General features: G+C 45.1%; 2 protein-coding genes across 7 annotated transcripts in view; both read right to left on the minus strand.

The window, feature by feature from the left end:
• Positions 1-33,885: 33,885 nt before the first annotated feature.
• SLC25A42 (solute carrier family 25 member 42) lies at positions 33,886-94,418 on the minus strand. 4 transcript variants are annotated; one of them, XM_088478431.1, is made up of 8 exons: positions 94,335-94,418; positions 76,159-76,290; positions 67,639-67,750; positions 59,352-59,377; positions 58,675-58,841; positions 54,131-54,247; positions 52,457-52,608; positions 33,886-35,313 (listed from the first exon to the last, which is right to left on the minus strand). In XM_088478431.1, exons 2-8 carry the CDS (start codon positions 76,240-76,242, stop codon positions 34,988-34,990), a joined length of 984 nt encoding a protein of 327 aa, XP_088334557.1. In that variant the 5' UTR covers positions 76,243-76,290; positions 94,335-94,418; the 3' UTR covers positions 33,886-34,987. The 4 variants fall into 4 exon arrangements, with proteins under 4 accessions (XP_088334557.1, XP_088334558.1, XP_088334560.1 ...); XM_088478432.1 differs by having other exon boundaries at positions 76,159-76,287; positions 94,335-94,416; XM_088478434.1 differs by having other exon boundaries at positions 76,159-76,251; positions 94,335-94,409.
• A 14,620-nt stretch (positions 94,419-109,038) lies between these two features.
• Positions 109,039-144,179, minus strand: part of ARMC6 (armadillo repeat containing 6) — a 72,531-nt gene continuing 37,390 nt past the window's right edge. For all 3 annotated transcript variants that reach the window (XM_088478526.1, XM_088478527.1, XM_088478528.1), the window contains 5 exons: positions 137,190-137,760; positions 125,880-126,025; positions 124,235-124,366; positions 116,200-116,337; positions 109,039-110,958 (listed from right to left, as the gene is read on the minus strand). In XM_088478526.1, coding sequence (XP_088334652.1) covers positions 110,746-110,958; positions 116,200-116,337; positions 124,235-124,366; positions 125,880-126,025; positions 137,190-137,760 — 1,200 coding nt within the window. In that variant the 3' untranslated portion in view covers positions 109,039-110,745. The remainder of the gene's footprint in view (positions 110,959-116,199; positions 116,338-124,234; positions 124,367-125,879; positions 126,026-137,189; positions 137,761-144,179) is intronic.

The following is a 144,179-nucleotide window of genomic DNA, read 5'->3' on the forward strand; positions in this document are numbered from 1 at the left end:
ATCACTGGTACTTAGATTTTCGGAGTCTCTCCATCGACACTCCGTTCCTGCTGCCTCAATATCCGGATTTGTTGTCTCAGGGTCCTTTCCTTTCCCTGGACCTGGATTGTTTGTCTTTGACTGCATTTCTACTGTGGTCCTAAGGATTCTATGGCTCTGTCATCGGGATGTGTAGAGCGCGTAAACCGGCTTTTGCTGGGATCTGCCACAGAATGTGGCATACGTAATTCTTATGGTATCATACCTGTAGCTACGATCCTCAGGTGTTTAGGATTTTCAGAAGTTCCGGCATTCCTTCCAGCTGGCTTGGGTTTAGCCCTCCACCTGGCCTCCCTGATAGTGCGGGTCTCTGCACTGTCAGTATGGTTAGGATGTGGAATTGCTCCACTCCCGGGTATCCAGTCCCTCCTTCAGGGTGTGTTCTGGATTCTGCCTCCATTTATCCCCCTAGGGGCATCTTGGGATTTGGTAGTGGTTCTTCGTGCCCTCCATTTGAACCACTAGCTTTGATAGCCCTTACGTGGTCTATAGCTTAGACTCTCTTTCTTATGGCGTTTGCATCTGCCAGGAGAGTGTCAGAATTGGGAGCGTTCTCATGTGGCTCCTTCTTCTGGATATTTCACCAAGACAGGTTTGTAGGTTGCACTCACCCTGTGTTTCTTCCTAAAGTGGTTTTTAGGTTCCATATTATTCTGGAACTTATGATGGTACCGACATTTCAGTCACCAGTCCTCTCGGCTGGTGTGGCCTCATTGACTGTGGTCCGGCCTCTGAGGATTTACAAGGTCTGTTCCAGTTCCTTCTGGAAATCAGACTCCTTATTTGACTGTATGGATTTCACAGGAATGGAATGGCTGGCCAATAAACAAACATTGGCTATATGGCTTCGTATGACTATCTCAGGGGCCTCAACATAGGAAGGCCTTTCTGTTTCTGTTGATGCTTATTCTACTCTGGCTGTGAGCCCCTCGCTGTGGTGTTTCGGCTGTTCAGCCTTGCAAGGTAGCCACGTGGTCTTTTGTCCAGACCTTTCTAAGGTTCTATGCATTGGATTCCTTTCCCTCTCAGGATGCTTCCTTTGGGCAATGGTTTCTCCTCTCAGCACAGGAGCGTCCCCACCCTTACAAGGACTGCTTTGGGACATCCCCAAGCTCAACCCTGTGGACCCCCTATGGACCCTGAAGAAGAAAATTATATGGTAAGAACTTACAATTGCTATCTCTCTTTCTTTGAAGTCCATAGGGTCCACAGGGCACCCGCCCTGACGTACCTGGCTTCATATGGGCTGTGTTACTGGTCGCCGGTTTCCCATTTCCTTCTCTGTGAGTATGGTTCTTGTGTGGTCCAGTCTTCTCTCTCTTTCTTTCCTCCTCCGGCCTTTGGCTACTTACAAACTGAGTTGCCTCTGGCTTGGGGGTGGGGTTAGAGAGAGAGTGGACCCAGTGCATCCTGGGAGTTGAAAGCTTTAACTGCGTGGTGTCTGGATTTGGTTCCCAACCTATACCCAAAGGTCAACCCTGTGGACCCTATGGACTAAGTTCTTACCATATCTCTCATTATTCTGGAGTTACATGTTACACTTTGTTAGTAACATTAGGGCCGTTCATAAGTCGGTGAACTGTTTTGAATTCATACATGGGTTACCGCTGTGATCATAAGCACAAACGGGTTTGCTAATATCCTCATGGGGATTAGTGGTCCCTTGTTGCCCTGTATAAAGCAGTGCACATGAACGTAAGCACCAATGTAACCAAAGTTCATTTGATCATTACCGTTTTCACTAAATGTAACAAGACTGTGTACACTTTACTATTTACTTGTATCTTTTAAAAGTATGTTTTACCCTTGTATTAGCACAATTTTATGTTGTTTGTATTTCCCCCCTTTTTTATAAGGGGAAGGTGTATTGTTTTTTATAAATACATTTGTTTTTATACACCCTATATATTTATTTACTCACGTATATTTCACATATTTGTGCACTGTGGTAACACTTATTGGAATATAGCGATCAGATAGTCATTACTTGGAGCTCATTACTATATTTATTCACTTGGCACTTTATATATTAGCACATCATTTATACAAGGTTATACAAGCACAATTGGCGCTCACATTCCTGTTCCATTCATTTTATCTAAATCTAGATGCCTGTCATTTTACCAACGCCGGGAGACCTGCTGGGGGGGACTTAGGGTTAGGCAACCCCCCCAGACAGCCACGGGGGGCTTTAGGGCTCCCGGGGGGGGACTTAGGGTTAGGCACCCCCCCGGGAGGTTAGGGTTAGGCTAGGGGAAGGGAGGGATAGGGTTAAGCACCCCCGGGGGGACTTAGGTTTAGGCGGCGGGGAAGGGGGGGATTAGGGTTAGGCCCTGGGGGGAAGGTTAGGGTTAGGCACCCCTAAGGAGGGTTAGGGTTAGGGGGGGAGTTTAGGTTAGTAAATACTTACCTGGGGACGATCAGGATTTTCACCCATATCGGGCAGCCGCTGTCGGGACTTGCGTCCGGCGGTAATTCATACCGATTCCGAGCTTACTATGGTTGGTCGGCTATATCATTGGACTTCTTGAAATCCAAGATCAGAATGAATGTAATTCCCCCTGTTGAACAGTTTTACAAATAAAATACACTTAAAAAAAGGTGTGCTGACAGGACAGAAATCTAACTTCTGAAGTAACGAGCAGCTCACACAGCAGGTTCTGCCCCTGCTCAACAATAGAGAGTGACAAAGAAAGATGGTGGAGCGCTGGTAAATCAAGTGACAACACTTATTAGTATTAAGTTTAATAAAAATATAACAAAATAAGACAAATGCATGAACCACATAAATGATGATAAACAATGAACACTAGTTCAAATATTTATGGACCGTAGATCAGGTCCCTTATATGTAGCAATTCTTCAAAGTAACTCTGAATGAATATCCACTCCTGAATAGCAATGTTTCCTCTGTCAGGCTGTAAGCTGTATAATAAGTGCACACAGGTGCACCCACAATATGGAGAGAGATAATCGCCTGTAATCTACAGTCCAGATGTATCACTGTATGTTTGAAGATAGTCCAATACCTTATAAAACACCGGGATCCGTTCCCGACGGGGACCTGGCGTTGTACGCTGGCCGGGCTGGCTTCAGCAGTGCATCAAGAGCTGCAGTAAAGTGATCAGCGCGGCTGTGAGTGATTTCCGTCTGGTACACAAGCTGTGTAATCTCCGTGTGGGGCTGCGTCCTCAACGGCAAGTTGGAAGCCGGGGTGCTGTAAGCGGCTGATGGAGGCCGAGATGTTGTAAGCGGCTAGTGCACCACAAGTGCTACAATAGACAGGAGCGGTGAAACAGAAAGTCCGTAACATGAAATGTCTCATCAGTAGACTCCTTGATGCGTTTCTCCAGGCTGGTAGTATTCCCGGTGATACATCTCCCATGATTGCATTTATAGCGACCTATGGGTCTGGAAGATCATGGTAGTATGTCGGTCTTCTTTTGTCCTGTGATATTTCTAAAATGGCTAGACACCAGTTTTCGTCTTGGGTTGTCTGCTTTTTTAAAGACTATTACTGGTGTCTCAAGGAGTTCATTTTTAAGAACCGGATCAAATTTCAAGATAGAAAAATTCCTCTTAATGATATTCTTAATTTTATATGACCAACTATTTTGTTTGGAGACAAAAACATTCGTACCATTATACCTGTTAGAATATCCCTATTACAGGATAACAAGAAAGATCAAAGGTATAATCCTATCTAAATCTATGGTTTCTTGCAAAGCATTATCTAATAACTCTGTAGGGTAATTTTTTTTTTCTTTGAATGCATCCAACAACATTGAAGTCTGTTCAAGGAACCGAGATCCTTCTAAACAATTTCTTTTCAGTCGGCGCAGTTGTCCCTTAGGGATATTATTTAACCAATTTTTTTATGGTTGCTGTCATAGCACAAGTGGTTATTACAATCAACTTTCTTTTGGGATGTAGATGTCTTAATGGTATTCTTGACAATATCTATTTTAATATCTAGAAAGGTGATGGTGATGTGTATCAGTGAAAGACAAATTGAAATGATTGTGATTCAAGTGATGAACAATATTGGTGATAGAAGAAACATCCCCCTTCCAAATGAAAAACAAATCATCTATATACCTCATGTAGAGGACTAGGTTCGTGCCGAATGGGCCATTCCATATGTACTCCTCCTCGAATGCACCCATATAGATATTTGAATAACTCGGCGTGAACCTAGTCCCCATAGCAGTGCCAAAAATTTTAAGATAAAAGGTTTGATCAAAAATTAAATAATTGTGGGTCAAAATAAAATGAATGCATGAAAGTATGAAATCACGCTGTTCTGCCAAGATCCCACCATCTCTTTCCAGGCTGTTCATAACCATTTGAATACCAAAATCATGTGGTATAGAGTGATGTGACATCACAAGTGAGTAGATGGCAATCCTCTTGCCATTGGATCTCTGTTAGTAATTTGAGAAATTGAGTGGTGTCTTTATTGTGGGATCTTAGCGAAACAGCGGGTGCTTGTAAATAAAGATCCAAATAGTGCGAAAGATTAGTAGTGAGTGACCCTTCACCAAAATTATAGGGCATCCAGGTGGATTGTGAAGTGAATTGTGAATTTTGGGCAAGTGGTAATAAGTGGGTGTTATAGGGTGTATAGGAAAAAGAAAATTAAATACATCCTTTGTGATTAGGTTTTTTTCCAGAGCCCCTTAAAATAATTCTAATAGTTCGCTCTGGTACAATTTAGTAGGATCATTGCATAAAGTGGTATAAAACTTTTTGTCAGACAATTGTCTGGTTGCTTGAAGTAAGTAATCTAAAATATTTTGTATTACCCCTCCCTCCTTTGTCAGCGGGGTTTATAGTTATTGTTTGGTCTTTTTGTAGCTCTTTTAATGCTGCTCTCTCCTTGGATGTAAGATTATCATTATACTTCAAATTATTATCTTACGCTGAGATCTTTAGGGAAACTGTGTGGAAGGAGACCATGATAGATGGAGATGGGTAACACTCCTAGATCTCAGCTAGTCCCTTGCAGAGTGAACCCAGGCCAGCAGGAGTAGCTGGCTCTTATGGTTCCACAGCCCCCTCTCCCTCAGCAGCCTCCACCTTTCCCAGGCTCAAAAGGACTGTCCTTTGTTCTCCCAGGGTCTGTGCAGATGTAAATTAGCACAGCTACAATACCTAAACCTCATATAACACTTTGGCCTTTGAAGATATTTTATTGTAGGAAACCTGATAATGTAAGGTGCTACAAATGACCCTCTTAGCAGCCAGTGAGTCTGTGCACTGCTCTTGGACCATGGCCACCTAGGGTGAGAACAGACGTTACTTCCATGAAGCTTTGTCTTCAAAGGCTAGGTGTCACTTGGCCACTTGTTCGGATTAGCTTATGCAATCCAGTTTTGACATACTGTACCCATTCATAGCAAGCAGCCATTTCTGAAATATATACTTTAGGGTAATTATAATAATACACACACTTTGACAAGGCACACAAGATACATACAGTCATGACACGTGACTTTGATGAATCGCCATAACCCATGGTGATGGTCACAGAGACCCTCCCCAAAGGAGGGACAGAGACGAAGATATACGTTCATGAATGCGTGGAGTGGACAGAGCTAGCTTGTCTACCATCTCCTTGTTCTAAATCCAATCAATGTATATATGGCCCCCAGACGTATGCTATATATGGGTTCTGATCTATGTGTTAGGAGAGATAGGCCAATCATTACAGTAGAACATACAACTGATTCAGACCCGCTCGCTAAGAGGCGTTCGCTTGTAGCTGCCGATGGTTCGCATTGTGCGCATGCGTACGCATCGCAGTGCGCTTGTGTGAACCACTGCAAGAGATCGGGAAGTGTTTTCTCACTGCGCAAAGACTGCCCAGCAGAGTGAGTGACAGAGGTCGTTTGAGGGTGGTGACAGGGGCTGGCCATTAAAAACCAGGGAGTGGAGATACCAACGCAGGCGTGCCTGAGTGTTTCAATGCTGTTTCAGAGGCGTGCATAATTAAGAGGCAGCGTCATAGTACACGTCAGCTGGCTGGATTTTACACCGAAGTGCTCACAGAGCTTGCGGCAGGGTATGGTCATCCACAAGCACTGCGATTGCATCCGATGGTACACAATGGTAGCATGCAATTCCTGGAGATGACGTGCGCAAGTGGGCATCTTAAGACAGGCTGGTGGGCATCTGCATACACAGAGCGATCGCACACCAAGATATAGTGGGGGCGTGCTAATGCCTTGCCGTACGATCTCCTGCCTTTGCTGAATTTGCATACGCTGGGTGCGAGCGAGCAGGTCTGAATCGAGCTCATAAAGCTGTATTTTACTTGCTAGCAGCATAAGCATTGTAATACCAACATTTCATAAAGTCAAACGTCTGGAATGACCTGTAGAAAAACTAGGTAATAGGGATCCCAACTGAAGGAGGGTGAAATAATAGATCATTTTATGAGTTTTCAAATATCTGTCAAGCGAAGGCTTGTCAAAAATTACCTCTATTGATAAGACTGTTGGAATAAGGTCTATCACCCCAGATGGAACCTGAACCCACAATTCCTGACCTAGGAGGTCAGATAACTGTAGATAATGTTAAGCTGAGTCATCAGTTTGCAAGTAGTTAATGCTGGGATCTGTAACCCATAGTTTGTAGTATTGTAGTCAGACCTTAAATCACAGAGATATTTGCTCCTGCTTGTGAATGACAACTCCAGCAGTGCCAACTTCTTGATCGGGTTCTGGCTGTGTACAGCCATGGCCAAAAGTTTTGAGAATGGCACAAGTATTGGTTTTCACAAAGTTTGCTGCTTCAGTGTTTTTAGACCTTATTGTCAGATGTTACTATGGTATACTGAAGTAAAATTACAAGCATTTCATAAGTGTCAAATGTTTTTATTGACAATTACATTGTTTATGCAAAGAGTCAATATTTGCAGTTTTGACCCTTCTTTTTCAAGACCTCTGCAATTCGCCCTGGCATGCTGTCAATCAACTTCTGGGCTACATACTGACTTATGGCTGCCCATTCTTGCCTAATCAATGCTTGGAGTTTGTCAGAATTTGTGGGTTTTTGTTTGTCCACCCACCTCTTGAGGATTCACCACAAGTTCTCAATGGGATTAAGGGCTGGGGAGTCTCCTGGCCATGGACCCAAAATTTCGATGTTTTGTTCCCCGAGCCCCTTAGTTATCACTTTTGCCTTATGGCAAGGTGCTCCATCATGCTGGAAAAGGCATTGTTCATCACCAAACTGTTCTTGGATGGTTGGGAGAAGTTGCTTTTGGAAGATGGTTTGGTACCATTCTTTATTCATGGCTGTGTTCTTAAGCAAAATTGTGAGTGAGCCCACTCCCTTGGCTGAGGAGCAACCCCACATATGAATGGTCTCAGGATGCTTTACTGTTGGCATGACACAGGACTGATGATAACCTTCTCTGGACAAGTGTTTTTCCAGATGCCCCAAATAATCTGAAAGGGGATTCATCAGAGAAAATAACCTTGCCCCAGTCCTCAGCAGCTAAACCCTGTACCTTTCGCAGAATATCAGTCTGTCCCTGATGTTTTTCCTGGAGAGAAGAGGCTTCTTTACAGCCTTTCTTGACACCAGGCCATCCTTCAAAAGTCTTCGCCTCACTGTGCATAAAGATGCACTCACACCTGCCTGCTGCCATTCCTGAGCAAGCTCTGCACTGGTGGTGCTCCGATGCTGCAGCTGAATCAACTTTAGGAGACGGTCCTGGCACTTGCTGGACGTTCTTGGGTGCCCTGAAGCCTTCTTCACAACTATTGAATAGGGTTACTTGCCCCTTTGCCCCACCCCCTTAATCCAGCTCTGACAGACATAGATTACTCAAACAATTTGCAGATCATGCGGAGGGCAAAGTGACATGGACACAGCCTCTGTATTAGGCTGTGGCATGTTCATCCCTGAGCTAGTGTCAGGGTGCCGGGGGCCCGGACACGCACTATATAATAGTGGCAGCGGTTCCCATGATGTGTAGAAGTGCTGTTTTTCAATAACATCTGCCATTAGTGAGCACTGATTAATGACCTAATCAAACAGATTCCTGCAGCCATCTTGAGATAGACAATTGTAAAATAGTCATAACTATCCTCTGCACAGTGGCATCACAATGCATTAGGGCAGCAGCTAGGGATAGCTGTGGGGCCGACTGATCCTGTACTGCAGTGCTCTCCACTACCTGAGATTAAGTTATCACACAGTATAATAGCTTTCTAACAAGCAGACAAGTACATTACTGCTATATAAAGTTCTATCAAGTTCATTGTGGGATCTGACCACCACAGGGCCGAAACTAGGTTTCTTATCAACCGGGGCAAGCAGCAATTTGGTGCCCCCTACCCCCGCCATAACTACACTTTGTCTTTTCACCCCCCCCCCTGTGTGCAACAGCTGCTATAGTAACAGTGTTATATATATATATATATATATATATATATATATTACAGTCAGGTCCATAAATATTGGGACATTGACAGAATTTTCATATTTTGGCCTCTATTCACCACCACAATGGCTTTGAAATGAAACAAACAAGATGTGATTTAACTGCAGACTTTCAGATTTAATTTGAGGGTAATTACATCCAAATCAGGTTAACGGTGTAGGAATTACAACGGTTTCTATATGTGCCTCCCACTTTTTAAGGGGCCAAAAGTAATGGGACAAACTAAACAATCCTAAATCTAACTTTCACTTTTTAATACTTTGTTGCAAATCCTTTGCAGGCAATTACAGCCTGAAGTCTGGAACGCATAGACATCACCAGACGCTGGGTTTCATCCCTGGTGATGCTCTGCCAGGCCTCTACTGCAAATGTCTTCAATTCCTGCATGTTCTTGGGGCATTTTCCCTTCAGTTTTGTTTTCATCAAGTGAAATGCATGCTCAATCGGATTCAGGTCAGGGGATTGACTTGGCCATTGCATAACATTCCACTTTTTAGCTTTAAAAAAACCTTTGGTTGCTTTTGCAGTATGCTTCGGGTCATTGTCCATCTGCACTGTGAAGCGCCGTCCAATGAGTTCTGAAGCATTTGACTGAATATGAGCATATAATATTGCCCGAAACACTTCACAATTCATTGTGCTGCTTTTGTCAGCAGTCACATCATCAATAAATACAAGGGAACCAGTTCCATTGGCAGTCATACATGCCCACGCCATGACACTACCACCACCATGCTTCACTGATGAGGTGGTATGTTTTGGATCATGAGCAGTTCATTTCCTTCTCTTCTCTTCCCATCACTCTGGTACAAGTTGATCTTTGTCTCATCTGTCCATAGGATGTTGTTCCAGAACTGTAATGGTTTTTTTAGATGTTGTTTGGCAAACTCTAATCTGGTCTTCCTGTTTTTGTGGCTCACCAATGGTTTGTATCTTGTGGTGAACCCTCTATATTCACTCTTGTGAAGTCTTCTCTTGATTTTTGACTTTGACACATATACACCTACCTCCTGGAGAGTGTTCTTGATTTGGCCAACTGTTGTGAAGGGGTTTTTCTTCACCAGGGAAATAATTATTCTGTCATCCACCACAGTTGTTTTCCGTGGCCTTCCGGGTCTTTTGGTGTTGCTGAGCTCTCCGGTGCGTTCTTTCTTTTCAAGAATGTTCCAAACAGTTGATTTGGCCACACCTAATGTTTTTGCTATCTCTCTGATGGGTTTGTTTTGATTTTTCAGCCTAATGATGGCTTGCTTCACTGATAGTGACAGCTCTTTGGATCTCCTATTGAGAGTTGACAGCAACTGATTCCAAATGCAAATGTCACACCTAGAATCAACTCCAGACCTTTTACCTGCTTAATTGATAATGAAATAACGAGGGAATAGCCCACACCTGTCCATGAAATAGATTTGAGTTGATAGTCCCATTACTTTTGGCCCCTTAAAAAGTGGGAGGCACATATAGAAACCATTGTAATTCCTACACCGTTCACCCGATTTGGATGTAATTACCCTCAAATTAAATCTGAAAGTTTGCAGTTAAAGCACATCTTGTTTGTTTAATTTCAAAACCATTGTGGTGGTGAATAGAGGATACATACATACATAGACGCATGTACTTACCCCCTGTGTCCCCTCCTTAATCTGGCCCTGCAGTTGTATACATAGGGTAAAGCGGCTGAGCTGTATTATCACAGAGCCCAGGCACTTTCCGACTCCCCAGCTGATGTGTGACTACATGAACCAGCAATATATGACGCGTAGTTGATGCTAAGGACATGCTGCTCTCCCTGTACCCAGGCCCTCTGACAACTCCCCTTCCACTGCCCGGTCCCGCACCTGTCCACAGCCTCACAACATGAAGTAAAAATCAGTCTCCAGCAGTCACTCAGGGCCTCGTGCCGGATATTGGGGAAGCTACACTAACCAGAAGCCCCTGCAACCTGGAGTGACGTCAGCAGGGGGCCCCAGGGGAGGTGTCAGAGCAGGGGACTGACAGTGGGACGGCTATGATTGTTATGGCGACCTGGTTTCCCTTGCTGCCTGGGACCTGGGAGCCTGTGCGCAGCCAGTGAGGGAGGGGAGCGCTGCCATAGACACACCCGGGAGCCGCGGCCGGAGGTGAGCTGATGTCTATGGTCACATGACATCTCGTCTTGGCACCTGGTGCACTTGCCCCCTTAGCCCCCCCTATTCCTCCCAACATGACCCTCTCCAGCATCTGCTGTCATACATGCCCAGATCATAACACTTGTAGAATTATTTGTTGTCGCTTGCAGAAAATCTGGATGCATCTCTTCCCCGATGCGACGTCTCACACATTTTCTCCCATCACTACCAAATATCGATATCTTCGATTCGACACTCCATATCACTTGTTTCCACTGACCTTCTGTCCATGCAATGTGTTCTTTTGCTCACTGTATTCGTTTCTGCCGCAGCTTTTTATTCAGCAATGGCTTTTTTCGGGGAATCCTACCTTTTAGGTCAACCTCCGTTAGTCTTCTCCGTTCCGTTCTTGCACTGACAAAAACACCAGTTGCACTCAGTTTACTGCTAATGGCCGCAGATGACATCCATCTGTCCCAAATTCGTTATATTCGCCTATCATCAACAGCTGTTGTGCACTTTCTCCGGCTTTTTCCTTCATTGTTTTGTATAGATTGTGTTTCCTGATAACGTAAATAAAAATTCGTACTCCTGATGTTGTCACATTCCCACCAACTTCTCTCGCAATTGCTGCATATGAAAGACCATTTTCACTTAACACCACAATCCTGGATAATATCGATGTGCTGCAGTCTTTAAAAATAAAGGATACCCAACGAAATACTGATAGGCTGAAAATCCCTGTACTTATGATGTTACTGTCCTAAGTGTTGTTTTCACAGCATAACTTCCCTTGTAATGCAAATATTTGATCTCTATATAATGAAAGAACCTGCGCTGAAATCTTGTAGGAATCAAGATATTGTATCTACTTCTAATGGTCAATGACCCAAATAACTCCACAAATCACAATGAATGGTATAGCATAGATGCTGAAAATGGACAAAACTGTATAATGGTCAATGACCCACTTAACTCCACACATCACCATGAATGGTATAACATTATTGCTGAAAATAGACAAAAACTGTATAGGCTTGATTGATAGTAAAAATAGACTCATTTAATAATGCATTTCATAACATGCCATAAATATTGCACAATGATGCACATTTGAGTTAAAAATCCATTTGGATATCAGGCAATAACATATAAAAATGGATGGTGAAATTCACAAATGTACTGATGAAATAAATCTCAGTCCAAACGGCCTGGTGCTGATAACCATTAATAGTCCTCAGAATGATGGAATCCGGACTAATGTCCAGCTAAATGTTATATTATCATTACCAACTGTGTTGAGACATGTGTCCTGATGAGTAGGTAGTGAGCCCACAGATGGTGAGGAGCTGAAACAACGTGGTTGGAAGACAATAGGAGCTGGTCCGGACTCCACAATCCATGAAAAGAGGTTCTCAGTCAGTTTAGGGCACATCCAATGGGGAGCTAGATGCGTTTCGCTGCGGTAATCCCACAGCTTCCTCAATAGCATATGATATATATAAATATTTGACCTCTGTTTATTGTGTTGAATTCAGCAGTAAATTTCCTTTCATTTGATATATGAATCATCGCACTGTGTGAAGTGAAACAGTTTTTATAAGCATTCGAAGTTGATAAACATTCAAATTTCAAAATGTGTCCGCAATTTTGGCCACCAGTGTATATATGAAACACATAGAAGCATATATACATAATAATAAATTTCTGTTAGCAACCTATACATTTCATCTAGCAACCTGTCATCTGTGACAGAATCGCAGAGAAGCTGTAGCACCAGTTTCTAAACATAGAGAGGGCAGCTGAATAGACCTGGCTCCAATTAGCAGTGAAACTAGCCAGTGAAGCAGCAATCAGCGCTTGCATCCTATGAACAATGGCGCCGCTCTGAAGAGCGCGCCAACTGAGAGGGGCTGTTAAGAACGTGGCGCCTGCTCCTACTCCCGGGAGCAGTAATGGCTGCCGGACCTAAGCCCTGCTCCCTAACCGCTTACTGCCAAGCAATAGACTGCAGCCATGCCGAGCGCCCAGCCACCGCATTCCGCCGGGGTCTGAAGGAAGCAGAGGGAGGGGGGAGATCGCACCCCGCCGGCTTTCTCTCACTACTGACAGCCACTAGAGATGGCTACTGAGTGAGTATCTCAACACAATGACTAGAATCAGATGTTCGAATGATTCGAGTCACTCAACGAATGGTATGTCGAGACACCCACCTCTCTAGCCTCTCTGTCAATGTGAGCCTGAGTCAGTGGCAGTTCTGCCCCTACACTGCTGATCCGACCTGATCATACTTCTGCACTGACTCAGTGCAGAAGTATGATCATGTCGCATAAGCAGTGTAGGGGGCGGAGCTGTCAGCGACTCACTCTGAGGAGAGTCAGTGCAGAAGCATGATCTGGGCTGCGGGGGGCGGAGCTGTCAGCGACTCAGTCGCCGACACCTCAGCTTCCTACAGCTGTAAAGAGCCGTGTGGCTCAACTCAGTATGGGGAATCGATCTGCCCATCCCTAACAGCCATGGCAAGACACCGCGCTATCACAGTGTAAACACTCACACCATCGTGGGGGGTGTTACTAGAGGGTGCAGGGATCACCCTGCACCCTAATACACAGCAACTGCCATACAGTCTCTCCTTAATGGGAGACACTACTGGAGCTTGGGGACCCGCCACCCTGTGTGTGGTGGCTCTGCCCCCTTTCTTTTCTGCTGGCGCCGGAAACACGCAGGGTCTTTGTTGGACAAAAATTACATATGTTCCTGCACTAGTAACATAAATACAATTACATCATTGTTTTATTGTTAATGGCTCTCATCTTTTACATGTGACATTAACTCAGTAAATAGAAAAATTCATATAGTTGCTAATATTACAGGTTGAGTCTCCGATATCCAAAATGCTTGGGGCCAGGGGTATTTGGATAACTGAATATTCCGTATTTTGGAATATTTGTATATCATAATGAAATATCTTGGGAATGGGACCCAAATATACACACAGAATGTATGTGTTATATACACATTATACACACAGCCTGCACTAAATTTTATACAATATTTTCAATCATTTTGTGGCTCAAACAAAGTTTGTGTACATACAGAAAATTCAGGTATGTTTCATATACACCTTATACACGCAGCCTGAAGGTAACTTAGAAACTTATTTGTAATAATTTGTGCTTTAGACAAAGTTTGTGTACATTGAACCATCAAAAATCAAAGGTTTAATTTTCTCAGTCAAGCCAAAAAATTCCGTATGTCGGAATACTCCGTATTTCGGAATATTTTGATATGGGAGACTCAACCTGTATTTGGAATTAATTGCAGGAATTATTATATTTCTTTAAATTAATTAAATATACTCCAGGACATACATCAAACAAAGTAACAAAGAGAAAAGTAGAGTATTTTATTCAGGTGCACTTATATTAAGTTCACATTGAGCATTTAATTATGCAGTTAAAAATTATTAATCTTTATTGAAATTATTAAAATAATACTATGTAGGGTTACCAATAAGGCGAAATATTAAAAATATAGTCAAATTCTAAATAGATGTGTTAAGGATGAATCTGCACTATATGCATGAGACCCCTAGAGCTCGCTGATGGGGCTCATGCAGTAGGCAGGGTTCTACAGAGTTAACCTGGAGTTAGCAGCGGGCAAGGCAAGAGTTAATTGCAGAGGCAAACAGGTGCAGGTGTGTACTGGAATCTGCTACTGAGAGACTTGCTAGAGGATCTGAGAGACAAAACTGCAGACTTGCAATTTACAGACACAGTTTGAGTGAAATAGTGTTGCACCTGCAATGTTGGATATGGACTTGATTGTGGCGGGCCAGCTACTCAGGATGCTGGTGGAAATACTGTTGAACCTGCAATGCTGGATATGGACTTGATTGTGGCAGGCCAGCTATTCAGGATGCAGGTGGGAGTTTGTAACAGAACCAGTACTTGACATGGTTGAACTGACAGGTGAATGCAGGTTGGAGTTTGTAACAGAATCAGTACTTGATATAGCTGAACTGGCAGGATGAATCCACAGGTACACGCTGGGACTACACACAAACCGAGGAGACACAGAAGGTAAGCTGGAGGTCTTGGCAAGACAGAGGCACAGAGCTGGGATGGACACGGGAACACGGCAGAATCCAGCAGGACTGGCAGTGACAGGACACTGAGGACTGAGTCTGGGAGCAAAGGTATACAACGGCAGGATACTGGACACAGGAACAAGGGTTCAGGAGCTAGGAACTGCACACCGTCCAGCGACCACGTGAATATCCACTAGGTGCCGAAACTTAGTAATATCACCGGCAGGCAGGAACTGACTCGAATCCCTAATGAAGAGAGATGTCTCCTGTGATTGGTCCATCAGGCTGAGGTCAGGTAACTGCACGTAGCAGCCAGAGTCCAGATAGCTAGGATTGCAACTGAGAGCCAATCAGGCAGCGGCACTGTCACGCTGGGAGGCGGTTTTCTGGAAGCTGAGGCTGCGGGAGGAAACGGAGGCGAGGGGCCTGAATGTACGACCTCCGCATCTGCGGGTCTTGGTCGTTGGCGAGACCTAGTCAAAGGTGCGGAATCTAACCCACGAGATGGTGTTCGCCAGTGACCCCACCAATCGGGATATGGGCTTGAGCTGCACCTCGTAAGCAGGTCGCGGTCCTTTGACTAGGTGACCAAAGCCTGCGGGAAAAAGGAGAGACGAACACTCGTGGCCCAAAGGGTCTGTGCCAGTAAGGGGCACGTAGGGACACTGTACTTGAGGTACAAGGAAGTGTGCACTGCGGACACACTCTACCGGGTTGCCGGTTAGAAAGAGTGCACCACGGTGCAATACTGTAACACGTAGGTAGGGACCACAGAGTCCAGTAACGAGGTGGGTAGTGGTACTGGAGCCAGCCAGAGATTATGATGCTGGAGAGGTGGGTACGTATAACTACACTCAGGCTGTGATGGTAAAGCACTGGTGAAATGGATAGTATACTGCAAACAGGCGGCAGTGGTAACGCACTGGTGGAATGGAGGTATACTGCACACAGGCGAGGTGGTAACGCACTGATGAGATGAATGATATAGACGCACACAGGCTGAGGTGGTAAAGCACTGGTGAGATGAATGATATAGCTGTACACAGGCTGAGATGGTAAAGCACTGATGATATAGCTGCACACAGGCTGAGGTGGTTAAGCACTGATGATATAGCTGCACACAGGCTGAGGTGGTAAAGTACTGATGAGATGAATGATATAGCTGCTCACAGGCTGAGATGGTAAAGCACTGATGAGATGAATGATATAGCTGCACACAGGCTGAGATGGTAAAGCACTGGTGAGATGAATGATATAGCTGCACACAGGAATAGATCACTGGAAGCAAGGGAACCTGGAACGAGAGACCACTAATAACACTAGCAGCGACAATGGTTGTTCAGGCAACTACCTGATACACAGGAGCCGGATATATACCCCTGGAAGCCCACTGATTGGTCCACAGCGTCAGCTGACCGGCCAGACTGTCAGGGAAGGAAGCATAGTCAGAGAAGGAAGTGTCATGGCGGCGCCCATGACAGGAACTCCGATCCCCGCGCACCAGGCCGCCCGAGACACCAGCATCAGGGAGAATGCTCAGCACCTCCCACGTCGCCGCACCAGCCGCCCGACTGCCCGGGAAGTCAGAGGAAGCCGGCGGGACGGCCGATCCCCGGCTGAACTCTGACAGGCACATGTAACAGTACCCCTCCCTTGAGGGTGGACTCCAGACACCCCAACAGGACTAAGAGGAACTGAAAACAAGAAAACAGATGAACAAGGCAGACTCAAGATTTACGTCTAGAGTTCTTCTACTTTCTGCGAGATTGCTGAGGTCTGACTATGGTAAGTCCAAAAATATTGTCAGAACTGATGGTACCCTCAATTAAAGGAGTTTCTTTGGCTTCAGAGTTGTAATCGGCGTTAGAATCCACATCCAAAGGATTAAGGTGCTCTTCTCAGAGACAGATGGTACTGGAAAAGAAACAAGATTAGAATGGGCACAGGCAGAATGGCCAATGGTCTGGAAGGGTATTAGATACAATAGATCATTTGTTAAAAACTCCTTTACAAGATGAGGAAAAAGAGGTAAAGGCAACAGTTAACTAAAGCTGGCCACACATCTAAAGATTATCTGTCCAACCAGCCAACTAGTTCATTGGTTGGAATGAAAATCTGGTAAGGAATACAATCAGCAATTTGCTCCCAAACGCTGGAAAATGGACCAAAACTGTTCTTTGAACAAATAGTTTAGATCAAACATTTAACAAACTTGTCTAAACGACCATTTTCATCTGTTTTCTGGCATTTAGGAGCAAATTGCTGATCATCATTTACTCCCATCCGTTACCAGATTTTCATTCCAACCAATCAACAAGTTGGCTGGTTGGATGTAAGTTGGTCTAGTGTGTGGCCAGCTTAACACTGTGCTGTGATTGACCGGAGACTGAAAATCCTCAGAAGCCGGGTTCTTACGAGCTTGACTCTTTTTTGTTGGTGCATTGTTTAATCAAAGATTTTCTGAGCTCAGTGATGGGCGGTTCTTTGGCAGACAAGGCAGAATTTCCAGTAGAGTCAGAAAGGATGTCAGGACCACCAAATCTTCTAATAACAGCATTATTGAAGGCTTGTAAATCTTGAAGAACAGGATAATTGGACCGAATAAGTGGCTTAACCCATTTCAATGCCTCCCCTTGAAGGACATAGTCAAGCATCGTATGTTCTCAGCTGGAGTAAGAAGTTGAGCTACGTCTAGACACTGAAGCATCAGATCATGATATTGTTCTAATTTTCCATCGAAAATGACTAAGTCAGGGTCTTGATTCGGAACAATGGATTGAGAGTCTTTAGGAGGATGCTGTGAATTCCCTGCTGAAATAACTGGTTGGTATTTCTTTCCAGACTTTACAGGGTGTGGTGCCACTCCCAGGACTGACAGGTTAGAAGTTTTTTCAGAAAGTGAATGTTTGTAAGTCTTTTGAGAAGCTGGATATTCAGAAGTCTGTTTTGGAGACAAGGGATGAACCACCCCTCCTGGGGTTTTTACTGGAACCACTCCTTCAGAAGACTCAGCAGGATCTACCCCTCCTGGGGTCTCAGATGGAATCTCCCCTTCAGGGAACTTGGCAGGATCTACCCCTTCTGAGGTCTCAGCTGGAATTTCCTTTTCAGGAAACTCTGCAGGATCTACCACTCCTGGGATTTCATCTGGTATCTCCCCTTCAGGGAACTTGGCAGCATCTACCCTTTCTGAGGTCTCAACTGGAATCTCCCCTTCAGGGAGCTTGGCAGGATCAACCCCTCCTGGGGTCTCATCTGGAATCTCTCCTTCAGGGAACTCGATAGGAACTACCCCCTTCCTGGGGTCTCAGCTGGAATTTCTCCTTCTGGGAACTCGACAGGAACTACCCCCCTTCCTGGGGTCTCAGCTGGAATCGATCCCCATCCAGGGGCTACAGGACTAGACATGAAGACAGATGCCCCTTATGGGGCTTCAAGACTTGAAAGAATCAGATACCCCTCCAGGGGCTACAGGACTAGACTTGAAGATAGATTCCCTCTCTGGGGCTGCAGAGTCAGATGTCTTTTCTAAGGCCACAGAATCAGATGTCCCTCCTGGGGTTGACAAATCCGATATTGTTCCTGGAACTGGAGACTTGGATACCCCTTCAAAGAACCGGACATTATCCCCATTATCTGGGGTTGGTATTTCAGGCTCCCCTTCTGGAGTCGGTACTTCAAGCAAGGCAGACATGGGTGGACCCTCTCGGACCCCTGGCAAGGCAGACACCTCTCTGACCTCCGGCAAGGCAGACACCTCTCTGACCTCCGGCAAGGCAGACACCTCTTGGACCTTAAGTACCCTTCAGGATTCTGTACATCGGGTACGACTCCTGGAGATTGGTAATTGGCTAGGACATTGGTAATGGTATTTAAAACCTCTCCAGAGGTTGTTTACAAATGAAATGCCCCACTCGGGGCAGCAGAGCTAAATGGCCCTCCACGAAAGGTAGTGTTAGATGTATCTCCTAGGGCTATAGGCTCAGGGATTACCCTGGGAATGGGAGATTTGCATTTCCTCATTTGGTTCACAAATCTTAACTTGGGGCTCTGGGTCAGAGGACCCCAGTTATAGACCTGATCCCCTTCTTGGGAACTTTTGGCACCATTATTGGAATTTAGGGAGTCTGGAATAACCACTTTAGGTGACATGTTGGTCTGTACCTCAAGATGCTGGGTGTCACTTTCTTGAGCTGCGGAAGGAGCAGTCTTTAATGAAGTGACTTGCGCTTCCACAATACATGCATAGCAGGTAATTCTTTCGTTGCTGGGGCTCAGCCTCGGAAAGTTTGGGTTGCCAAAAATGCCGGAATCTCCTTTCCGACAGCACGGAAGGAGTCACCCCTAGATAAGGGGAACCAGAATCTGTGGTCTTCTCTGCCTCAGTAAATAGGGATGCGACTTTTGTGGTATCCGAAGAACCTCCAAATAATTCAAAAACTTGCTTACTTTTTTCAGGGAATGATTTTATCAACTGCTCAACAGAAGCCTTTAAAATCCCGTTGTTCAGGACTCCCATTACTGGTAACTGAGGAGGCTGAGAACAGTCATTTTGAAAGGTGCCAAAAACTCTTTGTCCTCATGATAGACAAAGCTTAGAATTGTCAGAAAAAAATGTTTTTGCAGAAATCTGCTTCTGCAGAGCATCTACTCGGATGAATAGCCCTAGGAAGGCTTGTTATGTGAGAATTTGCATGTCTTCACATATTTTCAGTGTGCTGAACAGGGTCGGAACTGGATCCTCCTCCGGATCCTGACTTGAAGTGGCCTGGCTTGAGGTGGAAGACTGGACCGGATTTTGCAGGGCAGGACCCATCTTGCTATACTCCAGTGATTTGGGCCGGTGATAATGTTAAGGATGTGTCACAGTGTGCCGGACTCCGGTCATCTCTTACTGGGTGTGGCAGCACTGGTTTTCCGACGAGCAGCGGGCGGGGAGAACCCGGCGCCCGCTGCCAACAAAGCCTCCTCCGGCTTCCTGTCCCTTCCCTCGGCGGATGGCAGCGGCTCCCCTAGGGGCGCGTGCGCCGTTCTGCAGGAAGATTTAAAAGGCCAGTGCACTTCTTTTGATGACGTCACCGAAGGCACCAATTCTAGCCCTGCCTTTAAAAGGAAGTTTCTGGGAACACTCCTGTGCCAGAGTATAGGCTCATTTACCATACTCCAGCATTCCTGTGATATTCCATTACCCGATTCTGACCTTGGCTTCGTCTGTGACACTGATTTCGCCTGACCCCCTGGGACTGCATCTGATATCTGGTTTTGACTTTCGGCTATTCCCTGTGACCTGTTTACGCCTGTTCCCTGGTATCATCTAGTCCGTTTGGTTCTGACCCGGCCTGTCGACTAAGCTATACGTCTCCTCCGCTGCATCCAGAGTTTACCAGCACCTGTATAAGGGAACCTATCCTGAGGGCCGTGACCTGTGTGTCGGACGCAACTAAGTCCATTCCTTCTTGCGAGGGTCCCTGATGAATACCGCTGGCACATTAGACTCTGCGTCTCAGGCATAGGTCTAGCCAACTCCCTAAATACGGGCCGCATCCATAATCCATCCGAGAGTTGTGACAGAATACTCTGGCCAAAAACATGGATGCTACTGGTAATCCGTCACCACGAGACCTGCTCAAGAATTTACTTGCTAGAGTCGAGAAGCAAGAACAAGACCAGGTCCAGATTATGCCGTGTTTGCAGACACTGATGCAGCAAGTCTGTGTCGCTCAAGCACCTCCGGTACAACCAGGTCCATCTACTACGACACCAGCTGCAGGGGCTTCTGCACCAATACGGATTCCGAATCCAACAAAGTATGATGGGGATCCGACAGGCTGTCGTGGATTCCTGAACCAGTGCTCGATCCAGTTTGAAGTCCAGGCAGCAAGTTTCCCTTCATACAGAACAAAAGTGGCTTATATAATTTCGCTATTGTCAGATCAAACAGTGGCTTGGGTCTCTCCATTGTGGGGAAGGAATGATCTGCTTGTCAACAACAGTGCCGAGTTTCTGAGAGCCTTTCGGAAAGTCTTTGATGAGCCTGGGTGAGTATTCTCCGTAGGGTGGCTATTTTGCAGTTGAAACAGGGAAACCAATCTGCAAGACAGTATGCCGTGCAGTTCCGAACCCTTGCTTCTGAGTTGGGGTGGAATAATGACGCCCTGGTTGCCGCATTTAAGTAGGGGCTGTCGGATCAAATTAAAGATGTCCTTGCATCAAGGGAATTGCCGACTTCCTTGGACAACTTAATCTCCTTGTGTATCTGAGTAGATCTGCGCCACAGAGAGAGAGCATGTGAAAAGGAACAGTCTCGCCGCTTTACCTTAAAGCTTGCTCCAAGTTTCACGGCACCTACTGAGCTCCCAGAGGAACCCATGCAGATTGGAAAGTCTCCCCTTCCTGCCGCAGAAAAGGATAGGAGGTTTAAAAATAAACTTTGTTTGTACTGTGGTGAACCAGGTCATCTTCTCTCTGGCTGTCCAAAGCGTCCGGTAAACGAGAAGGCCTAATTGATCAAGGGGTGGTCAGGTTAGGTGCGTTTCAATACACCCCAAAAAACTGTCAATTCCCAGTTTTCCATCGATGTAACTCTGGTCGTGGGAAATTCTTCCGAAGTCATCAAGGCATTCTTAGATTCGGGTTCCGATGGCAATTTCATTACGGCTAAGAAGGTCCAAGAGTTAAAGATTGCGAGTATGTCACTGCAAACCCCTTTTGCATCATTGGAGTGAATGGGAATAAACTTCCTACGGCTACCATTCACTCGCAGACAACCGAAGTCACCATGCAAGGCACCATGTATCGATTACCGGGACTTGAATGCAATTACCATTAAGGACCGGTATCCTCTACCGCTGATTTCTGAACTTTTTGACCGAATAAAAGGGGCAAAGATTTTCACTAAACTGGATGTGCGTGGGGCTAACAACCTAATCAGAATCCGGTCAGGAGACGAGTGAAAGACGGCCTTTAACACTCGTGATGGCCACTACGAGTACTTACTTAATCCAAAGGGCATAACTAACGGCCCAGCCGTTTTCCAAAAATACATGAACCATATCTTCTGGGACCTGTTATACAAGTACGTGGTGGTATATCTGGATGATAGCCTGATATTTTCAGAGGATATGGCAAGTCATCGCCAACATGTGTGTGAGGTACTGTCACGACTCCAGGCTAACCAGCTCTTTTGCAAGCTTGAGAAATGCTCCTTTGAGCAAAAAGACTAACATTTTTGGGGTACATCATTTCGGGTTCCTGTCTTAGAATGGATCCAAAGAAGCTTGCCGCCATTGTAAACTGGCCCCGTCCAGTCGGGATGAAAGCTATTCAATGTTTCCTGGGGTTTTGCAATTTCTACCGCCAGTTCATCAGGAATTATTTGTCCATCGCAGCCCCCATCACTGCTCTTACCAAAAAGGGTCAAGACACTCGTGTATGGCTACCTGAGGCAGAGGAAGCATTCGGCCAATTGAAGCAATGCTTCCTTTCAGCGCCTATTCTGAGGCAACCAAATTGTGGTTTACCTTTTTTTTGGAGGTGGTTGCTTCCACGGTTGGTGTGGGAGCAGTGCTGTCGCAGAGGGATAAAGAAAACAAGTGGTACTCCTGTGGGTTCTTCTCCCGGAAGTTCTCTGCGCCAGAAAGAAACAATGCAGTCGGAGATAAGGAACTGATGGCCATCAAGTTGGCTCTCCAGGAATGGCGATACTTGTTGGAGGGAGCCAAATTTCCAGTGACAGTATATACCGCTCATAAGAACTTTACGTATTTCAAGATGGCCCATTGTCTAAATTACCATCAGTCTAGGTGGTCGTTATTTTTTGATCGGTTCAATCTTGTGATTACCTACCGGCCGGGTAATAAGAATGTCAAGGCCAATGCACTATCTCAAGCATTCAATTCTGCTGAAATGGAGGAATTAAAGGAAGACAAGGCCATTCTAAACCCAGCTTGCTTTGTAGCTTTTACCAACAAGGGCAAGATTCCGCCTGGGAAAACATTTGTAGCTCCTGAATTCTAGTCCAAGTTGCTTCAGTGGGTACATTCTTCATGTTTTAGTGGGCATGCAGGAGTCAACAGAACTCTGGAATTAATCCTCAGGGGATATTGGTGGCCGACGGTCCGTCAAGATGTTAAGGATTTTGTGGCAGCCTGTCCTATATGTGCTCAGCGCAAGATCCCTCCACACTCTCCATCAGGCCCTTTAGTGTCACTTCCAGTTTACAAAGAAAATGGATCTCAGACACTCTGGACGTATATATATAATTGGAGGTGCTACCTTTGGAGACCATTGATATATACACAAAGAACAAATACAAGTGCACAACTCCAAATTAACTGATTATATTTAAATAAATACATTTTGCAGTAAATACAATAGAGGTTTTTGGCATAATCTTGGCCAAGGTTATGGGCCTGCCCACCATATCCGGGTAACCTCTTGTCGGGCAGGTCCCTAACATACTAGGGCTCAAATCCAGAGCGCAGGACACCCCCAAACTAGCCCAGCTAAACCACCCCCAAGGCACCACTCTAATAAGAAAAGTGAAGTGTTAAGAGCAGCCGCTGGCCGCATATAAAGAATAAAAATAAAAAAGTGACATATATATATATATATATATATATATATATATATATATATATATATGGCATAAAGCTTGGCACTCCTCCTCAGTCAGTGATTTTCGGGTGCCCTCCGCAAGTAACAAAAAACTGTAGTGTAGAAAGTGATAGCAGCGGCACTCCTTAGTAATAGATTACTAAGGAGTGCCGCTGCTATCACTTTCTACACTATATATATATATATATATATATATATATATATAAAAGAAACAGACAGTGAGGTATTAAAACTTGTTAAAGGAAAATGTGTTATACTGCGGTGCCCTGAAGCAGATCAGTAAAGCAATCTAGGGGGACCCACACCCCAAAAATGAACCAAAGCTGCACTACACAGTCTAAATATTAGCAGGACTTACCTATATTGTGCCTTGACTGGTGTGCATTTTACATTGCCAGACTCCATGCTCTAAACCAATGTAGTAGAAGTACTAGTCTGAGTGGGAAGTGGCTCAGGCTTCCCAGGTGTGCAAATCAATGCACTATGGCCCTCATTCAGAGCCACTCGCTAGCGGCAGTACGTTCGTTCCGAGCGATGTTCGCACATCTGCGCATGCGTACGGTTTTTAGTACGCACGAGCGAACAAGTCAGTGCGGCCGAAAATCGTTGGTACGCAATATAGCGAGGGCCTGCTATTTTGAGTGACAGAATGAGGCGTATGTGGGTGGTAACAGGGGAAGGTGCTTGAAAACGGGGAGTGGAGATCCGAACGCAGGCGTGCTTAAAGGTCAAAATGGGCGTTTTAAGGGAGTGCATAATTAATACAGCAGCGTCATTGACCACGTCACTTGGTTTTTTTTAACTCAGAACTGCTCGCAAAATAGCGGTTGAAAACACCAACCACAAGAATAGCGAGCAGTTCATACGCTGTACGATGTACTCGATTAATCTAATAAATAGCGGACATGACGTATGGTGCGTGCGGCCAGGGGGCGTTTTTATCAAATAAACGAACGTATGTTTTGCTCGCTCGTTCAGACTTAGAGGTGGGAACAGACTGCAATTTGCGAACGGATCATTTGAATAGCCACCCCTTGTTTTTGAACGAACGACCACAAATAGCAAACGGCTCTGAATCAGGCCCTAAGTTTCTTATTAGAGCGGTGCCTTGGGGTGGTTTAGCTGGGCTAGTTTGGGGGTGTCCTGCGCTCTGGATTTGAGCCCTAGTATGTTAGGGACCTGTCTGACAAGAGGTTACCCGGATATGGTGGGCAGGCCCATAACCTTGGCCAAGATAATGCCAAAAACCTCTATTGTATTTACTGCAAAATGTATTTATTTATATATAATCAGTTAATTTGGAGTTGTGCACATGTATTTCTTCTTTGTCACTTCCAGTGCCTGATTGTCCTTGGACTCATATTTCCATGGACTTTGTGACGGATCTACCTTAATACCAAGGGTTCAATACTATTCTGGTGGTGGTGGATAGATTCTCCAAGACGGCTCACTTTGTTCCATTAAAAGGACTACCCTCAGCACCTAAGTTGGTGGAAGTGTTTATTGGAGAAATCTTTAGGTTGCATGTGTTTCCTAAAGATATTGTTTCTGATCGAGGGGTACAGTTTACCTCTAGATTCTGGAGAGCATTATGTCTTTGCTTTGGCATCAATTTGAGTTTCTCTTCGGCCTACCATCCACAGAGCCATGGTCAGACGGAGCGAGTAAACCAAAAATTAGAAAAGTTTATTCCGATGTATGCTTCTGCCAATCAAGATGACTGGGTTTCTCTTTTGCCTTGGGCTGAGTTTGCCCACAATAATTTGTACCATGAAGCATCAAGACATTCTCCATTCTTTATTGAGTACAGTCTACACCCACTGTTACCAGGTCTCCAGTCAGTACCACTTCCAGCTGTGCATGGTACAGTGAATCGGTTTTGCAATATTTGGAAGGAGGTAAAGAAAAAAATTGTACAGAGCCTCTTCAAGGTATACATTTTTTGAAGACAGGAAGAGGAGGCAGGGCCCGTTAATTCCTAGTGATAAAATCTGGCTCGCAACCAAGTATCAGAGATTAAAAGTTCCTACTATGAAGTTTGCTCCCAGGTACATTGGTCCTTTTCAAATTCTTCAAGTGATCAATCAAGTGGGATCCGGTGAAATTACCAGGTACACTTAGGATACCTAATGTGTTTCATGTATCTCTCCTAAAGCCTGTGGTGCTTAATCGTTTCTCTACTCCTTGCAGTCCTCCTGCGATTTCAGTAGATCAGGAGGAGTATGAGGTGAAGCAAATCCTGGACTCCAGGTTTTCAAGGGGATCGGTACAGTTCCTGGTAGATTTGAAGGGTTATGGCCCAGAAGAACGGTGTTGGGTCAAGGCCTCAGACATTCATGCACTCAACTACTAAAAAAATTCCATCAGAAATTTCCTAACAAGCCATTTGTGGGGTGTTCGGTGCCCACCCCTAGAGGTGGTGGGGGGTAATGTCACAGTGTGTCGAACCCCGGTCATCTCTTACCGGGTCCGGCAGCACTGGTTTTCCGGTGAGCAGCGGGCGGGGAGAACCCGGCGTTGGCTTCTTCCGGCTCCCACTGTTGCGGCTGTGTGCAGACGGACGCGGATCCCCTAGCGGCACGCGCCATTCTGCATGAAGATTTAAAGGGCCAGTGCACTTCTTTTGATGACGTCACCGGAGGCGCCTATTCCGGCCCTTCCTTTAAAAGGAAGTTTCTGGGAACACTCCTGTGCCAGAGTATAGGCTCATTTACCATACTCCAGCGTTCCTGTGATATTCCATTACCTGTTTCTGACCTTGGCTTAGTTTGTGACATGGATTCGCTTGAGCCCTGGGTACTGCATCCGATATCTGGTTTTGACTTCGGCTATTCCCTGTGACCTGTTTACGCCTGCTTCCTGGTACCGTCTAGTCCGTTTGGTTCTGACCCGGCCTGTCGACTAAGCTATACGTCTCTTCCACTGCATCCAGAGTTTACCAGCACCTGTATAAGGGAACCTATCCTGAGGGCCACAACCTGTGTGTCAGACACAGCCAAGTCCATACCTTCTTGCGAGGGTCCCTGGTGAATACCGCCGGCACATCAGACTCCGCGCCTCAGGCATAGGTCTACCCAACTCCCTAAATACAGGCCGCATCCATAATCCATCTGAGAGTTGTGACAGGATGAATGTGCACTATTTGCATGAGACCCCTAGAGCTCACTGATGGGGCTCATGCAATAGGCAGGGATCCACAGAGATTAACCTGGAGTTAGCAACAGGCAAGGCAAGAGTTAATTGCAGGGGCAAACAGGTGCAGGTGTGTACTGGAGTCTGCTACTGGGAGACTTGCTAGAGCAGTGGTTCTCAAACTCGGTCCTCAGGACCCCACACAGTTTACGTTTTCCATGTTACCCAGCAGGTGCACAGGTGTACTCATTACACACTGACACATTTTCAAAGATCCACAGGTGGACATAATCATTTAACTTGTGATTCTGTGAAGAGACCTGGAAAACATGCACTGTTTGGGTTCCTGAGGACTGACTTTGAGAACCTGTGTGCTAGAGGATCTGAGACATAAAACAGCAGACTTGCAATTTACAGACACAGTTTGGGTGAAATAGTGTTGCACCTGCAATGTTGGATATGGACTTGATTGCGGCAGGGCAGCTACTCAGGATGCAGATGGGAGTTTGTAACAGAACCGGTACTTGACATGGTTGAACTGACAGGTGAATGCAGGTTGGAGTTTGTAGCAGAACCAGTAGTTGATATAGTTGAACTGGCAGGATGAATCCACAGGTACACGCTGGGACTAGACACAAACCGGAGGGGAGACAGAGCTGGATGGACACAGGAATACGGCAGAATCCAGCAGGACACAGGACTAGGACTGGCAGTGACAGGACACTGAGGACTGTGTCTGGGAGCAAAGGTATACAATGGCAGGATGACTGGACACAGGAACAAAGGTTTAGGAGCAAGGAACTGCAAACTGTGCAGCGACCACGTGAATATCCACTATGTGCCGAAACTTAGTAATATCACCGGCAGGCAGGAACTGACTCAAATCCCTAATGAAGGGAGATGTCTCCTGTGATTGGTCCATCAGGCTGAGGTCAGGTAACAAGACTACCAACAGGTGAGTAACTGCACGTAGCAGCCAGAGTCCAGGTAGCTAGGATAGCAACTGAGAGCCAGAGAGCCGCAGTGGTACATGTAACAATATGTCCATAAAGAAGGAATAAGAAGGTGTGTTTAAAACTTATGGTTATTGCCACTGGTTAAATGTATGTATTTCTCTTTGGGACTGGATTTATAGTCTGTTGTATTTTTCTAGTATCCTCAGTGTCTCATATTTGTTATATATAGGTTTTAACAATCTATATTCATTGCCTCATATTAACAATATCTATTTTTGATGAGGTATATTTAAGCTACTGTGGTATAACAAATTGTATGAAAGTATCGAGTCACGATGGACAGTCAGAGAATTCGTTACATCAGCAACACATTGCGTCTTTCTGCTTAGTAGCAGTTCATTAATATTCTGTGTATTTTGAGCTAGCTAACTTCGTGTTATTTCCATTCTTATTAAAGGCATATACCTCTTTACATGTGATTGGGACAGTGTTATTCTCATCAGTAGAGGTTCCGTTTTGGCTGTCAGTTATATCTCACATATATAATAATAAATCCTGATACATAGATTCACAATTGACAGTCTAAAGAAGGTTACATTAGTAACACATCATTCCTCTCTGGGTAGCAGTTCAATAATGCTCTCAGCGGATTACAAGTCTGCTAGCTCTGTGTAACTTTCACTTTTGGGAACTTTGGACCTGATTCAGACCTGGTCGCAAGCGCTGAGCGCTCGCAACCGGGTTGATGGTGGCCCACAGCGCTGCACATGCGCAAGACCCGGGTAGCGACGGGCAATCAGTCGCTCCGGGTCTCGCACCAAAGGGGGTGAGCTGTCGATGTTGAGTGACAGCTCGCCCCGTTTGGTGGGTGGGCCGGGGGGGGGGGGGTGGCTGTCCAAACGGAGGCGCTTGCCGTTTGGGGGCGGCCCCACTGACATCACGAGAGGAGAGCTTCCGGCTCTGTTAGAGCCGAAAGCTCTCTGGGGCTTGCGATGAACGAGACCCTACCCCACAAGGGTCTCGTCGCAAGCCCGATGATCACGATGATTTTGACCATCGCGACCATCATCATGGCCGCTCACTATAGCTGTGGGTGGTCGCTCCTAAAAAAAACAGCGCCCGTCCTGATTCAGAGCGAGCGCTCGCTGTTTGCGAGCGCCTCTGAATCAGGCCCACTATCCTAACTGTCAATAGTTCTTCACAGTTCTGCGATCTGTGATTTCATTTATAACAAAGCCATCCCAATAATATTTCTATTTAACCAGTGGAAATAGCGCGCATTTCCCTGGCTGCTTTGATAAAGCAGCCAGGCGAAAGGCGCAACCAATCAGATTTCAGCTGTTTTCTTCTAGAAGGTGCTAGTTAAATGTTAAGTAGAATCTGATTGTTTACTATGGGCAACATCTCCATTTCTGAAAACTCTCTTTAGTAAATCTACCCCTAATTATGGAGCTTCTGGGGGATAGAGGGGGAGAAGTCACTCAGACTTGAAGATTTTAACTGCCAGCTCCTCTCATCCACCAACCTATACCCCAGTGTCTTGAGCTCCAGTGTCCAGTGGTGGGTGCATGCCCTGGCTGTGAGTGATATGCATTTGGTGGGTAGTAAAAGATGCGGGAGAGGTGGGCGTGCACCCTCATCATTGGCTCTCACTGTTCACACATTCAGTAGCATTGAGCGGATGTATGAGGGTCGAAGCCGCAGTGTATGTAAGCCCTAGTAGCCACTAAAAGCTTGACTGATGTTTAGTCTGGTTATAAAATATATATATTTGCGACAGTAAAAACTGTTGTAATGAAGAATAGTAAGGTGCTGTAATTGTCATGCCAAATTCTGGGGCTCATACAAGCTGCCAACTATTAAACATAATGCGGGCAATACATCTACAGCCTGATTCCTTGTTCTGCTGAGGCAGACCGGCGATCAAAACCACAGATTGGCAGACATCAATGATCAGCAATCTGTCGGGGAAATTTAACATGTTAAAAATCTCTGACTCCGAACATTTTTGGGTCAGAATTGAGATTGTCCAACATGTTGGGAGTTCTTCGATCCCCCAACCCTGGCAGAAAGGGGAATTGCCCCATACAAGCTAGATGTTTGGGCCCCATTAGAATGGATTGTGTCAGATGACTACCACAATCTCACCATGCATGCAGTCCTCATCCCTCCACGCTAATAGTACCCTGTGAGAGCTCTGTGTGTGTGGATAAATCGGACATAGACTATGTCTAAGTAATTTGGGCATTTTAAGGGACTAGTCTCCAAAGTGGCAGATTGAAAGGTCTTAGAAAACCATTGGAATGGACCTAGTTCTTATCACTGTAATAAAAAAAAAAGTGCTATAAAAATCAACATTATTATTTTAAATTGGTTGTACAAGTATGTGTGGATGAAATCCTTACTTTGATACATAAGACCAGTGGTGTCAAACTCCGGGGCCTTCAGCTGCAGTGGAACTACACATCCCAGCATGCACTGCCAGAGTTTTGCTATTAGGGCATGCTAAAACTGTGGCAGTGCATGCTGGGATATGTAGTCCCACAACTGCTGGAGGGCTGAGTTTGACACCACTGCATAAGACTAAATGTAATCCATGGGTTAAACATCAAAATGATCACTTCAGAAGTATTGCGGCATATATAACAGACTGATAAAAAAAAAATTACCATTTTGGACTCTAGAAATACATTTTTGTTTTTAATGTTGCTAAAAATAAAGTGTTTCTTAAATGTATTTACAAGAAGGAAATAAACAAGAGTTGATATGACATTGAGGTGGCTTTTTTTTTTTTTTTTTTAATCCTGCTTTGGAGAACAACCCCAAAATGTAATTTATTTACAGGCAAGGATAACATGTCTTTCAAGGCTTTGCTGTAGTTAGATATAGGTACTGTTCATACTAGCGTGTTCAATGGTTTACTAAAGCATGATCTAATGAGGGCAGATAATGGGGTTGGAAGTCTGGAATGTGTGCAATGACAATGACTGATTATCAGCAGAATATTTCAGGTGCAAATATATTCAGGGCTGCAGGCTGGCTGCTCTCAGGGGGTCTCCCCCAGACGTTACCCACTTGGCTGGGACAGAGCGTGTAGCACAAAGCTCAGTCATGTTCACACGCTGTCTTAATAGGGGCTAACTAAAAGGGGGAAGGGGACACCAGGCCCAAAGGCAGGATGAGCTACATTACAGATGGATGTCAGAGTATGTATTAATTGTCCTGGGATTCTGACACCAATGGTAATTTGTAAGAGCTCATCATTAAATCTGTGTCTATAAAAGGACAGTGTACTGACACTGGGTAAATTTACTAGGAAAAAAAAAATCTAAGAAACTGCATGCTGCTCGCATAATCAAACAATGAGCACAAAATATAGCTAAACAGAAGATCATTTTAGGTGCACCTAAAAAGCAATAATAATACATTCATAATAGCATACGTTCATGTTTAGTCATCAGGTTTTTCAGGTCTGCTAAAACTAAATAGATCCCAGCATGTCTATTTCATATAGTTTATTGTAAATTGTGCCCAGATGAGAAACAATGAATCAGCGTGCAAAGAAGTGTACTAGCGCCCTCTCTTGGACAATATTATATAGAAATAAAAATAATGTAAACCTATTGCTTTGCTCAACATATATACCAGTACTTAACTTTCCCATAAAGACTGGAGAAATTTTACATCCTAATAAAATGTAAAGTGGAGATGTGTGGAATTTATTATATATTATATTAATATATATCAAACATTTAGGATTATCTTTTGTAATATTTTCAGATATTCCAGTAAAATAAGATCCTATTTCTCCCTACTCCCCCTCCCCCCACAAATTAGTACACTGTGTAAGAAAAGTGGTCAAACATGGAAACAATACTTTTGCAGTAATGTTTTCACTCTACTTTTACATAATTTGTGAATTTACTGCAAAATTCAGTCATTTACTACTATGGACCAAATAACCGCACATCTTAATTATATATATATATATATATATATATATATATATATATATACATAAATATATATAATACTTGTGGGATCCAGGACATTTCTGTAAATTTGGACAGTTCAGCGTGAGGCACCTCCGATGCTGCAAGCAGAAATGAGCGTTATCTGCAGCCTCTGGGCTGAACGCGGGTCTGTAACTGAATGGATCAGGGCAATTTACTCGCAGGGTACAGATCACGTGGACTACCCGCGGTGAATTAAATCTGCGGCTTTAACTACAAAAAAGTCCCGCAGAGTATTTAACTCATGTTAATTAATAAAATAACAGTCAGATGGTCTATTGTTCAGTTATATAACATAATGGTCAAAAGGATATCTAAGGTATATTTCCTAAAGTGTGGGTTTATAGAAGTGGAGGCTTTGCCATTAGCAAATAATCAGATTCTAGCTATTATAGTGATCAAAAAAATGTGTGTGTCCCAGGGACCCCTCACTTTAAAAAATTGGGGTCCTACTCTACTCGGTTTCAGAAACAGTGGGGTAGGACAGTAGGAGATGTGGGCAGGCAGCAGTTGCAACAGTGCTGAGGGCTGGTAGCATTTGGGTTAGAAGGGGTTAAGGGAAAGCAGTTGGGGTAGAGGGGGTAAGGGCAGGTAGTGCTGAGGGTAGAGAGGAGGTAAGTGCAGACAGCAGTTGCAACAGTGCTGGGGGGCAAGGAGGGGGCTAGGGGCAGGCAGTGCTGGTGGAAGGGAGGGGGAAAAGGTAGAAAGCAGCTGGCGCAGATACTGGGGGGCAAGGAGGGGGTTGGGACAGACAGTGCTGGGTGTAGATAGGGGGCAAGGGTAGATAGCTGGCACTTACTGGGGTGAAAGGAGGGGGTTGGGGCAGGCAGTACTGGGGGTAGGGAGGGGGCAAGGGTAGATCGCAGCTGGCTAGTACTGGGGGCAAGGAGGGGGGTTAGGGAAGGCAGTGCTGGCGTTAGGGAGGAGCAAGGGTAGATATCAGTGGGCACAGTAATGGAGGCAAGGAGGGGGTTAGGGACAGGCAGTACTGGGGGGTAGGGGGGGCAAGGGTAGATAGTAGCTGGCACAGTACTGGGGTGGCAAGGAGTACAGGTGATAAGGGGGACAAGGGTAGATAACAGCTGGGTGCAGTACTGGGAGGCAAGGAGGAGGTTAGGGAAAGGCAGTGCTGGAGGTAAGGAGGGGGTAAGGGTAGACAGCAGCTTAAAGTAGTAGTAGCAGCCGCCGACACCATCTTTCCCCCAGCACGCCTGCCACTCTTCACTGTTAGCAGCAACCATGGGAAGTCAACCTCAGACCTCCAACAGCACCAAACAGCCACCCACTAGCCCGCAGCACCCCCACCCGCCACAGCAGCAAATAGTCATCCGCTCAACCCCACTGCACCAAACCCCCATCCGCTACCTGCTGTGACTTACTGGAATCCTCCTGTTAACGCAGCCACAGCACAGAGACAAACCATCTTCTGCAGCCTCCTGCACATTGTGTTATGGCAAGTGCAGGGGCTGTCTTCACGCCAGGTCAGGGAGCCGCTTCATGTTCCTGTATTGCTGCTGCATGCAAAGAGAGGTGCCAAAAATGGTCTCTCCTGGCTCCACCTCCGCTTTTTACAGTCTGCAGCTGGCCACGGTACATCAGTCCTAATTGACAGCTAGGGATTGGCTGCAGCAGAGCGTGTTCTAGGGAACCCACCCCGGTCCTCAAAATTTGGTAAAATATACGCTATAGCGCGTATTTGCGATCACTGCTATTATCTTCTAGAACACAGGTTCTCAAACTCGGTCCTCAGGACCCCAAACAGTGCATGTTTTCCAGGTCTCCTCACATAATCACAAGTGACATAATTAGCTCCACCTGAGTATATTTAAAAATGTGTCAGTGAGTAATGACTACACTTGTGCACCTGCTGGGTGACCTGCAAAACATAATCTGTGTGGGGTCCTGAGGACCGAGTTTGAGAACCACTGTTCTAGAAGATGCTAGATAAACAAGTAGAAGCTGATTGGTTGCTATGGGCAACACCTCCACTTCTATAAACCCGCACTTTAGTAAAACATACCCCCTAGAATTAATTTGTATATTCTTTATCTGTTGATTGAATAAACTGGTGATATTTATATAAGGTTTAATATTATCGGCCTTTACTGTACAGTATAAGATGAGCTCCACAGCTTACATTTTTAGCTTCATTTTGGACTGCATTGCAAAGAACTTAAGATAGTCAGCTTATCAAGACCTGTGAAAGGTGTGGGAACTCCTTGACGATACTTTCTACCATTTATATACATATTATTATTATTTACTTACGCTGTTGGAATCTTAATAATATAATGAAGTTCTGCTTAATTCACACGCACACAAACATAATAAACAAACATACCCCTGCCACGAAGGATGACAAGTTTCCCACTTTCTAATATAGACCATTGTTTCACACTTACAAACACACACATCACCATATAATCCTCAGAAAACATCTGTATATCATAAAATACAATAAAATACCAATCAAAAATAGATTCAATACCTGTTAAGTTTTTATTCTATTTTATTAAATATACAAACTCGCGAGTTATTTAAAATATATATATGTATTTATATATAAACATTTTTCCAAAAGTACTGTCACTGCAACACAGCAGAACATGGCCAAAGCACAAACATCTTATTTTAATAGATATCAAAAAAACTCTTACAGCAGCAAAGGTATCTTGTGCAAAATTGTGTACTTGTGAGTCATCTGTTGGTGACAGCGCATGTCAGTGTGCTTTGTTTTGGGGGGTTTATATTAATCACTAACAGGCTGTTAACACTGGAACTCTTATTTGTGCACATGCATATGCACATATGTAAATTTGTTTGTGTATACCTGTACACACAAGCGTAATACTTATGAACATGGACAAAACTCACAATTATGTGCAATCATATAAACGTTTCCATAGACACAAATAATGGCACTTCAAGTTATTCTGCTGCTGAAAGGGTAAGATTGTATTTTTAAAGGCCAACTGCAGTCCTCAAACACGAAGCATGGAAGATCGCAGAACTTTTACTCATTGGCATAAAATAGCTTCCAAAGCTGGCCTAAACTTTAGGACATTTCATTTGGCTTGTGCTATCCCAAGATACTGGTGTGAAACTACACTGCAGCCCTTAAGCTCATTAAATATTTTTGCAGAAGCAAGATTGAAAGTTAGGACTTATAAGAGCCTCCTGTAGGACACTTGGATAACTAGTATACAAGTAGTACTGTAAAAGCTGGTTAATAGACATAGATAGGGAACATCATATGTCTCTGATGAGGGAGTCCTGGTACACAAGGGAAGTGCTGGTGTGGCAGCAGCAGCTCAGTATGAGGAAGAACGGGGGAAAGACTCGGTAGTGCTTTCCGCTCCGGTAACACCATAAACCCCTATTCAAACAGTGACTCTTTTACCACTTGGCAATTGTAACTAAATACGTTATCCCATAGCCATATATTGGCTAACTAACCTAGCACCAAACAAATTCTTTACAGAGCGCAAAACCACCTTTGTTCATTCGGAATGGCCAGTTGGAATTTGCGGTTTTAACACACTCCTAAAATAGCACAAGGGTTCCAATTACTATGCATTCTACCGCTGGATGGCGGTAACTCGCTGGAGCTTCTTCAGAAGAATCTGTGTTAGATCAAAGGTAGTAAAGCTGATGCCAACTGCCATTGGACCCTTTACCCAGTTCATACTGAGCCCTTTGTACAGGCCACGAATGAAACCCTCTTCTGCCACCACTTCCCGCATGGTGCCAAGTATGGAGCTGTATGTGTGTCCAGTTACCCCAGCAGTCTGCATGCGCCGCCTCACCACATCCAGAGGGTAAGAGGATGACTGACCCAGGAGTCCAGCGCAGGCCCCAAAAAGCAGCCGTTCATAAGAGTAAGGCTCTTTCCTGCCACTGTGCTCTGTAACGTAAGACATAACACAATACAAGTGGAAAAAGAGGTCAGTTTGTATTTCCAATAATGACTCATGTTGTATTAGTCAATTTATTGTGCATTGGGCCTTGGTTAATAACATTGTGCAATATACACACATAATAGCAACCAAAATTATAGTCACGATCTACCTAAAATGATTCAAACAGTTGTTTATAGCTACAACACATTTGTATACGTGTATAATATATATATATATATATATATATATATATATATACATACACACACACCACACACAGGTCAGGTGCATAAATATTGGGACATTGACAGAATTTTCATATTTTGGCCTCTATTCACCACCACAATGGCTTTGAAATGAAACAAACAAGATGTGCTTTAACTGCAGACTTTCAGATTTAATTTGAGGGTAATTACATCCAAATCAGATGAACGGTGTAGGAATTACAACGGTTTCTATATGTGCCTCCCACTTTTTAAGGGGCCAAAAGTAATCTATCTATCTAAGATTATCAACTCAAAAGCTATTTCATGGACAGGTGTGGGCTATTCCCTCGTTATTTCATTATCAATTAAGCAGGTAAAAGGTCTGGAGTTGATTCTAGGTGTGACATTTGCATTTGGAATCAGTTGCTGTCGACTCTCAATATGAGATGCAAAGAGCTGTCACTATCAGTGAAGCAAGCCATCATTAGGCTGAAAAATCAAAACAAACCCATCAGAGAGATAGCAAAGACATTAAGTGTGGCCAAATCAACTGTTTGGAACATTCTTGAAAAGAAAGAACGCACCGGAGAGCTCAGCAACACCAAAAGACCCGGAAGGCCACGGAAAACAACTGTGGTGGATGACAGAATAATTATTTCCCTGGTGAAGAAAAACCCCTTCACAACAGTTGGCCAAATCAAGAACACTCTCCAGGAGGTAGGTGTATATGTGTCAAAGTCAACAATCAAGAGAAGACTTCACAAGAGTGAATATAGAGGGTTCACCACAAGATGTAAACCATTGGTGAGCCTCAAAAACAGGAAGACCAGATTAGAGTTTGCCAAACAACATCTAAAAAAGCCATTACAGTTCTGGAACAACATCCTATGGACAGATGAGACAAAGATCAACTTGTACCAGAGTGATGGGAAGAGAAGAGTATGGAGAAGGAAAGGAACTGTTCATGATCCAAAACATACCACTTCATCAGTGAAGCATGATAGTGTCATGGTGTGGGCATGTATGGCTGCCAATCGAACTGGTTTCCTTGTATTTATTGATGATGTGACTGCTGACAAAAGCAGCAGAATTAATTCTGAAGTGTTTCGGGCAATATTATATGCTCATATTCAGTCAAATGCTAAAAAGTGGAATGTTATGCAATGACCAAGTCAATCCCCTGACCTGAATCCAATTGAGCATGCATTTCACTTGATGGAGACAAAACTGAAGGGAAAATGCCCCAAGAACAAGCAGGACCTGAAGACATTTGCAGTAGAGGCCTGGCAGAGCATCACCAGGGATGAAACCCAGCATCTGGTGATGTCTATGCGTTCCAGACTTCAGGCTGTAATTGCCTACAAAGGATTTGCAACAAAGTATTAAAAAGTGAAAGTTAGATTTAGGATTGTTTAGTTTGTCCCATTACTTCTGGCCCCTTAAAAAGTGGGAGGCACATATAGATACCGTTGTAATTCCTACACCGTTCACCTGATTTGGATGTAATTACCCTCAAATTAAATCTGAAATTCTGCAGTTAAAGCACATCTTGTTTGTTTCATTTCAAAGCCATTGTGGTGGTGAATAGAGGCCAAAATATGAAAATTCTGTCAATGTCCCAATATTTATGCACCTGACTGTGTGTGTGTGTGTGTGTGTGTGTGTGTGTGTGTGTACACACACCCATCTATATAAAATTGTTTGTATGTCTGTATGTTCGCAATAAACTGGAGAACTAGTAAATAGATTTTGATCGGGTTTTCTCTGTAATATTCCTTGAGATTCTTTGAGTAACATAGGCTATATACACAGGCACACACACTAATCCTTTCTCCTTATCAGGAAGCCATTACAGATCTAATTTACTGGGCTTTTCCTGCAGCAGCTCATGTAATCTGGCGGGGACAAAGTTTGTGAGCATATGGTTCGGCATTAGACCCTCACAAGCCCTGACGCTCTTGGCCCCACATTACTTTGATTGACAGCAGGTGGAAGGCTTCTCCGAGAACAACAAGGGGAGGATGACTATTGGCTACTGTGTCTAGCAACGTCATGACACCACGTTGGGACAGTGGCGCAGCGCTTGGCTGTAATGCGCCTTGCCTGGCATGGCCAGGGCTCTGGTTATCTGGAGGAGTGTGAAACCGCATGTTAATGTAACCAGTAATGGTGAGATGAGGGCAGCCCGAGAGACATAGGTAGGGTTAGATATAAGCACGAAGGAGGGAGACTGAGGTTTAGGCACTAACGGGGAGGGTTAGGGTGCGGGGTTGGAAGAGTTAGGCTACAAGAAGGGAGGGTTAGGGGGAGAAGGGGTCTGACTCTAACTGGCTGATAAAGCAAACACACCGCAGGTGTGCTTTACTGTGTAGTGCGGACCGCACTCACTGCAGTCTGCACTACACTGACTGAAACGGACCTGGACCGTGGCACAAGCCCTGGCTGAACCCCCCTAGTTACACCACAGTTCCGAAACTACCTTCTTAAGCTCCTTAGTAAAATATGACCCCTCTACACAGATCATACAAGACTTCAGCTGGGTACAACACTATACAATATATTGTTCTGATGCGGGTCGGAAAGATATATCGTACACACCGTATACGCCCAATCCGTCGTTAATGACGGTCGTTCATTGCATTGTCCCATCTGCATGCACCATGTAACAACACATTGCACAGTCGTACACCGGGTCATGCAGTGTGTACGGCGAATGCAATGTTTCAATACATCACACCATCGCTGGATTAATCCCCCCATCCCCGGCTACATCGCTACTTACCTCCGGCGCTGGAAGATCGGTCCGGCGTCCTGTCAGGGTCCCGGCGTTGGGATTAACATAGGTCGTCGGTATTACCGATGCCTATGTTAAATCCCCTGCCGGGATTGTAGTGTCGGGATTGAGACCGGCGGCAATGCGGCCGCCGATCTCATAACTACATTCCTTTAAATGAGTCGTCTCTAGCCACCAAGCGAGGGAGGGCCGAACCTCTGGCGAGATGTGAATCACCTGACACTTTATCCGATGATACTGACAATCCCAATGAGCCAGGATCCATTGTTGCAGGGACCTGGAGTGGAACTGGGCATAAGCCACCATGTCGAATGTGGATACCATGGAGCCCAGCACCTGCATTGCCAAGTGTACTGACACATGTTAGCATGCAGAGAAGACTGCGCACACAAGACTGTAGTGCCACAATCTTGTCTTCTGGTAGAAGAATCCTCTATACCAGAGAGTCCTGCAACGCCCCAAAGTGCACCATCTGCTGAGTTGGAGAAAGAGACGACTTTTTCCAATTGATTACCCAATCGTGCTATTGTAAGCATACAATAGTCATCGGCAGATGACATTGTAACTATGGATGTGCAGGCTCGGATTAGTTTGGATTTGCACACCGGGTTCGGATTTTTCACACCAAAAAACGGGGCTCAGAAAGAGGCAAAACGTCATCTTTCATGGACAAAAGTCTAGAAATGATGATGTTTGTCCATGAAAGATGACGTTTTGCCTCTTTCTGAGCCCCGTTTTTTGGAGGGAAATATCCGAACCCGGCGTGCAAATCTGAACCTGCACATCCCTAATTGTAACATCTCCTGAGAATGTGCCAATATCAGGAGGTCGTCCAAATATGGCAGTATCCTGACTCCTTGTCGTCTGAAACGAGCCGCCATAACTGCCATTATATTGGTAAATACCCGAGGGGCTGTGGCCAGACCGAAGGGTAGAGCCTGAAATTGGTAATGTTGCTGATCTACCGCCAAGCTCAGATAGCCTTGGTGGAATTGTGCAATTGGCACATGCAGATATGCAAACAAAAAGTATGGTGGTCGCTCACATCAACTTAATGACATTGCACAGGTGCTCGTAAAGGGGGGGGTTTACACTGAGCTACAGAAAAAAAAAAAGGGGATTTTCCCTCCAGCACACTGCAGCAAAAACAAAAATACTTGAATCCTACATGATAATAGAAATTCAGAGGTATTGGTTTACATACATTTGCAAATATATGAATAAGCGCTGGGCCAAACGTCAAGGCTCCTCTATACCAGCGTCCCTAACATTATGGGGTTCACGTCCGAGACGCAGGGAACCCCAAAAGAATCCAGCCAAGGACCATCCCCAGGACATCACACGAATAATGGAAAAAAGGGTGAAAGTGAAGTGTAAAGTATAGTTGTGTAAAGATAAATCAATAAGTGTTAATGGTACGGGGTTAAAATGACATAAATAATAGACAAACAAATAGAAAGGTGATAAAAAAATATCTATGTGAATTAAGTGGTGATGCCCTGAAAAAAGGCCCAGCCAGAGCAACCTTGGGGGCACCACGCCCAAACGCTCACCCCAAAATAATTGTTGCTACCTAATAGTAGCACCCACTCTGGGTCATATAATTACAAATTAATGTACTGCATAATAACAGTACATGTATAAGCTGAGAGCAGACTCACCTAGAAGGTACCCCAGAAACCTCCTAATGGCATTATTCAGACCAAAACATCCTCCCAATGCTGGCTCCTTTCATGCCTCACAGAACTGCAAACAAAAAGTATGGTGGTCGCTCACATCAACTTAATGACATTGCACAGGTGCTCGTAAAGGGTGGGGTTTACACTGAGCTACAGAAAAAAAAAGGGGATTTTCCCTCCAGCACACTGCAGCAAAAACAAAAATACTTGAATCCTACATGATAATAGAAATTCAGAGGTATTGGTTTACATACATTTGCAAATATATGAATAAGCGCTGGGCCAAACGTCAAGGCTCCTCTATACCAGCGTCCCTAACATTATGGGGTTCACGTCCGAGACGCAGGGAACCCCAAAAGAATCCAGCCAAGGACCCTGTATGTCCAGGGATAACATGAAATCTCCAAGCATCATCGCCAGCATAACTGACCGTAGGGTTTCCATATGGAATTTGGGCACATTGATGAGTCTGTTAAGAGGATTTCAGATTCAATATGGGGCGATACGACCCATTTGGTTTTTGAATCAAAAATAAATTTGAATAATAACTGCTTCCCTGTTGCATCACAAGAACAGAGACAATAACTCCTGACTTCAGGAGGGCCCCGATAGACTCCCGGTAGGCCGAAGCTCTGACTGAATCCAAAGGCAGGGTTGTACCAACAAACCTCTGAGGGGGATGCCTTACGAACGTGATGGCCTAACCATGAGAGACCAGCTCCCGAACCCAGGAATCCGTAGTCGTCTGATGCCAGGCCTGGGTGAACTATAGAAGTCGGCCTACAACCCAGATATCCTCCAGGGGAAGGCCCGCCCCATCAGACAGTAGGCTTAACGTCTGGCCTGGAAGCAGGACGTTTAGTTGACCAAGATTTCTTTGGCTGCGGCTTCCTGTGGGAATTACTCTGTCTGGAGGAAGACTGTTTCTTTGCCCTAACCAGTGGGTGAAAGGGCCGAGATGACGACTGCCTAAATTTAGAGGTAGTCGTGGATGTAATTCAGCAGACTTCGGTGTTGCCAAAGAAGTAATTATGTGATCCAGCTCTGGTCCAAACAGTACCTTCTCCGCAAAAGGCAAAGATTCAACGGCCTTTTTTTGGACCCTGCATCCGCCTTCCAGGTCTTTAGCCAATGTGATCTTCAGGCTGCAACTGAGTTTGCAGAGACCCTTGAGGCCAAGATACCTGCGTCAATCACCGCTTCCCCCATATACATAGCTGCTTCTCGCATTTGACTGAGAAGAGACCGTTGTTCTCTAGTTGCATCCGGCATAGTATCTTCCATCGATTTTGTCCAATCTTCCATAGCTCTGGCTACCCGGGTTACAGCTTTGGCTACCCAGGCTACAGCCATGGCTGGGCTGGTAATAGCTCCAGATAATGAAAACATGAATTTCAAATAATTGTCAAGTTTTCTATCTGTAACCTCTTTCAAAGAGAATGCTGCAGGAATGGGTAACGTAGCGTTCCTGATCAATCTTGTAACATGAGCATCTATCGTCGGGGGAACTTCCCATTTGTTACACTCACCAAGTGCAAATGGGAATCGAGAGGTTATATTCTTTGTAGCATGGAAATGCCTACTAGGAGTACCCCATGCCTCAGACATGAGAATCGTCAGTTGCTCCGACTGAGAAAAATAATCCTTAGCCATCTTCTGAAGTCTAAAGACCGGAGCCTTAGATGTCAGTGAAACGTCCTCTTCCTCTATACTGAGGACAGCTCTAACCGCTCTCACCAAAGAGGGGACATCCACAAGAGACTGATTGTCTTCTTCCACTGAGTAAGACCCAGAACTCTGAGTAACAGAGTCTGCTGAGGAGGCTGAGTCAGACACTAGAGGCAACGACTGACGAGAACCTCTCTTATGCCCCTGCTTTACCGCTACAGGTCTATCTGCCTGCTGAGAGGCTATAGACGGCGGAATACTCTGAGTAGAGTGAGCAGTAGAATTAACCCAACAGGAATTCATGGGGGGCATATACACAGAAGGATGCATATGCTGTGAACACCCCATAGCATAAGGTAATATCGCAGCTGAAGGAGCCCGTGCTTATACAGCCTTGTCTACTAGGTATGACAAAACCTGAGGCAAAATGGCCACCCAGGGTGTCTCTAGTGCTGATGCAGGTGTACCCAGGTAGCTGTTTACAACAGTTACTACACAATCCATCCTGTAAAACATCCTGCTCAGACAGGTCTGCAAAACAGAACTTACATGTTCTCAGCACTGGCAGTTCATCCTTCTCACCTACACCTTTAGACATCACAAATGTGTAAATAGTATAAGGTGTATAGTATAAATGCAATGTGACCTCTATCAATGATAAAACCCACACACCGCTGCTGAGGGATTTATGAGAAACACAGCGATAGGTATAACTGACAGCTTGACAAAACAGAGTGTATAAATATATCAGTAAGCATTACAGTCACATACAAAGCATAAATATGCACAACTGCTATTGCAAATGGACTCTGAATCAACTAGCCAGCCCCAGAGGGCTAATGGTAGGATGTAGAGTGCTATATACCAGAGCCAAAGGAGAGGTATACAGAGAGACAGACCAAAACCTCTGAGATCAACCGCTTCAGCAGTACACACACAAATGTTAACTGCGAGCGTGTCATACACGAGTTGGTCAGATATAGTAAACCAGAAGCGAGAATCCGTACCCGGAAATTTGCGTCTGGGAGGAGGAGCGGCCGGGGGAGTGCCTATATCCCCTAGGCTGCGATTTTTACGGCCGGGTACGCTGTCCTCACAGTAGTAAGATGTTGACTAGTGCGCCTCTAGTGAGTCTTACCACCCGTCCCCAGCAACACACGATATGGTCCGGGCCGCCTTAATGAGGACACGTTACACGAGGTCTTCATCCGCAGCCACTTCCGATGCGTCTCTACACCGGAGGCCAGGACTGCAACGCACGATTCCTCGTGAGGTATCGCTTACCTGACACCTCTGTGATCCGACTGCAGTCTGGATTCAGCAAAAGCCGCTGCTAAGCCACGCTGATTCCTGCCGAAAACCTCAGGGCATATAGCGGTACTGGTGTTTCGGCGGAGGTAGGAGTCGCGGTAAATGTGTCATTATCGGCACCTGGGACCGCTAGACTCTGAGGTAAATCATAAAATAAAAAAGCCATGGACATGGACAAAGACATGCCTAGGCAGTCCCATTGTATAACAGGTGCGACTGGTCTTACCGCGCACCAAACAAAAAAACTGAATGTCTGTGGCTGAGGGCGGGGTATATAGGAAGGGGGACCAGTGCATGCTGGGAGCTCCAAAGCTGTAGCTGTTTGGTGCATTGGATCGCTTCAACTACATACCCCAAGGTAGTTCCTGTGGACCCTAAAGAAGAAACGACAGGAGCTGATTGGTTAGCAGTCTATCACTTTCCAATTTACACCCTATAGCTGGTATAGAAAGTAAAAGTTGGGTCCATGCCAAAAAGCTATAGTGCAAAATCCTAGACAGTAAAATTCTGCAGGTCCCAGGTAAAAGGAATAGTGTATCGCCCACAATGGTAGGATGAAGTACTGTCCGCAGGTTACATTGGCAAAGCTTTATCCACAAATCGTATTGAAGAATTTAAATTAGATTATTCATGATAGCTCTATTGCCATCTAATTCACAAAACTCCCTGGAAAAGTCTTACACATCTAACATATTCCATAATGTAACAAGCAAAATTACATCCCATTTAATAATCACATTAAATGCATAGAGCCTAAAAAAAAAACACATAAAAAAATTCACACAATGCTATTTCAGCATTTGTACTGTCCTACCCCCGCAGGAGTTATTCATTTTACTATATCCAAAAAAAAGGTGCCTATAGGAGTATTGCAGAAAGAGATCACGAACCGCCATTTGTCACTTGAATAGTCAGGAGAGGCTGTTCCAGGCGTGACCAGCCACCTAACCCAAATTTGTTTACTTTCTGGCCACAGCCCCAGTGTGGATCAATCATATTTTCCAACTTTGTATTAACTGCTCAATACACTGGTTTCAGAATGAATTGCTGTATCAAGCTAAATAATCTAAAAAGCATTTTAAGAGTGTTTCCTGAATAGAGACCTCATACACAAGTTCACTAATTTACAGAATTCGCCCCCTAGTACTTATGCAGTTGCAGACATGCCCAGATTTGCCTGATGTACAAGATGTACGATACACATTATGCAATATACATAGTTGAGTCAATCTCTGCGCATTTTTATTGCTGCACCTCTAAAAGACTATTGTTCTTTGGCAATATTAATCACGTCCTGTCCCAGGTGCTGCAACCTATCAGCCGACAACTTACTAAATCATCATCCAATTTGCTGAGTCTGACAGTGTACAGTGCTATGGATTTATGTTATGTGCTTCCCAGTTGTGGGGCAGATTTAGCATAGAATGGGAATGCCCACCCTAGTATGGGATGCAGCTGAGCATATAAATAATGAAGCAGATTAGAGACTGCCAGCAAGCCTCAAGTATTTAAACAAGCTGACAATCTCACTGCTCGCCACCTCCAATAAAGGAGCTGCAGCAAGGCCTACAAAGGGATACCACAAGCTTGCTTTAATTAAAAAACAAGAATCTACAAAAATGTCCACCACAAATAATGTATTATCTGCATAAAGCAGTATTATCAGACCATATATAATGCTCAATAACCTCTGGTGATGTCTGAACTGACACTGCAAAAATGCTTAGGTGACAGCATGCATAGCTATAGACAGATAGAATGTCCAGATTACCAGTATTTGTAGGGTCAGAAATATATTGATAGTCATAGGTTTAAAAGGTATTTGTACTATACAAGTTATAACATATGCCAATATGAATGTAGGTACGTTAGACAATATTTTAATATCAGATGCTAAAGAAATGATCTGCTATGACTCACATATTAATGGATTTTTACCCAGTGTAAGAAGAATGACCATTATGGCTTTGTACATAGAATCCAATAGTCAACCACACTTAGAAACCTTAATATAGCTCTCAAAAAGTTTGTGCAGTAACTTTGCCCCATACAGTTTATATTTTTACATTGGCAGCCCATCCACTATGCAGCTTTCCCAGCAGGTAAGGAGACTACAGTATCTGCCAAATCCTCTAGGGTAGGGGTTCTCAATCTGTGCACCATGTCCATCTCAATATTAGGTTGCAAGTGCAGTGAGCAGACTGGCTTGAGGCACAGTCACCACAGTGCCTTGAAGCAGTCCTTCAGCTACTCACTCCTCCCTGAATGCTGAGCGTGATGTTATCACGTCCAGACGCTGAGTTAATGAGAACTTGGGAGGGCGCAGAGAGAGGACCATATAGGCCCTATGGTGGTACTGGTAAGGCTATGTCAGAGCTCACCATTGAGTACAGTTAATTTGTTTGCCATCTCTTCCCCCATTATCCTCTCCTCCAGATTTTTTCTGCAAACATAATGTAGATGTGATAATCCCTGCTTCATAATACTGAAGCTTGAAGGTCATACTTCATGTCAAGGCATATGTGTGATATCTTTAGGTACAGGATATAACCTCACTGGGGGCTTTAGCAGGTCTGAAAAAAATTGCAATAGAAAGGCACAGGCAAAGATTGCAGACACCCTCAAAGCCTTCACAGGGTGCATAAACTTAATGTTTACATGAATGTATCAAAAAACACACACACACACACAGCAAGGGTCTCCGAAAGGAACCCATCCTAGCGTTGTTTAAAATATTAAGTGATTACATTAGCCGTCACTTTATTTTGTACCTACACAGTGCTACTGGGCATGCACAGTCTGCTGACCACGTATGTGTGGCCGGAGAGGGTTCCTGTCCGTACCTAATTGAATTCCTAATTGGAGTGGAGTTTGCTTTACCAAGATAGCTGGTCCTTATTGAGAATATTACAGTAATGCTCAGATAAATGTAATGCACAGGTATCTAGCCACATGTATTACACTTCTTGTGAGAACATCATAATTCTGGGAGAGTTATGTAAGTGACAACCTTCTAAACCCATTTATGAATTATTATTATTTTTAAATATCAATGAGAAACTTCTACATAGTTATAAAAAAAAACCAAAAAAAACATGACACATTTTACATAGTTACAACCCCCAGTATCATGAATCATTTTTGAGGTAGTAATTGTGCAACTATAACCCCTATTATATTTTCTTTTTAGAAAAATACAAACTCTAGTGCAAAGTATCTAACCAGTACCTTTTTTCTTAAGTGGTAATCTGTGCTGAGGACTATGCAGCATCACCTTACAGGCAGCAAGAACAGTTTGAAGAGAGTAACAAACACAACGCTTTTGAAATTGGGACAAAGTGGTGGCAATCCACCAGTTAGAGGATGGTACGGCTGGCACTACTGCAGAGCAGAGCTGTGAGTGTTAACAACAATGAACTGACACTGAGTGAAGCTTGGCAATTGCATTCCTAATACGGACTTACAAACTTTACTATCAAGTGGGACATCAGACTTTCCAATATTTGTATGTTTATCAATTTTTTTTAATCAATTTTCTTGCTCATAAATGTTATTATTTTGCAACTTGAGTCCATTCTGGCATGTAAGGTTCCTTCAGAGCTTAATATATGATAGGTGAGCGCTAACTGGGGTAATACTGTCTAGTATTAACTAGGAGTGAGCGGGTTCGGATTTCTGAAATCCGAGCCCCCCCGATCCGAGTCCGATCCGAGTCAGGCTCGACTTTTCCCGCCTGACTCGGATCTGACATCGAGGCAAAACGTCATCATCCCGCCTTCCGAGTCTCGCGGGTTTTGGATCCTATATAAGGTACCCGCGTCGGCGCCATTTTCTCACTCGGCTGTGGACAGTGAAGAGGGAGGGTGGGAGTTAGTGCTGTGTAGTGTAGTGTAGTGCTGCTGTTGTCCACTACTTCAAAGTCCATAGGGGCTGGCTGTGTTGTGCTGTGCTGCTGTTGTTAATAGGGGCTGTGTCCACTACTTCAAAGTCCATAGGGGCTGGCTGGACTGTGTTGTGCAGTCAGTTCTCCATAGGGGCTGTGTCCACTCCAAAGTCCTGTGCAGTGTCCCAGTCCTAAAGGGGTGCTGTAGTGTTGTCCAGGGGGTGCTCTGTCCATCAGGGGTGCTCCCCCCAAGTGCTAAAAAAATAATATATTTTCTGTGTTTGTGAATTGTGTGCGCAGTAGCCGCACGTGCATCAACAAAGTAATGCCAAGCGTGCGCCTGTGTCATAAGTAAAGGGCCGGCTGGCTTGACCGTTAAAGGGTGCTGTAACCCCCGAAAGTACACTCCAGTCCAAACCAAAAAAAAATTATTTTCTGTGTTTGTGAATTGTGTGCGCAGTAGCCGCACGTGCATCAACAAAGTAGTGCCAAGCGTGCGCCTGTGTCATAAGTAAAGGGCCGGCTGGCTTGACCGTTAAGGGTGCTGTAACCCCCGAAAGTACACTCCAGTCCAAACCAAAAAAAAAATTATTTTCTGTGTTTGTGAATTGTGTGCGCAGTAGCCGCACGTGCATCAACAAAGTAGTGCCAAGCGTGCGCCTGTGTCCCATAAGTAAAAGGCCGGCTGGCTTGTCCGTTAAAGGGTGCTGTAACCCCCGAAAGTACACTCCAGTCCAAACCAAAAAAAAAATTATTTTCTGTGTTTGTGAATTGTGTGCGCAGTAGCCGCACGTGCATCAACAAAGTAGTGCCAAGCGTGCGCCTGTGTCATAAGTAAAGGGCCGGCTGGCTTGACCGTTAAGGGTGCTGTAACCCCCGAAAGTACACTCCAGTCCAAACCAAAAAAAAAATTATTTTCTGTGTTTGTGAATTGTGTGCGTAGTAGCCGCACGTGCATCAACAAAGTAGTGCCAAGCGTGCGCCTGTGTCATAAGTAAAGGGCCGGCTGGCTTGACCGTTAAGGGTGCTGTAACCCCCGAAAGTACACTCCAGTCCAAACCAAAAAAAAAATTATTTTCTGTGTTTGTGAATTGTGTGCGCAGTAGCCGCACGTGCATCAACAAAGTAGTGCCAAGCGTGCGCCTGTGTCATAAGTAAAGGGCCGGCTGGCTTGACCGTTAAGGGTGCTGTAACCCCCGAAAGTACACTCCAGTCCAAACCAAAAAAAAAATTATTTTCTGTGTTTGTGAATTGTGTGCGCAGTAGCCGCACGTGCATCAACAAAGTAGTGCCAAGAGTGCGCCTGTGTCATAAGGGCCGGCTGGCTTGACCGTTAAAGGGTGCTGTAACCCCCAAAGTACACTCCAGTCCAAACCAAAAAAAAAATTATTTTCTGTGTTTAGCCGCACGTATATATCAAATCGATATAACATAAATGGAGGACCAAACTTTCTCCGATAAAAATAAAATAGAGAAAGATCAAGAACCACTTCCTCCTAGTGCTGAAGCTGCTGCCACTAGTCATGACATAGACGATAACATGCCATCAACGTCGTCTGCCAAGGCCGATGCCCAATGTCATAGTAGAGGGCACATACAATCCCAAATGGCAAAGTTCAGGAAAATGACCTTGAAAAAGACATTTAAATCAGCTGAAGAGAAACGTAAACTTGCCAATATGCCATTTACGACACGGAGTGGCAAGGAACGGCTAAGGTCGATCCCTAGTATGTTCATGACTAGTGGTTCAGCTTCACATGACGATGGAAGCCCTCCTCCCACTAAAAAAATCAAAAGAGTTAAGCTGGCAAAAGCACAGCGAAGAACTGTGCTTTCTAAGAAGATATCACAAATCCCCAAGGAGAGTCCAAGTGTGGTGGTGGTTGCGATGCCTGACCTTCCCAGCACTGGACGGGAAGAGGTGGCTCTTTCCACCATTTGCACGCCCCCTGCAAGTGCTGAAAGGAGCACCCACAGTCCACTTGCTGATATGCAAATTGAAGATGTCACTGTTGAAGTACAACAGGATGAGGATACTGGTGTAGCTGGCGCTGAGGAGGAAGTTGGCGAGGAGGATTCTGATGGTGATGTGGTTTGTTTAAATCAGGCTCCGGGGGAGACAGTTGTTGTCCGTGGGATGAAAAAGCCCATCACGGTCATGCCTGGGCAGAAGACCAAACATTCCACCTCTTTGGTCTGGCAATATTTCTATCCAAATCCGGACAACAACTGTCTTGCCATATGTACCATATGTAAAGGTGAAATAAGTAGGGGTAGGGACGTCAACCACCTAGGAACATCCTCCCTTATACGGCACCTGCAGCGCGTTCATAAAAAGTTACTGTCAAGTTCAGAAACTTTGGCTAAGACCGTAAGCAGTCCAGGGACACCTAAATCCCGTTGTCCTGTTGTATCCAAGCGCCTGCAAACCACACTGTCAACTCCCTCCTCGTCAATTTCCTCCTTAGTCAGGATCGGAAGTAGTCCTGCAGGCCATGTCACTGGCATGACTGACTCTCCTATCCGGGATTCCTCTGGAGGATCCTGCATTGCTACGCCTACTGCTGCCGCTGCTGCTGTTGCTGCTGCTGGGAGTCGTTCATCATCCCAGAGAGGAAGTAGGAACACCACTACTTTTACTAAACAATTGACCCTCCAACAGTCCTTAGCGAGGAGGATGAAGTACGACAGCAGTCATCCTGAAGCAAAACGTATAACTGAGGCCTTGACTGCTATGTTGGTGTTAGACGTGCGTCCGGTATCCGCCATTAGTGCAGTGGGATTTAGACAATTGATGGAGGTAGTGTGTCCCCGGTTCCAAATCCCGTCTAGATTCCACTTCACTAGGCAGGCGATACCGAGACTGTACAGAAACGTCAGAAAAAGTGTCCTCAGTGTCCTGAAAAATGCCGTTGTACACAATGTCCACTTAACCACGGACATGTGGACAAGTGGAACAGGGCAGACTAAGGACTATATGACTGTGACAGCCCACTGGGTAGATGTATCACCTTACGCAGCAACAGCAGCAGCGTCACCAGTAGCAGCATCTCAGAAACGCCAGCTCGTTACAAGGCAGGCTACGCTGTGTATCACCGGTTTCAGTAAGAGGCACACCGCCGACAACCTCTTAGAGAAACTGAGGGAAATCATCGCCCAGTGGCTTACCCCACTTAGACTCTCCTGGGGATTTGTGATATCTGACAACGCCACCAATATTGTGCGGGCATTACATCTGGGCAAATTCCAGCACGTCCCATGTTTTGCTCACACAATAAACTTGGTGGTGCAGAATTTTCTGAAAAGCGACAGGGGCGTGCAGGAGACGCTTTGGGTGGCCCGAAAAATTTCTGGCCACTTTCGCCATTCAGCGACTGCGTGCCGAAGACTGGAGCGCCAGCAAACACTCTTGAACCTGCCCCGCCATCACCTGAAGCAAGAGGTTGTGACGCGGTGGAACTCAACCCTCTATATGCTTCAGAGGATGGAGGAGCAGCAAAAGGCCATACAAGCCTATACATCCACCTATGACATAGGCAAAGGAGGGGGTATGCACCTGACTCAAGCGCAGTGGAGAATGATTTCCGTGTTGTGCAAGGTTCTCCAGCCCTTCGAACTTGCCACACGTGAAGTCAGTTCAGACACAGCCAGCTTGAGTCAGGTCATTCCCCTCATCAGGCTTTTGCAGAAGCAGCTGGAGAAAGTGAAGGAGGAGCTAAGACGGAGCGATTCCGCTCGGCATGTGGGACTTGTGGATGAAGCCCTTCATTCGCTTTGCCAGGATTCCAGGGTGGTCAATCTGTTGAAATCAGACCACTACATTTTGGCCACCGTGCTTGATCCTAGGTTTAAAGCCTATGTGGTGTCTCTCTTTCCGGCCGACACAAGCCTGCAGAGGTGCAAAGACCTGCTGGTGAACACACTGTCAGCTGAAGCGGAACGTGACACGTCAACGGCTCCTTCTTCATTTTCTCCCGCAACTGGGGCTGCCAGGAAAAAACTTAGGTATCCTAAGCAACCCGCTGGCGGTGATGCAGGGCAGGCAGGACCAAGTTTGGACATCTGGTCCGGACTGAAGGACCTGGCAACAATTTCTGACATGTCTACTGTCACTGCATATGATACTGTCACCATTGACAGAATGGTGGAGGATTACATCGGTGACAGCATCCAAGTAGGCATGTCAGACAGTCCATACCTGTACTGGCAGGAAAAAGAGGCAATTTGGAGGCCCCTGTACAAGCTGGCTCTATTTTACCTGAGTTGCCCCCCCTCCAGTGTGTACTCCGAAAGAGTGTTTAGTGCAGCCGGGAACCTTGTCAGCGAAAGGCGTAGGAGGTTGCTTCCACAGAATGTGGAGAAGATGATGTTCATCAAAATGAATTATCAGCTCTTCCAGGGAGACCAGCCTCCAGAAGGTACAGAGGGACCTGTGGTGGTGGATTCAAGTGGGGACGAGTTAATACTTTGTGAGGATGAGGATGTACACACTGAAGAGGGTGAGGAATCGGTGGATGAGGAGGATGAGGATGACATCTTGCCTCCGTAGAGCCAGTTTGTGCAGGGACACATTAATTGCCAGCTTGTTTTGTGGGGGCCCAAACGAACCAATCATTTCAGCCACAGTTGTGTGGCAGACCCTGGCGCTGAAATGATTGATTTGTTAAAGTGTGCATGTCCTGTTTATACAACATAAGGGTGGGTGGGAGGGCCCAAGGACAATTCCATCTTGCACTTCTTTTTTTTCTTTGCATTATGTACAGTTTGGGGCCTAGTTTTTCTAACTGCCATCCTGTCTGCCACTGCAGTGTCACTCCTAGATGGGTCACGTGTTTGTGCCGCCCACTCGTGTCGCTTAGCATAGTCATCCAGCTACCTCGGTGCAACCTTTTGGACATGAAAACACTATTGTGAGGTGTGAGGTGTTCAGAATAGACTGGAAATGAGTGGAAATTAAGGTTATTGAGGTTAATAATAGCATAGGAGCAGAGAAACCAACAAATTCTGTGATTTTAGCTGTTTTTATGCTTTTTAAAAAAAAATACAGATCCAAAACACAAAACCCAGAACCCAAAACACGGAAGGGTGGTTTTGGCAAAACCAATCCAGATCCAAAACACGAAGAAAGATCCAGATCCAAAACCAAAACACAAAACACGAAAAGTGGCCGGTGCACACCCCTAGTATTAACTTTTATCTCAGAACATAACACACATTTTTTTTTTAGGTCATGGAAAGTTTGTATAAGCAGTCAATGTAATTGCATACTTTGGAGACCCCACTAAAGCACTAACTGGGGTAATTCTATTGTAAAGTAAGTAGTTTGCCCGAAAGAACCTTTTTCAGGATGTAGAAATATGTAAATCTTTTTATTGGATTCTTTAAGAAGCAAACTTTTATTTTAGTTTATACATTTTAGTTTAATCCTTGTAGTAACAGCTCCACTAAAATGCTAAAATACAAATTAGTGACACAGTAAAGTGGCCATTATTTGTACTTGAATAGATGAAAATTTATGCAAGAAAAAAAAGTGACAATAGCGGATGGTCCTTCCTTATTTCGATAACCACACTTTTATTATACATACTGATGTATGGTAGGACTTACCCGCATGTATTTTCTTTAGTGTCTCATAGGTGAAGAAGCTGATTCCTGCATAGGGAATGACTCCTAGAATTGTGGGATTGAAGCCCCGATACAGTGTCTTCAGGCCCTCTTCTCTGGACATACGGATGAAGACATGGATGATGTTACTATACCTGCAAAACAGAAAGTCTTGCAATTAATTAGTTGGAGTAGACTCATTATCCATTTCTAGAGAGGATGCCACCTTGCACATTAAAGGGCTGATTCTGGGATGGATCTCTGTTTGCAGATGCAAATGGCGAGTTTTTGTATACAGCCCATGTGCAAATGTGAATTTGTGCATTTTAGCGTATCTCTGTCCAATTCTGAATCATATGGAACTCAGCCGGCTCTGTCTTTCCGTGAAGTTGGGCATTTCAGGCTGCCAACTGGGCTGCAAAAATGCGAGCGCACAGAACCACCCTGTCTTGTTAGAGTGTCATGTGTGTGTATCAAAAGCTCTGTGCGATTCTGAGTCCTGAGTACGGGGAAGGAAAGCCCGGGGCTGGTGCACGTGTAGATACTATGACGATTGTCGCGACAACTGGAGTAAAATCAATGGGCGACACAGATTTCCACTCACAGAAGCATAAACCCCTGCATTAGCCTTACAGACTCTCGGATTAGCATAAGGTAGTAAATCTGGCTTCTGTAGCTGCTAGCAACTATCGCCACTTTGTGTGGGATTCAGAATCAGTAGCAGTGAAAGCAAAGTGTCAACATTGGTCAAATGACAAAAAGTAAATGGGGAGAATAGTTTTCTCTTATTTACAAAACTAGTGCTGCATGGCGATGCAAACAAATACTGAGCATACAACAGGCTCAATCAGTTGCTTGGAGATCAAATTACACTAACCAGTATCTTTGATTTCACAAAAAAAAAAAATGCATGGCAGCATGAGTGGCGTAATGGTTCGCATTACTGCCTCACCGCACTGAGGTCATGAGCTCAATTCCTGGGCCATCTGTGTGGAGATTGTATGTACTCTCCATATTTAAGTGTTAACAGTTTTCTTCCACACTCCAAAAACATACTGGTAGGTTAACTGGCTTCTGACAAGAAATTAACCATAGCGAGTATCTGTGTGCACATGTGATAGGGAATGTAGATTGTAAACTCCAATGTGCCAGGGACTGATGTGAGTAACTGAAATACTGCTGCAGAATACGTGCACTAAATAAAACTAGTAATAAATAAAATGCGATCTAAGTAAAGCCCACAGCAGCACCGACAAAGGGTGAGAGGTTGAGATCAAATCCCTCAATTAATTCTATGCACCCATAGATGCATTTGCACTTCTTTGTTATATGTCTATGTGATTGTAATAAATATTTTTAACCCATTCAGTATCCCCTTGTATTTCGGGTAAGAGGTTTAAACATTATTATAAAGAACACTCTTCCTAAATTTCTGCTCCATTTCTATTCATTATCTTTCTGTGGTTTCATTGTTAAAGTTGGTGTTTAGAGGGCTGCTCCATTTTTAGGTTTATTGTGCCATAATAGGTACCTCTCTCCTTTTTTCAGTTCTACGTATTCATATGGCACAATCTAGTGGATGAAAGCTGTAATCTCAGCCATCACTATAACGGACTAGGGCTTATTTTAGTAAATACTGTAGGAAAAAGAATTTGTTGTAAGAAAGTCATAACTCACATTTCTTTTGGTGTTACAGCCATACGTGCACGAACAAGATCCAGAGGATAGGTCAACATGGCAGCTGTTGTACCTGCAAGAGATCCTGCGAGTAGACGAGGAATGGGTGTCAAAGCACTGGAAGAAAGAAAGAAGGGCAAAGAAAGTGGTGTCTGTGATTTTGGAAAATTCTATAAAAAAACAAACATACAAAACAACCATGCACCCAAACGGCAAGCACAAGTTCCATGCATTTTAAGCAATACTAAAAAAAACAAAAAACATATATATTATACACACACACATATATTTGTAAGGGCACATAGACTGTATCATTGTCTCAAAGTGTCTCTAAAGCTGAGAGGTACCGTCGTATCTACTTTAACTTAAGCAGTGTGTACGGTAGCTTAATTACAGGATTCAATTATCGGATTTAAAAAGTAATTAAAAAAATAAGTAAATTGTGGTTGGACAATCTCTAAAGGTTATAGACATTAATACATCAAATTAACTTTGAATTAATACTAAGATAAATCTAGGGGACACAAATACAAAATAATAAGCAATCGCTGAGAAACAGATGCATTTGTAACAAAAGAAAAAGGCTAACTGTAGCCACAAGTAATTTGTTTATGCAAATATGTTTATTGAAAAGTCCTATATTAATTTAATATTGAAGTACAAAAAAACAACAACAAAAAATATAGTACAGAAGTACAAAGATAAATCAAAACCTATAATACATTGTTTGGTATGGTATTAACAATACAATTCTATATATAAAAAGATCTGGGCTATAGGTGGCTACATGGATTCATGCAGATACACACTAGTGATAGAAAGCTCCAATCAGGATAAACAATATAATTATTTAAGATGCCTGTCTGTACAAGCTTCTTTGTCCTGAGAGGATGGGTCATGAGGGCCTTAGCTGATGGTGATGGGTCAGACTGAGAAAGCAGAATGGTGTGGAATGAAGTAAAAAAACAGGCAAACAAGAGAAAAATACTCTTTGAAGTACATGCAAATATAGATAGGCATTTGTGACTTCTAAGTATGTATATATACGTGAGGTCTCATAGTAGGAATAAAATTGACCTTTAGCAAAGTGCTGATGGCAGTAAGTTGTCAGTGCTGACAGTGTAGTGCCACCTGTCCTCTGTAAATGGTGCTGACACTGCCTTCAGCAGCCCTGTGGCCTCTTCCACAGTCACTGGAGATCCTGCACAAGCTTGTCTGCAGGCAGAGGGAACCTACACAAACACCTGGGACTGGGCATCAAAGACAAAGCACTATAGAAACTAATTAATGGATTAGATAGCACAATCCATCTGTTTAATAAGGTGGGTACACATCTGAAAGATATATCTGCAAATCGAGTGATTTGCAGATATATCTTTAGATGATGGTTGTTCATACACACTGAACGGCTATCATCTATCTGGCAGCTGCGGGTCTCACTGGCAGGGAGGCGGGTTGGGGCGCCCCCCTCCCCGCAGATGCCGCTGTGTGTGTACTTGCCGATGGACAGATATGTCTGCAGACATATCTGTCCATCAGCTTTGCAGCACAGCCAATGCGATATGTCTGTGAACGACGCGGTTCACAGACATATCATTTGTGAACACTGGCAGATCAACTGATTGGCAAATATATCGGTCAGTGTGTACCCAGCAATAGACTGAGGGAAGTATGAGAAGTGGAGTGTTATTCCCCATCCCTTGCAGAAGGTCCTCCAGAATATAGCCACAATCTGGATCTTCAAGGGACATTAATGCAGCTTGAATACCTCTTTGGTGAATTGGATTTTTTTCAAGGCTGAAATGAACTTGCATAAAGATATAAATCACTATCACAGGGATTATGGCATTAACTTGGGAGCTAGGTTTATTTTCCAAGGCCATGAAATGGACTTGCATAGAAAAACAAATCACCACCACCAGGATTATGGTATTAACTTGGGAGCAGGGTGGGTCGGTGATAAAATCCATGGACATATGGAACCCATGACACCAGTCAAGGAAAGAATAGCTCCTGCTCCTCTCTCAGAGGTGTCAACTTTGAGTATACAGACCTGATTGGCCTCAAGATACCGGAACATGGGAGCAGAGGTTAAGAGACTACTAATGGTTTCACAAGTCTGTTATGTTTGTGGATTCCATATATCCTTAGTAGTCCCGTTAGGTAAAGGTGATCACAGAGTTAACAACTCTTGAAAAATGTCTATAATGCTGGTAAACCTCACAAACCCTCGGCTACCAGCCAACTGAGTACAACAGGGATGTCTTGTTCTATCTATATACACTGTACTGAATTGATGTGTCCCAGGAAGTTCAACTCTGGACTGGTTGAAGGAACACTTTCCATCTTGGCAAATAGCTGTGATATTCCTCAAGCATGCTATAAAAAAAAAGGATATTATCCATTTACATGAGAATGAATGTTTCCAATAGGTCACTAAAAAGGAATTCAAATACGTTTGGAAGACGGCTGGAGAATTGCAGATCGCGGCTGGCGAGCTAAAAGAATATGGTGAGTTGCTGTCTTTCTGCTGAAGTGGACACTCCTGAATTCAGCTGTCTAGATGCAAGTGGCAATGAGTCACACAAGGGAGGTGTAAAGTTAAGAGAGCTTGTCTTTAATGGAGCCTGGCAATCCTCTCTGTAAGGAGGCGAGAAGAGATTTGTCATTTCATCCAGTCTCTGCTATGAATTTGTCATTCCATCCACTCTCTGCTATCAGAATGTGAAATTAAATGACATACAGGACTCCTGAACAAATTTGAGCACCCTCTGTCATTAGGTGATTGAGTAGTAGGTTGTCTAACAACTAATGGTGTGTATCAGCTTCAAGTACTATTTGCTTCAGGGGCAATTTTGCTCTTCTGCTAAAACTGTTGTCTTATGGCAGAGAAACGTATTAACAACCGATTGAGTTTCCATCACAGGGATATTATACAATTATATTTGTATAGTTAAATTGGGATTTCCTTTGCAGGACACAAAATATTCTTTCATTCTGAGAATGACAACCGGACACAAAGCTTATATGATAGTCGGATTTATGCATCACTTTATAGCCAAGCACTGCTTATAAAGTTCCACAGGGTACCTTTCTGGCACTGCCACTGACAAGCAGCTTCTTTTTTGCACCTTTAATATTGCACTAAATATTAATCTCTATATTTTGTGCCTAAGGTTATTTATCTGAAACAAAACAAGACTTTAAAGCAGTAACATAGCATCACAATGCCATACTTGTTCATTCAAAGATTGGTAGGACTGAGGGTATATAAAGACTACATGCAGGTAAGGTCTCTTAGCCCTAATTGACTTTAGCAACATTCTGAGTGCAGGAAGTGAAAAAGTGGAAAGTCGTCAGTGTTGGTGATTTGCTACAAGTGATTTATAGCTGTATAGTAATGGATTCTCAGAATGCCTTTTACACATTTGAAAATACTTAGGCACATTAATTAAAGTTTCAAATACTGCATCATGTGTAAGACATTCCTCATAGGCTATATCAGTTATGTTAACAAGTGTATCCTTGTACATAGCGCCTTATGTTGCATACACACGGTCAGATCTGAACGATAACTATTTAAAAAATCGTTCATATCTGAAGGAAAATCTGACATATCTGACATGTCTGAACGATGAACGATGCTCGTTCCCAATGGTCAGATAACGATATCTGACATCTGATGTGTTTGCAGTCAGATTTGGACGATTCCATTCATTTTAATGCAGTCAAAAATCGTTCATAGTTCAAATCGTTCATCAAATCGTTCAGATCATTCATCTGACAAATCTGACCATGTGCATGCTCCATTAGAGTACAGCCTACATAGATGATGGCCTTGAGCAATGATACTACATTTTTAGAATCAATAAACACATTTTAATCAACAGCTCTTCAACTAGCAGATATCTAGATGTTGCCAGGGATCTGTGCAATTAGTAAAAGGTGTGAAGGGGAGGTTCATTTTGTTACGTCAATAGTTTTCACAGTCAGTTTGTGATAAAAGCACATATAGATTTATTTCTACAGACAGCAATTACAGAACTTTGGCCGCCCCCATCTTAGAAATGAACACATTGCTCTTGGATTTAATATCTCCCAGGTTTTCAATGTGGACGGTACCTGGTGCCATGCAGGTGGGGATTAGTTTTCCCTAACTGAAGGCTATTACGGTATACAAATATGGCATATTTGAAACACACAATAGGTGACACCTGTATACAGTACATACCTTGCAGGGAAAAAAAAAAAACAATTAAGACATAACAAGGATTCCCAGCCCCCTGTGAGTAATCTAGCACATAACATGCCAGCATGGTTAGGTTAATGTAGAAAAATAGCAGACAGTGATGGTTGTTCAGTCTGTTTAGCATGTATAAGAGAAACTACAAATGACAAACAGAATTACTAGGGTAATACGTCTTTTGCCTTAATTTGACGAATAAGTAAAAACAAACATGGAACTGCTCCATGAAGCACAAAGTGTATTAAAGAGAGGGCATTGGGTCCACCATACTTTCTCTGGAGCTGGTCAGAATACTTACTTTCCTTGGAAGCCATAGTAGCTGCCAAGTAGTTTTTTGTATTGTTCATGAGCACAAAACTGTATGGCAGCATAGGGGATGACTCGCACCATGGTGGCAGAATTGCCTCTCCATAGACTCAGGAATCCATCGTTAAGGTAGGTGCGGTAGATTAATTTGTAGGCTTCCTGACAGGGACAAAAAAGTAATGATTTTTTAGAGAGAATTCAATAAATGTAATTATTATTTGATTAACATTCTATAGGTCATCATATGTATCTATTAATATAATAAGTTTTGATTCATTTGGGCATATTTAACTGGAGGTTTCACAGACAGTTGGTGTTCCATGAACAATTATGTCCAAAAGTGACAAAAGAATCAGAAATGGTTCATGGCCACAAAATAAACCTCAATATTATAATATTGTCCAATAAACTGACTGCATAGCATCATATCAGACAAAAGCAGCCACGGTCAGGGATAACAGTTATAAACGAATGGTATTTGCTTTCATGTGTTTCTGGAGAATATATATACGTAATGCTGCATATTTTGTACTGATCAGACTAGTAAGGTAAACAAGTGTTCTCAAGGGCATCTAATATGTTTTGTGGCAAGTATTTAATGTGAAATTCAGATAACAGTCATCATTAACAACACTGTAGTGGAAGTCATATGTATTTCTCTGGTCTTACCTTAGCAGAAAATCTGTTTGAAGACACTGGATAAGAGAGAAAGGAAAGTCTATAAATGATATAGTAGTAATCACAGCACTTCTAAAAGAGATTCTATATCTTGTTGTGATGAGCAGTATGCAGCGTAGACCACCAAACAGTAACTGTTACAGTGTGGAGCACCAAGTACAATGGGGCAGATTCAATTAAGTGTAATGACTGGATCCTTGCACGTCTAGGGCACAGGACAAAAACGTGCAAGATTTTCCAGCCCAGATAACTTACATAGTATTAGTGGCTAATTGAGTCTGGCCCCTTTGTGTTGGGCACTAACAGAATAGTAGATATGTGGGGATACCAAATACAGGGTTGATGCAACACATCTCAAATTGCATCTGTATTTTACCCAACGTCAACTTTAATGTTCTTGTGCAGCTATCTTTCTGTTGCCCAGTGGGCCAGAATGCACTGTAAAAGCCACAGCTGTGATTAAATAGCTGATAATATCACTGTGTTTGCTGTACACACTGCTGCACATTATGATTAGAATAGGCTGAAAGAGGGGGTCCACTCCTACTTTCTAGCTTCTTTATGTACTTTTTAGTCTGTATATCAGAAAAAGTTTCTTGTTGGCTTTTCAGTGTTATCTGCATTGGCTATAACTACATTCAGAAAGCAGACTTGTGACATATCCAAGGGCAATGAGAATAAACAACACTGACATTCTATATACAAGACAAGAAAGTACAGATGAAAGCTAGAAAGAAAAAGCAATGTATACAGTAAAAGACGCAGGTGAGCATTTACCAGCCAGTAACTTAAGTTATCTGAAAATGGAAAATAACCTTTAAATAGGATATATGCTGTAAAATTATGCAAATGATAATTAATATATAGACTTTTGAGTGTTTGGCTATACGCGAGGAAAGTAGGATCCTTGATCCAGCATGCAAAAGCTTCCCCCAAACTTAATATATTCCGCTGTCAGTGAAATATCACGTTATACTCTTTCCACAAAGCTTAATTACCTGGGGTCCAGCGGTTCCCTGACCTTCTGCACCGTGGCTCTCCTGGCTCCTGCACATTCCTGCAGGCAATGTGTTGTCAGCACGCAACGCGCTGCCTGTCACAAAAAGAGACGCTGTCAGCAGGAGTGAGGAGGGTGCAGCAGACATTGCAGGACACCTCTTCTGAACACAGAACCCAGATGAGTAAACTTTGGGGATGGGGTATAACTTGTGTTATTCCCTTAATAAGTGGATTTAACATTTTTTATGGATTTATCCTTTTCTTGGTGCAAGTGAGGATGAGAACAGCAGGTAGAACTTTTATATCCCTATTTTGTCCCACTATACTTTATTAATTAAGCCTAAACATTTATTATTAAACTTTCACCATAACATTTTTGAATTTTATTTTGTTTTTCATGAATTTGTATTTTATATGCAATATATACATTTATAATTAATCACTATTCTCAACAATTAACAGCTTAAACATTTTTTTTTTAGATTACTTTACTACATTGCTCACTAAATCATAAATGACCACCTCAGTGCTGAGTAAATAGAAGTTTATCCAGAGCAATGTGATAAAGGTCCATCTAGCTAATTCTGTGCAACCTCTGACCAGTTAAGAAAGAATCATATACCTTCAATTCTCTATTAATCTATGTTGAGAAAAGCTACAAGGATAAAACTGGCTACCAAGATATACTGTATATTTTTTAAAGTGATTCAAGTATAATTAGCTTTAGGGTATTCTACCTTCATATATACAGGTGTGTGTAATGGACATCCATTATATGAAGGGGGTTTATTCATTGTGTCATTTTACTAGTAGTTCCTTTACATCATTCTTTGAGGAAAAATGCACATTACAGATACTAAGGGCCATATAAAATTAGCGGCAAAAACGTCAGATTTTGACGTCACCGGCGAAAACTGCAGATTTTCGCCAAAAAAACAGCAAAATCAGCCTATTTCTCCAAAAACAGGAAAAAGTTTTTTCCATCTCAGACCAGGAGAAAAAAATATATCTATTTTTGCCTAAAAATGTGGGGATTTCTTTCAGAACCCCTTGGACACCCCATCTAATGATAAATTACCCCAAAACTTTTTTGTAAGTTGCGTATTTTGGCAAAAAATGACCGTTCATATTTTGGGTGAAAAAAAAAAAAACGTTGAAAAGAAGAGTTATGGTAGACTTACCTCTGTTAACTCTTTCCATAGTGTCCACAGGGATACCATGGGGAAATGTGGTTAGAGTGATCCAGGCACTAAACACTTAAGCTTTCGGCTCCCAGGATTCCTCAGGTCCTCCTCCACATACAGTATACCCTGCCCCTGGCCACAGGCATTCCGTTTTGTAAACAAGCACAAGGCAGGCGAAGGAAAGAGGAGAAGAAAGGACAATGTACAACCAAAACACTCTCACACAAGATGAGGAAATCCGTGACCGAAAGAAAAATTACCCAATGCATCAGTGCATCAGAGTGGATGCCCTGTGGACCTCGAAGAAAAAAAAAAAGAGTTAACAAAAGAGAAGTCTACCATAACTCTGTTCTTTTTCAGGGTCCATAGGGGGTCCATAGGGATACCAAGGGGATGTCCTACAGCAGTTCCCCTAACGGTGGGGACGCTCCTGAGCAGAAAGGAGAACTCGCCACCCAAAGGAAGCATCCTGAGAGGCAAAAGTGTCAAAGGCGTAGAAAGGTGTGGACAGAAGACCACGTGGCTGCCTTGCACAAATGTTCAGGAGAGGTACCAAGACGAAACGCCCACGAAGGTCCCAAAGACCGGGTAAAATGTGCTGTCGCCGGAGATCAACCTGCGTGTAAGCCTGAGAGATAGTCATACGCAAGCATCGAGCCAGAGTTTGTTTGTTAGCTGACCAGCCTCGTTTGTGAAAACCATACAACACAAAGAGAGTCTGATTTTCTAAAAGAGTTTGTACTATCTACATAGATACGGAGAGTACGAACCACATCCAAGGAGGCTTCACCTACAGAAAGGTCTGAAGACTGGTAAGCTGGAACCACAATCTCGTCATTCACATGAAAATGGGACACTACCTTAGGAAGGTAACCCTCCTGTATTCGGAGGATAGCGCTATCCTGATGAAAATCAAAAGTGGGTGCGACAAGAGAGCGCTGCCAAATCAGAGAAAGTGTCTTCCCTGTCAACCACTTCAAATCTACTGAGTCCAGAGGTTCAAATGGGGGAGCCTGTAGCCCCTTGAGAGCCAAAGACAAATCCCGCAGTGCCACTGGTGGTACAAACGGCGGCTGAACTCGGAGAACACCCCGAAAAAAAAAAAATCTAACATTCAGCAGAAGAGCGATCCTTCGCTGGAACCAAACTGACAGCGCAGAGGCCTGTATTCTCAGGGTGGCCAGGTGGAGACCGAGGTCTAAACCAGCCTGGAGAAAAGAAAGTACACGGGAAACCCTAAAAACCTTAGGGTCATACTTTCTGTAGGAACACCATTGACCAAAAGAGTGCCAAACTCTATAATATAGATGCGGGCAGACGAAGGTTTTCGTACCCTAAGCATCGTCTGAATCACAGAGTTGGAGAAACCATTGGCTATTAAGATGAAAGACTCAAAAGCCACGTCGTCAAGGATAGACTTGGTAAGTCCAGATGAACTAACAGATCTGGCCATAGAGGAAGAGGAAATCGATTAGATTCCGTATGTCGGTGAACCAATGGCATCTGGGCCAAGCAGGAGCTATTAGTATTACTGTGCCACCTTCCTGCTTGAATTTCCTGAGGACCCTTGGGAGGAGGGAAATTGGAGGAAAGAAGTACAGCAGCTTGAAGTCCCACCTCATTTTCAGCGCGTCCACGAAGGTGCTTGAGGGATCTCTGGTCCTGGACCTTGTGGGTGTGACGTTTGGCCATGAGGTCTACATCTGGTAGGCCCCATTTTTTCACCTGGAGTTGAAAAAACCCTGGGAGATCCCACTCTCCGGCGTGTATGTCTGATGGCTTAGGAAGTCCGCTTCCCCCCCCCCCCCATTCTCAAAGACTGGTGTCCGTGGTGAGGAGCACCAAGTTTGGAATCCGGCATGGGCGACCCTTGTCCAGATGAGCCTTTTGTAGCCACCATGAGATAAGGATCCTCTGGGACCATATTAGATGATACTTCCCGTTCTACCAGGAGAGAATCAATTGTTGCAGAGGCCTGGAGTGGAACTGAGCATATTCCACAATGTCAAAGGTATCCGACACCAAGACCTGCATCGCTGTTAGAATGGATACCCTTCGCTTGCGGAGCAATTTGCACAGTCGCAATAATAGGGCCGAAATCTTGTCCCCTGGCAGAAACACCCTTTGTGCCTGAGAATCCAGGAGTGCCCCCAGATGTATCATCCGCTGTATTGGAGAAAGAGAGCATTTCTTCCAATTGATTATCCAGCCGTGCGTCTATAGGCAAGCAATGGTTAGTTGGAGATGGTGTTGTAAAACAGCCGGAGACTGTGCCAATATCAGAAAGTCGTCCAGGTATGGCAGCATTCTGGCTCACCGATGACTGAGGTAGGCCATTATTTTGGTGAAGACTCGAGAGGCCGTTGATAGATCAAAGGGCAGTGCCTGAAATTGGTAATGTTGTTGCAGGACAGCAAACCGTAGACATTTTTGGTGGGATGGTGTAATAGGCACATGTAGATAGGCATCCTGAATGTCCATTGAATCATAAAATCCCCAGGTTCCATCACCAAAATAATTGACCGAATAGTCTCCATACGGAACTTGGGTACATGAATAAACTTGTTGAGGGTTTTCAGATTTAGAATAGGGCGATGAGACCCATTTGGTTTCTGAGCCAAAAACAGATTGGAATAATAACCCCTTCCTTGTTGAACCACAGGAACCGGGATTATCATCCCTGTCCGCAACAGGGAGTAAATGGCCTCCTGGAGGGCCGAGGCCTTGATAGAACCTGATGGGGAAGTTGTGCAAACAAACTTCTGTGGAGGATGCCTCCAGAAGGCTACGGATATACACCTGAGAGACCACTACTCGGACCCAGACGTCTGTTGTTGTTTGATGCCAGTAGTCCGCAAAATGAAGAAGTCGGCCTCCCACCCTGGGATCCCCCAGGAGGAGGCCCACCCCATCAGGCGGAGAGTTTATCCGGCCAGGACCTCTTAGTTTGCTGCTTGGTGGTCCTGCGAGAACTAGACGGTCTGGAGAAAGGCTGTCCTTTTGCTCTTCCCTGAGGGCGAAAGAACCGAAAAGAGACTGCCTAGACTTTGATGTAGCTGTTGATGGCAGACCTGCAGATTTTAGGCTGCCAGAGTAGCCACTATCTTATCCAATTCTGTTCCAAAAAGTAGGTTTCCATAAAAAGGTAAGAATTTGAAAGAGTGTCTTCCAATGCCCCCGTCCATTCTTCAACAGCCTTGGATACCCAGGCCGCAGCCATAGTCGGCCGATAACAGCTCCAGACAATGAAAACACTGATTTAAGACAAGTTTCAAGTTTTCTATCTGTAGGATCTGTAAGGAAAGAGGCTGACAGTATAGGCAACGTAGCACTCCTGACTAAGGACCTCATTCAGAGTCTCTCGCTAGCGCTGTGAGCTCGCAAGCGGCCCGATGGTTTGCGTATGCGCATGCTTCCTTCTGTGCGTGCGCAAAAAACTCTGTGCGATCGCATGCCGCTCGCTCGCCCAGCAAAAACTGCCCAGTGAAATAAGTGACAGGAGAGGCCGTTTGTGGGTGGTAACAGGGGCAGGACACTATTAACAGGGGAGTGGAGGTGGGAACGCAGGCGTGCCTGAGTGTTTCAATGCAGTTTTAGAGGCATGCATAATTAACACGCAGCGTCATAGTACATGTCACATGCCTATTTTTTATACTGAAGTCCTCGCAGTGCTTGCGGTAGGGTAAGACAACCACAAGCGCTGCAATCGCTTCCAATTGTCCTCGATGTACCAATGTTTTAATACACTTCCTAAAGATGACGTGTGCTGGTGGGCGGCTCTGCCAGTGCGATTGGGCGTACGCTGGCCACTCGCTAAGACGTGGTGGGCATGCTTATGCCTTGGCGAGCGATTGCTTCAAGTGGCGTCACTTTGACAAATTTGCATACGCTGGGGGCGAGCAATCGCATCTAGCGAGAGACTCTGAATGAGGTCCTAAATGTGTCACATGAGCATCCATAGTAGCAGGGACTTCCTACTTGGTACATTCAGTAGGTGGGAAAGGATACAGAGATGCTAATCTTTTAGTAACACGGAACCGTTTATCCGGGGTACTCCATGCTTCTTCCATAAGTTCAGTGAGCTGCTCAGACTTAGGAAACTCAGCTTTTACCACCTTCTGGTGTTTAAACACTGGAGCCTTAGGTCTAGGGGCTGGTTCATCATCCTCTAGATTTAGGATTGATTTGACCACCCTCACCAAAGAAGGGACATCCACTGTAGAAGGATGGTCCTCCTCTCCTGAGATAGACCCTAGAGAAGAACCCAGCGCATCATCTGACTCCTCCGATGATGCGTCTGAATCTACATGCTGAGCAGACTGATAAAATGATATCGTCTGCTTAGGCGCTTTAGTGGCTACCGGTCTATTCGCCTGCAACATTTGTTGAAACGCAGCAGCTGACTGAGCCGTACTCTAATTTGAGTGGGCATAAACATCCATCCAGGAAGGATGTATAGGGGGGGCAAACATAGCAGGCTGGAACTACTGTGGGTATCCCATTATGGGAGCAGTGTGGGAGTAGCCAAACGGTCCACTAGCTGCGTCATAACCTAAGACAAGGAGGACACCCAAGATGGCTCCTGTACAGGGGCTGGTAGATTGGACTGGTGAGGTGGTTCTTTATAACAAATAACACAGAAACCATCCTGCATAAAGTCCTGAGGGGACACGCCCACCAAACAGCTTTTACATGAAACTCTCAGTTTCCTGTTTACCCTTATTCTTAGACATAATAAATAAGTGCAAATGTGACTGCTCTCACAAACAATAAATGTGAAGTACAATTTTGGAAAGAAAAAAATATAGTCCCCACACACCTGAAGCAAAGGGTTGAGGAGAAATAGCAGTGATAGTTATACCCGCAGTACATGAAAATAAAGCAGTAAAGACAGTAACCACACAGCAAAAGTCACATACAATGCATATACAATATACTTGCAATGGGCCCTGAATCAACTACTCTATAACCTGGCCTCTGAAGAGTGGTATACAGGGAGACTAGACCCAAAACCTCCTGAGACCCGCAGCTTCAACACAACAATGATAGTGGTCACTGGGCGTCTCATATATAGAGGACGGTAGGAGGAGCAACCCAAATGCGGGAAAACCTCAGCTGGATCAGCGTCTGGGCTGGGGGAGGGGCTGCCGGGGACAGCCTACCTCCCCTATGCTGTATTAACCCCACCGGGCGCGCTGGTATTATAACATGGCCACCGCCTCTGTACCTGATGCCAGACTGACTTGCCCCGTGGTCTAGTGAGGGTGCGGTCGCCCCACTACAGCAACCTCCAGCAGCCGGAGGTACGGACTGCCAAGTGGCTCGCCGCGGGCGGTGAACCACCTTACCTGTGTACCCGTGCTTGCGGCTGCCGTCATGGGTCCCAGCATTGCCGCAAGTCAAGCTCTGCTGGTGCCCGCCAAAATCACCAGTCCGGTTACTGGTGTTTCTGCGCCGGTGGAGCAGCAGCACAGGCGTCCTTTAGCACGCCTAGTGCTGTTTGCCCTGAAGTTAAAATAAATAAAATAAGACATAAAATAAAAAGCTTGGGACTGCCTGAGCAGTCCCCCTGTTATAAAGGTGCGTCTGAATCCTGCTGCACCAGACGAAAAACTGAATGTCTGTGGCCTTAGGTGGGGTATATGTGGAGAGGACTGGGAGCTAAAAGCTTAATCGTTTGGTGCCTGGATCACTCCAACCACATTTCCCCATGGAATCCCATGTGGACCCCGAAAAAGAAAATGGGTTTAACGTATTGGGTGTTTTTTTGGGGGCCGTATGGATGCGACAAGTGTTTTAACATCGCACATGGCTGGCGCAGGTGTTTTTCTCTCCTGGTCTGAGATGGAAAAAACTTTTTGCCTGTTTCAGTCTATCCTATTATCGGGGATGAGATAATATCGGCGAAAAAAATCAGCCGATATTATCGCTGCTAATTGAATACGTCCCTAAAAATATTCAAGCAGGTTAGGTTCAGTAGAAAGTGTTCAAACTTCTGTAACCTGGTTTATGTTAATGTCCAGGACTATCCGCTGGTTGGGTAGTTCTGCACAAATGGAATTGTCCTATTTTCCATGGGCTACAGTGATAGTTACCTTGGAATATGATTTTGGTTCTATCCAGTGGAGCAACTGCTGTCTTGGCCACAGCTCCAGCTAGAGCTCCAGATATCAAGGAGTTGAGAACTACTTTGTCATTTCTCTTTCCCTAAAAAAAAGCATGTAGTGTGTTACAATAGCAGTATGCTTCCCTTGTGAAACCCAGCATTTAACCCTATTCATCAACACCAGTCATACTTTATCTACACTGCTCACCATTCACATAACATTTAGCTGCACCGTTCATCTAACACACCCTAATGCTGGGTACACACTGACACATATAGCACCAATTCCATTGAACTGGAGATATATCTGTAGTGCATCGGCGGGTGTGTACAGACGTCGTTCCCAGACATTCCCACCACGGCCCTGTGTGGAGTTTGTATATTCTCCCTGTGCCTGCGTGTGTTTCCTCCGGGTACTCAGGTTTCCTCCCACACTCCAAAAATATACTGGTAGGTTAATTCTCTCCAAACATATATTAACCCTAGTGTGTATGTGTGCATGTGATAGCGAACATAGATTGTGAGCTCCACTGGGGCAGGGACTGAAGTGAATGGCCAAATATTCTCTTTGTAAAGTGCTGCGGAATATGTGTGCGCTATATAAATAACTGGTAATAATAATAATATCGCATCTGCCCTGCAGCACAGCCAATGTCGATATATCTTGCGTCTGGCTGTAAGTACGGGTGAGCCGCCGTCCGCCTGTACACTTGCCGCATGGACCCGCCGGTGACTGACATCTCAGACAAACAATTAGTAAGTGTGTATGCAATTACCAATCGTTAAATAAGTCAGCCAGGTGTGTACCCAGCATAAGGCCTTACCATTCATTTCACCTTTATACCCCGGTTTCTGTAAAAAGGAATTACCAACTAGGTGTCTTCAACCTTTGGCCCTCCAGCTGCTGTGGAACTACAGATCCCAGGATGCCCTGCCAGTTTTAGCATGTTGTTATATCAATATGGTGGCAGGGCACGCTGGGATGTGTAGTTCCACAGCAGCTGGAGGGCCAAAAGTTGAAGACCCGTCCTAGGCAAAACATTGTTTTTCCCCAGGGCTCCAACTAGATGCACCATAATAAAATATTTTACTATGTGGTAGTACAGGTTTACTTTCCACTGTCAATTCTTCCTTTCTTTAAAACTCGCCCTTTAAACAGTCCAAAAAATACCGTTATGCACACATTCGCTAGTTGCTGTATGTGTAAAAAATTGGCAAAGCAATACAATTAATAAAGAATCTTGCATTTGCATAAAAGTTGAGTTCACAATAGGATGGCCATCGCCGAATAATAATCATCAACGGTTTATGACCGATTCTGAATGTTTTTACCATCGATGAGGGAGAACAAGATGGTTTCCCTCCATCGATGGAATAGCATAAACATATAGTTTTTTTTTTCTTACATGGTGTCGGGACACGGAGCATAGCTCCCCCCGACACCAGCAAAGCCATGTCACCCCGGTTCTGATTGGTTCACAGGCCAGTCAGTCATAGAACAGGGATGACCATTGATGGCCATCCATTGTATAGTTGGTTACCATCGATGGCCACTTGCTATTTTACCATCGATGGTAACCATACCGATGGCCATCCCTAGTTCACAATGCTGACTGGTGACCATTGAGAACTCACATCAGCTCCAATCTTTATTATTGCACATTTATACATCTTCGACCTGTTGTTCAAGTTAGTTTAAGTAATGAAATCAGCAATATCCCATATGGAAGCATATTTATCACATCACCATTTTTAATGAGGTTCTGATGTGGTAATAACATCTAAATATACAATTAATTTTTGCAGAAATTTGTCAAATTTATCTTGCCAGGACACCGTTTTCTATGAAGACCGTCCCGTCAAATAGTTGGAAGCATAATTAAAGCTACCGTGCATGCGTCAGTATGGGCTGGCAGGAAGGGGGGGGGGATTGAAGGACTGCAGAAGAAATCTCTGATATTTGCTGATAGATGCTTACATGTGTGTCTATCCCCTGAAAATGGCTGTTTTCTGGAGACTTTCCACAAAATGATGTTTTGCATTTATGATACGTGCAGTCTGAGAGCCAGCTATCCCTGAATACTTTTCAGAAGATGGTAGAAGGTATGTGCTTTACTGCTGTGAATCTATGATCTAGAATGGACAAGCCCTGCTATATAAAATAAAAATATGAGATATGGTAAGAACTTACCGTTGTTATCTCTATTTCTACGAAGTCCATAGGGTTCCACAGGATACCTTGGGTATAGGTGTGACGTCAGTCATCGGGCACCATACAGTTAAGCTTTCAGCCTCCCAGAATGCACTAGGGTCCCCCTCCTATACCCTGCCCCCGAGCCAAGGCACCTCAGTTAGTTACCAAGCCATAGGCCGGAGGAGGAGAAGGAAGAGAAAGAAGATCTGGATACACGCAAGAATCACACTCTCACCAGAGGGAGACGGAAAAACCGGTGACCAGAACAAAGCCCATCTGCAGCACAGGTGCGACAGGGCGGGAGTCCTGTGGAACCCTATGGACTTCGTAGAAATAGAGATAACAGAGGTAAGTTCTTACCATATCTCATATTTTCTACTTCAGGGTCCATAGGGTATCCACAGGATACCTTGGGGATGTCCCAAAGCAGTATCCTTTAAGGGTGGGGATGCTCCTGTGCTGAAAGGAGAATCCGCCGCCCGAAGGAAGCATCCTGAGAGGCGAAGGTGTCAAACCTGTAATACCTCACGAAGGTATGGACAGAGGACCACGTAGCAGCCTTGCAGATCTGGACTGCAGAGGCACCACGTCGAGCTGCCCACGAAGGACCCACAGACCTAGTGGAATGAGCCTTCACAGAAGGAGGAACCGGCAGACCTTCATGAAGATAAGCTTCAGAAATAGCCATACGGATCCAGGCTGCCAAAGTTTGCTTTGAAGCAGGCCAACACTTTTTACGGAAGCCATAGAGGACGAACAAGGCGTCCGACTTCCTAAACGAAGAAGTGCGGTCAACATAAGTCCTTAAGGCCCACACAACATCCAAAGTGGCCTCACCCACTGAAAGACCAGGTGAGTTAAAGGCCAGAACAACTATTTCCTCGTTAACATGAAACTGGGAAACAACTTTGGGAAGAAATTCAAGCCGAGTGCGGAGCACTGCCCTGTTCCCATGAAAAATCAAGAAAGGGGGTCTACAAGAAAGAGCCCCTAAATCAGAAACACGTCTGGCCGAAGCTATGGCCAGAAGGAAAACAGTCTTAGCTGTTAGCCATTTAAGATCCACTGAGCCCAATGGTTCAAACGGCGGTCCCTGGAGAGCGCTCAGGACCACAGCCAAATCCCAAGGCGCCACAGGTGGAACAAAGGGCAGCTGAATGCGGAGAACACCTTGCATAAAGGTGCGCACATCCGGGATTGTAGCAATCCTACGGTGAAACCAGACAGACAGGGCCGAAACCTGTACTTTCAAAGAAGCAAGGCGAAGCCCATGATCTAGTCCCGCTTGTAGGAAGGCGAGTATCCGAGACAGACAAAACTCCCGCAGTGCATAACCTCTCGGTCGACACCACTGGAAGAACGTATGCCACACGCGATGGTATATCCTCGCTGAAGACGGTTTCCGAGCTCGTAACATTGTACGCACTACAGAGCTGGAAAACCCCCTGGACCTCAACATGGCTGTCTCAACAGCCACGCCGTCAAAGACAGCCGAGTCAGGTCCGGGTGAAGACAAGGACCCTGCGACAGAAGGTCCAGTCGTAGCGGCAACCGCAGAGGACTGTCCACGGACAGACCCTGAAGGTCTGAGAACCAGTGCCGTCTGGGCCACGCGGGAGCTATCAACAGGAGCGTCCCTCCTTCCTGTTTGAATTTCCGGATTACCCGTGGAAGAAGGGAAACCGGAGGAAACAGGTAAGCGAACCGGAACGTCCACCGGACGGACAGAGCATCCACCAGAGACGCCTCTTCGTCTCTTGTGCGAGACCCGTACACCGCCAACTTGTTGTTGTGCCGGGACGCCATGAGGTCGATCTCTGGAAGACCCCACTTGTCCACCAGCAGTTGAAAAACGTCCGGGTGCAGGGACCATTCCCTCGGATGAACGTCCTGGCGACTTTGAAAGTCTGCCTCCCAATTTAGCACTCCCGGGATGAAGACAGCTGATATGGCCGGCAGATTGCGCTCCGCCCATACCAGGATCCGAGACACCTCTACGAGAGCCGCCCGACTTCGGGTTCCTCCTTGCCGGTTTATGTAGGCCACGGTGGTAGCGTTGTCCGACTGGACCTGCACTGGGCAACCCTGGAGTACCCGATGTGCCTGCTGGAGAGCAATGAGGACCGCACGGAGTTCCAAGATATTTATTGGAAGTTCCGCTTCTGTCGGAGTCCACCTGCCCTGGAACAAGTGTGGACCCAAAACTGCTCCCCAGCCCCGAAGACTGGCGTCCGTTGTCAACAGGACCCAATTTGGTACCCAGAACGAACGTCCCTTGCTGAGATGGGTCGTCTGCAACCACCAGGCAAGGGACAGGCGAACCTCCGGGGTAAGCACTATCGTCTGGGACTTTAGAGACTGAGGCAGCCCGTTCCACTTGGACAGGATCAGGTGCTGCAGAGGTCTGGAGTGAAACTGGGCATATTCCACCATGTCGAACACCGACACCATGGAGCCCGGTAACCTCATCGCCGAGTGTAGAGACACCCGGCGGCTGTGCAGACAACTGCGCACCCTCGACTGTAAAGCAGAGATCTTTTCCCCCGTCACAAAGATCCTTTGCTGTCCCGAGTCCAATAAGGCTCCGAGGTGCAGAATCCGCCGAGACGGGATTAGAGTGAACTTCTGCCAGTTTATTAACCAGCCGTGCCGTTGCAGTAGCGCAATGGTCTGGTCCAAGTGGCGCAGAAGGAGCTTCGGAGATCCTGCCACTAATAAAAGGTCGTCCAAGTACGGCAACATGCGGACTCCCTGCAGCCGCAGAGAAGCCGCCATGACCGCCATCACCTTGGTGAACACACGCAGTGCTGTCGCCAGGCCAAAAGGCAACGCCCGAAACTGAAAGTGGTCGCTGCGGATTGCAAACCTGAGGAACTGTTGATGGCGCAAAAGAATAAGGACATGCAGGTAAGCATCCTGTATGTCCAATGACACCATGTAGTCCCCAGGTTCCAGCGCCAGAATGATGGACCGTAGGGTCTCCATCCGAAACTTCGGCACCCACAAAGACTTGTTGAGAGTTTTGAGGTTGAGAATCGGACGATACGACCCATTGGGTTTCTGCACCAAAAAGAGATTGGAATAGAAACCCTGGCCCCTCTGGGAGAATGGAACAGGCACTATAACTCCAGCCTGGAGCATAGTGTGCAAGACCTTCCGCAGCTCCGTGGCCTTGTTCCGGTCTGATGGTAGACCCGTGGTGAAAAATCGAGCCGGGGGTCTGTGCCAGAAAGAGAGGGCGTACCCGTGGGAGACCACATCGAGAACCCAAGTGTCTGTCGTGGTGACCGACCAACACTGAGCGAACTGCAGCAGGCGGCCTCCCACTTTGGGATTCCCCAAAGGGAGGCCCGGACCATCAGGCCGTAGGCTTGTCATCTGGCTTAGGGGCCGGACGTCTGGTACTCCATGCCTGCTTCCGGGGCTTGGCCGATTTCTTGGGACCAGCCTGTCGGGGAAAAGACTGTGGTTTGGGCCTGCCCTGGGCCCTATAAGACCGAAAAGGACGATGGTCCTGAACCAGAAGGAGCAGCGGCCGACGGGAGACATGCCGATTTGGCTGCCGCCAGCGTGGCCACAATCTTGTCCACATCTGGACCGAAGAGAACCTCCGTTAAAGGGCAACGCCTCCAAACCCTTTTTGGAATCAGCGTCCGCCTTCCAGGATCGCAACCACAAGGTGCGACGAGCAGCCACCGCTGCTGAAGAAATTCGAGACACCAGGGTACTAATGTCTAAGGCCGCCTCGTTGATATAAGTGGCCGAATCACGGAGATTACCAATCAACTCCGCCTGATCGGCCGGACAGTCGGAATCAAAAGACGCCTCTAATGAATCCGCCCAGCGCTCCATTGCTCTGGCAACCCAGCAAATGGCCATAGCCGGCCGACCTGCCCCCCCCCCCCTGCAAGGGAATAAGCGGACTTCAGGCAGATCTCCACCTTGCGGTCCGTAGCATCCTTAAGGGAGGACATGGATGGCATCGGTAACGTGGCACTACGGACAAGACGGGTTACGTGAGAATCCACCTGTGGAGGGGATTCCCACTTAGCAAAATAATTATCCGCGAACGGATAAGCCACCGCCAGGCGCCTCTGCGGCTGGTATCGCTTGCCAGGCTGTTTCCACGCCTCCTCTAAATGGTCCACTAACTGACCCGAAAGAGGAAAGACTGTGGCGTCACCCTTCACATCCTTAAAAAAGGCATACTTGGATTTAGCAGCTGGGGGAACTTCGTCCTCAATCACCAAGGCTGCCCGAATAAGTCCAGGAATATACACCTTGGACCTAGCGTCAGCGTCCTTAGTATGGAGAGGTTCCTGATCGTAAGGATCCAGAATCTCCCCATCATCAGACGTCCCTTCGTCATCCTCATAAGGAGCCGACAGAGACGCCACCGGCCATTTATGTGGCCGCATCACAGCCTCCCCCTGCAACACATCCGACAAGTGCTGTACAGAACTCGTCAGGGAGTTAACCCACGCCGGCTCCTGAGAAACCGGGAGAGGGGAAATAGGGAGACTGCGGGGTACCACCAATTGTCTTGGGAAACCCTGCATGGGTGACGACACCACTGACTGCTGGGACAAACCCATCTGCGTAAACGCGGGCTGCGGAGCTAACTGGCCCACTAAGGTTGTAAGCGCCTGAGCGAAACAAGCCCAGGGCGGCTCCTGTACCGGTGCTGTAACCGTAATAGGCCGCGCCATTGACAAACACTGCCGGCAGAGGCCCTCCGTGCTACCCTCCCCCTCCGCTAAAGGTACTTTACACGTAGTACACTGTAGCCGGAGAGGAAAATCACTTTCAGACATGATGGTACCAAGTATGTGACCCCTCTCACCAATTGTATTTTAAAGAGGCGAGAGACCACCCTGCAGCACCGCACCGCAAGGGCTTAGCAGAAAGAACAGGGACAGTAATAAAGCTGACAGTCAGAATCGATACAGGCAGCAGCGCTAGCACAGTCACATACAATGCAAAGAAAATCAATTCCTGCACTAACCAGCGCTGATCACTCAACTACGCAGACACAGAGTCTGGTAGGACACAGCGCTGCATACACAGACCTGACCACAGCGGAGGAGAGGTATGCGGGGGGACCCAGACTACGATGCCTCCGTCCAGGCTTCCAGCAGCGTTCACCATGCGTTCAGGAAGATGGCCGCCGAGGAGCAGAGAGGAGGCTGGCCTGGGGGAGGAGCGCTGCCACAGGACCAGTCGGCAGTGTGCAGAGAGGGCTGTGTGCAGCGGGGGAGGCGCCGGCTGTGAGACAGGGAAGGCGCGCTCCCCTGGCATGCATTTAACCCCCGGAACGCCGCAGCGCTACCGCTCTGCTGCTGTCCGCTGTCCCAGGGGGGTAGTGGAAGCGCAGGTTACATACCTGGCTCCATGCTGCAGCCAGTCCCCAGGGAGCCCCCTGCCTGGGGACTCTGGACCATGTAACAGCGGGGACCCACCGCGGGACCCCGCTGCTTACCTTGCTGTCCCCCTTGATTCCGGCCATGGTCCGGAACATCTGGGGTCACTGCTAGCTGTGACCCCAGATGCTCACCAGCATCCCCGGATCGGTACCGGCGTTCTGGTACCGGCGGGGGTGTAGGGAAGACAGCATGGACGTCAGTACTGACTGTCCATGCTGTACATCCAGATGTGCAGCCACAGCTGCATGCAGGAAAACTTCAGGGGCTCTTCTTAGCCCCCACTCCAACAGGTGCACCCGACTCCGGCCGGGCACCAAACTAAACTGAGGTGCCTTGGCTCGGGGGCGGGGTATAGGAGGGGGACCCTAGTGCATCCTGGGAGGCTGAAAGCTTAACTCTGTGGTGCCCGATGACTGACGTCACACCTATACCCAAGGTATCCTGTGGATACCCTATGGACCCTGAAGTAGAAATTAGTATTTTTCAACTATTATTAAATCTAAATTCAAATATACACAACATGTTGTTAGATGCTAAACCACATAATCATATTCCTATATATGAAGGCTTAAGCTGGGTACACACTATGCGATCCATTGAATGACCTATCAGATTGGAACAATAGATCGCGTGGATCTGCAATTGTGTACTGACTATCTGTGTGCTCCCAGCCGCATGCTGCACAGTTAACCGGACGATATAGCATGCAGCTCTGTTGCAGGCAATGAAGGACGGAATGAGCGTTCATTCCATCATTCATTACATCGCTCAATATGTATCTGCGGTACAATATGTCGGCCCATCGGGCAGACAAAATGTCCTGGAACACATCGGTGAGTGTGTACCCAGCTCTACATCCTCACATTCTTCTTAAGTCATGCATATCCCTTACCTCTGACACCACAGCAGAGGGCAGTACAGTGTGTGCGCCATTCTTGTTCAGATCCACTTGGTTTTCCTTAATACCATTCTCCATACCACGATTCTTCTCCAAATAAAAGAAATAACCTTTTTAAGACTCCTACTGAGTAAGGAATATAGAACAGAGGCACAAAGAAGGACATTTATGAAAAGCGCTTTATAGGTAACTACAGAAAATGTGGTGCAACCAATCAAGTTATAGCTACATTTTTCTGGTTAGAAAACAAAAGTAAATGTCTGATTGGCTGCTGCAACTTTTTTATTTTTAATATTATGACACAATCTTCACTATCACCCCATGTAAGCATGTTTTGCTCTGGTCTCCACCTCACCTCTCCTCATTAGATTGCAAACTCTCATGAGCAGGGCCCCTCTCTCCTTGTATCTTCATGTCTGCTTCCACCTCATCCACATGTCTGCCTGTATTATGGCTATTGCATGATTATGCACTTTATGCACCTGTTTTGCACCTTACCCATTACATCTTATGTATTATACTGAACTTTTTGTTATTATCACATTTATTTTCCTAGAATGTTTTCCATTTTTTTGGACTGCTGTGATTTAGGCCAGGGATGGGGAACCTCAGGCCGTATAAGGCTCACAGAATCATTTGGTCTGACCTCTGAGCTTTTTTCTGTTAGCCTCATCTGGCCAGCAGGGTGTCTAGAATGGCACCCTGCAGCCAGAGTCTATGCAGCAGTGCCACCTGGAGCGTCCTAAGGACGCTTCAGACGGTCACACTGCTGCCCTTACAGCTCCCGTAATTACCGGCGATTGTGGCCCTGCCCTCGTGTGACGTCACACGAAGGACCTGTACAAGGCTCGCAAATAATGTTATATATACATCAATAAGGCCCTCGGCAAAAAAAAAGGTTCCCCACCCCTGCACTATACCCTATTTCCACCAGTGCTACATTTTGTTGCTCCTCGTAAAACAGTCATCATCACAGGAATATTGACAATGTGCTGTAATGATCCCTATGTACATTTTACTTCTGGCACAAGCAAATCCTGTAAACGGAGTAATGTTTCTCCAGATCACTTTACAGCTTAGTGTCAGAGTAAGAAAAATGAAGGGGGAAGGAAAGACAACATGAATGCCATGTAGTCAACAATTTATTTTGAGATCTACTAAATCCTGGGGCCTAGTAGTACAGGTTCAAGGAGTACTTTAGCCTTATTCGATTTATTTCAAAAGAGAAGGCTTTTGCATTAGAACAGAATAAAATATATTCCAAGTCAATAAACAACATGAAATTTAGGTTAAAAAGTTACACAACTAAAGAAAACTTGGTACAGAAAGGAAGCTCTTATAAATAAATGTACTTCATAAAACAAACATTAATAATACATATATCAGGAGGCCATTGCCAAGTGTTGTCCGGCATATTCTATTGTTTGTCATTATAGGAACTGCATTTAAAAAAAAAACACTATTAAATGGAACCACTACAATAGTGTTTATGAAATTTTTAATTGCAAACACTTGGTAATAGCTATGATGATTTATTCAATAATGATTTGCTTCAGAAGGATGAATAGTGGAGTTAAATAATACTATAGCTATCCTTAAATCAAAGCCCTTCATTCCAACCTTTACATCCCTCATTAAATTAAACCCGGCACCGACACATTTTTCATGCAAATTTAGCCTATAAATTGACTAGGAACCATCATCTCATGAATATATCAGGCTTCATAATTATATCTCAGGCAGTACTTCTGGTTCCCAGCAAATCAGAAAGCTACAGGTTGGCTGCCTCCCCTGAATTTATATTACAAACTCACTTTAATGGCAGGTTTCCAACCTATCCACGGTTTAATATTTAACTCAATATTAGTCCAAACCAAATCCCACTATCTCAAATGTTAAATCTGATCCATACTTGCCTACTCTCCTGGTATGCTAAATAGAATTTCAGGGAGCTCTCCCAGGAGATTAGACTAGCCTTGGGAATATCCCGCCCTCTTCCCTAACAAAGTGGAAGGCCCAGGCACATGATAACGCTATTCATGTTGAAATGAGTCATCATAGTCCCACACACTGTAGCACAAGACATTGTCTAGAGTGGAGTGGTAGACGTGATGATGCGATTCATGAGGCCATGCCACTGTATCACCCATCTGGATATCCTGCAGGGGACATTTAGAAAGTCGCCATGTACAGTATGTTCTTACCTCGAGAAGAAATATAAAAATTTACAAATCATAAAACATAAGAATACCTTCCAATAGCATAAAGCAGGGGTATTCAACATACAGCCCATCTCAGCATGCCTTGCCAGTGTAAGCAAGCACTAATGGCAAAACTGTGGCATTGCATGCTGGGATGTGTATGAGATTCCACAGTAACTGGCCGCATGTTGAATACCCCTGGCATAGTGTCTCCTAGTCGTAACCAAATATATGGGGGACCTAAGCATCGGATGGCAAAATATACCAATGCAAATTTTATAACAAATGGACTTCCGTTGGACGGGCCTCGCCTTTTATCTGAGCTCCTCCAGTCTTCTGCCCTTTCCACGTTTTCAGGACTCTGTCCTGGGGTCCAGGATGCAGATGGAAATGCCATATTCACCATCTTTGCCTGTCTGCTCTCTATTTCCCCAGAATCTACCTCACGCTGTTGAGTGCTTGCCCCCACATTGCCATCATCTTAGGACTGTGGTCGGATCCTCTGTAGAGGCAGTCCTGCCATTTCCAACTGCTACCTGGTGACTGTGGTGTTGGGTCGAGCAGACAGTGCTGCGACCACCATCTGGCTATCTGCCTGCTCTCCAGGACCCATGTTGGACTGTGAGGTGTGCGACCCCCTGCCATCTTGGGGCCGTAATCAGATCTTCTGCTGTGGGGTCCGGAGAACCTCAGCTGCCGCATTGTGATCGAGGCGCTGTGTAGAGGTGGTTGAGAGAGCCGTGATAGCGGTCTGGGACTCCCTGTCTTCATGCTCCCCGGGATCCGCATTAGGCCGCCGAGTGCACATCCTGAAGTCATCTTGCGGCTTTGGTGTGTCATCTCCCATGTAGGTCCTGGATCCTCCTGCCACTGATTTAGTAACCAATGCCCTGGGTGGACGTCCCGGCACTTCCACCTCCATTGACTCTCTCCTTGGCTTGTGGACCCTGGACAGCCATTTCCATCCAGGATGTGATGTTCCAATGTTCAATGTCCTGCCAGGTACTTTCTATTATTATGTTGATACCCATCTGGAGGGGCTAACAGGATGCCCTGCTGTGCTGCTTGTGCCAACCATCTTTGGCTTTTCTGTGACCGGTCTGGGAGTCCTGGATTTCTTCTCTACCTACAGTGTTTATTGCCTTGCCTTAGTTGTCTCCCCCTGTCCTACTCACCTAGGGTGCTATATCAGCTGTGGACCCTTTTCTAATGCCGGGTACACACTAGACGATATGTCGTCCGATTCGGCACATCGTCTAGTGTGTATCCTCAATGTCACTGACAATGTGCGCTTCCGCGCATAGTCAGCGACATCGCCCGCAAGACCTGCATAGTCATAGACATAGGCAGCAAGCGCCATCGCTCCAGGCATCGGAAAGTGAGTATGCACCTCACCTGGACGCATCGCTAACGAGGTCAGTACACACTAGATATGGTCTAGTGTGTACCTGTCTTAAGAGTGGCATCTCCCAGGTTCCCTCAGGACTGATTGACTGGTCTAAAGATGCCCATCCACTAGACGATTGAGTTGAGCGACTGAACGATAACGATCGTTTGCAAAAATGTCTAAAACGACCAGCGATGCGCATGCCTGCTGGTCGTTTAGACATCTATCATCATGCAAACATGCTGGACAACCTGACGATAACGTCAGGTTGAGCATGTTTGCAGATGATTGATGAGCCTGCACTGAACGACTGCTCGATCAGTGCAGGCTCATCACACACTGACAAATGACTGCATGATTACAGTGTCGTAATCATGCAGTCGTTTTCATGTCTGCTAGTGGATGGGCACCTTAAGCTTTGTTGGCCTCCCCAGTTTCCTGGATTTTGAGTGTGGAACTTTCTCTTTGTCACCTGAAGGTGTTCTTCTACATCTACCTGCTGCTCCCTGGCACAGACTAATGTACATATGTTTGTTGTTTACAATACCGCATTTCACTGTTTTCCTGTTGTAATATCTATACCCATGTAATTGTCCCTATACACTGTGATCGTTCTTTGTCTTACGTTACTACTGTTGGTTATGTATAAGTACTTAGATATGACCTCCTTTAAGAACTCTCCTCCCCCTGATTCCCAAAGTATCCCAGGATCTCCTCCTGCTTCCCCTTCCATGATCTCTATTTACGTTAAGTGACCTGCCACTTTCTATGCCTTTAGCCGACCCCTCCGCTACTGTGTCAGTCCAGGAAATGTTATTAGTCAATAAGTTTACAGAGATAAGGAGTTGGTGTTGTGCTTCTAGAGACGGTGAGACTCCCTCCTTATAGATGCTTGCAAGGTTTTCATATTTCAGGACTTTGGCATCTAGGCATGATTCAGAGATGGACACTAATGCGATGACAGCTGTGATTTTGCACAGGCCGCAGCTGCAAAGATATGCTAGTAGTTCCAAAGTTTACCAGAGAATAGGGACGCCCACTGCTGCCTTCCCATCTGCGTCTGATGTCTTTTACCTGCGTAAATATCCCTAACATCGACCAGTCATGCAGTCCTTACGGAAGGTTTGATCTGTCTCAAATACAGTCTCTCTCCTGAAAACGCAGAGAATGCTGCATAGGAGATCGCAATGGCTAAATTATGTATTCCCATGTAATGGCGTATAAACGGTTAAGACACACCTGTGTTTTTCTAACCACTCCCCATTACCTCCCCCAAATGCAAACTACCTGTCACTCACTTTGCGAATTGATCCACTGTGCGTATGGAATTGCAAACCAATCGCTGCTCAATGGCAAATAATCACTCGATCTGCGTAAAAATTTACATCTCTGAACCAGGCCCTCTGTCTCTCATAGGCGGAGGGAGCTCTTCCCAGTGTGTACATTTCTCTATGACAATCACATTCTATTTACCTTATTGTTCTCAGCTAAACCTAAATATTATGATTGTTGGTACACCATCACTTGTTTGATGATCTGCACAAAATTAGGGAGTATGGGCCTGATTCAGAGCCGCTCGTAATCAGCCGCTCGTTCACTCCGAGCCATGTTCGCACATCTGCGCATGCGTATGGGTCGTAATGCGCATGTGCCAACCAGTCAGTACGGTCGGAAATCGTGTGTTCGCAAAATAGCGAATGCCTGCTAATTTGAGTGACAGGATGAGGCGTTTGTGGGTGGTAACAGGGGAAGGTGCTTGAAAACGGGGAGTGGAGATCCGAACGCAGGCGTGCCAAACGGTCAAAACGGGCGTTTAATGGGAGTGCATAATTAACAAAGCAGCGTCATCGGCCACGTCACTTGGTTGTCTCTTAGCCTGAACTGTTCGCATGATTGCGGTAGGAAAATCCAACCACAAGCACTGCGAGCAGTTCAGACGCCTTTCGATGTACTCGATTAATCTAATAAATAGCGGAGATGACGTATGATGCGAACGGCCAGGGGGCGTCTTTACAAAATAGCGAGCGCATATTTCGTTCACTCGCTCAGACATAGAGGCGTCAACAGACCGCAAACAGCGAGCGCTCTACTTAAATATCCGGCCCCTTTTTCTGAACGAGCGAGCGCAAATAGCGTCCGGCTCTGAATCAGGCCCTATGTTCATGCTCTCCATATACCAGATGCTCTCTCCTCATGGTCAAACATAATTATTGTTTGCATTGTTTTGCAACTCTAATGTAGAGGGACCTATGTTCTCTCTTTTCATGTAGGTTTTTGTCTGTCGGTAATTTACGGGCTTGTATTGGGCCTGCGCCTACTCCTACTGTTGTTTTGATTTTTACATTGTGATGCTTTCTACTTTTATGTAATGTTTGTGCCTCTTGTGGTGTGTTCACTTCCCTCTGCTATTGGGTGGAAAAGTTAGAAAATTTAGTATTTTGTCTTTGTATTATACTGGCATACTATTACTTTGCAATGGTTTAGTGTTTTCTCACCCAGTTAGACCCAGACATGGTCGACTTTGGGGTCTTTTTGTTTTAGCTGCTTCCCCCACTCGCTGGGATGGGAGATTAGCCCAGTTATTAACTGTTTCTGAAGTTTTTGATGCTCCTTTCATAGGGTTGTTGTTGGATAATGTCCCAGTCCCTGCTAGGTTTCTTACCTCCAACACACCCTGTAATGTGCATATTGTGTTGTGGAATGTCCACAGTCTTAACTCTCCTGTACAGGGGAGATGTGTGGCCACACATTTGAAACATTTAGGACCGAATATTTTGTTTCTACAGGAAACGCACTGGGCTGCCTCGCACAATATGGCCGCACGCGATTGCTGGATACAAGAATGTGTCCGTATTTGACTAAGAAATGAGGGGTTTCTTTCTCAGGCTTTTACAATATATCATTGTTAATTCCATCTGATACCAAGGGCCGGTATTTTCGATAAGAAGTTAAGAATAGATGGGAGATGTATATCCTTTTAAATATTTATGCTCCGAATGCCTTGAATATACACTTTCTGATTTATTAACTACAAAGGGCTACACCAAACTTGATTTTAGGGGGAGATTTCAACAGTGTGGCTGATCCTGTATTGGATTCCACTTTTCCTCAGTCTGAGTTGGACTTGGAAAGCATATGGCTCTTAAATTCTTTGCATGGCCTTTGCAATATTTGGAGATCATTTAATCACATTGACAAGATGCATACCTTCACTTCCGGGTTCATAGATCTATTTTGCGGAATCAATAATTTGTTAGTGTCTGCCCATCTAGTTCCAACTGTAGTTACTGCAGATATCCATAGTATTGTGATTTCAGATTATGCACTGATTTCTTTGGTCGTTCGAACGAATTTACCTGGGGTGTCCCCTGGGATCTAGATATTCCTATCCCCTCTTGGCCAGTCTGAGCCTTACCATCAGTTTCTCGTTTCTAAATGGATGGAATTTACAGACAACAAAATAGAACATTGGGAGGACCCGGTCCTCTTTTGGGAAGCCACTAAATAGTGCTCAGAGGTCATATTATTGCCTATCAGGCAAGGAGAAAATAAGTATCGGCTTAAATATGATGAATGACATGTGGCTATGGCACAGGCTTATGGCACCAATGTCTACCAACAAATGGATACTATATAACTGATGGCGCCAAACATAAACATATAAATAGGGAAGAATAATTCTTAATGATAGAACATGGAATGATACATATACTTATAAATCACTTCCAAACAGTCATGTAGAGTGAGATCTTCCTCCTTTGAAATATCAGGAATGTATGCCTCAGATGAAATCACCGGAAAGACAAAAGAGTCATATAAAAATACATAGTGTAGTATTTTTTGAGACCACAAGTTCTTATGAACCCCGATAATTGGCTTCCTTTATTTATGTGTTACTGAGTAAGAGCGTATCCTGACTCACAACTGGGGGAGGACCAGTTGTGTTTTATTTTTGGAATCCTAACGGTGGCGAGTCTTATGCCGACCTGAAGTCCGGACTTCATTTTACAACTTATATCCAGGTCAGGTGTATTTCCTTCACTATAAAGGATTCCTTGCATTAATTTTACAAAAAAATACCTTTTTATTTGTCATTTGTAATAAAATTGTTTGGACAAATTAAGAGGTACCAAGACCTTCTTTTATCTCTTTTGTGGCCGAGGTTTCCCACATTTGATGTGAAGGGGAGAGAATGGTGGGACAGAACTTATAAAGAAACCATTTAAGGATTCAACAGAAATTGAGCCCTGTAAGTGGGGTACGTTTATATTTACCTTCTGGAGGGAGGAAAATTAGATAAAGATACCTTTATGGGTCCTGTATAATATCTATGACTGTGAGTCAGGGTACGCTCTTACTCAGTAACACATAAATAAAGGAACCCAATTATCGGGGTTCATAAGAACTTGTGGTCTCAAAAAATACTACACTATGTATTTTTATATGACTCTTTTGTCTTTCCGGTGATTTCATCTGAGGCATACATTCCTGATATTTCAAAGGAGGAAGATCTCACTCTACATGACTGTTTGGAAGTGATTTATAAGTATATGTATCATTCCATGTTCTATCATTAAGAATTATTCTTCCCTATTTATGTTTATGTTTGGCGCCATCAGTTATATAGTATCCATTTGTTGGTAGAAATTGTTTTGTTGAAGGAGTGGTGTACCTTTAGGATACTATTACAGAGGGCTGCCAATTAGCGCATTTGTTCGTTTCCAAATACTGTATTTTATGGCACCAATGTATCTGTTCCAACTGATGACCAATTAGCATATTATGGATTTACAGAAACTGCTTCTGGAGGGGTTCTTGTCGGCTGTGCAAAGAATCGGTATTACAGGTTTTCGTAATAAGGCTGGATGTCAGCTGTCTACTATGGCTAGAGTGCATAGACCGAAATATTGTATCAAAGCATTAATGGTGCGTACACACTACACGATGTGCTCCCTGAGCGATATCGTGTAGTGTGTCCCCGGCAGGCTGTGCTCAATGTCGTTCATGACATTGAGCACAGCCGCTGAACGATACCATTAACGATATCGTTCAGCGCCGGGCTCTCTCCCCCATTCCCCAACATGTAGCAACCTGACGAGGTCGTCAGATTGTGCTGCATGTTCAGGCGATGGACAATGTCGGAAACGACCAGCGGGAGTGCGCATCGCTGGTCGTTTCCGACATAAAAGTGCACGATTACGATGTCGTAATCGTGCAGTCGCTCAGTAATATCGCCCAGTGTGTACCCACCATAAGAGATCCAGACTCCTCATTTAGGGCCCTGACCACCTTTACTATTCTTGCTAAGTTTCATACTTATTATGAGTCCATTTATGTAGCTGTCCCTGAGAATCCTTCTCTGCACAATCATCTGCTGGAAGAGGCGTGGTTGCCTAAACTTTCATAATGGGTATTTTTGAAAAGCAATGTTATTGAATTGGAAGCGGCGTCTATTATTTCACAATTCCCTAACAATAAATCACCAGGACATAATGGCTTCTACTGTGAGTACTATAAAATCTTCAAACCTAACATATTAGTAGAACACCTTTCTTTCCTGAATTTTAACAAGGCCCACTCTATAGGGATCCCTAAGCCCTCTAAGGAACCTGAGTATGGTGACTTCATATCGGCCGATAACATTATTGAACCAGTATATTAAGATCATACCAATTATCTTCAAACCCTTCTCACTAGCCACCAATTGAGATTCATTCATGGTAGGTTTTCAAAGAAGGGAATTATTTCTGTTGAATTTGCACATGGTGAAATTTAGGTAACATCCTCTATGAACATACTACACATTTGTGCATTTTTTCCATCTGTTTCATATGCACAGGAGGAAATTTAAGAAACAAGAAAAAGCAACAATCCAAGAGGAATGAAAGGACTCTAACCTTAAGGGGCACATCCACTAGACGATCTACTCCCTGTCCAATCTCAAAACGATTTTCCCTTGAAATTTTATCTTTCAGTCTGAACGATTTGCAAACTATCTTTAATAGATCAAGTGAAATTGACCTGCATGTTCAGTCGACTGTCGAGACGATCAAACAAACGACCAGCGGGAGCGTGCATCGTTGATAGTTAACAACCAAACACTGCACGATTTATAAACGATTTTTAAACGATAACGACATAATCATCGTTCAATCGCCTGCTAAAATCGTGTAGTGGATGCCCCCCTTTAGTGTTCCCTCTAGCTCCGGCGGCAGGCAGGGCGCCGGAGCTAGAGAGGGCAATCTTGTGCGCGCGCCCGGCGTCTATTCTCCGGCGGTGACCGGGTCACCGCATGTTTGTCCACCCGCGGGACACTGCGTCCTGCGGGTGAGAACGGCTCCCGCAGGCTGTTAGGGCAGGGCGCTTTTTGCCCTCCTCCTGGAGGGCAGGGTGCTTTTTGCCCTCCAGAAGGAGGGCAGGGCGCCGCGCCCCGCTAAAACAGCCTAGCGGGAACGCTATCCCTTTATATGAAGGAATGTACTGTATTACATTTTAATGATTTATGTAATCCATACTGGTAATCTACTAATCTAATCTTTTTAGCACCATTCACACAGTCATTCCCTTCTTTTGGTATTTAAAATGTTTTTTTAAATGTGGTGACATTTGTTTGGGTTTGATACGGCGAAGGGCTGCTATGCGTCACTTGAGAATCCATCACAATCTTGTTTTCCGTTAAATTATACAGTGCACTGGCCTCAAGACTTCTTCCATCAGCTGGTGTAAACTTCTTCTTCTACACAAAAAGAACCCTTGTGCTTTGGCGGAAACTAGGCACTCCTTACCGGCCCAAATACAACGTTGTGGAATTGCTCTTTTGCACATTATCAATGCTTTCTAAAGTGTTTATGCATGACCAATCTAAATAAAATTCTAGTGCAGCTACTGATAATATAAATTTAGGTCATTGGAGGATTACTAGCTTAATGCGAAGGATGTAAAACTGGAACAAATAATTTTTTTTCTCCCATTCAGCAATTGAGAATCATTTACAATTACAGAAAGCCTATTGTTTAGTGCTACCCGTGTTTCCTATGGAATCACCTGTAATTACACAATGCCCATGAACAGCTGTTTTAGTTTACATTCAGAGCATGAAATCCGCAGCTGTAAAATAACTAACACATTGCTGTGATATTTATGGAAACAGTTTTAAAACAATCAGAACAGTTTAAGAGATTACAAAAGAATAACAAAAGTATCTATAAAACACTCTGCATTATTTACCTGCACTATGCACAGACACAACTTCTTGGCTGGCAGCTCTGCTTCATTTACTTAGTGACTGCACCACTAGTATTATTCTACAAATAGAAATGCCCCACATGATCCTTCCAGAGAGAATCAAATGTTTACTTTCCTGAGTCCCAGTATGTTCCCAATAGAGTTGAGGTGCCTACACACGTAGCGATATTTTAAACCTTTTGTCCCGATTCCGATGCATCGTGACAAATCGTGTAAAATATGCCCAAATCGTGAGTGTCCACTCACGATCACGATGCGCCTCCCCACAGGTCGTACATCGCATCTTAAGATCTGCCGTGCTGTAGGGCAGATCTGACAATCTCAGTCACGATGCACTGGAATAGTTAGGAGGCGCAATAGATCGTTTGTCACATTGGACAGTTTTTAACACCAAATCGTGCCCACGACTGTCGGGGAGCTACTGGGGAGAGTTCAAGGGGAAATCGGACACAATGTCAGATCGTGAGCACATCGCCAAGTGTGTAGGCACCTTTAGTGTTCAATGAAAGGGTATCTGCAACTAAAAATAATTAAGACCAATCACATAATGTGCAGGAGGATATACTAGAGAGCGCTACATGTATTAAAAGCATGTGTTTCACCGCACTCTTAGAGGGGAATTCAATATGAAATGTAAACTTCGCTGTCGAAGTTTACGTTTCATATCAGAGATTTTACCTGGGATAAAGTATCGGGCGCGCGCCCGCCCGCTTATCCCCGTATTCAATATGAAACTAACGAAAACGGCACCTGGCGAAGTGGGATTTGCGTAAAGTTACGAAATTTTCCTTAAAAAAATTGTAGGACCCCCCTAAAGTTGTAAAAACATGGGGGATCACTATGGGTACCCCCGTTTTAGCCTGTAAATTAAAGTCGGGGATTTAAATAGCCGCAGCAGGTGTTTTTTTCCTGACATTGAAGAAGTGTTGCATAAGAGACCTTAGGTTATTTTTTTCGTTTTTTTAAGTGGTCCCCTCAAATTTGGGGTACATGAAAATGGGTACTAGCATATTTTGATGTCCCTAAAGTAAGTTTTTAAAAATTCTGCATTTGTGCACCTGCCGCTATAAATCTATTCTAGTAAACACCTGCCGTATACTTGCAGAATAGCCCTGAACCTATTTCCCTATTGTTAAACAATTTTTTCCCATTTTTTTTTTTCACCCCAATTTTTAAAATCATTTTTTGGGGTGTCCCTATTTTTTTTTTTTTTACTTTTTTTAACACAGTTATCTTTTAAATGTCATTCCCAGGGATGCAGGCTATTTTTTTTAAGCCTGCACCCCTAAACCCCAATTCTGCACTTTTTTTTGCCACCTATTCAGTGGTGAAAAGTTATCCCCGTTTTTTTTTCAAAGACTTTTCGAACCTGCGAAAAGTCTTTGAAATTGAATACAGTGTAAAACTAAAACCTGCGATAATGACATCATAGGTGCGATATTAACGCAAAAACTATGTTTTCGCTCCCATATTGAATACCCCTATTAGGGGCATATGTATCGAAGCTTGATGCGAGATAAAACTGTGAAATATATATCACCAACCAATCAGCTCCAAACTATAATTTCTTAAACACAGCCTGCACAATTTTATCTCACATCAATCTTTGATACATATGCCCCCTAATACATTAAATAGTAGCAGGTACTGCAACAATGGGAAAACCAGTTTCTAATCAACGATAGTGTAATCAAGGTCAACACACATTGACTGCTTACTTCACTTTATCAGTAACATCATGTTCCTGGTGGTTTAATATTACCATAACGTTGACGCTATCAATTGAAATGATTCCAACAACTATAAGCAGCTATGCAGGCTGCAATCCTATTACATTTCTTTTAATAGTTGTCATACAACACAATCACTGAGGTCTTGTGGAACTGTCCTGTACTTAGGAACCCTGATGTGCTCCCTACCTAGGAAAAGGGAGGGGAAGAGGTTTGAATTTGATATGTTTAATAAGAAAAACATTGGGCTGAGGTTAACTTTAGAATGTACCCAAGGTGTCCTTGCTGAGAGCCATCTCTCCAGGTTCATCAACACTGTACAATAGCCAAATTTGTTTTCTAAATAACTTATGTTCAATTTTTTTATATTTCACTTTAGGGGCATATGTATCAAAGCTTGATGTGAGATAAAATTGTGAAATATATATTACCAACCAATCAGCTCCAAACTATCATTTCTTAAACACAGCCTGCAAAATGTAAGTTAGAAGCTGATTGGTTGGTGATATATATCTCACATCAAACTTTGATACACATGCCCCTAACTTCAGTAGCTATCACAATTAACAGTAAGCGGGGAAAGCCAGAATAGCCATTGTTTCACACTGCACAGACTCACGTTGGAAGGTATGAGTATGCCATTAAGATCTCATTCCATGTGCAAGTGCCATTGCATTCATAGGGGATTTTCACAGTAACATTTTGCAATGGTAATCAAACCCAATCTATCAGGAGAACAAACATATTGTGCAATGTGTTTTCACAAGTAATACATTTCAAAATTAAAGTGATTTTATTTCACCTTCAGACAATATAAATGTGTTGATTTGTATATGCCCTCCTGCAATTTCTACTGAATACATTGTGCAACATGTATGAAGTCTGTCTGCGAATGACTATGTAAATCTGGGGAGTGGGGATCCTAACACTGCCTATTCAAAAGAACACAATAAATGCTACACATTTTGTTTAGAAGGACAAGAACAATCTTTAGAAAGATGTTCGAACACATTTATTCCTTATAGCTCTGCTCATTTTCAGAAATGTTCCCCCAGTTCAGGTATCTTACTAGAATCCTTTCTTTAGCAACAATAACAACATATATTTTTAGTTCTCTTGGGACATTACAAAGACAAGCTATGCTCTATGTACTGTATACAATTGTGGTAAAATAACACATCTGCGACACAGCCACGAGCAACAAAAGTTAAAACCAAAACATGAACTGAAGAGATGAGTGGATGAAGGTCTTATGTTTAGAAAAAACAGATATTTAGGGGGCAATTTAATTGTTTTGGGCACCGCAATATTTCATGGGTGCCCAATGTAGTAATTCAATTATTTTTGGGTGTCCGTTAATTATCACGCTTGGCCCGCCCAATTAGAACGACTGACTTTTCACACATTTCTGCTTGCCTCCTTAGGAAGGGTCAAGCAGAAATGAATCGACCCCTTACAGTTAAAGATAAATTTGACATGAATAGGACATAGTACTTTTGTCCACAAAATATATCAGTAAATAGACTACCAATATTTTAAATAATATTGTTACTATGATCCCTAGGTCATAACACATTCTTTAATTAAAAAAAGTAATTTTTCAGAAAATTGTTACATAACTCCTTCATCCACTCGTATCTTCAATTATATAAATTTCTTGGTAAGAAAAACAAATCACAACTGTAAACCAGAAAAAAATAAACAATACATTTAATAAAAGTTGCAGAAGGCCATGTAGAAACCAGTGCAGTTATTTCAAGGGAACAACCCCATTAAGAGGGGAGATTATTCTGGCATCATAGGGCTCGATTCAATTCAGCATAATGCTAAACAGTTCCGGGAGGGAGCTCCCGGAACGATTCAAGTCACTGCGCTGTTTGATCCGACAGTTGCCAGTTAAGTCAGAGAATGCTGGTTCTCACGACTTAACATGGGTGTTTAGTTGTGAGAACCGGCATTCTCTGCCATACAGTGCCAGCCATGAGGCTGTTAACGCCGCACTAAGCAGGAAAACAGCTGATTGCTGGCCCTTTTGTCAGATTTCTCCTCGCACCCTCTGGTGGGTACAAGAAGAAATCCTTTAGTCGGACCAAACAGCGCGGTGAATTGAATAGCTCCAGGAGCTCCATCCCATGGCTATTCAGCATTGTACTCAATTGAATCGAGACCGTTGTGGTTCACAATTCTAGGCTGTGAAGGACATTACATTTTATTTTTGTTAAAGGTGGTAGTTTAAATTAACTGATTTGTGGGCTAGTCAGTCCCTCATAGTCTGCTCTTGACCAGGTATACTATACCATGCAGACTCACTTGCATCCATGGATGCTGCATAAGTGCAGGCTACTAAGATACAATTTAATAACTGAGTGCATCTAAAAATAAAAAGATTTATACAATAAAGCGTAACACCGTAAAACAAAAGAGAATTTCAATTGTCTATATATCTTAAGAATTTTATATCAATACAACAAGGGGTGCACATAAGTACATTTGCAGAAACTAAACTATTCTCATGCTCTAACTTGCACTGGTTTCTCAGTCTATATATTATTCAAATTGGTATTCTGTTTTAAATGTTGTTTTGTTGCCTTTATTTGCTTTATCCACCACAAGACATAAATGATAAAGATTGTTCTAAAAATTTATTTTATTAATTAGTGAGTGTTGAGATATAAAATTTTTCAAACTCATCTCTCAAGGGGGGCAATTCAATTAAATGCAATGATCAGTAGCGCAGAGAATGAGTCCCCAGAGCTATTCAATTGTCCCCAATGCGCCCTGTGCTTAAGTTGAGAGATGCGGTTTATTGTGCCTAATGCCGGGTGTTTAGTGGCGGTAAACAGCATACTCCGAATTCACGTGCTGGGAGCGGTGCTGTTAGTGCACGCACTAAGGGGCATATGTATCAAAGCTTGATGTGAGATAGAATTGTGAGATATAGATCACCAACCAATCAGCTCCTAACTATCATTTTTTAAACACAGCCTGCAAAATGTAAGTTAGAAGCGGATTGGTTGGTCATATAGATCTCACAAATTTATCTCACATCAAGCTTTGATACATATGCCCTTTGGTCCACAACTAGCATCGCGGCACTAGCTTAGGCTGATTTCTACTCGCAACTCACTAGGGTGGGAGCAGAAGATTCAGAGATGTACGCTGACCATCAGGTTAGCGAACATCTCATGCCCACGGTAATTTGCTCCTGAGGTGAGACACCTAGGGGTAAATTTACTAAAGTGAGAGTTTTTAGAAGTGAGTTTCAGAAGAGATGTTGCCCATAGCAACCAATCAGATTCTACTTAACATTTAACTAGCACCTTCTAGAACATGATAGCTAGGATCTGATTGGTTGCTATGAGCAACATCTCTTCTAAAACTCACTTCTTAAAACTCTCACTTTGGTAAATTTACCCCCTAATATCCGCATTTACCACTGTTCGATGCCACTGCTGTATTACCGCTAGGTACTTCTGTTAACCACTGCATTACTGCATACCCTGTACTTGTGGTTTACCAATAAACGCAGCAACATGGTCAAGGACTCTTGGGGTCAATACAATTCACCCCCCTAGCGGCCTGATTTCACCCTGAACTCGCACAATTTTGTTGTTAGCTCTATAGGGCTGCGAACAGAAATGTGCGAGTTTGGAGGTACCTTAAGTGTGGCATACAGTTGCACTTACTCTCAACCCAATTGTATTAACCCCTCTGCTGTACACCTATTGTGATCACCCCAATACAATATGGACCTCATTCAGAGCCGCTCGCAAAATGCGAGCGCTCACTCTGAATGAGGGCGGCCGCTTCTTTAAAATCCGGCCTCTTGGCCGCTCGCTATGCTGTGGGTGACCACCCACAGCTTTAGCGAGTGACCAGGTGATGGTCGAGACCATCAGGGCTTGCGACGAGACCCATGGGGTTGGTTCTCGTCTCCCGCAAGCCCCAGGTAGCTTCCTGCTCTAACAGAGCAGGAAGCTACCTGCTGACATCACTGCTGATGTCAGTAGGGCCGCCTACAAACGGCAGGCGTTCCTTCAGGAACGCCTCTGTTTGTCCGGCCACCCCCCCTCCCCGCCTACAAAACGGGGTGAGTTGTCGATCAACATCAACAGCCGCCCCTTTTTTAGCGAGCCCCGGAGCGAGTGAATTTGTCACTCGCTCCGGAGCTAGCGCACTGCGGCCACTGCACGTGTGCAGGGCCTCACCATCGACCAGCTTGCGAGCGGGTCTGAATGAGGTCCTGTATCAACAACATGTAGACACTGGTCCAAATCGGTGGCCAATTTTTCAGCAAATTCTTTAAAAGCAAAACAACAGGTTGATTTTGTCTTTTTAGAAAGAAAACATAACGCTTTAAATTGAGCTGCAAAATGGCAAAAACAAGTTTCACTTTTGGCAAATCAGAAACCTTTACATTTGGCCCATTATGTGAGATTAAATTGCTGTATACACTGCAGGCTAATAACGCAGCAAAGAGTGACTGCTATGAAATTCAACAAATTGGTGCCACATATAAAAAGCAGCTGTAGTAAGAGAACATCAATAATAGCAAATAAAGAATAAAAAACTAATAAGTTGGTGATGACAAAACAACAGGCCTGTGAGAAGCACAAGTGGCTGTGCAGGTAGGGCTGCAGATTGGTCTGTATTTAATATTTTTCCTCTGATGTCTCCTCATATGATAAATAATTAAATTACACTATGGAGTTCACCAATAACTATAACCTGAGATAGAGAGGAGTCAGTTATTGGTGAACTCCATAGTGTGTGTATTTGGTGCCAATTATCTTTTTGGTAATTCCCATTAGAACAATCCGCGGTACTTGTGTACTTTACGGACTCATTGCAGAGAGAACCCAAGTGTCCTACACTCATTATTATTATTATCAATCATGGTAATGTCTATATTCCCTTCACGGAGAGGACCCTGATGTCATCAGCCAGTGTCGAGCGCCCTATCGAAGTGGGCATAGAGGGTGAATATAACCTTGTGGCGAGCTTAGCGAGCCACGATGGGACAACTTTCGGCACTTGTGTACGTAAAGTAGGTACTTGTGTACGTAAAGTACACAAGTACCATTTAAAACATTCATTGGGTTCTCTCAGCAATGAGTCCGTAAAGTACACAAGTACCCAATCCACTTCTAGAGAAGGGAACTCTCGGGTCACTCACCCACACTGCCCGGCTGATGAGAGTGAGAGTGTGTCTGTATAATGTGCCTTTTCCATCTTTAATTGTTTTCGTCCCACAATTCCGTGACTGGAAATGTTCATCTGGAAAACTGGCAGCATGTGATGTCCCTGCCTGACCCGCCCACCCCAGCACAGCACACAGCCTGGCTCTTGTGCCCAGATGTCAGAGTAGATGCCTGCACTGTATGTGTACGGGAGATCACAGGGAGGGAGCCGGGCACTGGGCATGCGATGCGCGGCTCTGGGTTATATTCCTACACATAAGGTGTCACCCAGTCTATGTAGCTGGCAGCAGCAATGCAAAGAACACTAGTAACATTAGTTGATCTGCCAGCACTTAGCAGTGACAGAGTGTAGATGCCAGTGCAGGAGCTCAGAGTTAGTGTCGGGACTCGGCAGCAGGTAACATACCTCTGTGTGAGCCTGAGGTGCCCGTTGCCCGCTCCTACACAGCCCGCGCTCACTCCAGGCCACCGTACCAGCACTGACTATGTGACTGAGTGGCCAGCTACGCCACGCCCTTCCTAGAGCTACTGGTGACAACACTCAGTTGATTTGCTAGCAAAATGAGTGTGGCAGTAACATGAGCCAATCAAACTCATGGAGGCGTGACCGTAGGCGGAGGGTGCACGGGAGCGCACGGCGCCATGGATAGGAGTAATATTAGCCAGTAGTTGAAAACGGGGGGCGGGACTACTGATCCCATGTGGCTGGTATTTTGGGGGGAAGGGAGAAGGGTGAACAGAGGGTATTGAAAACGGGGTGAAAGGTGACAGAAGTGGGAGAGTATTCGCTTATCTTTTGCCAGGGTGTGAAATGAAATTCACTATAGGATATATATATATATATATATATATATATTCAGTATTATCTATATATAAATATACACATACATACACTTTATCCAGCTCCTGGGTATACAATACACAGCAGCGTATACAGTTCCAGAGAAAAATAGCTTTAAATTGAGCAGCAAAATGGCAAAAACAATTTTTCCTTTTGGCAAATCAGAAGCCTTTACATTTGTCCCATTATGTGAGATTAAATTGCTGTATCCACTGTCTCATGACTGTAGACACACATAACATAACCCCATGACAGTATACATGTGAACCACAGCTGGGTACTACACACTAGATTAAAATATGAGCAAACATTTTTATTTTGTTGGAACTGACTGCAAATGTATTTAAAAGAAATTAGCATATCTTTTTTTCAACCTAGTAAACATTTATAACTGCAGCCTAGAAAACATTGATAACTATATTTTCAAGCATCTTGTTTTCTGGCAAGCATAACTATCCCTAATCATTAGAAGCAGAATATATCAACGCAATTACACTGAAGTGCCAAAGGTCATGGAATAGCAGTATGTAAAGGTAATTGTAGGTGGCGTCACCGTACTGTGACATCTTGGAAATACCCAGACCTGCATCAGTTGTAATCTGACATCTCATGAGTCAGTTTCAATACTGGCTAGGCTGCTCATTACAAGGAGACGTGACTTATTGGAGTTCGAACAGGGCATGATAGTAGGTGCCCGACGGATGGGATATTCCATTTCCGAAGTTGTGCAGATATTCAACGTTCATCGATCTATGGTGTCACATGTACCAGGTATACCTCATTGAAGGCATTACCACCAACTGTGTCCAGCACAGTAACCAACCATTGGTGCTTAGTTATCGTGACCAGCGGCGTCTGGCCAGAGACACTGACTCATATCACATCCACATTCAATGAAGGAGGTACCAGACGTATATCCAGCAGGTCAGCTCAGCGTTCTTTAGGTTCCATGGGATATGGGAGCAGTAGACCCACCCGAGTGCCTCTGTTAACATGACGAGACCGGACAGTGCCACACTTGGGCTTGTGACGTTGTCAATTGGACTCTGGAGGACTGGTAAAGTGGTGTAGTTTGATGAGTCATGGTTCCATTTGTTTCAGGCTGATGGTAGGGTTTGGGTGTGGCGCAGACCCCATGAGGCCATATGCCCTAGTTTGCAACAAGGCATCATGCAGGCTGATGGTGGTACCATAATGGTGTGGGGTGTGTTCACGTGCCATGGGTTGGGTCCGCTGGTCCGCCTGAACACGTCAGACTGGTAACCGCTATGTTGCATTGCTTGACCATTTGGAGCCCTTCAAGGACTTCATGTACCCCCACAATGATGGAATATTTCAGCAGGATAATGCACTGTGGACCTCATTCAGAGCCGCTCGTAAGCGGCTGCTCGTTCGCTCCGAGCGATGTTCACACATCTGCGCATGCGTACGGGTTTTAGTATGCATGCGCGAACCAGTCAGTGCGGTCGAAAATCGTGCGCTCGCAAAATAGCGAATGCCTGCTAATTTGAGTGACAGAGTGAGGCGTTTGTGGGTGGTAACAGGGGAAGGTGCTTGAAAACGGGGAGTGGAGATCAGAACGCAGGCGTGCCAAACGGTCAAAACGGGCGTTTTAAGGGTGTGCATAATTAACAAAGCAGCATCATCGACCATGTCAGTTAGGTGCCTTTTAGCCAGAACTGCTCGCATGATTGCGGTAGGAAAATGCAACCACAAGAATAGCGAGCAGTTCATATGCCGTTTGATGTACTCGATTAATCTAATAAATAGCGGAGATGGTGTATGATGCGAGCGGCCAGGGGGCGTTTTTTTCAAAATAACGACCGCAAGTTTTGTTCGCTCGTTCAGACATAGAGGCGTCAACAGACCGCAAAGAGCGAACGGTCAATTTAAATAGCCAGCCCCTTTTTCTGAACGAGCGAGCGCAAATAGCGTCCGGCTCTGAATCAGTCCCAGTGTCATCTGTCCCAAGTTGTCCAGAATTGGTTTGAGTAGCATTCTGGAGAGTTCTGACAAATGGTGTGACCACCACCTTCGCCCAACATGAATCCAATTGAGCATTTATGGGACATGGTGAAGAGGTCCATTCTGATGTCCCGGGCCTGTGCTAGGAGGGGGGCCTGCACCGCACATACATTACTGCAAACTACTGAGTAAGAAGCAGTTTCCTGCTAGAATTAGCAGTGCTACAGGCCCTTTGTCACTGAGGGCAGAAGGGACTAGGAACATGTGAGTTGCATGCCCCGGGCCGCCATAAGTAACCACCACCAATAGGATGTTTTGGCAGGCTACTCCTGTTCCCCGCCCCCAACTCCTCCCCCTTCTCTAGGGAAACTCAGGTCTCCGCGGACGGTGTGTCAGTGTTAAGCCCCACATCCACTAGGCGACGGTGGCACAGCAGTACGATTACACAGTCGTTGCTGTTCCCCTGCAGTGCCTACACTGAACGATTGATCGCTCAGTGTAGGCACATCAATCATCTCTGAACATGGGAAATCTGTCGTTATCGGCAGATTGACCAACATGTTCAGTAGATAATTGATGTCGGAAATGACCAGTGGGAGCGCGCATCACTGGTCGTTTCCGACATAATAGTGCCCGATTTGTGCACGATTACGATGTCGTAATCGTGCAATCGCTCAGTAACATTGAGTAGTGGATACGCGGCATTATCTGTTACCTACTCCTCTTAGCTCTCACACTCACCCAATCAATATACATCAGTTAGGAAGGAGCAGGGTTTTCATGTCTGCAGCTCCTCCCAGCCGTGAACATGGAGGGAAGAGGGACACCGGAGACAGACTTGCAGCAATCCGGTACAAGTCCCTCCATACCAGGTCACCCCTCAGTGTGTATCACTGGCACTGACTGAGCCTGTTCACGCAGTTCATTACTATACCATGGCAGGGAGGGAACTCTATACATAACTAAATACTACTACTACAGAGCGCTGTAGATGGAGGGGGCAAGGCTCTGTGTAATAGCAGCATCAGTCATTGTGCAGCTACTCACAAACACTGTAATAAATGGGCAACTGGATATAATCACAGACTTACCCGGAAAGAAGATCCTAATCACCCTTACTAGTGATACATAGGGGGGCGCCAAATGCTATGTTCCTATTCAGCCCCTGTGCTTAATGGTAATTGGAGATCCTCTTTTGTAATGAGGTGATTCTACATAGTGCCTCTATACAGCTACCCAATACCTAGACGACATGGTGCTTCTACACAGCTCCCCACTACGTGACATGGGGCTTCTACTGTACACAATGTGCCCTTTGCTTTCTTCCCCAAGTGTGCCTCTGCTCCTGCTTTCCCCAGGTACTTCTATCACCCCATCCCATTTTCTGACCTTGCTGCCAACCCATTCCCCAAAAGTACTTTCCCCCCTACGCAAGGCTGGTTGCTGCGATCAGAAGTAGCGCTGACAAATGGAAGCAAGCATAGGTGAAACTAAGGGGTGGTCCGGGGGTGCACCGGACCACCCATTAGCTTCCACCGCCTATCCTCCATGTTTTTTAATGTAAGCAATGGTCCCGATCAGGAAGCCGTTATCTATACTACATTACCAGCGCCTGACTGGGATGACCTGCTTCTTGTTCCCCAGCTCCGCCTCCCCTGCTATGGTACCAATAGGATTAGAGCGCGACAGTGACGTCGGGCCGCGCATGATCTTGTACAGTGAGGAGCGATGCAGTTTCCCCACCAGCGAGCTGTCTAAATAGACGGCGCACGGAGCTGCCCATGCTTGCCCGCCATCTGAGACCACTGCGACGGGGCTGGCATCATGATGGCCACTCAAGCTCCCACCCACTGCCTCCCGAGTCTCATAATGCCAGTGCGGCACACTCTGTGACGTTCGTCGCGATCACGCAAGGTATTCTGGGAACTGATAGTGCAGAAGGGGGGGAAGAAAACCCCGGGACATAGAAGAGAAGCTGGAGTTGCAGCAGGTGAGTTACTGGAGGGGGGGGGGAGAGGATAAATATTCACCAGAGGGGGGGGGGGGGGGGGGAGAAGGAGGAGATGATTCACCGGAGGGGGGAGAGGGAGGAGTACATTCACTGGAGGGGGGTTAGGTGAGACACTGGGGGCGGGGGGGACATTACAAGATGTGGCATTATATGTAACGGGCATTGCAGTGTCGTATTATGTGTAACAGGCATTACAGTGTGGCACAATGTTGAAAGGGCAGTACAGTGTGGTGCATAATGTGTAAAGAGAATTACTAACTAGCATACTGTATAAGGGGAATTACTGCGTGGCATAATGTGTTATAAGGGGCACTACTACAGTGTGACAATGTGTATAATGAGCACTACATGAATGGACTCTGGCATAATGTACATACTCAGGCAGCGCCATATTCACAAATTGTGCTGCTGTTACCAAATCCTTCCAGTCTCCCAGAATGCCAGTGGTGTCGGGCATGACATCGTCGCGCATGGCATTCTGGGTGTGGCTGCGGGAGAGGATGGAGCAGCGGAACACTGCAGCAATGCATCCACTTTCTGCTGGATATGCCCCTTTGAGAGATGAACAGGGGGCATGTCACAAAGCCACACAACCTTTTCTGGAGCGCGCACAGCGTAGGTGCGTGCAAAAGTACACCCTCCTTTATTAAATCTGTGGCTTTTTAGGGGGGGCACCAAAGGAAACTTTCACCCTGAGCTCAACAAGGTCTAGAACTGGCCCTGTATATATATTTATGTGGATATATGGGTTGGGTATGAGATACCGGTGCTGGAATCCCGACGCTGCGTCCTGTCAGGGTTAGGATATCGACACCCTTCCCCCAGGGCCGGTGCAAGGTTTCTAGGGGCCCTAGGCAAAACTACACCCTACCTCCCCTGTTCCCTCCAAAAGAGGTTAAACACATAAGCAGGTTACGTGTGTCCCATGCATATGGCACTTGTGAAAGAGGGACACATACAAAGTGCGTAATGCACTAAGCATCACATTAGTGATGTGGTACATCCCGCCTGTCTTATGTACATACTGCGGTTCATTACGCAGTATGTATCAAGAATATTGCAAAGGACAGCTCTCCCGATAATTTATTTATTACCAGTTATTTATATGCCGCAGCGCTTTACAGAGAATATTTTGGCTATTCACATCAGTCCCTGCCCCAGTGGAGCTTACAATCTATGTTCCCTATTACTGCTATAGTGTATACACATACACACTAGAGTTCATTTTGTTGGGAGCCAATTAACCTACCAGTATATTTTTGGAGTGTGGGAGGAAACCGGAGTACCCAGAGGAAACCCACGCAAGCACAGGGAGAATATACAAACTCCACACAGGTAGGGCCGTGGTGGGAATCGAAGCCACGACCTCAGTGCTGTGAGGCCGTAACGCTAACCATTACACCAGCTGTGCTACCCGATAAGACCCATCTTTTGCGATGGCTGCGGACAGAGGGACTTTCGGGGTTTAACACCCAGAAGTCCCTCTGGCGTCCTTCTGCGCATGCGCAGGACGCAGGCTGTGATCGGAGGGATCCTTCCCAAGCGGAAGTGTCCCGTTAAGAAGCTGTAATATGCCGAGATAGGGGTCCCTCTCCTGGGGTAGATGGACTACCTTTTTCACACACACAGCAGCCGGGAAACAATACACCAGTCCGGGGTTCTCGTGCAAGCTGGTCAGGGCCAGTCTTTATTGTGCAACATCAACAATCAAATAAACAAAACATAAAACAAACCCTAGCCCGTCTAGGCACTCACTACACAGTAGATTTCCTCTCTACCATAGTGGTAGGGCCTACTGCCCTCACCATCAACATGCACAGTACTCACTGGAGTATATCACCAAGTGTCTCTGAACAGGCCAGTCTGCCTGCTCACCCAGGTGTCAAACACTCAATCACAAACAAACCAGCTAATATTAGCCAGCTCCAGGTGGAAGCCCTGATGAGCCTGCTAACAGGCTGAAAAGGCCCGAAACCTGGAGTGGCCTGTGGATGGAGCCCTCGCGCTCCTCACATCCACACCCCCAGGACCCAAACTGGCTTTTCCAAAAGCCGACACTCTGGTCTGCTTACAAAACAGACTTCTCCTGGTTTTTTTTTAGAACACATAGGCCAAAACCTAGGACAAATGTACCTGCCATTGACCACTTTACCAGTGCTTCTATCACAAAGCCCATAGACGTTATCCATCGGAATGAAGCACCGGAATGCATCTTACATTTGGGGAATGCGGTAAACCCCCCGAAAACTGCATTTTCGAGGGTTTATCACATTTTCACCTTTAGTACATCCCGCCCATAATCTTACTTGGAGGTGGGGATGTCCAGGGTCTTCCATGGAGATAGGTTGAGGCACAGTGCTGCTGGGGAGCAAGGTGGGTTGGGACAGAAATGAGCGAGTGGGGAGATAAGGTGCATGCAGGTAGTAGAAATGGACTGTGAGAGGACTGTGTTGCTGACACACAGATATATACAGTGGCGTATCTATAATGGGTGCAGTGTGTGCGGGGCAGGGGGGCCCCACACCGAACACACTGCACCCATATTATTTTAGACTTACCTGTCCGTGGTCCCGCGGCAGTTGTCTGCGCTGCCCAGAACACCGAAAAATGGCCACCGCGGCCATTTTCCAGTGTTCTGCGCATGTGCAGTAGACTCCGGGCACTAGAGTGTGCCTGGAGTCTAGTTCGCATGCATAGAACGGCGGAAAAATTGCCGCCGCGGCCATTTTCCGGCGTTCTGCGCATGCGCAGTAGACTCCTCTAGGCACACTCTTGTGCCCGGAGTCTACTAAGGCTCCGGTGGCTGGCTAGCCGCGTCAGTCGGCTACCGGCCACTGGAGAGAGAGGAGGGGGCCCTGCACGGGGAGTGCACACGGGCCCCTTCCTCCTTTAAAACGCCCCTGTTTATATATATATATATATATATATATATATATATGTAGCCACACACTAACACATAGATACGCATAGTACACTAATTCATACACTTTATACACACAGTAACACATACACACAATAACACATACATACACGCCAACTCATGCACTGTATACACACAGTAACACATACATACTTACACATATTTACACTGTACACAAACATACTGTACTTTACTGATGCAGCAGATGCTGTAGCTTGCTAATGGGGCACCTTCATCATTAGGCCCTCTCGTGAAGTGATGCCGAGATTAGCTGGTGATATGGGGGGTGGGGCTTGCCATATCAGCTCCGCCCCTTCTGCTGATGTCAGAGGGAAACGTTCCGTCAGTTGGGGGTTTCTATGTACTGCATGAGCTAGAGCGGAGGCTGAGGAATCCGGGGGCTGTCAGTGGGGATGCAGGAGATGCTGACGCCAGGCTCCATCTCTCAATAAAGTTCGAAGCTGCGACCCCTCACTTGCCTCCCTCAGATGCGGCCCTGACAGAGCCCTTTTGCATGCACTATCGCTGCTGGCAGTAGGGTTAGCGTAGCCTGGACAGCGGGGACTCTGGGGCGCCCTCCAGGGGCCGGCGCTATAGGCAGCTGCCTAATGGTAGTGCCTGCCCTGCCTTCCCCTCTCCTTACTCCTAACTGTAACCCTCCCTGATGCCTAAACCTAACCTCCCCCTCCCTGCACCCTAACCTCCCTCTCCCTACCCATAACCCCCCCCCCCACAGCCATCAGGATGCAGGCGCCAGCTTTCTGAGTGTCGGCATCCCAACAACTGGGATTTCAACTACCTTCCAGATATAGATATATATATATATATATATCTACATATAGATAAAAGATATCCAGTACCCGACACTCCTCAGTAATTGTTCAAACGAATGCTCCGGTGCTTTCCTAGGGTGTTATATAGCCCATATATATATATTTCCATTGAAGGCGGAACTCAGAAGACTATTTTAAGGTGCTGTAAAAAGTTTATTAAAAGGATTTTTTACAGCACCTTAACAGTCTCCTGAGTGCCGCCTTCAATGGAAATATACATATGAGATATATATATATATATATATATATATATATATATACACATACATACATACACACACACACACACACACACACATACATACATACACAGTGTTCTCCTCTATGCTTTATTTCTCAAGTGTAAGTTTGATGCTGCCAAAAATGATGGTGCACTATCTTTAATATCTAAATGTTTTTGCAAGTAGTGCAAGTTATTGGCCACATCAAAGTGATGGGTGGCGTCAGACTGGAGGGCAGAGCAGATCACTCCTCCAGTATAAAAGGGATGGCGTAGTTGCCGGCAGTAAGAGCTGCTGCTGGAAAACAGTGATGACAATGGGCTGCCTTTATAATGTGTTTGTTAATGGGGGTACTTCAGTTTACTCAGCTAGTGGTGCAGTATTTGGGCAGCGCTTCCATCTGTGTCCAGCCAGTGTGTTGTTTATTACAGGGCCTTTTGCTAAGCCAGCAACTGGAGCAGTGTCTGGGAAGGTTATCAGTCCTTATAGCAAGTGGGACTGGCTATCTGGGGGTGTTTAAATTAATTTATTGGTCACCTTAACTAATGTTCGCACGATTGAGCAATTCAGTTGTATTGTTCAGATGCCAGTGTGGGCCCGATAGCACTGGGTTTAGCTGGGCTGTTGGGAAATGACTTCGCAATATTAGTGTTTTGTCCAGCCAAAATAATTGCGTGGTATAATGTGTATAAGGATTACTACTGTGTGACATAACGTGAATAAGTGACATGACACTACTGTGCGGTGTAATGTGATGAAGGGGCACTACTGTGTGACGTAATTTGAATTGGAGGTACTCAGTGTCTCTGCCCTTACCCTCCCTGTAACTCCCCCTCAGTGTCCCCATCCTCACCCTCCCTGTAACAACTCCTCAGTGTCCCCATCCTCACCCTCCCTGTAACTCATCAGTGTTCCTGCCCTCACCTCCCTGTAACTCCCCCTCAGTGTCCCTATCCTCACCCTCCCTGTAATTCCCCCTCAGTGTCCCTATCCTCACCCTTCCTGTAACTCCCCCTCAGTGTCCCTATCCTCACCCTCCCTGCAACTCCCCCTCAGTGTCCGTATCCTCACCCTCCCTGTAACTCATCAGTGTTCCTGCCCTCACCTCCCTGTAACTCCCCCTCAGTGTCCCTATCCTCACCCTCCCTGTAATTCCCCCTCAGTGTCCCTATCCTCACCCTCCCTGTAACTCCCCCACAGTATCCCTACCCTCAGCCACCCTGTAACTCCCCCAGTGTCCCTACCCACACCCTCCCTGTAACTCCCCCACAGTGTCTCTACCCTCACCCTCCCTGTAACTCCCCCTCAGTGTCCCTACCCTCATCCTCCCTGTAACTGCCCCACAGTGTCCCTACCCTCACCCTCCCTGTAATAGTGTTCCCGCTAGGCTGTTTTAGCGGGGTGCTGTTCTAGAGCACCCTGCCCTCCATCTGGAGGGCAAAACACGCCCTGCCCTCACTGCGCAGCGCCCCGCTAAGATAGCCTGCGGGTGCCATCTCCACTCGTGGGTCACAGAGTTCCATGGGGGGAGGAAATGTGCGGTGAATAGATGCTGGGCGCATGCGTCCGGCATCGATTCTACCTGTTAGCAGCGTTTGGGGGCTGTCCGGCGTGTCCATAAGTGCCGGGCACGCCCCCAAGAGTGACGAAACGGGGACACGTCTTATAGACACGCAGAAGTGCCCTCACTTGCTCCGTCGCCCTGCCAGCTGCCAGAGCTATAGTGAACACTACTGTAACTCCCCCTCGGTGTTCCTATCCTCACCCTGCCTGTAACTCTCCCTTAGTATCCCTATCCTCACTGCTCTGCCTTCACCCTCTTTGTAATCCCCCTCATGAGGACACACCCCATCTCAGTCAGACACGCCCCCAGACACAGTGCCAAACTTCCAAGGTAGCATAAGTTCTGGTAATGGGTTGGAACTGGGACCACCCATTACCAAATGTCTAGTTTCGCCTATGGAAGCAAGAACAGGTTAACTGCTAAATGAACCTAAAAATGACAGGCAAGTGATTTTTTTTTCTCGTTAATAAATCATTTGGACTTTTTCTCCCTTTAAAGAGTTGTCTATACCCCTGCTATTAGGTGCATGTCAGTACTGTGGGGGACATCGGTGTGTGTGCTTGTACTCCATGATATATCTGAGTCCACTAGGTGGGAAGTTGGGGGCCTTTGCTGTTTCATCTGTACTGGGCCCCACAATTTCTAATAGCAGCTCTGCATAGATCTAGCAAAAATAATATACTGTACTTATGGGGCCCGTTTATTAATATTTGCGGTCATCCCCCAAAATAAAGATTACTTATCACCACAATTTACAGCAATAATAAAGGAGGCCAATCCGGGGGAGGGGGTTGGGTTTCAATCCCGGGATTTGAGGTTGAAAAAAAACCTCTATCCCGGGATTGGTTTAAAAAAAAAAAAAAAGCCCCTCGCCCAGCCCCCAAAGTGACTTAGCTATGGGACTTTCGGTGGCGGCGGCAACGTCTGTATCCTGTAGAGCGGTGGGTCACGTGGGCGGTCCAGCCAGCATCAGGCTGTGCAGCGTGACCTCTGTCCTCACGTCACGCTGCGCGGTGCCAGCCTGGGGAAGGGGGAGCCGGGCTGCATTTGAGCACTCTGGTGGGAGATGCTCAGCGCTGCCAGACATAAAAAAAAATAATTAAAAAATCATTTATGGCCAATGCCGGGATTGGAGGCTTCCAATCCCAGCCATGTTTAGGCCAAAATCCCAGGATCCCTCCGATCCGGCTGTCCGCACGCAAGTGGGTCGATGGTCTGCACTGCGCATGCGCACGACGGAGGGAGCTCCGTCGTGCGCATGAACGAGACGCGACGAGCGAAGGACTTTCCTTCGCTCGTAGTGTCTGATCAAAGGGGGCGTGCGGTCGATGTTGATTGACAGCACGCCCCCTTTGGTGGGCGTGCCTGCCAGACGGAGGCATTCCCAAGGGAACGCCTACCGTCAGAAGCCGGCCCCACTGACATCACTAGTGATGTCAGTGGGAGTGATTTTGGCTCTGATAGAGCCAAAACCACTCCTGGCCTTGCGGTTGAGAAACTCAACCGCAGGCTTCTGCTCGCAGTGGCGATGGTCGCGATGGTCAAGACCATCGCGACCATCATCCTGCACGCTCGTATATGCTGTGGGTGGTGACCCACAGCTATATGAGCGTCCAGGAGGACGCTCCATATTTATGGAGGTGGGCCCTGATTCAGAGCGAGCGCTCTGGTCAGAGCGTCCGGCTCTGAATCAGGGCCTAAGTCTTTAATACCGCGATGTAGTGAAAAGGTCAACAGGCATCATGTCTACTTACTCAGAATGTCGACATAAGGGTTAGACTGCAGGGGAGATTAGCGTTAACAGAAGAATACCCAAACGCCGGTGGTCTGACCCATCAGTGAAGGTCACATGACTCATGACCATGAAGCAGAGCTGGAGCTGCTGCAGCCACCAGGAGCAGGTAAAACTGGTTACAGAGTACACTGTCGACATTTCATTAATGTGTGCATGATGAATGTTGACATATACTACACCCTTTAAAACCTTATATGCAAATGAAAATAATGGGTTGATGTTAGCAGCAACAACGGTCACAAGTCTTCTATAAAGGCAGATGCAGCCTGGTATATCAGCTTATTGATGTAGATGTACAGTCAGGTGCATAAATATTGGGACTGACAGAATTTTCATATTTTGGCCTCTATTCACCACCACAATGGCTTTGAAATGAAACAAACGAGATGTGCTTTAACTGCAGACTTTCAGATTTAATTTGAGGGTAATTACATTCAAATCAGGTGAACGGTGTAGGAATTACAACGGTTTCTATATGTGCCTCCCACTTTTTAAAGGGGCCAAAAGTAATGGGACAAACTAAACAATCCTAAATCTAACTTTCACTTTTTAATACTTTGTTGAAAATCCTTTGCAGGCAATTACAGCCTGTAGTCTGGAATGCACAGACATCACCAGACGCTGGGTTTCATCCCTGGTGATGCTCTGCCAGGCCTCTACTGCAAATGTCTTCAGTTCCTGCTTGTTCTTGGGGCATTTTCCCTTCAGTTTTGTCTTCATCAAGTGAAATGCACGCTCAATCGGATTCAGGTCAGGGGATTGACTTGGCCATTGCACAACATTCCACTTTTTAGCCTTAAAAAAACTCTTTGGTTGCTTTTGCAGTATGCTTCGGGTCATTGTCCATTTGCACTGTGAAGCGCCGTCCAATGAGTTCTGAAGCATTTGACTGAATATGAGCATGTATTGCCCAAAACACTAAATAATTCATTCTGCTGCTTTTGTCAGCAGTCACATCATCAATAAATACAAGGGAACCAGTTCCATTGGCAGCCATACATGCCCACACCATGACACTACCACCACGCTTCACTGATGAGGTGGTATGTTTTGAATCATGAGTAGTTCCTTTCCTTCTCTTTCCATCACTCTGGTACAAGTTGATCTTTGTCTCATCTGTCCATAGGATGTTGTTCCAGAACTGTAATGGCTTTTTTAGATGTTGTTTGGCAAACTCTAATCTGGTCTTCCTGTTTTTGTGGCTCACCAATGATTTACATCTTGTGGTGAACCTTCTATATTCACTCTTGTGAAGTCTTCTCTTGATTGTTTACTTTGGCACATATACACCTACCTCCTGGAGAGTGTTCTTGATTTGGCCAACTGTTGTGAAGGGGTTTTTCTTCAGGGAAATAATTCTTCTGTCATCCACCACAGTTGTTTTCCGTTGTCTTCCAGGTCTTTTGGTGTTGCTGAGCTCTCCGATGCTTTCTTTCTTTTTAAGAATGTTCCAAACAGTTGATTTGGCCACACCTAATGTTTTTGCTATCTCTCCGATGGGTTTGTTTTGATTTTTCAGCCTAATGATGGCTTGCTTCACTGATAGTGACAGCTCTTTGGATCTCATATTGAGAGTCGACAGCAACTGATTCCAAATGCAAATGTCACACCTAGAATCAACTCCAGACCTTTTACCTGCTTAATTGATAATGAAATAACGAGAGAATAGCCCACACACTTGTCCATGAAATAGCTTTTGAGTTGATAGTCCCATTACTTTTGGCCCCTTAAAAAGTGGGAGGCACATATAGAAACCGTTGTAATTCCTACACCGTTCACCTGATTCGGATGTAATTACCCTCAAATTAAATCTGAAAGTCTGCAGTTAAAGCACATCTCGTTTGTTTCATTTCAAAGCCATTGTGGTGGTGAATAGAGGCCAAAATATGAAAATTCTGTCAATGTCCCAATATTTATGCACCTGACTGTATATAGGCAGTCCCAGAGCAATATTAAGTCTGTGCCATAATACACATCTGTACTTCTACTTGAAAACAGACTGACTCAATGAGTTGTCATTTTTAAACAGAAAATATATAGTTTAATACATTATAAATGTGAGGTTTTTTTAACATTATTCATGCATTAAAAAGTGACTTTGTTAAGCAGGCTTTACTTACACAGCACTCACCACCAGGCACAATTTGGCATCATTAAGAAGATTCCCTAAGCATGCAGCTACGAGCTCCTTGTGTCATCTGTGAGGCGGAGCTTCTCTATGCCTGGCTGGGTGGAAGTGCTGGGGACGGGTAGCTGTTGTAGCCAGCCAGCATCATGTGACATTCTTCATTTGTGTGGTAGGTGCACTTAGCAGAGTCATAGGCAGCTGCCTAATGGTAGTGCCAACCCAAGTATATCCAACTTGTCATGGAAAAGATTATTTAATTTACCATCATTCCATGTCTACAGTGGAGCATACACTGAAATGTCCAAATCACTGGAGGGTTGTTGAGTACACAGAGGATACTCACACGGACAATCAAAGATAATGTTTAAGTTTATAGAATAATTACACCAAAATTCTATTTTATGGAAAGAAGAACGAACAAGGGGAATAAGCAACAAGCTGATCTAGTCACACTTTGTTCCTAAACAGACAAAAAGATGGATTACAGTAAATGCCCAGTTTTTCCACATTTTTGGAGATTAATTTCGATTGTCAAAACCGGTCCCTTGCAAAAACAACCACAAAAGAAAAATAACCAAGGCCACCATGGGGTAATGTAACGAAGGAACAAAGTGCAGTTTGGCATTATTGCCTTGAATGCCTAAATAATGTGTAACTTTTAATCCACAGGAACAGTCACTTATAAACCACTACTGATTATAAGTCTTGTGAGATGTATAAAGCATTACCAGCAACCAGTCATTTTTGTGTTTCAGCACTTCCCTTTTACAAAACTATGATCTCAACTTTGTTTTAGAGAGCATAACAGACAAATGTATACACAAGACTTCACCATGGCTTACAGGTAATTTATTGCAAAATCTCTGTCAAATTTTTTAAAGCAAAATTTCAGCATTAATTTTACCAAAGCAAAATGTAATCACCAGCAACAGTGCAGAACTGTAACAGACATTTTATCTAAATGTTGCTAAATATCTAGCACATTTGTAATATGTGGTAATATATAAGCATCTAGAACATCTAAAAGGGAGTACAGCCCACTTTTATTAAAATGTATATTTAGGGCAGGCTATATGGGATATTTTATTGGCAAACACAGCCATGTTTCAACAAGTCAGCTGACAGAATTACCGGTAGTTGTTCTCTCTGTATACAGCTCAATAAACCATAAAAGATTGTTCCACTTGTTACCTAAAGCATTAACAAGCAGTAACTTGCTCATTTTCTCTGGTGAAAAATGAGAGTACTAAAACTCATCCACAGGTCTTCTATAGAACATTCACAGAGATTTGCTGAAGACATGTCATGGGGGAAGCCTTGGGGGTTGGGTGTAATGTTCCAATTAAATAAATTTTGGGGATTAACACATTTTAAATTAGTTAAAAAAAAATTAACCGGTCACTGTGGCAAGGGAGCAATACTGATTGAAAGCCATTGCCACTGGGGGTATCTATTGCCAATTGGGGTGGGAGGTCATTTTTTAATGGGACCTGTGGAAACGGGGTGAAGTGGGACACCTCCTAGGCAGGTTTGTTTTTTTTCCAACAAAATATTTTAATTCTCTTTTTAAAAATAGGTTTTTAACTTAATTAAAAAAAAAGAAGAATTTGAGGGCCATTTGGTAAAATAGAAAAAAAAATAAAATGGTCAGTTAAGTGGTTAAGGTGCCCAAAGGTGGTTCTATTCTGTAGCCAATATACGGCAAATAGGTTAACACAGCAGTGTTTGTGGGCTAAAGATGGGCATCTTGATCACATCTGATTTGATCACCCACCTCTGAAACAGTGACACTGTCCGATGACTCCCAAGTTGAACAGGATTGTCCCCTTGTATGGCCAACATTACTCAATAATTTGTCACTGTATACTATTGCGTTAAAATTACGTTGCTTATTTATTATTCGGCAAATGACATCGCTATCTAAGGGAGTCTCTAGCACCATTAGAGTGGATAATGTAATACACATTACCACATATTACCTCACTACTGTGCAACACTTTTAAACTGACAGGTACAGAAGGAGATTCCGGATCTATAAAACTGAATGAAAACATTAACTTACCATTTGTATCAATCATTGACTTCTAGTTCACAACTAGAAAGTTAAAGTACGTGACCTTCTACAGGTTAACAGATTATGTAAGGTTGCATGGTTAATGGTTTCATTACTTCATATTTTCCCTTTATGTTACAGTATTCAACTGGGTTACTACCTTATTAATACAACAAATAATTGTTATAGATGTGCCATATACAAAACAAAAAAAGGCAAGATAAAGCAATCTGAAAAAACAGTGTTCTGTAAACCAATTCAATTCTGCCTGATAGAGAAGTACAAGAATACTAACAGCATGAGAAGCAGTGTGTACATTACAATAAAGGCATTGGGGCATTATACAATAATAATACAATAAATAAGAATTGTAAAGCATGGATCAAATGCAGACCAATAAGCTCATTTTATGAGGTAAGGGTGCAATAAATGCCCCTATAAGCTGCCAGCGCCATTTTTATATCACAGGGTTAAGAAACAATGCAGTTAGTGCACCAAACTGCCTTTCTGGCCGGTCCACAGCTCTCGGAGCTCTATTTTACAGCCAAGGTCCCGCAGAGCTGCCTTCGCTACATCATCGCAATCCTTGTGAGTGCTGCGGGCTTGAAGAATTAAAGACTCTGCTCCCATTTCCAAGATAGGCTGTGAGAAATCTTGAGTGCGAGATACCAGGTTCCTGATCACCATGCAGGCCTGTTTCTGAGGCAAAGATAAGTGGGAAATATTGGTTAGCGTAAAATTGGAAGTACCAGGCCTTATTTATGTGACAGAAAATGGGCAAAAACCTCTTTGGTGTTGTAAGTCTCAATTTTCACAGGTGTACCTAGATAACTAACAAACATATGGGGCCTTGGAGCAAATTTATGGACTTTGCAGAAGAGTCGACACTTGCACTAGCCATTGGGAGGAGTTGAGCAAAGTGAGGGCATTCCTGAGAAACATAGAATATCACCAAAATTGATCCTCAGGCGCTATGCAACAAAACTTCTTAGGGTGTTGGTGTTCTCCACACTAAAAGGTGCATATACACTACACGAGAGTAGAACGACTGCACGATTACAACATCATAATCGTTCATCATCCTGTGCAGTGGATAATGTGCTCACACTAAACAATATGTCATTCAATGCAGGCACCCTCACTCATCCCCGAACATGCAAAACCTGTCAATATCGGCAGGTTTGCCTGCATGTTCAGGCGAAGACAGATGACGGCAACGTCCAGCCGGAACGCGCATCGCTGGTAGTTGCCGGCATAATTACTGCACGATTAATGAACGATTGAATGATAAAATAATCATTCAATCGCTCATTTTTCTTGTGTAGTGGATATGCGCCTTAAGACTTTTCCACTTTGGAACCAGGTGTCTTATTGCTCCCAAGAAAAAGAGAAACACAAACCGCACATAGGGTAATATAGTCAAGTTCTTATAAAAATCATAACTTCCTGCCAGAGGATATGGTTTACAAACAAGGTAGACACATGAGCCTCCCAATCTCAAATAGTGCTCGTTAATATTCCTCTATCACCAGTCACAGCCAGGTACATATAAACATATAAGAAACTCCATATAGTGTAATACAGTAACTTTATTCAAACAATATACATAAAAGTAGCTAATGTGAATAAAATGGCCTCTAACCAGATTTTATAGTCCACTTTGCAAAAAGTAGACAAAGAGAGCATTAGGGTAGTCCAGCAGGAGTCCACCATGTCGAAAGTGTATACCATGGACCCCAGGACCTGCATCGCTGAGACAATGGCTAATCTTTGATTGCAGAGTAATTTGCTCACCCGCAATTGTAGGGCCGAAATCTTGTCACCTGGCAGAAATACCCTCTGTGCCTGAGAAGCCAGGATTGCCCCCAGATGTACCATCCGCTGTATTGGAGATAAGGGAAGACCTCTTCTAATTAACGATCCAGCCGTGCGTCCTTAGGCAAGCAATGGTCAGTTGGAAATAGTGTTGTAACACAGCTGGAGACTGTGCCAATATCAGGATGTCATCCAAATATTGCTGTATCTGACTCCCTGATGCCTGGGGTGGGCCGTCATAACTGCCATTATTTTGGTAAAGACCCGATGGGCCGTTGAGACCAAAAGGTAGTGCCTCAAATTGGTAATGTTAATGCAAGACAATCGTTGTTGGGATGGCGTAATAAGCATATGCAGATACGCCCCCTGAATGTCCAAGAAAACCTTAAAATCCCCAGGTTCTACTGCCAGAACAATTGACTGGAGAGTCTCCATACGGAACCTGGGCACATGGATAAATGTGTTGAGGGTTCCCAGATGCAGAATAGGGAGAGCCATTTGGTTTCTGAATTAAAAACAGATTGGGATAATAGTGCCTTCCTTGCTGAGCCAAAGGAACCGGGATTATCACCCCTGAACACAGCAGAGAGTGAATGTCCTCCTGGATGGCCAAGGCCTTGATGGACTCTGATGGGTGTTTTGTACAGAAAAACTTCTGGGGAGGACGCCTCAGGAAGGTGAGGGCGTAGCCTTGAGAGACCCCTTCTTGGACCCAGGTGTCTGTTGTAGTTTGACACCGGGTGTTAGCAAACTGAAGAAGTCGTCCTCCCACCCCGAGATCCCCCAGGAGGAGGCCCGCCCCATCAGACGGAAGGTTTGTCGTCCGGCTTGGAAGCTGGACGTCTGACAGACCAAGGATTCTTGGTTTGTCGCGTGTTGGTCCTGCGGTAACTAGACTGTCTGGAGAAAAGCTGTCCTTTGCCTTTCCCTGAGGGCAAAAGGACCGAAAAGAGGACTGCCTAAGCTTAAAGGTAGCTGTTGATGGCAGACCAGCAGATTTTGAGGCTTTCAGAGTAGCCAGTATCTTATCCAATTCTGCTCCAAATAGTATGTTTCCAGAGAAAAGCAGAGCTTCCAGGGCCTTCCTCAATCCCGCATCTGTTTTCCAGGACCTTAACCAACGGGCTCTATGAGCAATTTAACCAAAGTTGCTGATGCCCTAGAAGCCAGGATTCCAGCGTCTATCAAAGCTGAGATATAGGTCAGCTGTTCTCTGGTAGCATTTGGTATAGTATCTTCCAGTGCCCCTGTTCATCCCTTAATGCCTTGGATATCTAGGCCGCAGCCATAGCTGGTTGGGTAACAGCTCCTGACAAAGAAAAACACAGATTTAAGACAGGCTTCAAGATCTGTGGGATCCTTAAGGAAGGATGCGGACAGTATAGGCAACGTAGAGCTCCTGACTAAATGTGCCACCTGAGCATCCACAGTAGAAGGGACTTCCCACTTAGTACATTCGCCAGGTGGAACAGGGTACAAAGATGCCAATCTGTTCGTAACATGGAACAGTTTATTAGGAGTACTCCATGCTTCCCCCATGAATTCAGAAAGCTGCTCAGACTTCGGAAACTCAGCGTTAACCACCTTCTGGCGTTTAAATACCGGAGTCTTATTACCTACAGCACCTGGTGTTTCCAGGTGGTCTCCCATCCAAGTACTAGCAAGTCATATCAAATTATTGCAATAAAAACCATCTCAAGAGGGTCACAGGGTAACATAGGCAAAAAAAAAAAAAGCCAGATCATCATCATCATCGGGAGATCACTGTTGACAATAACTATTCTGATGTTTCTTTCTGAATCCTGTACAGAAAGAAAATATACTTACTGAAACTACCCTTTGGGGGTAGGGGACGGGACTGAATACTGAGGAATGTGCAGGTATTGCTGCTAGAAGAGTTGGGCAAAGGAAACATATTTGCTCACTTTGTATTAAACATCACAGTGATGATACAGCACTCAGAATTATACAGCCATGGCCACAAATTTTGAGAATGACACAAGTATTGATTTTTACAAAGTTTGCTGCTTCAGTGTTTTTAGACCTTTTTGTCAGATGTTACCACGGTATACTGAAGTAAAATTACAAGCATTTCATAAGTGTCAAAGGCTTATATTGTGTTGACCCTTCTTTTTCAAGACCTCTGTAATTCGCCCTGGCATGCTGTCAATCAACTTCTGGGCCACATACTGACTGATGGCCGCCCATTCTTGCCTAATTAAGGCTTGAAGCCTGTCAGAATTTGTGGGTTTTTGTTTGTCCACCAGCCTCTTGAGCATTGACCACAAGTTCTCAATGGGATTAAGGTCTAGGGAATTTCGATGTTTTCTTCTCCGAGCCACTTAGTTATTACTTTTGCCTTATGACAAGGTGATCCCTCATGCTGGAAAAGGCATTGTTCCTCACCAAACTGTTCTTGGATGGTTGGGAGAAGTTGCTCTTGGAGAATGTTTTGGTACCATTCTTTATTCATGGCTGTGTGCAAAATTGTGAGTGATCCCACTCCCTTGGCTGAGAAGCAACCCCACACATGAATGGTCTCAGGATGCTTTACTGTTGGCATGACACACGACTGACGGTAACGCTCACCTTTCCTTCTCTGGACAAGCGTTTTTCCAGATGTCCCAAACAATCTGAAAGGGGATTCAACAGAGAAAATAACTTTACCCCAGTCCTCAGCAGTCCAAACCCTGTACCTTTTGCAGAATACCAGTCTGTCCCTGATGTTTTTCCTGGAGAGAAGTGGCTTCTTTGCTGCCCTTCTTGACACCAGGCCATCCTCCAAAAGTCTTTGCCTTACTGTGCGTGAAGATGTACTCACACCTGCCTGCTGCCATTTCTGAGCAAACCGATCCCACAGCTGAATCAACTTTAGGAGACTATCCTGGCGCTTGCTGGACGTTCTTGGGCACCCTGAAGCCGTCTTCACAACTATTGAACCTCTCTCCTTGAAGTTCTTGATGATCCGATAAATGGTTGATTTAGGTGCAATCTTATTAGCAGCAATATCCTTGCCTGTGAAGCCCTTTTTGTGCAAAGCAATAATGACTGCACATGTTTCCATGCAGGAAACCATGGTTAACAGAGGAAGAACAATGATTTCAAGCTACACCCTCCTTTTAAAGCTCCCAGTCTGTTATTCTAACTCAATCAGCATGACAATGATTGAGTTCTTGTTCTTGTCAACACTATCATCTGTGTGAACGAGAGAAATCACTGATATGATGTCAGTTGGTCCTTTTGTGGCAGGGCTGAAATGCAGTGGAAATGTTTTCTGGATTAACATCATTGTCATAGCAAAGAGGGACTTTGCAATTAATTGCAATTCATCTGATCACTCTTCATGACATTCTGGAGTATATGCAAATTGCCATCATAAAAACTGAAGCAGCAGACTTTGTGAAAACCAATACTCAAAACTTCTGGCCATGGCTGTACTGTACAGGTATAAAGTGACCACTAATAATGTTGGAAGCATCAAGCTGTCCAAGTGTTATGGAAATGACAATTTTCCCATTTGCTATTAGACTAACTCAACTGGGGCTGCTGAATAAATTAAATAATAACCCTTGCCTGACTGTGCCACTCAGGGCTGCTGTGTACCATCCAAAAAGAAGACCAAATTGAATTGGCACTACTGCTTACTCAGCTAGATTAAATATCTTAAAGGAATGTGGCAACAATAAAAAGGAGAGATTACCCAACCGATTACCATGTTATGTGACTGTAGATTTTTGCTAAGGATTATCAACTAGTATACAATTGTTAGGATTTTTTCATCTGTTCAACTGTTTGCAATTAATAAACAGTAATGTACTTCTCATCTGCAAGAGCCGATTCAGTGTAATGGGTTCAGTGCTTGTAATTCAGTTTATGGACCAACTTCTGCGACAACCACCATTTAACAAAGCTGACATTGCTTCCATTCTCTTCCCATTATTCCTTTGCCTCCTCCCAGAGCTCTCCTAGCTATCTTACTGAGGTGTACTCATCCTCTCACAATACAGGAGCTTGGGGACATAACCATATGATAAGTCATAAGGGAGTGGCTAGGATGACAAATACTAAAAACATGATATCATTGTTTTTGTTTTGTGGGCAGGAGAATTTTGGGTTTATTGTTACCTGTACACCCGCGTCCTTAGGATGTGCCTTCATTGCTTGCAGTGCAACCAAAGCTCCGCCACCTTCCATGATGACTTTACAGTTTTCTGGCTTACGCAGAGCTAACATAGCAAGGGCAGCACAGCCCTGATCACAGATCTAAGGGCAGAGAAGATCATTTACTTCAGATACTTACATGAAAGTGTCTGAAATAGCACATTCTGAGATATTGCTATTATAAAAATATTGGGGAATTATTTTGGCTTCCTAATATAGCATTCATATGTTTACTGATTCAATTGTTTTGTACAATAACTGTGCAAATGCTTGTGAGATAAAATTGTAGCAGTGTAGGGATTTTTTTTTTTCACTTAAGGGGCATACACACTAGAGCAGTGATTTTTAACCTTTTTCAACGCGAGGCACACTACGCAAGATTTCACAATTGCCAAGGCACACCATCCGGTGATGCGGCGTGCAAGACCCATGAAAAAAATATGAGATATGGTAAGAACTTACCCTTGTTATCTCTATTTCTACGAAGTCCATAGGGTTCCACAGGATACCTTGGGGTATAGGTGTGACGTCAGTCGCAGGGCACCAAAGAGTTAAGCTTTCAGCCTCCCAGGATGCACTAGGTCCCCCTCCTATACCCCGCCCCCGGGCCAAGGCACCTCAGTTAGTTACCAAGCCATAGGCCGGAGGAGGAGAAGGAAGAGAGAGAACAAAGATCTGGACACATACAAGAATCACATTCTCACCAGAGGGAGACGGAAAACCGGTGACCAGAGCAAAGCCCATCTGCAGCACAGGTGCGACAGGGCGGGAGTCCTGTGGAACCCTATGGACTTTGTAGAAATAGAGATAACAAGGGTAAGTTCTTACCATATCTCATATTTTCTACTTCAGGGTCCATAGGGTATCCACAGGATACCTTGGGGATGTCCCAAAGCAGTATCCTTTAAGGGTGGGGACGCTCCTGTGCAGAAAGGAGAATCCGCCGCCCGAAGGAAGCATCCTGAGAGGCGAAGGTGTCAAACCTGTAATACCTCACGAAGGTATGGACAGAAGACCACGTAGCAGCCTTGCAGATCTGAACTGCCGAGGCACCACGTCGAGCTGCCCACGAAGGACCCACAGACCTAGTGGAATGAGCCTTCAGAGAAGGAGGGACCGGTAGGCCTTCATGAAGATAAGCTTCAGAAATAGCCATACGGATCCAGGCTGCCAAAGTTTGCTTTGAAGCAGGCCAACCCTTTTTACGGAAGCCATAGAGGACAAACAAAGCGTCCGACTTCCTAAACGAAGAAGTGCGGTCAACATAAGTCCTTAAGGCCCGCACAACATCCAAAGAGGCCTCACCCACGGAAAGACCCGGTGAGTTAAAGGCCGGAACAACTATTTCCTCGTTAACATGAAACTGGGAAACAACTTTGGGAAGAAACTCGGGCCGAGTGCAGAGCACTGCCCTGTTCCCGTGAAAAACCAAGAAAGGGGGTCTACAAGAAAGAGCCCCTAACTCAGAAACACGTCTGGCCGAAGCAATGGCCAGAAGGAAAACAGTCTTAGCTGTTAGCCATTTAATATCCACTGAGCCCAGTGGTTCAAACGGCGGTCCTTGGAGAGCCCACAGGACCACAGCCAAATCCCAAGGCGCCACAGGTGGAACAAAGGGTGGCTGAATACGGAGAACACCTTGCATAAATGTGCGCACATCCGGGATTGTAGCAATCCTACGGTGAAACCAGACAGATAGGGACGAAACCTGTACCTTCAAAGAAGCAAGGCGAAGCCCATGATCTAGTCCCGCTTGCAGGAAGGCGAGAATCCGAGACAGACAAAACTCCAGCGGTGCATAACCTCTCGGTCGACACCACTGGAAGAACGTATGCCACACGCGATGGTATATCCTCGCGGAAGACGGTTTCCGAGCTCGTAACATGGTACGCACCACAGAGCTGGAAAACCCCCGGGACCTCAGCATGGCCGTCTCAACAGCCACGCCGTCAAAGACAGCCGAGTCAGGTCCGGGTGAAGGCAAGGACCCTGAGACAGAAGGTCCGGTCGTAGCGGCAACCGCAGAGGACTGTCCCCGGACAGACCCTGAAGGTCTGAGAACCAGTGCCGTCTGGGCCACGCGGGAGCTATCAACAGGAGCGTCCCTCCTTCCTGTTTGAATTTCCGGATTAACCGTGGAAGAAGGGATACCGGAGGGAACAGGTATGCGAACCGGAACGTCCACCGGACGGACAGAGCATCCACCAGAGACGCCCCTTCGTCTCTTGTGCGAGACCCGTACACCGGCAACTTGTTGTTGTGCCGGGACGCCATGAGGTCGATTTCTGGAAGACCCCACCTGTCCACCAGTAGTTGAAAAACGTCCGGGTGCAGGGACCATTCCCCCAGATGAACGTCCCGCCTCCCAATTTAGCACTCCCGGGATGAAGACCGCTGATATGGCCGGAAGATTGCGCTCCGCCCAAACCAGGATCCGAGAGACCTCTACGAGAGCCGCACGACTGCGAGTTCCTCCTTGCCTGTTTATGTAGGCCACGGTGGTAGCGTTGTCCGACTGGACCTGCACCGGGTGACCCTGGAGAAACCGCTGTGCCTGCTGGAGAGCATTGAAGACCGCACGGAGTTCCAAGATATTTATTGGAAGCTCCGCTTCTGTCGGCGTCCACCTGCCCTGGAACAAGTGTGGACCCGAAACTGCTCCCCAGCCCCGAAGACTGGCGTCCGTTGTCAACAGGACCCAATTTGGAACCCAGAACGGACGTCCCTTGTTGAGGTGGGTCGTCTTTAACCACCACGCAAGGGACAGGCGAACCTCCGGGGTGAGCACAATCGTCTGGGACTTCAGAGACTGAGGCAGCCCGTTCCATTTGGACAGGATCAGGTGCTGCCGAGGTCTGGAGTGAAACTGGGCGTATTCCACCATGTCGAACACCGACACCATGGAGCCCAGTAACCTCATCACCGAGTGTAAGGACACCCGGCGGCTGTGCAGACAACTGCGCACCCTTGACTGTAAAGCAGAGATCTTGTCCTCCGTCACGAAGATCCTTTGCTGTCCCGAGTCCAATAAGGCTCCAAGATGCAGAATCCTCCGAGACGGGATTAGAGTGGACTTCTGCCAGTTGATTAGCCAGCCGTGCCGTTGCAGCAGCGCAATGGTCAGGTCCAAGTGGTGTAACAGGAGCTCTGGAGATCCTGCCACCAATAACAGGTCGTCCAAGTACGGCAACATGCGGACTCCCTGCAGCCGCAGAGAAGCCATGACCGCCATCGCCTTGGTGAAAACACGTGGTGCTGTCGCCAGGCCAAAAGGTAACGCCCGAAACTGGAAGTGGTCGCTGCGGATTGCAAACCGGAGGAACTGTTGATGGCGCAAAAGAATAGGGACATGCAGGTAAGCGTCCTGTATGTCCAATGACACCATGTAGTCCCCAGGTTCCAGCGCCAGAATGATGGACCTTAGGGTCTCCATCCGAAACTTCGGGACCCGCAAAGACTTGTTGAGTGCTTTGAGGTTGAGAATCGGACGATATGACCCATTGGGTTTCTGTACCAAAAATAGATTTGAATAGAAACCCTGGCCCCTCTGGGAGAATGGAACAGGCTCTATAACTCCAGCCTGGAGCATAGTGTGCAATACCTTCCGCAGCTCCGTAGCCTTGTTCCAGTCTGATGGTAGACCCGTGGTGAAGAATCGAGCCGGGGGTCTGTGCCGGAAGGAGAGGGCGTATCCGTGGGAAACCACCTCCAGAACCCAAGTGTCTGTCGTAGTGGTCGAGCAACACTGGGCGAACTGTAGCAGGCGGCCTCCCACCCTGGGATCCCCCAAAGGGAGGCCCGGACCGTCAGGCCGCAGGCTTGTCATCTGGCTTGGGGGCCGGACGTCTGGTACTCCAGCCTGTCGAGGAAACGACTGTGGTTTGGGCCTGCCCTGGGCCCTAGATGACCGAAAGGACGATGGTCCAGAACCAGAAGGAGCAGCGGCCGACGGGAGACAAGCAGATTTGGCTGCCGCCAGCGTGGCCACAATCTTATCCAGATCCGGACCGAAGAGAACTTCTCCGGTAAACGGCAACGCTTCCAGACCTTTCTTGGAATCTGCGTCCGCCTTCCAGGATCGCAGCCACAAGGTGCGACGAGCAGCTACCGCTGCTGAAGAAATTCTAGACACCAGAGTACTAATGTCTAGAGCCGCCTCGTTGATGTAGGTGGCCGAATCATGGAGATTGCCAATCAACTCCGCCTGTTCGGCCGGACAGTCGGATTCAAAAGAAGCCTCTAATGAATCCGCCCAGCGCTCCATCGCTCTGGCAACCCAGCAAATGGCCATAGCCGGCCGTGCTGCCCCCCCTGCAAGGGAATAAGCGGACTTCAGGCAGATTTCTACCTTGCGGTCCGTAGCATCCTTAAGGGAGGACATGGATGGCATCGGCAATGTGGCACTACGGACAAGACGGGTCACGTGAGAATCCACCTGTGGAGGGGATTCCCACTTAGCAAAATAATTATCCGCGAACGGATAAGCCACCGCCAGGCGTCTCTGCGGCTGGTATCTTTTGCCAGGTTGTTTCCACGCCTCCTCTAAATGGTCCACCAACTGACCCGAAAGAGGAAATACTGTGGCAGCGCCCTTCACATCTTTGAAAAAGGCATACTTAGATTTAGCCGCTGGGGGAACTTCGTCCTCAATCACCAAGGCTGTGCGGACCGCCCGAATAAGTCCAGGAATATATACTTTGGACTTAGCATCAGCGTCCTTAGTATGGAGAGGTTCCTGATCGTAAGGATCCAGAATCTCCCCATCATCAGACGTCCCTTCGTCATCCTCATAAGGAGCGGACAGAGACGCCACCGGCCTTTTATGAGGCCGCATCACAGACTCCCCTTGCAACACATCCGACAAGTGCTGTACAGAACTCGTCAGGGAGTTAACCCACGCTGGCTCCTGAGAACCCGGGAGCGGGGAAATAGGGAGACTGTGGGGTACCACCAATTGTCGTGGGAACCCCTGCATGGGTGACGACACCACAGACTGCTGGGACAAACCCATCGGAGTAAACGCGGGCTGCGGAGCTAACTGGCCCACTAAAGCTGTTAACGCCTGAGCGAAACAAGCCCAGGGCGGCTCCTGTACCGGTGCTGTAACCGTAATAGGCCGCGCCATGGACAAACACTGCCGGCAAAGGCCCTCCGCACTACCCTCCCCCTCCGCTAACGGTACTTTGCACGTGGTACACTGTAGCCGGAGGGGAAAATCACTTTCAGACATGATGGCACCACGTATGTGACCTCTCTCACCAATTAAGTATTAAATAGGCGAGAGACCACCCTGCAGCACCGCACTGCAAGGGCTTTAGCAGAAAGAACAGGGACAGTAATAAAGCTGACAGTTTTGAGAAGATAAAGTTACAGGCAGCAGCGCTAGCACAGTCACATACAATGCAGAGAAATAACAATTCCTGCACTAACAGCGCTGATCACTCAACTACACAGACACAGGGCCTGGTAGGACACAACGCTGCATACACAGACCTGAGCCACAGCGGAGGAGAGGTATGCGGGGGGACCCAGACCACGATGCTTCCTTCCAGGCTTCCAGCAGCGTTCACCATGCGTTGCAGAGAAGATGGCCGCCGAGGAGCAGAGAGAAGCTGGCCTGGGGGAGGAGCGCTGACACAGGACCAGTCAGCACAGTGCAGAGAGGGCTGTGTGCAGCTGGGGAGGCGCCGGCTGTGAGACAGGGAAGGCGCGCTCCCCTGGCATGCATTTAACCCCTGGGACGCCGCAGCGCTACCGCTCTGCTGCGGTCCGCTGTCCCAGGGGGTAGTGGAAGCGCAGGTTGGTCGCCTGGCTCCACGCTGCAGCCAGTCCCCAGGAAGCCCCCTGCCTGGGGACTTAGGACCATGTGATCAGCGGGGACCCACCGCGGGACCCCGCTGCTTACCTCTGTCCCCCTTGAATCCGGCCATGGTCCGGAGCATCTGGGGTCACCGCTAGCTGTGACCCCAGACGCCCACCAGCATCCCCGGATCAGTACCGGCGTTCTGGTACCGGCGGGGTGTAGGGAAGACAGCATGGACGTCAGGACTGACTGTCCATGCTGTTCATCCAGATGTGAAGCCACAGCTGCATGAAGAAAAAGCTTCAGGGGGTCTTCTAGCCCCCACTCCAACAGGTGCACCCGACTCCGGCCGGGCACCAAACTAAACTGAGGTGCCTTGGCCCGGGGGCGGGGTATAGGAGGGGGACCTAGTGCATCCTGGGAGGCTGAAAGCTTAACTCTTTGGTGCCCTGCGACTGACGTCACACCTATACCCCAAGGTATCCTGTGGATACCCTATGGACCCTGAAGTAGAAACATACATATTGGCTCCCACATAAAAAATACACACTACATTGGCTCCCACATAAAAAAACACACTACATTGGCCTCCACAGGAATAAAACAGACTACATTGGCCTCCACAGGAATAAAACAGACTACATTGGCCTCCACAGGAATAAAACAGACTACATTGGCCTCCACAGGAATAAAACACACTACATTGGCCTCCACAGGAATAAAATACACTACATTGGCCTCCACAGGAATAAAACACACTACATTGGCCTCCACAGGAATAAAACACACTACATTGGCCTCCACAGGAATAAAAACACACTACATTGGCCTCCACAGGAATAAAAACACACTACATTGGCCTCCACAGGAATAAAACAGACTACATTGGCCTTGGCAACTTCTTCACTCTTTAGAAGGCTTTATACATCTCCTTTGGAAAATGAATCATTGTCCCCTATCAAATTACACCTTTAGCACATACATTCATGAGTTCATGGTGCATTCCAGTTTTCACTATGAATTCAGCATGTCAAGGGAAAAACACTGCCAATATGAATAAATGTTTTCTGTGCTGCCTTCATCATGCAGGTGCACACAGCCTAGTATACACCAGTGAGGCTATGCAGAGTCATGGTAACAAATGAGGATGACTTCTAGTCACTGCTAAATGGAAATTAATTTATAGAATCCGGATACAAATTAGAATATGAACATATAGGTGTAAGCATGTTGTTATTATTAACAAGGAAATAACTCCTTTTATTTTTCACTGATACATTGCCTTAGGACAATGATTCCCAAACTGGATGCCTTGGCACCCTTGGGCACCCCAGGGCACTTGCAGGGGTGACTTGGGTTGGTGGTCTGGTACCAAATACAATTTTTTATGAACAGTGTAATTGGCAGCCATAAGCACTGGTTTTGCCTATCAAAAAATGTGTGTGCAAACAGAAGCACAACCCTATCCACCACCCCAAAAAGTTTTTGGCTTAGGGGTGCCGTGAAAATAATGCTGATACTATAGGGCACCGTGATTCAAGAAAGTTTGGGAACCCCTGCCTTAGGAGACACAGAATAGATTATTCGTACATTACTTGCATTGTGCTTGAGGGCAATAATGCTGCAACAAGTTACTTACTGAATTCAATGAACAGTTAAAGTAAAGCACATCACACAATATGATTTACTGTGATGTTATTTGTGATCAAGATGTTCTTTACTAATCAGTGTAATAAAGGCTGGTGTCTCATTAAGGCTTTATGAACAGCATTTTTCTCCAGTCGTAACATGTGAGACGATTCTAGTGTGATGGTCAAAGATTTGAACAGGAAACATGTTTTTCTCTGTCGCACATAATGTAGCATTCAGGTTTTTGACAACTGAAGGAACAGGAAAAGTGTATCCCATTGAATGCTATGTTTCATGCAATAATCTGTGATATAATGGGTTTATGGCAGCTTATAAATGCTCTGAGTGGCAGAAAGCAATTTTCAGAAACACTAGTAGTGGCTGGAAAAAACACAAAGCAAAGGCTTCAGTTATGTAAAGCTTACGTCTATCCCGACTGACATGTTGCAGTAATTTGATATGGTATTACCGGTATAAATAACATGAGAAATAAATGTTAAATAACAGAAGTGTATTTTTAGAGAAAAAGTTAAATATTTTTATAGTTTTACATAGGAAAAAAATTACCTGGGCATTGCAGATGTGCCTGGTCATTGCAAGGACAATCAGATCTGTCCCGCCAGAGTTCACAATGGCATCTTTTACATCATCATTTCCAGCAATGGCTCTCACAGCACTCAATACTTGCTTTACAAGCTCCTGATAACAATACACAGAATATAAATACCATATCGCTTATAGATGTGATTTTTGTAACCTAGAGTGAACTTGTTTCAATAAAGCAGGGATGGGGAACCTCAGGCCCATGGGCAGTATAAGGCCCGTGGAATCATTTGGTCTGGCCCTCTGGGTTTTTTCTGCTAGCCGGGTCCTAGAATGACACCCTGCAGCCAGAATATATGCAGCAGTGCCACCTGGAGCGTTCTTAGGGTGCTTCAGACTGTCACACCGCTGCCCTTACAGCTCCCCGGAGGCATTGCTGTAATCACCGGCAATTGTGGCCCCGCCCCGAGTGACGTCACATGGAGGGGCATGGCCAGCAAATAATGTTATATGTATCAAAATGGCCCTCAGCAGAAAAAAGGTTCCCCACTCCTGCAATAAAGGTTTGATTTTACTAATGCATCAATTTTGCTTATGATGTACCAGTTACTATTCTAGGTGGCCAGTGACAGACAACAACGTAAACATGATGAGCTGGTAAGACACGCAATACACAGGCCGATTCAGAGTCGCACGCAGGTCGGCTGCAATTACACTTGCACAACATGCGCGGTACCAAATGCGGATATTGCAGAGTTGTACTGCCCTGCCCCCATCCACTTGCTTGTGCAAACAGCCATCATCATTACTGACACACACACACACACACACACACACACAACCAGCCCTATAACTTAAGCAAGAGATCAGCCTGAAATCAGACATATCTCTGCATGCACACAATACAGCTCATAATTATATCTATATGCCCTCACTAAACTTTGTCCTATTACCACGCAGTTACAACCATTCAGCTGCAAGTGGAGATGGGAATGAAATGCTTATGGCTCTGAATCACTCCTAGATGAGTAGTCTCAGCTACAGAGCAGTGCTAAATATTGCAAGATCTGTCCGCAAAATAGACTTGTCTGCCATTCTGGATAAGCCCTGTAATGTGCATAGAAGGAAAAATACTGTACTTTTTTCCTTTAAAATTGCAGAGGGAGGCGTTTTTGATTAGAAGGACATTAGCATATGTGGGTAGTCTTCTCGCTAGGCTGCTTTAGCATGGCGCCACGCCCTTCCCGATTTTAAAACGGCAAAATGCGCCCTGCCCTACCTGCTGGCGCCCTGCTGAAACAGCCTGCTGGGTGTGCCGGATGCCGTCCCCACCCACAGGTTGCAGTTTCCCGCGGTGGGAAAAAATTGTCGTGCAGCGATCACCGCCGGTGAATATATGCTGTGCACATATCCGTAAGTGTTGGCCACACCCCCAAGAATGATGAAAAGGGTGCGCGTCTTAAGGATGAGCTCCTTTTTCTCGTGGCCATGACCCTTTTTGGGCGCATGCGACAATGCCCCTTTTTAAGGTCCGGCTCCCTGCCCAGCGTTGGACCTATAATTAACACTATTATTGGTACATTCACTCACAGTGCCAAGGGTAGCAGCAAACTCTAAATATAGCCATGTAATTATTCTCAGTAATAAGACAGAGGTGACTGATCATTACCTGATGGTCGATGCAGTCGGCTAGTAGCGCCACCATAAAGTTCAGTCCACCCAAGTCAACCACATCTTGACAAAACTCATTACGCACACAAAGTCGAGAAATGGTGGCGCACAGTTCACTTAGGACTCCAGTGTTATCTGTGAAACCTAGAAGACATGAGAACATTTTTAGTTAGATATAATTTACTTGTACATGTTCCTTCAAACACAATTGGCTTCTGGCAAACAATTTCTTCTCAAAATGAATAAATATGCTGAACACATGTATTCAGTTAACACATCCTTATTAAGTGCAGAACCTTACAAAAGCCAGGTCAGACAAAACACTATTACATATAAGGAACCCCTCATACAATAAATTTGTTTCTTGAGCAATGTGCAATATAATAATAGCCATCTCAATTAACCTAACCACAAATGCTGGGAGGAGCAGCCCTGCTAGAAGAAAACTAAACAAACGTGGGCAAACGTTAAGGCACCAGTTACAACAAAGCCAGTTGAATATGTACTTTTGATCCTCTGTTCCCGCAGAGCGCTTGCCCTAGTACACAGTAAATCTATCCACGTTCAGTATGAGCGTTTTTTTATTCCCAGTAGCATGTCTCTGCTCACCCCCAAACTGTGTCTGAATCACCCTTTATATTGGTGCTACATCTTTGCTCATAGCGCGCAATTCTGGATTTCTTGCAGCAGCAATGTAAATACGCGTTATGGCGTGGTGTACTGTATACCAAGAAAGACTACACGCCATGCAGTACACAGTTTAACCGCTGGGTGGCGAATGCTCCATGGATGAAAACTAAAGTACTGAATACATTACTATAGCGGTGGACGGTGATCCGTGAAAGGCACGAGCAGTTTTTCATAAAGAGAGATAATTTCAGGTGTACTTTGCTCAACTTTATGCATTGATTTGCACTTTCCACATCCCTTCCACTCCATGCTATAATACCCAGCATTATTACACTATAAACAGCTATTGACATTATACTGTACACGGTGTAAAGACGCACTCTAGACATGACATGCACAATAGGTGTTACATCTGCTATGGCAGGCTTGTGTGGGCGAGTGGGTAAGGTGAGCACTTTCCAAAGCTTGCGCCTCGGGTTTGTGGCCTGGAAAAGGACATTTTTGTAAATCAGTATGTTTTATTAATTTTTTTCTAAAGTGGTTTAGATAAAGGATTAAATCATTTGGTGCGAGTCCTGTGTTTTATAGGAATACATATCTACATTGGTGTGAAGACGCACAAGCAGCATTTCATAAAGACAGAGGAAGTCAAGTTTAATATTATTAAGGTACTGTACTCTGCCGAACTTAATACATTGCTCCGGACTTGCCACCACCTTTCATTTCTCTGTTATGCCACCCAGCTGCATTTTACTCTAAACCGCTATAGACATTGTACTGTACTCATTACCGGCCGTTTGTACTGTATACTGTCGCTACATGGTGTAAAGACACCTGTTCTAAAGACGCACAGGCAGTTTTTCATAAACAGAGATCATTTCAGGTTCAATATTTTTAAAGTATTCTGCTCAACTTTATGTATTGTCAGTACTTTCCTCATCCCTTCATCTCTATGTTATGGCACCAAGCTGCATTAGACTCTCAATAACGTTCCCGCTAGGCTGTTTTAGCTGGGTGCCACGCTCTGCTCCATTTCTAAAGTGCAAAAAGCACCTTGCCCTGCCTGCGGGTGCTGTCCCCATCTGCGGGTCGCAGTGTCCCACGGGTGGGGAAAACTGCGGTGCAGCGGTCACATTTACACTGACAGCAGCGCTTGGGGGCAGCCCGGCATGTCCGTAAGTGCTTGGCAAGCCCCGAAGTTGACAAAAAGGAGAAGCGTCTTAAAGACACACACCCTTTTCGGGCACGCACAGATGTGCCCTTTCTCTAGGACCGGAGCCGGGCTAGAGTGAACACTACTAAACCGCTATAGACAATGTATTGTATTGTACACATTGGCTTGTTTTGCTGTCTGGGTCCCTTCCTCTCCAAACCTAAGCCAGCATGAGTCATTCATCACAAATCTCATTGGCTATAAGATTCACAGGCTATTTGACACATGCACCGTGCAGTTTAGGAAAGGCGACATCTGGTTCCCCTATTTGAATTTTGGACTGTGCTGCAGCCCCACCTCTGGAGCCGCCACTGCTAGTCAGTAGGTATTCCTGCTTCTGAGTGTGGTGTTGTGTACTGAGGCGTCCACGTTTATTGTGTCTGTGTGTTACATGCCAATGTGAACCAGTACACAACGCCTGACCTTACACCACTGGATTTCTTCCTCTGGGGCATGTTAAAAGGGAAAGTGTACCACAACAAGCCACAGACTCTCATGGCACTGATAGAAAACATTCAGCCGGAAATTGAGACTGTGACTCCCAATATGTTGGTTAAAACTTTCCATAACATAGAGCCACACATTCAAGCTTGCCTGGATGCTAATAGCATTTGCATCAAGCAGACATCAAGTGTACATTTGTACACTTTATGTCTGCTTGGTGCAAAATTAAATGCTACTGCTCTTGAGTGGTATACATCTTCAGATGCATCTAAACATGTCCACATCAATACATACTTTCTTATGTACATTCAGGGAGCAAATGTGTCCCAACTTTAAACAAGCCCAGTACTCCTATTTTCTGACACATCGCCATACATGCTATTATAACCAGAGCTGTCCCTGTGTGGGTGCGCACTGTACCATGTTGTAACCTGCTATCACATGAAATTGAGAAAAGAAACATATTAGGGGAAACAAATGTTCATGCTATGCATACCCAGTACATTTCTATTTGGCAGTATTGAATGCGATTAATCCTTGGTGCTGTGACTTTCTGATGTTTTAGAGATGTAGTTAATAAGGGCTGGCACTGCTGTATACTAGTAGTTACCTTATTTAGCTGCAAGCAGAATATAATGCCAGGGGGATATAATGAGAAATGAAACATAACATCTAAAATTCTCAATGGGAGAGGTAATTAACACTAACTGATGTTCCTAAGCATTTAGGTGGCAGACACAACAGATGATAATGACACACACTATAGAACACACATACATTACTGTAGTTTTATTCTTTTCAAAAGCAGAGCGATGGAGTTTCCTTTTTTTTCTAGCAAATTCCACAATAGATATGGGATATGTACAGGAACAGATATAAAGCAAATAGCTTACATGACAGAGCCATTACTTGCTGTGACATTAAAGGCACCTACGCTGTATTTAAACATTTGCATTTCTGTTGTCAAGGACACTGCAAGCCTATCATTCAGTCCTATGCCTCCCTATCAAAGAAGATGCAAAAATAAAGTACATATTTGTAAACTGCCTTATAACCCATTAATGACTCCCAAACAACTTTTTATGGTTCTTTACAGCTATTCTCTGTGTTGTTATGATGTATAAGAATGTTGGCCGCAATGGAACAAAGATAGCCAAGCAGAAATAAGTATGTATTTTTTCTGAGCTACTTGACATTCTAATAAATAAAACACGATTTTGGTTCTTACCTGATAAATCTCTTTCTTTGAGGCCATGAAAAAACCATGGGTAAAGTCTGGGCACTAAAAAGTAAACTTTTGGGGCCCCTATACCCAGTCCCCTGGATAGGGCAGGCAGTTTATTTGCAAAGCCCAAAGGATAGAGAAGAGGAAGAAGAACAAATAAACAGCAAATAGACACACAAAGGAGGTTAGCGATCCTCGAGAGCCTCACGCGAAACCCAACCCAAGCTGGGAGCATACAGAAGGGCGACTAGTGATCCCCCCATGGCCTCAGAGAAAGATTTATCAGGTAAGATCCAAAATCTTGTTTTGTTTTTCAGCCATGGGGGGACACTGGAGAAACCATGGTGACGTCCCAAAGCTGACCACTATGGGAGGAAACACTGCGGAGCTGTGCGCAGAACCCTTGTCCAAAACCAGTGTCACTGGAGACGAAGTATCAAAGCGATAGAATTTGATGACGGTGTGCATGATAAAGCAAGTTGTGAACCTGCAAAGCTACTCAGCTGAAGCACCATGCCGAGCCACCCAGTAGGTACCAACTGATTGAAACTCAAAGGCCAGCCAAGGAGCAAGCTTGACCTCTCTGATCCAACTACAATCGGTTTGGAGGCATGCCACCCCAATTTGACTACAGAATAAAGCACAACCAAAGTATCCATGAGACAAACATCCTGAGACCTGTCTACATAAATGCATAATACCCCTACTATGTCCAAAGACTGTAAGGAAGATGGACCTACACAGAAAAGCATGGCACCACAATTAATATGAAAGTGAGAAACAGCTTTTGTAATAAAAGTCTGAGTAGTCCACAGGACCGCCCGGTTCGGGTGAAATATCAGAAACTGAGATCTGTGAAACAAAGAACTTAATTCCGACACCAGTCAGGCCAAGGATCTGGTCAGAAGGAAAACAGTCTTTCAAGTGAGCGATTTAAGGTCTACAGAGTCTAAAGGCGGCATGTGGAAGAGCCCTGAGGTCCAAGACCAAATCCCAGGGCACAACCAATGGAACAATGGTGGGTTGGATGTGAAGAACCCCCTGCAGAAAAGGATGTACAACGGGAGGATCGCTATGAGCCTCTGAAAATAACCAGGGAGAGCCAAAACCTGGTCCTTCAAAGAAGACAGGTGGAGGCCCATATCCTCTGCTTGTAAAAAATATAGAATCTTGGAAAGACGAAAACAGCTCCGGATTCTGTTTCTGAAGAGCACACCAGGCAAAATGGTAAGCCTTGACTGAAACCAGCTTCCTGGCACAGAGCATAGTCTAGACCACAGGTTCTCAAACTCGGTCCTCAGGACCCCAAACAGTGCACGTTTTCCATGTCTCCTCACAGAAACACAAGTGAAATAATTATCTCCACCTGTTGATATTTTAAAATGTGTCAGTGAGTAATGAATACACCTGTGCACCTGTTGGGTGACCTGGAAAATGTGACATGAGTGGGGTCCTGAGGACCGAGTTTGAGAACCACTGATCCAGACAACAGCATTTAAGAACCCACTGGCTTTCAAAAGTGCTAACTGAACCGTCACCCAGCAAAAGAGAATAGGGGAAGATCCTGATATAGGAACAGCCCTTGCGAGTGAAGATCAAGTTGGATGGGCAGACGCCATGGGTGAGAAACTGACCCTGCTCTTAAGGTCCATCTTCCTGCTTTACCTTGCGGATGACCCGAGGCAGAAGAGACATCATGGGAAAGATTTAAGAGAGAGTAGGACCAAGAATCTGACAATGCATCTACCAGAAAAGCAGCACTCCAACCCCTAAAGCTAGCGTCAGTCGTAAAAGATGTCCACTCCGGAATGTGAGAAACTGGAACATTGTGTTATTGTAAGCTCCGTTTCACTTCACCAGAAGTTCCAAATGGAAAGCCCTGGAATGGAACTGAGTAACCGCCACCATGTTGAAGGTGGAAAACATTCTGTCGAGGACCCTCATGCAGAGATGCACTGACACGTCGTAACTGGAGAAGATACCGAACCAAGATCTAGAGGGAAATAAATCTTATACCGAGGGACAAACACCAAGAGGGCCCCAAGTGTACCAGACCTAAGAATTTAGAGTCAGATGTTTCAGCAGGATGTTTGCCGACTGGGCTGCAAGGCGTAGATCATCCAGATAAGGCATTATACGATTCTCTGAAGCCGCAGGGCGGCCACTATCACAGACTTAACTTTAGTGAAAACTCAAGGAGCCGTTAACAGCCAAAATGGCAAGGCCCGAATTTGGAAGTGGTCCAAGAGAGCCGCAAAGAGTAAAAAAAACACTGATGCTCCTCCCAAATCGGAGCAGCCAAGGACATGAAAAAATTCCCGGGATCCAGAGCGTACATAATAGACATCTTGCACCTGGGAATTGTGAGACGAACATTCAGTGATTTTAGGTTCAGAATGGGCTGGAAGGAGCCATCTGGCTTTGCTAAAGGAAGAGGCTGGAGTAGAAACCATTTCCTATTTGAAGTAGCGGCACAGGGGAAATAATTTGTGAGTCCAGAAGGGACTTGCAAGCAACCTTTTAGGCCAAGGCTTTGAAGGGTCATGACTTTGAAGGGTAGACTCGTGGTAAAAAAACAGCTGTGAGGATACACCTGGAAGGAAAGAGCATAGCCCCTTTTCACAATACCTTGCATCCAACAGTCCAATGTCGTCCTCCACCAAATGAACTAAAGACGGCCTTCCACCATAGGAGCCCCCCTAGTGGGAGCTAAGCCCATCATGTGGAATGTTTTTCTGCATGCTTAGGAGCAGTGTTGCAACAAATTCAGGACTGTCTGGCCTTGGCTTTTCTACAACTGGAGGAAAAAGCTTGCCTCGAAAGGAGTGCTGGAACCTGGGTTGTCCGAGAAATTTAACTGAAAGGCCCAAAGGCCTTGGGCTTAGAAGCTGTGGATAGCAAGAAATCAGACTGCCACGGAAATAAATTTTGTCCACTTCAGGCCCAAAAAGTATTTTGCCATTAACAGGGAGAAATTCAAGCGTCTATTTGGATTGTGTGTTGGTCTGTCATGTGCGTAGCCAGAGAGCAGTCTAGCCACCACCACCGAAGCAGAGACTCTGGCCGAATGAAGACTAGAACCTAAGGCTGTCAAGCTTAGATAAGCAGATGCTTCCTGGATGTTATCCACTGTGGACAATAGCTCAGAGCGTGAAGTGCCTGAACAGAGACCATCATACAGGAAATATACCCACCTCTCCAAGGCTTTGAAAACCCATTCTGCTGCAAGGCCCGAACGCATGACTGCACCGGCCCTCGAGAAAATAGTTTTAAGAAAAAGCTAAATTTTTGTGTCTGTGGCATTTTTGAAAGAGGCCACATTAGGAACAAGAAGGCTGGTAGTCTTAGCCCATCTAGCAATCGGGACATCCACCAGGGGTGGGGTCTACCATTTAGCTTTATCAGAGAGGGGGAGTAGATAGTAAGTCAGAAAACGCTTATACCTGGATACGCTTATTAGGAAGAGTCCAGGATTCAGCGAGTAGATCATCTAATTGCATAGAGGGTGAAAAGGTCAAGGTCTCTTTCTTACGTTTAAATAAAGATGGATCCTGAGAAGCAGTATCTGCTGAATCTTTGATGAGCAGCATGGATTTAACTGTGGGTATCAAAGAGTCCATATTAACAGTGCTGGTGTGAGCTTCTTCCTGAAGGGATTACATTTCAAAATCCGAGTCCTTCTGAAAATCATTGTAATGATAATATGCCAAGCCCGATATGAAATGAGCTTTAACAATGATACTGATAACAGAATGAGTTATGATCTATAGGATCCACTGTATATATGTTTAATTGGTATCAGTTAACCAAAGGATTTGTATGTTCAGCTGGAATGTTTACATTTATGTAAAACCTAATTAAAGTTTCAAAGGATGTGGTTGATAGATTGTTAGTTCCAGTAGAACAGTACCCAAAATGTTCCTTTTGGCATGCAAACAAGCCAGTGTATTGTGTAGGTTGCGTTATTAGCACAAGAGGGGCTGAATGGGAAATAGGAATTCACACTTGTAGGGTGTCTGAAATCTAAGCCCGTCTTCTCAGTATGCCAGAGCATGTCCTATTTCACACTGCCCACTGTCATCTCCATTTGCTGGACAGGAACCCAGTTAGGAGAACAAGCTCCGGCCATCACACCTGGTTATCAGGGAAGTAATTAATTCCCAGACTTTATGTCTCCATCTCCCATGTGCTACTGTATGAAGTTCAGAATCCATTTCTGTGGGATAGGAAGCATGACAGAATGGGTATATTATCCCAGCAAACTGGACAGCAAGGGGTCAATTCTTTTAAGGGAGCCCACTGGCTAGAATGCACAAATTGCTTCAGGAGAGACCTAACTCCAGCATTGTTCAGTTCCAAAGGTGATATCTGCTTTGTTTTACCAATTTTTGTTGAAATTGTCTGTAATCTGTGTGTACTTTTAATAATTGTAATAATAACAATTCTTAAACCTACAGCCTTGAAAGGCACATGCTACTGATTTTCAAAGTTTATATACTGTGAGCGGAACCGAAAGGACCACTGTAGGAGAAGTCTATTCCTACACAAATTCCTTGGTGGTGGCAGCTAAGTTATATTTTATTGTAAAAGTAATTTGCAAAACATCAACGTCACGACCACCCGACTTGGATGGAGTCCTGAGTGCGGGCCCGAGCGTGACAATCATCCTCAGCTAGAGATGAGACTTCAGAGTATGATTCGTACCCTGACTGAAATGGAGCAGGTAAGGGACATTTAGCAGGATGTTGAAGGGCCTTAGGATCCAGCACCTGTTTTAAAGACTGAGAAACTTGAACCAGGCCTTGAACCAAGTAAGACAAACCCAGCACCCAGAGAGGCTCAACAACAAACTGAGGTGGAGCATCGGAAGATTATGCTAGACTGGGATCTGAAGGGGACATTTTGTATACATTTAGTTGCTTGGCCTGTTCCAACATTGCCTAGGACAGGGTGGTGGCCCACGCTGGCTCCAGCATTGGGTGTGCTACCTGAAGTCTCAACTGCTGTACTGAAGTGAAGCAGAAATCACAGAGCTCGCCTTGGTCCTGAGCAGCAGCTATTTTGTCTTGGTAGCTTTTGCAAGAAAGGTACTTTTGGGGAGGTGTACCCTTCTCAGGAACACAACTGGAGGAATTTCCCTTAGCAGGTATGGTACGCTAATCTGAAAAGTGAAAAGAAACACCACAGAGGACACCAAAGTTGCCAGTGAGGGAGGCTGTGCAGATAAACTTAAAATACCGGTAATAAAAATAAAATGTAGTGTAAAAGAACAGTATGTCTAAAACTAACACATGCAACTGAACAGTTGCTGTAAATTAATCTGCAGTCTACCTGACTAGCTTGTTTTGTAAATGACATAGGTATTTCAATATTAACAACAGTAATACAGCCTAGATGTAACCCTGGCTATCAAACTGTATCAGAATGATAACAATAAAGCAGTAGGAGATACTTACAGAAGTAGAACTATAATCTCACAAAAAAAAAAAAAAAACAGCCCTTCACACATACACAGCAGAAATAGGAATAAAATTTAGAAGGCTTCCAGCAAATATGAGCCTTCAGTGTCTGTGCAGCCAAAGTAAAGGAGTGTAAGATAGGTGGATCCTGTAGGTCAGGTACAATGAACTCAGAGAAGTAGAATACACCAATGAGTAATAAAAGGGGACCGATGATATTCTTGCCACTGTTCCATTCTTTGCCCATTCCAGGTCGCTGAGAAGATTGCCCTGTGTTTCAATTAGTATTACCTAAATCAGGCATATATGGGTGGGGGTAAAGTCTTGCTCCCCTTCACAAGCTTTCCCAGTGCTTCAATAATCAAGGCTCATTTATCCTATTGGGAAGCTCATTCGTGAAGTCAGAGAACTTGTATGAAAAGATCAGAGATCTGTCACAGAAAGAGGCACCTTTACATGCTATTAAATATATCACATTGTCCACCCAAGGTCAAAAAGTAAGATTGGATAGCTAGTATCAAGCCCAGGGGTGATGACCAAACCAAGATCACAATGCAATATGGGAAAAACTATACAAACAATATTGTATGTTGACCAAGTAACTATATCTGAAGGACAATAATAAGGTAAATTTGACTTAAAAATGAACATAAGTTCAAGGGAACTTATATACCATCAATGCGTCCTTCAATATAGAAAGGGAAACCTGTAGGTAGGGCATAACTCTAGTGGTCACAGGGGACAGCGCCTCCCTCCCCTGCACCAAGCTCACACCATCGAACAGTGCTGGGAGACACGGAGACCATGATGCTCCTCCTCCCCTGAAGTCATGTTCTATTATTTTTCTTTTACAAGCGGAGATCACCCAAGTGTTAACACTGTGCTGCTGTTGGCTGTCTCCAAGGCTCAGCCTATCTACGCTTTTTTTTGTGTGTTTTTACTTTTTATTTGTGATGCATCCCACAAACAACATTGTTTTCAAATCTCTCATATTAACAGCCCACAGGCTCGCCTGGATTTTCCTCTAACGCTATATCTACAGAACTTAAACAAATCATGTTACAGTCCTTCACTTATACAAAGATTTGTTATACATTTTCCTGAATATATGACTTTTATGGTTCTAGAAAAACTGGAAATGGTGTAAGCATTGTACAAAATTAAATAATATGAAAACAGTGATAGGCAACAGGCAGCTCTAAGTCCGCATGCGGCCCTCCAAACCTTAACCTTTCTGCTTTAAGGTCATATCTGCTTGTTTAGTTCCCAACAATTGTTTAAAATGCATGCTGATTTGTTATTACAGATACGTTTTTTTTTTCATCAAATGTATAATTTTAGCGTATTACAGAGATTTTGGGCCATATTCAATTTGGAGCGAAAAGTCAGTTATCGGCGATAATTTATCACCGATGACGTAATTTTCACTTATCCCCATATTTAATTTCAAAGACTTTTTGCAGGTGCGAAGTCTTTGTAAAAAAACAGGGATAAGTTTTCACCACTGCATAGGTGACGAAAAAGTGCAGAATTGGGGTTTTGGGGTGCAGAATTAAAAAAAAAAGTACCCTGCAGCCTTTGGAATGTCCCCCTTAAAGTAATCTGTGTTAAAAAAAAATGTAAAAGTTAGATAGGACACCCCAAAAAAATTGGTTTCATTTTGGGGGCGAAAAAAAAAAACTTGGGGGACAAACTTAAAAACTAGCAAAATTTACTCAGGGGGGTCCCCAAGTATGCGGCAGGTGTTTCTAGAATGCGGGTGGTTGCGGTAGGTGGATTTTTGAAGAATTTTTAAAAATCACTTTAGGGACTATTAAAATATGCTTGCACCCATTTTCATGTACCCCAAATTTGATGGGACTAGTTACTTTTCCCCAAAAAATAAAGATAAATGCTATTCTTCACCACTTCTTCAAAGACGCATTTATGCACCTGCCCCGGCTGTTTAAAAACCCCAATTACCTTTAGCAGGCCAATGTCAGACAATCTTTTGGGGGGGGGGGGGGGGGGGGGGGGGGGGGGGGCAACAGGCTGATTTCCCCAAAAGTGACAGGACTTTGATACTTACCTTTCCGCCGGGTCCTGTTTTAGCTGATTACTAATAGAATACGGGGATAAGTGGGCACGCGCCCGATACTTTATCCCCTGCTAAAACGGCGATGACGGCGAAAAGTCCGACCTCTGAATTTTCGCTTCAAATTTAATTTGGCCCTAAGAGTAATGGGCAGCCCTTTTGAAGGTTAACCAGCTGCCAATGTAGCCCAGAAGACTATTAGGTTGCCCATCACTGGTACAAAGGGAAGACCAACTAAAGTCTTATACAATGTAAAATTATACCTTTTGCAGCTTCTATCAACAGTTTCAGTCCTGCATTCTCCAAAACAATCATCTTAGCATGGTCATGAGCATGTCCAAATGGAACTCTGATGTCATCATCAAAAGTCATAATCTTCAAAGCTGAGCAAGCTTCACGTACTACATCTGGATCTGTACCATGGTTTGATATAGCTCCTGTAAGGTGGGGCAAAATACCCGCCTTCACCATGTCTTGGCGATTCTGCTCGTGTTTTAGGCACACATGGCGAGTGAGACGAATCGCCAGCAGGGTCACCTCAGCATCACTTGAATAGTTCTGCAGAACGCAAATTAATAACTTCAGTCCAACACCTTCAAGCAAATCAGGCTGCCCATCAGTTAGAGAGGACATAGCATATAGAGCATTAAGCAGGCCCTCTCTGTCGGCTTCCAAAATTTTGCAGGCTTCCAGAACCACAGAGTAGGCAGATTTCTGTCCTGCAAGGTAGCGATGTGCCATCCCCTGTTTGCATTGATCCCCAAACTGTATGAGAAGCTCAGAGACATTACTCAAAGATGATGACTCCACACTCTTTCTCAAAGACTCCAATATCTACAATTAAACAATAGATAGTTATGAATCAGTGATCATAATAGAAAAACATAAGGATTAATTTGTTTTAATATGCTTTTAATGGCTTTTGGACAGAAGCTTTTCATTTTAGTTTAATCTTATTCTGTATCTTGAAGCCAAGGATCCATTTAAAAAAATAAACATTTGTAGTCATAAGACTGACCAAAAAAGTGTCAACATAGTGCAGTTTGGGAAAGAAAAAAAAAGAAAATGACAAAATGCAAATAAAGCTAGTAATGCTGACTGTGATTATGTTGGCAGTGATCGCAAATACGCGCTATATCGCATATTTTACCGGTATCGAGGATTCACACTTTCAAAATGGGTGGGTCCCCGGGGTCGCGCTCCACTGTGGCCAATCTCTAGCTTCTCATAAAATGATTGATATCCCTGGCCCAGCTGCAGGCAATAAAAAGCAGAGGCGAAGTCGGGCCAGACCTCTTTGGTGCCTTAATAGATCGTGTAGCGTCACTACAGGGACATGCGGCTCCAAGCCCCACATGACACAGCCCCTGCACCTTGAGTGAAGACCTCCAGTAAATGTAAGCTCCTAAGCGAGTAGCAGGTGGGAGTTTGGTGAGCAGACGACTGGTGCTTGGGGCGGCTCAAGGTGGAGTGGCTGCAGTAAGGCACCGGGACCAGCACCCAGGGCCGCCAGAAGTGTTTGCTTATGTCTGCCTGTCATTATAGTGCAGCAGCCATGCGGAGCTCAGTGTGGTGTGCACACAGAAGCTCCCGAGACAGCTCAGCACACCAATGTACACTGAGAGTTACCCACAACAGGCGCAGTAATGACAGGCAGACAAAGTCACTGCTGCCGGGCCCCGGTAAGAATGAAGAGCTGTCCCAACACACTGTTTTTTTTTTTAAATATATATGCCTCTGCCCACCCAGCCGTGTTTAATTTATACTGGGCCCCACAAATTCTGATGTAACCCTGCCTGCATCCACTGTGCTGCATCCTTGTAGCCTGGCAATGCTGGACTTTTCAAGGAGACTCAGACTAAGCTCGATCCTGGCGTGACTCAGAGACGGTAATGCGTCGACATGATGTCACGTATATGTACGCCACCTCCCGTTACAGTGATGCAGTGATACAGTAGCGCAATGAATTTGAATGTTTAATTATTTTTTCCTATTGGGGCCAATGTGTTTGGTGTTTTTATTCTTCCTGTGAGGGCCAATGTGTTTGTTTTTTCCTACTTGGGCCAATGTGTTTGTTTCTCCCTACCGGGGTCAAAGTCATCTGCAACATGCTTAATTTATTTATTTATTAACAGTTTCTTATATAACGCAGCATAATCCGTTGCGCTTTACAATTGTAAACATTAATAGAACAAAACTTTGTAATAACAGACAGATATATAGGTAGGAAGGCCCAGTTCGCAAGCTTACAATCTATAATCACAGGCAGTAGCTGCTAAATTGTTAGATTTACAGAAAACCTTAATTTAGATGGGATCCAGAAAAGGTAAGGTAGGACCCCAACTGTTTAAAGTGAGTGGTCCCAGGGACCCACATTTTTTTGGGCTCAGCGCGGTCACTGGTTGGTCATAGTTGCTACTGCAGTTCCAAACTGCATAAAGGGCTTACTGTAGTCTCTGCTGTGGCAAGCAGCCAGCATCCATTCCACCATACTCTGCACATGATGCAGGACACATTTTAAATGTAAAAATTGGCACTACAGCTATTTTTTTAAACAAATGAATGTGTTGCTTAGCATGTTGCACCTATGTATAATTTAAGAATATATAAAATTTTTAAATGATTTAATACAAAAAAAAAATAAAACATAAAAAGAGGAAACCTCTTCCTGGTGCTGAAAGTGGATCTGGCAGGTCCAAGCGGAGTTGGATTCCATTCTCGCTTATGCTTGCTGGAATGAAGATAGCAGAGTTGGAAGCCCCAATAACAACTCAGTATAGATTTTTACTTGAACTCTACAGGAGAAAGTGTGATTGAAAGGGGACTGACTGTATTTGGGTAGCTGCAACTCAGTTGCTCACTTGGGGACCAGAGCACTGTAAGGCTGAACCCATTTCTAAATAGCACTGGTAGAAGTGGACATTATGCCGGGTTACAGATGGTATGAGGAACTCAAATGCAAATAGGGGTATCCAACTCCCTAAGAGTGACAAAGTAAGCATATTCTGTTATATCTGAAATATGTAGAAGATAAAACAGGAGAACCAAATTGCCGTTGTTTGGCATGTTGCAATGACCAAAATGGATAGATACGTCTGTTAGACAGCCAAACAGAAAGCATGCATACCAATGGATTCCACCGGCACAGATGTACAAACACAGCAATAGCAATCCACAGCCAATAACATTTTCATTAGGCATGGATTTACATTGTTCTAACCATCTTTGGTGGTTTATGGAGCCTCATACAGGAAGATTTTTCATATAAAAATTGGTCTATAATAGCCAAATTGCTCACAAAATCATATCTGATCTGTTAACTACTGTTTACTGCTGCTGAAAACTATCCAATTAGGTGCGAAGGGGGAAATTTGTCGTTGGAACCAGTGATCGGGAAATACATGCTATAACGCATATTTACGCTCGCTAAGATGTGGGTGACCACCCACAGCTTTTGCGAGCGGCCAGGTGATTGTCGCGACCATCGGGCTTGCAACGAGACCCTTGTGGCAGGGTCTCGTCTGCCGCAAGCCCTAGTGAGCTTCCGGGTCTAATAGAGCCGGAAGCTTACTACTGACATCACTGGTGATGTCAGTAGGGCTGCCCACAAATGGCAGGCGTTCCTTCAGGTACGCCTCCGTTTGTCCAGCAACCGCTCCCCTCCCCGCCTACAAAACGGGGCGAGCCGTCGATCAACAACGACAGCCGCCCCTTTTTGCTGCGAGCCCCGGAGCGAGTGATTTCTCGCCCGCTCCGGGGCGCACGCGTGCGCACTGCCCGGCCATCGACCCGCTTGCGAGCGGGTCTGAATCAGGACCATAGTTTTTAAAAATGACCGGGTCCCACTGGACGCGCTGCGTGTGCACTGCAGAGCAGCCAAATACCGCCTGTGGTGATTGGTTGGGGAGATTCTGTCGGCGGTGACTGGCTGCTACGGCGCAAAAACAGCAGCCACAGCAACCAATTAGCGCCGTCATCTCGTCAAATCACCGCCGGCAGCATTCACCAACCAATCACCTGTGCATTGAACGTGGCTTCCACACTGCTCCAGGTGTCCTGCCTCCTAGAGTGCCTGTACAAGGCTGAGCTGGGAGTACACAGTATGTAGGACCATAAAAGCCTATTCCAGCTGATTAAAATAATTCAGAGCGTGGATGCTGAGGACAGCGTTGTGACAACACCCCTGCAGCTGGGATGTGTCTATCTCCAGCCCCCTCACAACCGATCTGCCACCAGGAGGCAGCTGCAGTTTGACTTCACCTATGAGATAGACAGAGATCAGTTTCCATCAACTGAATTATGCAACTCCTCTCATAACCATTTCATTAAGCACCGTGCAGAAATCTGTGATAGGGCGCCACCTGCTGTTCACCACTGTGGCCAGAGGCTCCCCACAGTACAAGGAGAAGAGAGTTCAGCTGAAGGGTCCTGTCTAGAAGCATTGTGCGGCACAGCACCAGGCCTTAGAGACACTGTGGGCCCTATTATTCACAGACTGATGCATGTTTCGGGGTGTAACTATGTTGTGCCGCAGACACTCACGGTAATAAAACATTGGAGGGACCTGCTTGATGTTTCTCATTGATAAACCCATTAGTCTGTACTGTTTTATACATAGATTATGACCCTTAATAAATCCTACTCTGCCCTCCCACCTGTGCCCTTCTCCCAATGTCATTCTCAGTGCAAAATAATAAGTTATGGTATAACATACCTTTGTTAACTATTTTTCTTCGAGATCTATAGGGTCCACAGGAATTACCTTGGGGTATGTGGTTGGAGTGATATAGGCACCGAACAGTTACAAGCTTTAGCTCCCAGGATGCACTGGGTCCTCCTCCATATATACCGCGCCCATGGCTACAGGCACTTATGGAGCATACACACGCTCAGATTTGTCAGATCTGTCAGATGAACGATTTTACCAAAGATTTGAACGATTTTTGACTGCATTAAAATTAGGGATGTGCAGGCTCGGATAGGTTCGAGTTTGCACGTGGAGTTCGGATTTTTCCCTCCAAAAAAACGGAACTCAGAACGAGGCAAAACGTCATCTTACATGGACGAACATCATCATTCCTGGACAAAAGACCAGGAATGATGATGTTCGTCCATGTAAGATGACGTTTTGCCTCGTTCTGAGTTCCGTTTTTTTGGAGGGAAAAATCCGAACTCCACGTGCAAACTCGAACCTATCCGAGCCTGCACATCCCTAATTAAAATGAATGGAATCGTCCAAGTCTGACTGCAAACACATCAGATGTCAGATATCGTTATCTGACCTTCGGGAACGCACATCGTTCAAATCGTTCATCTGACAGATATGTCAGATTTTCCTTCAGATATGAACGATTGAACGATTTTTTAAATCGTTATCGTTCAGATCTGAAGAAAAATCTGACCGTGTGTATGCACCATTAGTTTGTTACCAAGCCCAAGGCAGGAGAAGGAAAGAGGAGAAGGAAGGACAATTGTACACCAGAAACACTATAAGAAGAGAGAATCATTGAAATACAAAAGAAAAAAAGATTACCCAATAATACCAGGTGCGTTTGGGTGGGTGCCCTGTTGCCTCGAAGAAAAAGAGTTAACAAATGTATGTTATACCATAACTCTTATTTTCTTCTTTAGGGTCCACAGGAATTACCTTGGGGATGTCCCAAAGCAGTTTATTTAAAGGTGGGGACTCTCCTGGTTTTTATTTTTAATCAAGTAATTTTTTTTATTATTTGATTATTTTTTTTATACAATATACAAGTCAAGAAAACAAAACAAAACTGAAACAGAAAACAAAAAGTCATCAAAGTAAACAACACATATATCAAAGTACAAAAGCTGGACAACCCTAAACACACTCCATTACAGGCAAATTAGCGTAAACAAAAATCACACAATAAAATCGTTCTGGAGTTACAAACAAAATAAATATAAAAAACATACAAATGTAATGGTATCGACTACTGGTATAACAAACTACGAAAAATAGCACTTATGACAGAAAACATAGTTTGCATTATCGTAAGTTTAACTGAACAAATGAATTACCCTAAGGAGCTGACAAATTATCAGTACCCTTCCCCAGTCTGGAAAGACACCATCTATCCCACTTCTAGTGATACTGCGGAATGGAGTTACGACTTTTAAATAAACATCTTTCGTGATTGGCAACATCATTGATGTTTCTCCATTTAAAAATGTCAGGGGGGGTCTGCTGCACACCAAATTCTAGCTACAATAACCTTCACCAGGGTAGTAAGACACAAAGTGTAGCGGTATAGCATTAGTGCGTGTGTTTCCTCCAAGTCAAGGCCAAACAGTTATAACCTAGGGTCTAACGGAGGGAGAGTGGAAGCTGTTGATCTGACATCAACCCAAACCTTAGACCAAAAAGGAAACACTACTGGACAATCCCAAAGTAAATGTCAAAAACCGGAATTCAGTGCACCAGATTTTGGGCAATTAGCATCAGTCCTCAAACCAGCCTGCCATAGAGTAAGTGGGGTACGATACACTCTATGTAAAACATAGAAAAAAAACCTGCTGATACATAACACATGAAGAAGTAAACTTAATAGAACCTAAAATTTGCAGCCATTTATCATCAGAAATAGAACCCAGATCAACTTCCCATTTAAGCTTAAGAGGATCTAACAAATCTGGCATAAAATAAGGCTAGCATAAACAGTGGAGATTTGACCCCTAGAACCCAAACAAGATACCAGTGATTTAATCGGGGGAAGGGGATAACCTTGGGGGCAAACTACCAAATTGAGCATGGACTGCATGTCTCAATTGTAAATATCTATAAAAGCCGTGTTAGGGAAAGCGAACTGAAGTTGTAAAAAGGATTTAAAAAAACCCTCTGCATATAATTGACCCAAGGAATAGACCCCACCCAATTTCCAAATGTTATCAGATGAGAGTTTAGACAGTTCAGGATATGATTTATTAAACCATAAAGGGGAGTCCTCATCAAAATCCTTCCAGTCTAACAAAATATGCGCATAGCGCCATACCACAAGGGCCTGGCGTAGTAACGAAGGAAGACCGGAGACAGAGATACCAGAAAGGAGAAATTGCAAAGGAGAAATAGAGGACCCCACCTGCTCGGCTAGAAAACCAAGTAGCATATGGTCCCCAGCACCAGAAACCCAACTGAATAATTGGATCAATTGTGAGGACGTATAGTACAGATGTAAATTAGGGAGACCTAAACCACCCGAAGCCTTGGATTTAAACAAAGTTTTAATGAC

This window comes from Taudactylus pleione, unplaced genomic scaffold (genome assembly GCF_031769625.1).
Source record: "Taudactylus pleione unplaced genomic scaffold, aTauple2 ptg000214l, whole genome shotgun sequence".
NCBI lineage: Eukaryota > Metazoa > Chordata > Amphibia > Anura > Myobatrachidae > Taudactylus > Taudactylus pleione.

Excerpts from the sequence above, each read along its gene's own strand:
- SLC25A42 (XM_088478431.1), bottom strand. The coding sequence starts at position 76,242 with ATGGAGAATGGTATTAAGGAAAACCAAGTGGATCTGAACAAGAATGGC. Across the intron at positions 59,378-67,638 it reads AACCAAAATCATATTCCAAG|TGTCTTCAAACAGATTTTCT; the intron begins GTAACTATCACT and ends TCTCTTATCCAG. Across the intron at positions 35,314-52,456 it reads ACTAAAGAAAATACATGCGG|AGCACAGTGGCAGGAAAGAG; the intron begins GTAAGTCCTACC and ends CTTACGTTACAG.